This window comes from Lepus europaeus, chromosome 10 (genome assembly GCF_033115175.1).
Source record: "Lepus europaeus isolate LE1 chromosome 10, mLepTim1.pri, whole genome shotgun sequence".
Taxonomy (NCBI): Eukaryota; Metazoa; Chordata; class Mammalia; order Lagomorpha; family Leporidae; genus Lepus; species Lepus europaeus.
Window position 1 is genome coordinate 93,883,761 of NC_084836.1, and position 144,179 is coordinate 94,027,939.

General features: G+C 38.1%; 1 pseudogene; it reads left to right on the forward strand.

Annotated features, from left to right (window-relative positions):
• The first annotated feature begins 120,005 nt into the window (after nt 1-120,005).
• LOC133768136 (SUMO-activating enzyme subunit 2-like) lies at nt 120,006-120,520 on the forward strand (annotated as a pseudogene).
• Nucleotides 120,521-144,179: the final 23,659 nt, after the last annotated feature.

Consider the following 144,179-nt stretch of genomic DNA (forward strand, 5'->3'; position numbering starts at 1 on the left):
TTCTAGTACTGGTTGGGGCACCAGGTACTAGTCCCGGTTGCTCCTCTTCCAGTCCAGCTCTCTGCTGTGGCCCAGGAGGGCAGTGGAGGATGGCACAAGTGCTTGGGCCCCTGCACCCACATGGGAGACCTGAAGGAAGTACCTGGCTCCTGGCTTTGGATATGCACAGTGCCGGCCATAGCAGCCATTAGGGGAGGAAACCAATAGAAGGAAGACCTTTCTCTCTGTCTCTCATTGTCTATAACTCCCCCTCTGTCTCTCTCTCTCACTGTCTAACTCTGCCTGGCCAAAAGAAAAAAAAAGAATTAACAGAGTTTCATAGACTTATGCAGCACCAACAAGCATACAAATATACAAGGGATATCAGAAGGATAGGAAAAAAGAGAAAGATTATTTGAAGAAGTGATACTGCAATGAACATGGGGGTACAGGTAACTTTCATATGCTGATTTTTTTAATTTTATTTTTGGTTTGGGTAAATTCCCAGTAGTGAGATGGCTGGATTATATGGTAGGTCTATATTTAGATTTCTGAAATATCTCCATGGTGTCTCCCAGTTTAAACTGGCTGCCCCAGTTTAAATTCCCACCAACAGTGGATTATGGTACCTTTTCTCCCACATCCTCACCAGCAATGGTTGTTTGTTGATTTCTGTATGAGAGGCATTCTAACTGGAGTGAGGTGAAACCTCATTGTGGTTTTGATTTGCATTTCCCTGATGGCTAGTGATCCTGAACCTTTTTTCAAGTGTTTATTGGCTTTTTGAATTTCCTCTCAAGAAATGCTTGTTCAAGTCTTTTGCACATTTCTTAACTGGATTGTTTGTTTTGTTGCTGTTGAATTTCTTGAGCTCTTTGTAGATGCTAGATGTTAACCATTTATCAGTTTCATAGTTTGAAAATATGTTTTACCATTCTGTTATTTGCCTCTTCACTTTGCTGAGTGTTTCTTTTGCAGTGAAGAAGTTTCTCAGTTTGATGTAATCCCAGTTGTTAATTTTGGCTTTGATTGCCTGTGCTTCTGGGGTTTTTTCCAAGAAGTCTTTGCCTATGCCAATGTCTTGCAGAGTTTCCACATTCGTACTCCCATATTCATTGCAGCTCAAGTCACAATAGCTAAGATATGGAATCAACCCAGATTTCCATCAGTTGTTGATAAAGAAATTACAGTATATATGCACTGTGGAGTACTACTCACCTGTTAAAAAAAAAGAAAGAAAGAAAAAAGAAACCCTGTCTTTTGCCACAGAGTGTAAAGTGTACAGAATTGTAAATCATTATATTTACTGAAATAAACCAGTCCCCAACAGACAGATGTCATATGTCAAAGTAAAAGATTCTTGAAAGTAATAAAAAATGACTCATCAACATCAACATCAAAGGATCTTTAGCCAGATTAGCAGTTGACTTTTCAGCAGAAACCATGAAGACTAAGAAGCAACCAAGAATTCTATACCCCCTCCCTCCAAAACAATAGCCTTTCAAATATGAGAGGGGTGGAGTAATGCAAACTATCATTCATTCCTGATGAGATTAAAATAGCACAATTATTTTGGAAGATAGGTTGGCAGTTTCTAATAAAGCTGAAAATAATCTCATCATAAAATCTAGCAGTCAGGGGTGATCATTTGTTCTAGTGGCCCACATGCTGGTTAGGGCACCTGTGTCCCATATCTGGGTGCCTGAATTCAAAACCCACCTATGGCTCCTAACTGGCTTCCCACTAAATATCTTCCCTGTGAGGCAGTGTTGCTGTAAGAAGTACATGGATCTCTGTCCCTGATGTGGGAGAACTGGATTGAATTCCTAACTTACAACTATGGACTCAGCCCATCCCCAGCTGCTGTGAGAATCTGGGGAGTGATCTAGCAAATGGGCTCTCTCTCTCCCTCTTTATGTCTTTCCTGATTTGTTTTTCTCTCTCTCTTCATCTCACAAACATAAAAAATAATCTAATGGTCACATTTCTGGCCATTTTGTCCACACATGTAACTGTTCATGAAAGTTTTCAACCTCTGTATTCACCCAAAACTGTAAATAACCAAGTTGTTCTTAAATATATAAATCGGGAACAGCGATGTGGAACAGCGGGTTAATGTCCTGGCCTGAAGCGTCAGCATCTCATATGGGCACCGATTCAAGACTCAGCTGCTCCACTTCTGATCCAGCTCTCTGCTATGGCCTGGGAAAGCAGTACAAGAAGGCCCAAGTCCTTGGGCCCCTGCACCCACGTGGGAGACCTGGAAGAAGTTCCTGGCTCCTGGCTTCGGATAGGCGTAGCTCCAGCAGTTGCGGCCAATTGGGGAGTGACCCATCAGATGGAAGACCTCTCTCTTTCTCTCTCTCTCTCTGCCTTTCCTCTCTCTGTGTAATGCTGACTTTCAAATAAATAAATAAATATTTAAATATATATATATAAATGAAAAACAAAAAAATGTGATATATCTACAAAGCAAAATGTTTTTTCATAATAAAAAGAAAAAAATACTAAGCCACTGAAAGGCATAGAGTTAAATGGATATTGTTAAGTGAAACAAAAGCCAAATTAGAAGTCTCCATACTGTATGATTGCAATTATATGTTACTCTGCAAAAGGCAAAACTATAAAGACAGTAGAAAGATAAGTGGTTGCTGTAAGTTTAGGGGAGGAGAAGGAGGGTTGAATGGATGAAGCACAGGAGAAATTTTTGGGCAGTGATCTTTTGTGCATAATCCCAAAGTTGTGGAGATGTAACGTTATGCATTTGTCAAAACTCACTGAGGGGGCTGGTTCTGTGGCACAGCAGATGTGGTTGCCACCTGCCGTGCCAGCATCTCATATGGGCACCAGTTCAAGTCCTGGCTGCTCCACTTCCTATCCAGCTCTCTGCTATGGCCTGGGAAAGCAGCAGAGGATGGCCCAAGTCCTTGGGCCCCTGCACTCGTATGGGAGACCTGGACGAAGCTCCTCGCTCCTGGCTTCAGATTGGCACAGCTCCAGCCATTGCGGACAACTAGGGACTGAACCAGTGGATGGAGGACCTGTTTCTCTCTCTCTGCCTCTCCTTCTCTTCCTGTGTAACTTGACTTTCAAGTAAGTAAATAAATCTTAAAAAAAAAAAAAGCCCACTGAATGTTAGAGCAATGCAAATTTACATTAATATATGTAAATAAAGTAGTTATTGAGGCAGTTTGGGGAATTCTAGCATGAAAGGCAACACGTGAAAAAACACTGTAACCATATTACAAATGTATGAAATAATTTCATTGAGAAGAATGGGGAAATATGTTAACCTAAATAATTCTGGAAATGACTGAAATCTGTGAAAGCTGGGACAAAGGAACCTGCAAAACACTAAATCTAGTTGATAATGGTGTTTTCTCTGATAATATGGGGTATATACTCTTATACTCTTATATGTACATCGGAATTAAACAATTAATTGAATGAATCGAAGAAGTAAAAAGCAGGTTTCTCACCACCAAAATGGGATTTTACAGATCAGTTGGGAGAAGAGAAAGCTATATTTCCATGTCTGATGATTAGAACTCAAGACATCTGTATGAACTCATGTTTAATTTGTTTAATATGCATCCAGATGTGACACATAGAAATATGTACAGATATGAATATATGTACATATATTTGGATTTGTGCATACATGTGTATTTCTTGACTTTGAAAGCTGAAAGTGCCTAGAAGCAATAAACCTTCAGGAACACACAGCACACTGAACGCTTGATCTAGCCTTCTAACATCATTCTTCAGTTATGGGAAATAAATGATTCTTAAGATTGGCACATGGAATATACAAGGTAAACATGAAACATTTGTAGTTCCAGAAAGTAAAGAAGTGGTGAAAAGAAAAAAACCTTCCCTATAGTGAGGGTATTGTCAAAGGGAAAAGAAGGCAATTGAAGGAGTTTCTATAGTTACAACTGGAAAAATATGAACAACAGAATAATTAGTATTACTTTATAGTCCAAATTTGAAAAACATTTCCGTAAGTCTCTACTCATATAAATAAATAAATGACTAAATTCATAAATAGGGAAGAACAGATAAATCTCTTTTGCAAAAGAATTCCAAATAATATAAATATGTGCATATCCCTTGAGGATGTACCACAAAACATTCCATTCCTTCCATGAGAGTTGTTCATAATGGTTTCTTTCTAGAGAATATACTGTGAAAAGAAAGGAAAATCATTCTGCTATGAAGAAACTTGATAAACAGTCAAGCGATCAAGGCAAACATCAAAATGATGCCTTTTTGATAGTCTGCATACTAGGGGCCGTCACCATGGCTCACTTGGTTAATCCTCTGCCTGCGGCCCCGGCATCCCATATGGGCACCAGGTTCTAGTCCTGGTTGCTCCTCTTCCAGGCCAACTCTCTGCTGTGGCCTGGGAGTGCAGTGGAGGATGGCCCAAGTGCTTGGGCCCCTGCACCCACATGGGAGACCGGGAGGAAGCACCTGGCTCCTGGCTTTGGATCAGCGTAGCTCTGGCCGTGGCGGCTATTTGAGGAGTGAACCAACGGCAAAGGAAGACCTTTCTCTCTGTCTCTCTCTCACTGTCTGTAACTCTACCTGTCAAATAAAAATAAATAAATAAATAAAAAATTAAAAAGATAGTATGCATGCTTTAGATTCTGAAAGGAACTGAAAGGAAAAATAGATAAGATTCATAGTTGAAAATTTTAATTCCTACCTTTCATAAATGGATAGGAAAAAACAGGCAGAAAATTAAGAGTATAAAACACTCAAGCAACATTATAAACCAAGATGAACTAACAAATATCTTAAAGAAAACTCTACTACAGGGGCCAGCACAGTGACACAGTGGATTAAAGCCCTAGCCTGCAGCACTGGCTCTTATTCGGGTGCCAGTTCAAATTTCAGCTCCTCCACTTCTGATTCAGCTCCCTGTTAATAATTGCAAGCTCTGAAAAATCATTTGACAGAAGACAAACTCTTTTCTTTTTTTTGTTTGTTTGTTTTTGTTTTTTGACAGGCAGAGTGGACAGTGAGAGAGAGAGAGACAGAGAGAAAGGTCTTCCTTTGCCGTTGGTTTACCCTCCAATGGCCGCCCCAGCCAGTGCACTGCGGCCGGCGCACCACGCTGATCCGATGGCAGGAGCCAGGTGCCTATCCTGGTCTCCCATGGGGTGCAGGGCCCAAGGACCCGGGCCATCCTCCACTGCACTCCCTGGCCACAGCAGAGAGCTGGCCTGGAAGAGGGGCAACCGGGACAGAATCTGGCGCCCCGACCGGGACTAGAACCCGGTGTGCCGGCGCTGCAAGGTGGAGGATTAGCCTGTTGAGCCACGGCGCCGGCCGACAAACTCTTTTCATATAAAAACATTCAACAAATTAGGAATTAAAGAAATGTCTCACTATGAAAAAAGATCATCCTGTTAAAATCATAGCCAGTATCACATTTAATGATGAAAGACTAAATGATTTACTCATAATATCAGAAAAATGAAATGCTTTACTCTAAGATGAGGAACAAGATAAAGATGCCTGCTCTCATCACTTTTATTAAAGATTGTTCTGGGTATTGATGCTGGGACAATCATCAGGAAAAAGAAACAAAAGTCATTTTTATTAGAAAGGAAGACATCAACTATCTCCAATGCAGATAGCATAATCTTGCATATAGAAAATTCTAAAAATTTATTTTAAAACACAGTTGTGTCCTCATAGGGTGTAAGGCAGAGATAAAACATGCTGTATGAAGGTTATGAAAGATATAAAGACTTGAATACCACCCAGGAGGGGGTAGGTAAGGCCTAATTCATCCCTTAAAAGCCCACCTCTTAATATTATTGTTTTGGATTTTGGAGGGAACATATTCAAACCATAGCACTACTGTTCTTTTTTTTCCAGTTGTACCGAATATATGAAAAAGCCTATAATTTGGGAAACAGAGCATAAGAAAAGGAGGTAGGAACTATTTATGTAAACAAGCTGGCATTTAGCAAATGTCACCATTCCTAATGCATTAGCTTAAACTACTCTCTTTGTAACTGTGGGATTCTTCTTCAGACCTCTTTCTTACACACCACTATTATGTCTTCTAACTCCTGCTATAAGAATAAGACTCGCCAGAAATATTATTTTAAAGTTACCTTCAACTTAAACCTAGAAGTGTTTTGCTTCTCTTCCTGACACCAAGATTTTGAATCAGTAGTGTCAGTTCAAGGTTTGCTGCCCTTCTGTCTGAAGTGGAATCGGAAATACAAGGATGGCAGCTGCTGTTGGACCCTCTGAAATTACCTAATAAATCAGCATATTTTTTTTAAAATGGAAACATTTCATGAAAATATAATTTACCTGTCTTAATGGGAGCAGGCATTAAAGAAGAGAACATTTTAATTCATAACAAAAGCCCCCATTTTTAGCATTACAGAGCATGTGGATCTGCTTTGCAGAGTTAGAGTTTCCACTTTCCATAGGAAGGAGCAGAGTGGAAAGGCACTTACAGAATGCTGTGGGGAGAACACTTTCATGAAAACGTCAACCTCTCTGTAATCTAAAGGAATGCATGTCATAGAATTTATGAAAGCCACACTTCAGAAATAAAATTAGACATTTTTGGCAATAAAGCACCTTGCAGTAGCAAAATTTACAGTGAAATTCGTTATAAACTCAGATCATTTCAGTTCTAGCGGTGAATTTTTGAAAGACCTTCATGTGTTTCATTCAAACTTCTGTAGCGGAGAAGACATACAACATAAATGCCAATATCAAGTTGTCTTCTATTAGATGTGCCATAAAATATTACTAAGAAATATATAATGCAGTGGGTTCTTGAGTTAACCTTGGAGATTTCTCTGACAGATTTAAAAATCAGTTTATTATGTTTTAGTCCACAACACTCTTCCTTGTAACTCTATTTATACAAGTTCTGCCTTTTCTAAAAGATGAGATCTCATGCAACCATTGAAGCACCCTTCCTATTCAGTTTCTTCCTCCACAAGGCATCAACTACAGCATTTTTGTTTAAGTCAATGCTCCTAAAACCTTCAAGTGCATATGACACACTTGTATACTTTAGACATGGTACAGACTATGATTTCTTAGGTTTGGGTAGGGGTGTAAGAACCTGCATTTTGTTTGGGTTCATCCTCTGACTGATGCTGGCAATCCACAATCCAAGTTTTGAGTAGGAAAGATTCAAGTTTATATATTTTCACATGAAATTTCTGATGGCCATCCCCAAGTAAACAGAGTCTCTTGAATACAGAGACAATTTATTTTCCTTGCTTTTTTGCCTCTCCTAGTATAGTGATCATTAATATTCACAATGAAAAACAGGTATTTTTCACTTGACTCAGTTAGAAACAGGACAATATTTAACCATCAGTCACAGCAAATCCAATAGTTTCCAAGTGAATCTGTGGCAACTAGGGGATCAAATTTATTTATTGTCTCAGTGATGCCATCATAGTTACATCAACTGTGCTACCTGACCCTGGGTAATCTCTCTGAAAGGACGTCTTGGCATGTCAATGCATTACGTCAAGCAGAAAGGCACAATGAGATGACAAGACAGAGTTGTCCTCTGAGTGTTAATATTTAGACGTTCTGGATAATTTAGTCAAGTTTGAAATAAAGGCAATTTTCCTGTGTCGAGATGGAAGAGGGAAGGAAACATGGAAATAGCTAAGAGTGGTAGTGTGGCAATGTATTTGAGTAGTTGAGGAGAGTAAGGTCATAGGATTGGAAGCTAGGATTTTACTCAACTCTAGTGACAGATCAGGTGACCTATGGCAGACAGGGAGACACAATGCCAAATCTCCCTTCCACAAAGAGCAGTGTTAAGTCCATCATGTTCCCCTAAGCTTGATAGCCAAGGGCTTATCACCAGCCTGTGACACATGGGCATGACTATTTCTTAATGTTTATTTATTTATATTTATTTGAAAGGGAGAGTGAGACAGACCTGTTGCAGCATGGGTGTTCTCTGCTGGGCCATCTTTGTCCTGGAGAGCTTCCTATTGACTTGAAACTATTGATATCTGATGGTTCTCTTTCTTTCTTTCTTTCTTTTTTTACAGGCAGAGTGGACAGAGAGAGAGAGAGAGACAGAGAGAAAGGTCTTCCTTTGCCATTGGTTTACCCTCCAATGGCTGCCGCGGCCGGCGCACAGCAGCTGGCGCATGGCGCTGATCCAAAGCCAGGAGCCAGGTGCTTCTCCTGGTCTCCCATGCGGGTGAAGGGCCCAAGGACTTGGACCATCCTCCACTGCACTCCCGGGCCATAGCAGAGAGCTGGCCTGGAAGATTAGCCTATTGAGCCGCGGCACCGGCATTTTTTTAAAATTTTGTTTATTTATTTGAGAGGTAGAGTTACTCACAGAGAGAGGAAGAGATGAAGATAAAGGTTTTCCATCTGCTGGCTTGTTCCTCAAATGGCTGACACAGCTGAAGCTGGGCCAATAGAAATCAAGAGCCAGGAGCTTCTTCTGGATCGCCCATGCGGATGTAGGGGCCCAGGCACTTTAGGCCATCTTCCACTGCTTTCCCAGGCCATCAGCAGAGAGCTGGATCAGACGAGGAACAGCCTGGACACAAACCAGCACCTATTTTGGATGCCAGCACCACAGGTGGAAGCTTGGCCCCCTAAGCCACAGGGCCACCCCTCCCACTGTGTCTTTTGCACTTTTTACTTTATCAGCTTCCTGGAGAATCCAAATCACATTTGTCCTTTGGTTTCTTTCTTTCTTTCTTTCTTTCTTTCTTTCTTTCTTTCTTTCTTTCTTTCTTTCTTTCTTTCTTTTTACAGGCAGAGTGGACAGTGAGAGAGAGAGAGACAGAGAGAAAGGTCTTCCTTTGCCGTTGGTTCACCCTCCAATGGCCGCTGCGGCCAGCGCACCTCGCTGATCCGAAGGCAGGAGCCAGGTGCTTATCCTGGTCTCCCATGGGGTGCAGGGCCCAAGCACTTGGGCCATCCTCCACTGCACTCCTGGGCCACAGCAGAGAGCTGGCCTGGAAGGGGGGCAACCGGGACAGAATCCGGTGCTCCAACCAGGACTAGAACCCGGTGTGCCGGCGCTGCAGGCAGAGGATTAGCCTAGTGAGCTGCAGCTCTGGCCACCATTGGTTTCTGAGAAGCAGGGATCTAGAATCAATTCCTTGGAAGGGATGCCTCCTTGAGTCTCAGGGTGGCCTTACTGACTTCATGACACACACTCTGTTACACTCTCATTCTGATTGAAAACAAAATAAACAAATCAGAAATAAAACCAAAGTTGAGTGCATTCTGCCTATCTACACACACCTAGGGATCCGAAGGAGAATCGGGTTCCACAACTCAGTGTGTTCTCCTGAAACTGAAAGGTAGAAAAGAGTTGGTGTCATTTTTCAGCCACTTCTGTAAGCTAGCCTTGGGGCTGTGGGTTCTCTGCAGCAGCAAGGCCTGTCCTTTGGTTTGCTGGCAGTCAGAAGGCAGGAGCGGCAGGAGCAGGCAAGGCAGTAGTTTTTTGATTCTTCCAAGGCACTGCGGGTGGTTCCAGAGCAGTATGCATTTGTTAGTCTTGGAGTTTTTTAGAATTTCTAGAATCCATTTCTTCATTTTTTTCAACCTAATTCACTACATTAAACCCTTCCCTGTGCCTTACAATGAACTCTGATTGATGCATCAAAGAAATGATTAGAAAGCACCGGAACATCTCCTTTGATGCTTTACTGAGAAGTGGGAGAGCTGGATCCTGTGGCAAGCATATTTTATAGTACTAATTTGCATCACTGCCAACAGTGCACATGAGCTCCCTTTTCCTTTATTTGTTATAATTTTGTTAATAGCTATTTTAAATGATACCTCATTTTAATTTTGATTTGCATATGCCTGGTGGCTAGTGATTTTGAGCACTTTTCCATGTATTTATTGGCCACTGGTATTCCTTCTTTTGAGAAATGTCTGTTGAGATCCTTTTCCCATTTCTTAACTAGATTATCTAGGTTAATATCTGAATGAAATGGAGTCAACATACAAAAGGGATTTCTTTTTTTTTTAAAGATTTTTATTTGTTTATTTGACAGGTAGAGTTACAGACAGTGAGAGAGAGACAGAGAGAAAGGTCTTCCTTCCAATGGTTCACTCCCCAAATGGCTGCCATGGCCAGAGCTACGCCCACGTGAAGCAAGGAGCCAGGAGCTTCTTTCCTGGTCTCCCATACGGGTGCAGGGGCCCAAGCACTTGGTCCATCCTCCAGTGCCTTCCCGTGCCACAGCAGAGAGCTGGACTGGAAGAAGAGCAACCAGGACTAGAACCGGTGCCCATATGGGATGCCAGCGCTGCAGGCGGAGGATTAACCTAGTGCGCCACCGCGTCAGCCCCCAAAAGAGATTTCTATACTCCAATATTCACAGCACCATCATTCACAATAGGCAAAATACGCAAGCAATTTAGGTGCCCATTGATGGATGAATGGATCAAGAAAATTTATTCTATATACACAATGGAATATCATTCAGCCATAAAGAAGAATGAAATCCTGACATTTGAAGCAAAATACATGGAACTGAAGATGATTTTATTACATTAAATGAAGCAGACAAAAACCATTGTTGAATATTCTCTATCATATGTGGAAGCATTTGAAAAAATAGTCCATCTGAATTTAGAATAGTGATTATGAGATATTAAGAAGGATTGAGAACTAGGAATAGATAGAGTTTAGGTAACATCACAGTAAGATATAGGCAACACATCTTAATGTGCCACAGAACAGTGGGGTGACTGTCATTCATAACAATGTAGTATGTAGTGTATAAAGAATTGGAGGAAAGCAGATGGCAAGTTCCAATCAGAAAAATAGGGGGGTGGGGTAACACAAAAGGATAGTTGCCTGGTTTGATCAGTTTATGCTGTATATAATTAAAATATGGCACTATATCATATAAATATGTATGAATACTAGTACTAATCAAACATGTCATGAAAAACATAGTAAAAAAGGAAACATGTTAACAAGGTAGCAGCACAATGTTACCCTATGAGAGATAGAAAGCCAAAATGAGCACCACGTTCACATTTAGGAACACTGAGTCAGCATTACAATGTATTCAAAACCAGTGAAACTATAAGACCATAGTAATAGCAAAATTAGTCCATAGAGACCCTGTCACATGACAGGAACAACTTCCACATAAAAGAAAACCGCTAAAAATAAATAACACATTATTAACTCCAAGTCATATGAGAAACTATATTCCCAAGAATGAAGCCAGAGGATGCATAACAGGAGTACTGTTATTGAACTAGAAAAATTAAGAAAATACCAAGTGGTTTTTTTATAGCCAATCAAAAAAGAGAAGACTTAAAATCAGAATAGTAGGGGGAGAAAAGCATTTCAGAAACTCACAAAATAGAATTCCTAAGAGTAAAAACTGTTAAGTGATAACATCCAAGCAATGAAAAAAAAAAAAGGTGAAATCAATGACATTCAGTGCAGAGCTGAAAATGAATTTGGGACACTTCAGAAAATTTATGTAAAATGGAATTAAAAGAAATCTACTTTTGTGCAAAAAAGTATTGAAATCCACACATATAGGGGTTTTCCAAAAGTTCATGGGATGTATATTATAAAAATTATTGTGGAATTCAAAAAAAATTTGCTGGAGAAGAAATTCTATATCTTCTCTGTGATAGGCATTAGACTAGTGTGGACATTTTTAAAATTAATAAAACTGAACACTCAAATACGTGTGCTTTCCCATATAAATTAAATCTCATAAAATATATACATAGCAAGACATTATTCAATGTGTAACAAATGAGCCATGATTAAAGAAATTGAAAATCTCAAGAATTAGGAGACCGGCGCCGTGGCTCAACAGGCTAATCCTCCGCCTTGCGGCACCGGCACACCGGGTTCTAGTCCCGGTTGGGGCGCCGAATTCTATCCCGGTTGCCCCTCTTCCAGGCCAGCTCTCTGCTATGGCCCGGGAAGGCAGTGGAGGATGGCCCAAGTCCTTGGGCCCTGCACCTGCATGGCAGACCAGGAGAAGCACCTGGCTCCTGGCTTCGGATCAGTGAGATGCGCCGGCCGCAGCGGCCATTGGAGGGTTAACCAACGGCAAAAAGGAAGACCTTTCTCTCTGTCTCTCTCTCTCACTATCCACTCTGCCTGTCCAAAAGAAAAAAAAAAAAAAGAATTAGGATATGAGCATGAACCTCATCTTCTACAGACATCATTATATTCACTCTAAAAGACAATCTGAAAATATTGAGGTTAGTTGAATATATGATTCCCTATGACTCCAAAATTTCTCTGTAATTGTACATACACTATAGAAACCCATACATGTTTATAATAATGTTGTTTTTAATGGTTAAATGTTGAAGGCAACATAAATGTCTACCAAGATTTGGAAAAAAAAATACTAAAGTACACATACACATAAAATGAACAAGGTTCACCCTCATGTTGTTGGTCAAATATTAAAGCATATTATTGTTGAATTAAAAACAGTTAGGATGGGGATGCTTATACATTGGACATTTATATGTTATGTATTTCAAAACCTGACTTACTGGGACTCATACATTTTGAAAATACTGGATAGCATATGGAAGGAGATTTTAAGTGAAGTTGTATGACACCCATGTGTCATGTAACTTCATATTTTATTAGTATTAGAATATGCCTCAAGCAAATGCAGCTAAACATTACCCTTTATGATGTCTATGTTATGGCTGTATGTACTGATTTTTTTACCTCGTTCTCTGCATAGTTATATATGTTTGAAATATCTCATGGGAGGGAGGAAGAAGAAAAAAATAATGTAATTGAAAGTCAAAGGAAAGGAATCTGGCATTGTAGCACAGTAGGTTGAACCGCCTGCAACTCCAGCATCCTGTACAGGCACCAGTACAGGTTCCAGCTGGAAAAGCAACAGAGGATGGTCCAGGTTCTTGGGCCCCTGTCACTCATGTGGAAGACATGGATGAAGTTCTGGGCTCTTGGCTTCAACCTGGCCCATCCCCAGCTATTGCAGCCATTTGGAGAGTGAAACAGTGGATTGATGAGATGATCTCTCTCTCTCTCTCTCTCTCTCTCTCTCTGTGTGTGTGTGTGTGTGTCTTCCTCCTTCTTCCTGCCTCCACCCCTCTCTTGCTCCCCCTGCCTGCAAGTTTGCATTTCAAAACAAATAAGATAAATATTTTTAAAAAGACAAAATACTACAAAAAAGGAAAGACTAAAGAGATAGGAGGCAGTGTCAGGATTTACAGAATAAATCTGTAACCAGTAATCCCATCCAATATGCTGGTCTGTGACTTTACCCTCCTTTCTCCGCAAAACACATCTCAAGAAAAATAATTAGTAGGTTGACATAAAATAGGGGGAATGAAGTGGAAACTGAGTTACAGAAAATTAACAGAAATGCAATGATCAAGGGGCAAAACAACATAATATGTTAAATCTCCGCTATTTGGTTTTCAAAGGTCTTTAGAAACCATTAGGCAATTAATCACTTCAAGGACCCTGAAGGAAACAAAGTCCAATCTTTTTTTCATTTCATAAACAGGGGAAACGAAGTTAAAGACCCCAACATTTGTTCAAGTTTGCAGAGGAAGTCTGTCTGGTCTGCGCTAGGATTAAAGCCCCCTTCTTATGTTTTTGAGACTTCAGTTCAAACGACTTTGACATGGTTTAACTTCTACGTCGTTGCCTTTTTTTCCACATAAGAGAATAATTGGTTGACATTATTTCAATGTCTTATTTTATCTTCACCCAAATTCTTTTCTGGAGTTTTCCAGCACTTTCACAAGAAGGCCTATTATGTGCATCTAGCTATGTAACGTTTTCATGCGATGCAGCATGTGCCAGAGTAGATGTTGTCACTTTCCAAAGAATGAAGGTACAGTGAAATCTGCTTCTGTGATCCTAAAAGTAATAATCCCCTCTTGTCGCTTCCTATTTTTATTATAGTTTTTATAAGCTGACCCATGCAATCCACCTTATGAAACATAATCTGATTTGTATTTTGCACTCTACATATGGATGAAAATAACAAAAAGTGATAATTCTAACAAGATTTCATAAGTATATGTCTTAGATAAAAATATCTTGGAAATGTTTTGTTATCTCACTGACCCTCTGCTTATATTCTGTCCTCTTAAATCTTCTCAGGATGAGAATGCCGTCTTTTTTCAATTAAACTTGACCCAGCAGGATGTCTGAAAGCCACATGTTAGAACAAACAGTTTAGGCAATTCAAGATGCAGGCCTTGATGGCTTGGTCTGGAAATTCAACTGGCTGTTAAATAATCATCTAATTGGGACTGTGGAGGGGACATTGGGGAGTCGAGCAGGAATAACTCTCCTGCATCTGGAATTGAGATGAATTATGTGCCCATAAAATATGAGGCAGATATCAAGTTACTCATTATGCTACACAAAGAATCAAGGAAATAGAATAAGCAGTGCAGCTAGTTAAGAGAATCCATAAAATTAAAGCTCATCTGTTTGAAAATCAACTGAGACTAGACAGAGAATACCTATCATTATAAGTGTAGTAGGTAAATTGTGATTTGAGTGTATTTGTATACGTAGTCTTAGCCGATATAATGTCTTTTTGTAAATTTTCACAAATTAGGCTCTCTAAACAAGGCTGATTAGGTTTACTCTCTATCATTACAGTAGTGGCTCAACATCATGAGATAAATTTTTTAAAATGTGGGGTGGGGTGGCACACATCCACTATTGAAAAGCACTACAGCTGGGCATGGCAAAGTGACGCAGAGTCTTCTCTTACGTAAGACTGTCTCGGTTAGGAATTTGGGGTGTATCAATTAAAAAGAGTGAGGAAAATGAACTCTTTTCTTACCCTTCCATTGCAAACCAGTCTCTGATGGCCCCTGACTTTATTTCTTTGGAAATTCCCAGAATTAGAGAGGAAACCATTGAATGACTTCCTTTTATCCTGGCTCCTGTGCTTCCTCCCCTGTTGATGAGCTTCTTGTACTGAGAACTGATTGGGTCCAGCTCGTGCAGCAACAGTCATCGATCTAGGTATTTTTCAAAAATAATGTCAGCATTTCTCTCAGGACTGGAATTTCCCACCAAATTCTAAAGATCAGTAAAGGAAATTAAAGTTGAGAAAACATTCTCACTCCAGGGTAAACTTCCAAGAGAACCTTAGGTTTACCTCATTGGTACCCAGCTTTAGAAAACCAACAAAAATGTCATCTAGAGGAATACAAGAATAGGTACACAGATCAAGATGTCTATCTACACATTTGAAAAAGGAAAGAATGACATTTTGACTGATGCAAATATTTTATTGCAATAATGAAGAACTCATTATGTTTTAAAATAATAGTGAAGAAGATGACTACAGAAAACAAAGTAAAACAGAAACAGTAATGAATTCAGTGTTCTCCTGAGATCCATATAAATTTCTGGATAAAAGCATCATAATAATTAGTCATGCTTTCACAGTTTTCACTCCTATATAATCTTCTCTTCACTCCGCTATCTCCACTACACACACTGTATGTAATTTGAGAAACTTCTACCAGGAATAAGGTCAAAAGAGACATATCTGAAAGCTGTGCCTGAAATTCCCCTTTAAAGTACTTGTTAGAAGTTCTGATTGGGGGCCAGCACTGTGGCGAAGTGGGTTGAGGCCCTGGCTTGGGGTGCCGGCATCCCATGTGGGTACCAGTTCTAGTTCTGGCTGCTCCTCTTCCAATCCAGCTCTCTGCTGTGGCCTGGGAGAGCAGCAGAGGATGGCCCAAGTCCGTGGGCCCCTGCACCTGTGTGAGAGACCCAGAAGAATCCCTGGCTACTGGCTTCAGATCAGCACAGTTCCAGCCATTTCGGCCATCTGGGGAGTGGACCAGTGGATGGAGGACCTCTCTCTGTCTTTACCTCTTTCTGTAACTCTGTCTTTCAAATAAATAAAATTAAATTAAAAAAGAAAACAAGAAGAAGTTCTAATTGGAAAACAGTTTGCCATGTTCTTTAGTAAGGAAAAAGAAAACATGAAGTATAATATCTTCTCTGAGTATTATAATGGAAGTCACACATCAGTTGAAAGACTACTTCATAGCTCCTTTGGGTCATTTGCTACTGATGTATAAAATAAACTAAAGCTACTAGAATGACAGGAGAATATTGTGCTGGGGAGAAAGCAAGGACAGAACACTGAATTCTGTTGACACTTGAACCTCCAGCACATTTCCAATTTTTCTGATGCTATCCCAGACCTTTGCTGTTGAAATTCAAAGAGGGTTCAGGTATAGTTTGACCTTGTCATCAACCACATAAGCATGTAAAATGTTGGTTTTCCAAATCCATCCTTAACAGAAAGACAAAACCAGGTATAGCATTTACCCCAACATTGTAAGAAGTGAAAACAGGCAGATGCAATGCCAGTCCTGAAGAGGAAAGAAACAATAAAACAACCCATGGATTAACTCAGAAATTCATGATCTCTTAGTGCTTTCTTCAGCAAGTCACTGCCATATTTCAAGGAGGTATTGCGGTAGTACTGAATGTCTATCCATTGTCACCATCTCCGCTTTCCGATTTAGCTTGTGGGGACAACGTTCCCATTGAACATATTCACCTATTTTAGAGCTATAATTGCGATTTCTGTATTTCTGTTTATACTTTTATCAGCTTTTATTCCACATATTTTATAGCTATATTGATTGATATATGCAATGATGGATGGATCTTAAGGGTATCAATGCTAGATGGAAAAAAAAAAGTCTCAGAAGGTCACATGTTGTGACATTTCACTTATATTACATTCTCAAAATGACAAAATTATAGAGACAAATGGTTCCCCAGGTCAGTGGTTGCCAGGGGTTAATATGTTGTAGGAGGGAGGCTGACTGTAAAGGGATAACATAAAGATGATCTTCAGGATGATGGAATAGTTCTGTATCTTAAATGTGGTGACTGTTACACAAATCAACATATGTGTTTAAATGGCATAGAAACACACACAAGCACGCACTCTACAGTACCTGTATCATATTCTTTATTTCAACATTGTACCATAGTCACATAAGAATGGCTATTGACTGGGTAAAGAAAAAATAGAATCTCTCAAGTACATCAAAAAAGGTTAAAAAAAGAATGCTAAGTTACGTTTGAGTGTAAGATGAACAATCAATTGTTAATTTTTGAATATTAAAATAAATAATGATTAATTTTATATGCACATATATGAAGGGTATTCAAAACATTCACAGAAAATGCACATTATGAAAAAACTGATTCAGAATTTTTTGTTCTAAAATATAATTTTTCTTTCATTGTTTCCTTGAAGTTTTAAAGTATATTAATATGCATGTGTGTGTACGTGTGTGTGTCTGCATACATGTGATATTGGGACAAATTAGTACTACATGATTGTTTATTTATTTGATATTCAAAATGTTTTTAAAGACTTATTTATTTATTTGAAAGGCAGAGATATAGAGAGAGAGTAAAGAAGAGAGAGAGACAGAGAATCTTGTATCTGGTGGTTCATTCCGTAAATGGCTGTAATGACCAGGGGTTGGGCCAGGCTGAAGCCAGGAGCCAGAAGCTTCTCCCAGGCCTCCTATGTGGTGGGAAGGGCTCAAGGACTTGGGCCATCTTCCACTGTTTTCCTGGGGAACATTATCAGGGAGTTGGATCAGAAGTGCAGTAGCCAAGACTCAAACCAACATCCATGTGGGATGCAGGCATTACAGGCAGAGGTTAAACCTTCTCGTACATAATAATGAAATTGAACTTTATTTGAGTGCCTTTTATTGCTGTTATTTTAGCTATTCCATTTGGAATTCCACATCTGATTTTCTTGGACAGAAGAAGTGGATTAAAAGGTAGTTTAAAAGTATCTGAGTTTGGTAAACTGAGGGAAAAGACCTGCTGGACGAGCAACAGAACCCAGCCATTTGATCGTATTCTTTTCTCTCAGCCTAATTCAGTCCATGCTTGACCTTACCTTCTGATTCTTAGTTTACAGAATCTTAAATTTTAATCCAAAAAGTAAGGCTCAAGACTAGAAAAATGTTGGAATGCAGTTTCAGTTTACATCATTCCTTCCCTGGATAGGGATAGTCTTATTCTCTTTCACAAACTTCTCCTTTCACATGTAGTACATTCAGGCTTCAGACATTGTCCTCATCTAGAGCAGAGATGTTGGATTATGGGATATCCTGGAATTATTGCTCAGAATCCCATAGCTCCTGAAGCTAGGCTGGAGCTCCCGGGCAGGGTGCCTTTGCCATGGTTGTAAACTAATAACCTTGAAGAAGCCAGCCCAAAAGTAACACTGCTGGATGAGAAATGACTACACCCTGCAGAACAAGAGGCCAATAATAGACCCTGTCTGCATATCAAATATAGGAGGAAATTATGTCCTTTGTAGCAGATTTTCCCTGGAAATGAAGAGGTGAAGATTAATTGGAGAGGTACATTTCTCCAGCCCTGTTCCTGTGGCCCAAGATATCTGTTTCTGCCTGCAAGCCTGGCATCTCAGTAGTCACTCATGCTTTCTTTAGAACTCTGGTCCCAACCTACTTCACCAGAATGAAAGGGGCCCAACCATGTCCATGGCAAATTCCTCAAGGCAACCAGAGATGGTCCTTGTATGTTCAGGAATGACTACTCACCTCAGACACTGGTTCTTGTTTGTTTTTTCCATACCCTTGTGTCTAAGGAACATTTAGTCCTATAGATTCTACCTTTCAGAGTCTCTCCAATAGTCTACCTCCAGACATCCTACTGCTATTTTACTCAAACCATACACATTTGCTATTGATTTCTGCAGTAGTTTCCTATCCTGTTCAGGCTACAAAAAAAAAAAATACCACATAGTGGGTAACTTGTGAACAGGAGAAATTTATTTCTCACCATTCTAGAGGCGGGAGGCCCAACGTCAGAACGTAGATTTGATGTTTGGTGTAAGTGAGCTTTTAGTTAACATGATTCTCATGATTCATGCTACATTCTAACTTGGTGGAAAAGCAAATAAGCCACTTCCAGAGTCTTTCTTAGGGACACTAATCTCATTCTAGATGGCAGTCACCCCCCCAAAGGCCTCACCTGTTAAGACAACACATTGGAGATTAGTTTTCGACTTATGAATATAGGGGGACGCTTTTAGTCCACAGCAAGCAGTCTCACTGCCATCAAGTCACCTCACGACATGAGAGAGTCTCAACCTGTTGCCCCTTTGTATAAAATTTGATGTATAAGGGATGTGACATCAACACTGCCACAGCTCTGGCTTCTGAATGCCAATCTTTTTGCCTTCACCCAGACATAAGTGCAAAGTACTATTCCTAAGAAACCCAAACTGGAAACAGTAAAAATGCCCATCAAAAATATAGTAGCAATAAACTGTGATGTACACAACAGAATACCATATGGCAGGGAAGAAAATAAAATACTACTGGAGAAAACAACTTGGCAGAATTATTGGAAACACACTATTATGTGAAAGAAGCAAGAGGTAAATGGACCGTAGCATACAGTTCCATCTATGTGAAGTATACAATGAGGCACAATTGAATGATTTTGCCAAGAAATAAATAATCAATGGAGAGCAGTGGGACTAGTCATTGGGGAAGGTGAAGAGGCACTTTTCTGGGGTGCTAATTCTGTGCTGCTTTCAGGTCTGGAGATTTACAAGGGTACTTGCCATGTGAAAACTCATGGAGTTGTAAATTTATAACTTAGAGATATATACTCATATGTATCAGCCTATAGCAAATGGATCTAAAATTTAGCATCTGAAAACACCTGATATTTTTATCCTGTAGTTTCTGAGAGTCTAGGGAGTACAGTTGATGTTGCAGTCTAGTAAGGGCATGGTTGTGGCAGGAAAATCTGCTTCCGAGAGGGTTTGCTCCCATGGCATTGGACTAGAGCCCTGATTACTGCCGGTTGGCAGGTGGCCTCAGTTCCTTACCGTGTGGGCCTTTCCTGTAGAACTTCTTGAGGGTCCTCAGAAAATGGTACCTGATATTCCCTAGAGTGAGTAATGTAAGAGAATGCAAAGAGTGAACCACAGTGCCTCATCTTGAAAGTCATTCATGATCAAGTCTGTCGTATTAATTCTTTAGAAGACAGTAGGTCCAATCCACAATCAAAAGGAAAGGATATAAGATCCACCTTTTAAAGGGACTTTCAAAACAAAATTTATAAACACACTTTAGATCATAACTATACACACATAAACATACACACAGGCTTAACTTCTATTAAAATTACTTTAGGCCGGCGCCGTGGCTCACTAGGCTAATCCTCCGCCTGTGGTGCCGGCACACCGGGTTCTAGTCCCGGTCGGGGCGCCGGATCCTATCCCGGTTGCCCTCTTCCAGGCCAGCTCTCTGCTGTGGCCCAGGAGTGCAGTGGAGGATGACCCAAGTGCTTGGGCCCTGCACCCGCATGGGAGACCAGGAGAAGCACCTGGCTCCTGGCTTCCGATCAGCGCGATGCACCGGCCGCAGCGCGCCGGCCGCGGAGGCCATTGGAGGGTGAACCAACGGCAAAGGAAGACCTTTCTCTTTGTCTCTCTCACTGTCCACTCCGCCTGTCAAAAAAAAATTACTTTAAAATCATTCAGAAAAATTATAATTAAAGTAAGTTCAAAGATGACAAGTTCATATATTGACTATAAAACTAGGAAAAGCTAGATTGAAAGATAATACACAGACTATTTTAAAATCACCTTCTGATAAAAGAGTTGTTTCAAGAACATATAAAGAACTCTTAAGACACGATAAAACTAACAACCCAGTAAAAAACCAGCACAAGCTGAAGTCACAAAATAAGCTACATGGGTGACAAATAATTACATGAACATGTACATGATTAGCAATTGGTTAAATTAAAATTAAACTCACAATGGAAAAACTGTTATAATCTATCAGAAAATAACACTACCAACTGACATCAGAGAGGCAGAGTAACTGGAACACTCATGTATTGATTAGAATGCAAAATTGTTCAACCACCATGTAAAGCAATTTAATAGTTTTTTGAAAGATAAATATACATATATCATGATTCAGAAACTCCACTAACAGGTATTTACATATGTGATATGCAATCTTAAATTCACACACAGTATCTGTATGTAAACTGCATATTCATAAAATAAGAAATAGGAAAACATTGAATAGCAACATACATGAATTCAAAGACATTATTTGTGAAATAAATTCGAGTGTGGCAAAGTGAAAGAAACCAGACTCAAAAGGCTAGGTCCTTATGAATTGTACAGTGGTGGAAAACAAATAATACTAGGAGTAAGGATAAGATCGTTAGCTGCTATGGCATGGAAGTAAAGGAATGGGGTGGACTCCAGAGAGTATGGATACATTTTTGGTAAGATTGAGATGCTGTTTAGTCTTGATTGTGCTGGTGGCTATATGACTGTGTATGTTTGTCAAAATCATAGAACTATACACAAATAAGGGTAAAATTTACTTGCATAAATTATACTTTAATAAAAATGTTGAGGACAAGAAAGTCGATAAAATTTATTTATAGGATGCTATGATTTGAACATGTGTCACCTTACAAACTTAATTGCATTGAAACACTGCTGAAATGGAAACCTTAAGAGGTGAATACCCTATGAGGGCTCTGGCTTCAGCCAGAGGTTGATTAGCGAGCGCCTCCATAGTGGAACAGATTCCTTATGAAAGGATGAGTTGGGCCCCCTTTTTCTCTTTTTCTATCTCCTTCTCATTGCCTACCATGCTATGATACAAAATGGAGTCACCTACCAGAAACTGTACATTTATCATAGAGTTCTCATTCTCCAAGACTGTGAAAAATAAATTTCTCCTAACTATAAATTACTCAGTATGTGACAGTCTGTTAGAACAGTAAAAACTGGTCTAAGATATGTGGTTCTCTATACATGTTTATTTTAAAATTAATTTTAGTTATTTATTATGTTGCTTATTTATGTTATATTCATGTTTATGTTATCTCTCTGCTATGTTTATTTATGTTATTTGCATTTAAAAAGTTCCATTTAATAAAGATTATGGTAAAAAAGTGAAAAATAAAAGGTTCCAGGGACTGGTGCTGTGGTGTGCTGGTTAAGCTGTCCTCTGAGATGCTGTCATTCTATACCCAAATGCTGGTAGGAGACCCAGCTGCTCTGTTTCCAATCTAGCTCCCTGCTAATGTGCCTGGAAAGGCAGCAGAAAACGGCCCAATTACTTGGCCTCTGCCACCTACAAGTTACCTGGATGGAATTCCAGGCTCCTGGCTTCAGTCTGATTCAGCTCCGATCATGGTGGCCATTTGGGGAGTGAAAAAGCAGTTAGAAGATTCCTCTCTCTCTCTCTCCTTGTGCCACTTTGCCTTTAACATAAATAAATAATTTTTTAAAATTTTTTAAAAGATTTTTTTAAATTTATTTGCTTGAAAAACAGAGAGAGAGAGAGAGAGAGAGAGAGAGATCTTCCATCTGCTGTTTCACTCCTCAAATAGCCACAAGAGCAGTGGCTGGCCCAAAGCCAGGAGCCTGGAACTCCATCAGCATCTCTCACAGGATTGTAGGGACCCAAGGACTTGGACCATCTTCTGCTGCTTTCCCAGGTGCATTAGCAGGAGCTGGATGGTAAATAGTGTCCAAACTCAAATCGGCTGCCCATAGACAGCAGCTTAAGCAGCTGCACCACAGTGCTGGCCCCAGTGAAATAAATCTTTAAAAAAAATAACAGGTTCTGTTTATTAAGTATGGCAATTTTTTACTTAATTCATTAGTAAGCCTGTAAGAGGATGCTACTCTTTGCATTTTCATTTTGAATAAGAAAACTGGCTTTGGGAGGTTTTAGGATGTAATAGCTTTTGCTTAATAATAAATTATCCCAAAACTTAGTGTCTTAAAATAACCATCAAGTTAGTTTACAATTCTGTGGTGGAACAATTTGAGCCAGGCTTAGCTGGATGGGTCTTCTGGTCAGGGCTGGTCTTATGCAGGGGACTATGGTCTACTTCCAGGTTGACGGGGAACTTAATACTCTAGGATGGCCTGAAGTTAGGATGCTACTTTGGTATTCCAACTAGGATCTTATCTTCTAAAAGGCTGGCCTGGGCTTGTTAAAATGACAAAAACAGAGGTGTAAGAGTGAAAAAAAAAAAAAGAAATATGCAAGACCTCTTAAGGCCAATCTCATGAATGGTGAAATGTCATTCTGGCACATACTCCTGGACAAAGTAAATCACAGGGCTACTTCAGTCAAAGGATCAGAAAACACGTTCACGTCACTGTGGAAAAGGCCAGAGTCAGACAATGGAGCGGGGCAACATAGTACATGAGGAGACTGCAACAAATTTATGGGAACTAGAATTAGAAGTTTAATTTGTTGCAGAAAAATGAAACCTATTGCAAAGTTTTTGAAAAAAAATTCACAATAATTGTACTTATCTATGTGTTACAGTGTGATATTTCAATGCATGTCTACAAAGGGTAATCAACCTCTCCCATTCTCTAGCATTATTTTATGATTGGAGGCTGGGAGCATCTTTCTTCTATTTGCTCATATAATATCTACTGGGTCACTGTGATCCACAGTCTCCCCACTGTGCTTATGACACTGGGAAACCATTCCTCTGATCTCACTCTGATACGTACGATTTTTCGTAGGAAACATCTCCATGACCTTTTTGAAAACCCCTCATAAATAGAGCAATTAAAGAGTAACAATCAGGTCAACTATTTTTCGTTATCACAATATACCAAAAATCCTAGAAATTCAGTGATATTATTTTTCCTGTAGGAGTGAACCTCTTTCTCAGCTTATCTCTCTTTGGAATAGAGGCCCTGACAAACTCCATGGATGTACCCTCAATTCACCAAATGGAACTCGTTCAGGGTTAGCCACAGAGCCTGACTTAAAGTCCAGCTGTGCTTGCTGGGCGTCCTTTCCAAGTTTCCTTCCCCAATTCATCTACGATAATGGACCTACTAGATACATAGAAGATCATTTTATTTGCTCCTAACTATCTTTATTTAGTTTTTATTCTCTAAATTTACAAACTACCCAATCTCCTGACTCAAAACATTTATTATAGGTTCCAGCTACTATAAAAACTAAACTTTATATGGCACACACAAAAGTCCCTTAAGTCATTTTAAATTGCAAATACCTCGGTACAAAATAACTTGCCAGATTTACTATTACCGACCACAAGGTGCTGAAAGAATGAGACTCAATCAGGATCAATAAATCAAACTAAGTTAAGGAGAAACCACAGAGAAGCTAAAGACAGCATTCTTGCTAAAAAGCAACCAAGATGTGACACTGGGGGCCGACGTTGTGGTGTAGCGAGTAAAGCCACTGCCTGCAGTGCCAGAGTCCCATGTGGGAGCCAGTTCGAGTCCCACCTGCTCCACTTCTGACCGGGCTCTCAGCTGTGGCCTGGGAGAGCAGTGGAGGATGGCCTGGGTGTTTGGAACCCCACACCTGCGTGGGAGACCCGGAAGAAGCTCCTGGCTACTGGCTTCAGATCCGCATAGCTCTGGCTGTTGCGGCCACTGGGGAGTGAACCAGAGGGTGGGAGACGTCTCTCACTCTCTGCCTCTCTGTAACTCTGCCTTTCAAATTAATAGATAAACCTTTAAAAAAAAATGACACTGACGTCCATGCTAACTTTACATGTTACATAAGTTCCAAGTGTTGATCTCCTTCCCCGTGGGTAGATGTATACAGGATGAGAAAGTGGATTTGTTGCTCCAGGTACTGTCCATTGAAAGATAGATAGATAGATAGATAGATAGATAGATAGATAGATAGATAGATATAGAGTGTGTGCACTTATTTCTCATGGGCATGCACTGTGGGAAATGGAGAGATGGAGAGAATACTGAACAGAAGATTTGGACTTTGGTAAAGGATCTAGAGGCATGAGTTTGTGTGAATTGTTCTGAAAAGACTTGCAGAATGCTTACATTTCACAAGTTCTGCATCTCCACAGTGATCCTCAAACTACTGTTTACAGATAAAATGCTTTCATTCATTTCTGCTATTGTACCTGTGCCCTCCTCAACATTCACCCCACATTTCCCCATTTCCACCAGGTAAAATGCTACATACCACCCCCCACCAAAAAAAAAACAAAAACAAAACAAAACCCTGGCCTTTCTGATGTCCCCAAAGTAAGCTTTTCTCTAGGTTTTCACTGTGATTATTCCATGCCTCTCTTACAGAATGTATCGCATTCTGTAAATTTCTGCGAACCAGTGTATCTCTTAGGCTCAGCAGTCTTGAATTTTGAACCTCTCACAGACTCAAAGAGTATAACTTACCATTAAAAAATCCTGGTAGAAAGCATTCTACAATAAATAATTGAAGAATGAAAAACTCTTCAACTTGCATAAAGAAAACAAAGTATAATCATATTCCATGAACACACAAAGTTGTTTTGTGTACATTGAATTGTTACTATTTTAAGTGAAAAGTGAAATGGCAAATTCACACAACTTCAGATACACAATGAAAGGATAAATTGACAAGGACTCATAAAGAATGGAATAAGAAATTGTCTTAAATTTTTATTTTCACTGTGATTAAACATTTCTAGAAAGTTTGAAACAACATTTGTAAGTTAAAACTGATGATCCAACATATTCTATTAAGTTAAAATGTAAATTTAAAATTTCTTCATTCACAACATTACCTTAATACTTCAATAGGTCATTGAAAATAATGTCTTTTAAAATTTTCTGATGTACAAGTTGTTCTACTTATTTTTAAAAAAGATTTATTTATTTATTTCAAAGGCAGAGCAACAGAGAGAGGCAGGGAAAAAGAAAAAAACAGAGATCTTCCACCCAGTGGTTCACTCCCCAATGCCTGTAACAGCCAGGGCTGGGCCAGGCCAAAACTAGGAGCCCAGAACTCCATCAGAGTTCCCTCCATGGCATCTTCTGTTACTTTCCCAGACAGATTACCAAGAACTGGATTGGAAGCGGAGAAGCTGGGACATGAACCTGCACTCTGATATGGCATGCTGATGTCGCAAATGGCAGCTAAATCTGCAGTGCTCTACTTTTAAACTAAATAATGACAGCTCATACTTACCAACAAACTAATTCACACACACAAACATTATAAACTGGTGATTAACAAATAATTTATCATCTGATTTCTTCAAACAGCCATCATTCCAAAACATGGTTTGATTTATGAAAACACAATTTAACCACAACTTCTCCAGAATACGGTAATTACACAATGTTAGATATACCTACCCAATATGCCAGTCTCACCTAGAAATGGAAATACTGGCTTGTGTCCACCATGCCATTAAGCATTTAAACCTGTTCCAACCTATTTAATTATGTTTACCACAAGCTTTAATGATGCTTTTCAATCTGGGAAACACACTAGTTTTTAAGAAGAGTGATTGCTGTATTAAAGTCTTTTGAGTAAAATTTTAGCATGTTATGTGTGGCTTGGCAAAGTAGTGATTTGGAGATATTTTATGTAATACTCAAGTCAAAACCATTTTAGGTGATTCCTCTGAGGAAGCAGCAAAAACAAATCACAAAAAAACAAAAATGATAGGGGTTCCCCTTTCAAAAAGTCACAAAAATGTCACAGACTGGCCGCTTTTAATTCCTGTTTATTGATTTTCTACTGCCATTGTTCTTCTTGGTTTGCACAGAAAGAGTGTGAGTTACTCTTTAAGCTCCACAAGTAGAATACATTATTTGAATGGGGGGAGGGATGGTGGAAATCCAAAACATACTAGAAATAGACCAAAGCAGAAAGGAGGTAGAGAGATGCAGAGAATGAGAGACAGAGTGAAAAAAATTAGAATAAGAAATTACCTAAGCAATGTTGTATGGATGACCGATAGTGTGTACACATGCAAATGATCCATGTGTTAGTTTTCTACTGCTTTGATAAGAAATTATCAATAATTTGGTGACTTTAAAAATAAATGTACTATCTCATACATCTGTAGGTTAGAAGTCTTAACTTGTCTCCCAGGGTTAACACTGAGGTGTGGGCAAGGCTGTGATCCTTTCCCAACGCTTCAAGGGAAGCATTTGCTTCCTTACTCATTCTGTTTTTTGGCAGAAATCTATTTCTTGTGGTTCTAGGCCTGTAGTCCCCATTTCCTTGCTGGCTGTCAACTGAGAGCTACTCCCTGTTCCTTACAGGCCACCCACACTCTGGCTCATAGCGGCCTTCATCTTCAAAAACAGGAACACAAACGGATTCTTCCCCATGCCTCATCTCTCTCTCAGTCTACAGCCTTCTCTTCTGCTTTGAAAGGCCCAGCCTATTTGATGGCATTGTCCCAGCCAATAATACAGGGTAACCTCCCCATTTGGAAGCAAACTGATTAGTGAGTTTCATCTCATCAGTGGCATAAAATAAGAATCCATGACTCTACATAAAAATTAATGAATACATAGTCATGAAACAACAAAATATAGTCTCAAGTGTCTCCTCTAAAAACATTAAGTAACTACCAAGGGAGAAAAATAACTCTAGTGCAGAGAAATATGACAACCATAACCCTAAACCAATGAACAAGGTTATCATCACTAGCATTTGGACAAATAAGCATCTTGTGCCTCTGAATACACTGAAAAGGACACAGCCTTCTAACTATGGATTGCTTCTGCAAATAATAATATGAACTTAATTATGAGGAAGCATTAGATAAACCAAAACTGATAGACAGTCTACAAAATAAATGCCCAGGGACAGGCATTTGGCACAACAGTTAAGTTGCTGCTTGAAACGCCATATCTCAATGTGCCTTGTTTGAGTCCCATTTACTTTACTTCTGATAAGTGTGAGCTCACACACACCCTGGGAAGCAGCAGATGATGATTCAAGTACTTGGGTACCTACGACCTATGTGGAGACCTGGGTTAAGTTCCAGATTCGTGGCTTAGGCCTAATCCAGCTTCAGCTGCTGTGGGCATTTGGGGAGTGAATCAGTGGATGGAAGATCTCTCTTCTGTCTCTTTGTCACTCTTTCTGCCTTTATAAATAAAATGAAAACAATAAAATTAAGTTTTAAAAAAAAATTTTTCCATATTCCTCAAAAATGTTAAAGTGATAAATAAAAATAGAACTGTTCTATATGAAAGTAAAAGAAAAAGACAGGATCAATTATGACAAATAATCCTGCATTTAGAAAACTCATTTGTTTTGCAATAAAGTAAATTATCAAAACAACTAGCAAAATTTGAATAAGGCCTATATATTGAAGACAACTCTTATGTGAGTGCTGCTTTCTTACTCTGATGACTGTACTACGGTTGTAAAAAAAGATCAGCCTGGTTTTAGGAAATACAAATATTTAGGGATAAAGGAATATAATTTATTACTCCCTAATGACTTAAAATTTGTCAATATATATTTAGAGTGATATATAAAATTATAAAGGAAATTTGATGAAATATGCAAATCTAGCAAATCTGACTTAAGGGGATATCTGAGTTTATATGATTCTAAAATCATTTTGTAAAATAAAAAGTCAAAAAGTTAAGAAGATCATTGTTATTTTCACTCCACAGAATTACAATTTCAAAAATAAGTGTCACTGGTATGATATATCCTGAATTAAAGATACCCTCTCTTTTTACTACCAACCAGAATCTTGCTATCAATGTGAATTGATTGAAATATTTTTTATCAGGAAACTCACTAAGCCTACAGTTAGTTCCTTAAATTTTTTTAGAATGTCGTCAGACTTTATTTAATACATGTGAATCATTATTACAAACAATGCCATTGCAAATAATTTTATACCACATAGTAGTAAATGATTGAGTGCATGACCTCCAAACTAGATTTCCTGGATTTTTTTTTACTTTTTTATTTTTATAAAGGGAACAAATTTCATGCATTTCATATACACAGTTTTAACAGCATAGGGATACTTCCCACCTTACCCTTCCTTTCTCCTTCCCTCCCACCCTCCCACCTCCATCTTTGCTTATTTTTCTTTTAATTTTTACAAGGACATACTTTCAATTTACTATATAATCATAAGCTGAACCCTCCACTAAATAAAGAATTCAACAAGTAGTAAATAGAAAAACCACTGTTCCCCAAGAGTGTAGACTTCAAGGTCTATATGCTTTTTAATGCGTAAATTTTTAAAAATACATTTCTTGTTAGGTGTCTGGGAATGTTTTCAAAGGGAGTTGAAAACTGTAGATCCATTTGGGAGCAAAATGAGCTTAAGTGTCTATGCAGAAAGAGCAGAGTTAGAGCAGAAAGCAAAGCTTATCAATTAACAGTTACACTTAAGTTTGGTAGGGAGAGAAGGAAAATGTCTATTAAAGTAAGGAATAACGGATGAGTCAGCAAAGGAGACCATCTTCCCACTCAAATATGCTTTAAAATTCCTTGTACAGCCTCATTCACTGTGCCCATGGATACCGCTTCCTACAAAGTGATAGGCACTAGAAATCTCTTAAATAACTAAGAATCTACTTCCAAAAATTTATGGAAAATGCAATTAAAAGATGAGGCTATTTTGGCACAAGAAAGTTGTGTAGCCTATATGTAATTTTTAAATAATATATACTTTCTATGAAGTTTTTGAAGACCCTTCACGTGTCCATGAAAAAAGAAACAACAATAGCAAGTATTGGAAGCATGTGGAGCAACCAGAACTTGCATGCATCTGTGATTAGAGAATGTAAAATAATGCAATCACATTGGAAATTAGTTTGGCAGGTTTTTTATTTTAACAGAAATAGACAAAAGTTAATAAAGCTTTGTAATTCTTCCCTAATTGTTGCACCCATAAGCACTTACCCAGGAGAAACATGTAGGTGTGTCCCACCTAGCAGTGTCATTGATAAAAACCCCAAACTGAGGGGAAAAAGAAAGTCAAACAGAAAATGGATAAGCTACTTGCTGTATATTCATAAGGTGCTATATTTATACAATAAATCTCTATGATTAAAGTCAGCAATATGTAATAATAAACAACTAATACAGTGATGTAGACAAATCTCACAAACACTATACTAAACCCAAGAAGCCAGACAAAGCAGAGTACATGGCAGAGGATTCAAGTTGTATGACATTCAAGGAGAAAAAAGTAATTTATGACAGTTACAATTCAGAATACTGATTGACTTTGGCAAGAAGATGGAAGCATTGATAAGAATGGTCATATTGTTATGGAAATGCTCCCCATCATTTGAATTACAGAGATGTGTGTATATCAGTATCCATCAAGTTGCATACATAAATATTGAATACTATTTAAATGTCAATGCAGTATTGACAATAAGCTTCTGTACACTGGAAAACAGTTACTGTTATTTCTTAAGGAAGTACTGGCATATGAGCTCCCTGAAGATCTGACTGTACCCTAGCACAAACTCTTCAATTCTTTATCAGAAGAAACAGTTTGAAGAGCTGTGACTTTCCATAATCAGGAACACAAATGGCTCTAAGGTGCTTCCTCTGGCCTGGGTGGCAGTGGGCTTCCCTGGGTCTCCAGTACAAGTGCTGGTGAATTGGGTTTCTGGAGAAAGTAAGCAGCACAGGAGCTCCTCTCACTAAGATATTTGCCTGGAGATATTTCTGTGCCTGAGAATAAAATGCAAATTTGCTTCCAGTAGCCTGAGGTGGGATAGTGGTTTTTATGGTTTTTGCTTCAGAACCTGATGAAAATTGAGTGTGAGTTCATCTCTTTTTATAAGGTTATTTGGTGAGCTTTTCCAATATGATCTAATCTTGTCCTGGAAAATGAACTAAAAGGAGTTGACTGGTTATTAGGAATGAGTTCACTAGCCCCACTTAACAGCCATCCAAGTGCATGTCTTCATGGAAGTGTCTAGGCTGCCCTTGTCCCAGCTGGGTTCAGGGACCTCCCCGTGACTTCAGAGGGACTTCCCAGGGCAGAACAGGGAAGAACCACATCCAAGGTCTTTCATATTTTCAATGTGCTTGTCTTTCCATTACCTACTCCTACTTTCAGAACTGTATAATTTAACTTCCCAAATTAAGACCAGGTTACAGACCAATAACCTCTGCTCACTCTCAGACACAATCTATTGTACCTGAATTAACAGCAACATCAGTATGTCTATTTTTCCCTATTAAAATTACAGAGATAGATTGTAGTAATATTAAATCTTTCCAAAACACATTTGATTAGAGTAAAAAGTGATTCTAGTGGTCCAATAAAAGTAACCAACTTTCATAGTTAAAAAGAAAAATAAAAAAAAGGAAGGGTTCTGACTAGGTAATGTGTATGTCAACTTGTAAATTCATACTCAAAAAATAGAGATCCTTTATGGATAGTTTTACTCTTGGTATTTGTTAGCTCAATAATGAGTTGCCTCAATTTTTTTCATGAAATTATATAAAATGAATTTTTAGTATTTCCTGAACTCCAAAAATTTGGATGTCATTAGGATAAATAATATATGCATAGTGATTTGTCACCCCATCCTCCGAATTTGTCACTGCATTCTTCCACCCATTTGGGGGACATTAAAACATTGTATAAAGACACTTTTAGTTGTCAAACAGGGGGATACTGTCACCGATTGGGTCAAGGTCAAGGACGATGCTAAGCATCCCACATTACTCATTACACCTCTCTCATCTTGTCTCACACAACAAAGAATTTTCAGATCCAAAATTTCAATAGTAGAGAAACACTGTTCAGGATTACTCAGAAGAGCCACACCCGTAGCCTGAAAAGCTATATTGGTTTCTACAACTGAGTCGCTCATGGACATCAACAGGAGGGAAGACCAAAATAGTATTTAAGACTTTTCAAAAACAAACTTAAATAAAATTTTAAAAGGAAGAACTAATCTCAAAAACTACACTTAAACCACAATTTCTCTAATTATATGCTGAAATATATTCAAAAGAGAACCGAAATGAGGAAAAGATCTTATCAACACACAGTCACATTTTTCAAAGCTTGTTGGTAGTAGAACATAATTTATTTTTGTTGATATGATGATACAAAGTAGTTATTCAGAATTCATATTTAAACAATTCTGGTGTATGTGCTGGAAGACATTTATTCAGAGATAAGTTGTTCCTGTTCTCTTTACCACCAAAATCATAATATTTTTAAAGGAGATTCTTACACCTACTAATTTAAGTGGGTTTATTAAGAAGCAAGAAAGAATTTAATATTCTGTATACTGAAAATTTTCCTGAATGGTAGGAACTATGTCCTATGAACATTAACATCCCATAAAAAATTAGTACAGCTTGCTTAAAGATTTCCACACTAAAGACTTATTCACAGGTTAAATAGTAATTTTCTATTAAAAATGTACCAAATGTACCATTTCAATTAATTTTTAACTGTCTTCTACTGACCAGGAAAGAACAGAGTGATTTTATTTTACTTCCTCTTATTTTAAAGTTAAAATATTTTGAGTATTTACTTTATATCTGATCCTGTGCTTTCCATTGAAGTTCTCAATTATTCAAACATGTACCAAAACAATGGAACTATGAAAAAGATGCTATTATTACTAACTCCATTTTTGCCTCCTTTTTACAGTGATAAAAACCGACATTTAGAGGGATTAGATAATTATTCCATTGTTGAGAACTGACAGAACTTAGGCACAAATCCACAAATCTGAGGCCTATAATTTCAATAAAATTTATGCTGAATATTTCACGATAAGCAGTTGACATAAGCAAACTTATTCTTAGCTGTATGCAGTCTTAATTATACTGCCACCCATGAGGGAGACCTGCATTAATTATAATTAAGACCCCATATAGTTAAGTTAATGTATGCTTCCTTCTCAGGTGAATAGTACAAATATAAACGAATTCTGAGATCACTGGAAGTGAATTTTGTGAGAAGAAAGACTGGTGATAAGGCTGCAAATATAAATGGCAAAAAGTCAAGTACATTTAAACTAGGTTACAGTATCTGCATTTTATTCACTATTGTTTGATTATAGTGTTCAAATCTCCTATATCTTTGGATTGTAAACTGGATTATTTTCAGTCACTAAAATTCACATTGTTATTAATGTGGGCAAAAAAAAAAAATACTGAGCAGCTTCTTGGAGAGAAGCCACCACATCTATCCCATATCCCACACGAGAGTCTACTACTTCATCTCAGGACGTTTTGTGGATCTCTGATGCCCTGTGTTTCACATTGGCAAATCATTCCTGAGATTTACTGAAGAAGACATCAAGGCATTGATGCATTCTCTCATTCATCACTCATTCATTTGCTCACAAGTGAAAACACACACAGGAGGGTCCTTCAAAAAGTTCATAGAAGATGGAATTCGAAGATGATTTTAGTGTGAATTTTTTTTTAAATCTATGCATTATTTTAAAAAAATCTACATATTCCTAGAACTTTTTGAAGACTTTTCCTACATTCAATGGTTTGTTTAAGAACTTATACTAAGAACTTACTGTCAGGCATTGCATTAAGAAATAGTAGTAAAAAGTAAGAAAGACAAGTTCTTTGATCTCAAGGAGAGGAAGAGAGATACTAATCAAGGATATAAACATTAATACAATACTCCAAATTTAAGGGCTGGATATTTTGCCTAGTGATTAAGCTTCTGGTTAGGATGCCCAAAGCCCATAGCAAAGAGGCTGGATTCAAGTTCCAGCTCTGCTCCAGCTTCCAGCTTCCAGCTTCCTGCAATGCTTACCTTGTTGGGAAGCAGGTTCGAGACCTGGATTGAGTTCCCAACTCCTGAGTTCAGCCTGCTGCAGCCTGGTTCTGCCCCAACTGTTGTGAGCACTTGGACAATGAAGCAGAAAGTTGGGACTCTCTCTGTCTATCTTTCTCTCTCTCAAATAAAGAAATTTCAAAAGTAATTTCAAAAAATTATTACAGATTAACAATAACTAGAACTGTTTGTCATAAAAAAAGGGGGACAAAGTTCCTCAGTGACCAAGTCCAAAGAAGTTATCTTAATGAAGTAACAGTTAAGTGAAGCCAAATGGATAAGGAGGATCCAGCTAAGACAGAGTGAAGAGAGCTTTGGGCAGAAATAGCATCAGTGATAACAGGAAGTGGGAGTGGGAGTAGAAGTAGTGATCAAGGAAAGGAATGGCTTGAGATGAGGTGGGAGATGTAGGCGGGGTTCATGTTGAGAGTTTAGATTTTTGTTGAGCATGGTTGAAAATATTTCAGCAATGGAGAGTTATAATCTGATTTGTCTTTTTAAAGACCACTCTGAGTTCTGTGGGGGAAACTTTATTGGAAAAGGCAAAAGTGAATTTGGACAAACTGATAGGAAATGATTGAAAAATAGTTCAGGAAAAGATGGTGGTGACTTATTCAAAGAAGAGAAGAAATAAAATATGAAACAGAAAAGTGGCAGAATTTTAGGGATATGTTGATAAGATTTGCTCATGCATTACACCAGAAAAAGGAACGAGTCAATGACAATGCACAAAAGTTCTTTAATTTATTAATACAATGTGGAAACATAGTTATTGCAAGATGTAGCAGAGAGGCAAAAGGAACTTCTTAAGCTGTCCACAAAAGAATATTGAGGGCACAGATAGGTAAAGATTACACCCAACAGATGTTCTCAGGCAGACACACACAGTTTCTTATTCAGTATCTATCTTCTCAATAGACTTTGATATGATGATGGAAATGTTCTATATTTGTGCTCTCCAGTGCTGCAGTCACTGGGGCTATTGAGCACATGAAATGTGATCATTGCAGCTGATACACTGACCAGAATTTTAATTTAATTAAATTTAAAATTAAATAACCAACGGTTTATTCAGAAGTATTTGTCCAAACTGTATTTGCACTGATTTTATCCGCCCCCCTCTTCCTCAAATTAGTATTTTGGAGCCCTAACCCCTAACATAATGGTATTTGGAAACTGGACTTTTGGTAGGTAGGTAATTAGGGTTAGATGAGGTCAAGAAGGCAGAATGAGTTTGGCCTGATGGGATTAACACACTTACAGGAAGAGATATCAGAGAGATTTCTCCATTTCTCTCCTTGTCTGAACAAGAAGAGTTATATGAGTTCACAGTGGGATGGTGGCTGTGTACAGTCCAAGGGAAAGGTGCCTTGGATGGGATTTACATTTCTAGCATCTTGAGCTTGGACTTCTCACTCTCCAGAACTTTAAGGAATAAATTTCTATTGTTTAAGAAACTCAGTGTCTGGTATTTTGTTACAACAGCTTGTGCAGACTAATACAAATGTCTCCTATGTTCCAGGCATTGTACTAGACATCAGATCCTTACTGACATGTAGAGACAGGAGTCCTTACTCTTGTGAAATATGGATAAAATCACCCACAAAGCCATTTTATCTAGAGAAGATAATATAAAATGTCAGAGAAAAAGATATCAGGAGAAGAAAGAACAGTTGAAAATAAGGAAAAGCAGAGTATCGAGCAGCCATGAAGCATGATTCGTAAATCTCTTAATGGAAGATGGATAAAAGACTATAACAAGGTAGTCACAGAACCATTGCAAAGACTTGTGGAGTGGTTAGTACCCAAGACAATTGAAGGAGAAGGAGAATGATAACAGTGAATAACCAACCACCAAATTGAAGCAAAAAGGTACAGCATGCCTTAGATATTGCAAAATGAGAGATTCAAACATTTTGAAGATAGTCCCACACTTTCCCAAATGCGTGAACATTCTTCATCTAAGACACTTAATAGTTCAGTAGGCCACAGCCTACTCCCACTCCTTATCTGGAGCTAGATGAAGTTATGACTGGGTAATTGGTGAAAAATTTGTCAAGGATAGAATAGATGGCAAAATCCTTTGAAGAGTTAGATTTGAACATTTGAGCTTCTTCATTTGCACATCCTTGAAGATTTATTTCATTGTACAATGCAAAAAATTGGTTTTATTTTCTATTTCTGTTTGCCTTCAGTGCACTTGGCATTTGACTAGAGAATCCTGATACTGAAATCAAAGGTCTTCAGGGATTTGATATTAACCATTAGGAGTGGTAGGCTAATTATATTATGTTCCTTAATGCTGGTGTTACTACTATAGATAAAACAAACACAAGGAAAAATGAAAACTTAACTAAATAATTCTTCCATGAATTCTTTTTGAAGAAAGAAAGCAATACATGTATTTTATGAGCACAAACCACTTCAGTAACCTTTTCAAACATCAATTATTTTCTAACTTTATTTTGATCAGAAAATCAAATGAGCTGGCTGGAATACTCTCTACACAAATACAGCATCATTCTCTCAATTAAAACTTTAGAATAACTTGTTAATAATACCCATGGCTTTTAGGAAATTAATCTCTTTAATTTCCTGTATTGAGCTGTTAATTATGTAATACAGAAGCATAAAAGAGAAGTAATGACATTAAATTCTGTAGGAAAAAGAATTATTATTCAGTAAAATTTCTTTTCTTTCCATTCCCCTTGATTGAGTATAATCCATCCCTTTTCTATGATGTCATTTTGAACTTCTGATTGGACTTTCTCAGTTTGTCTAAGGAAATTCCATAAATGATTTTCTTGAAACTCTCAAGTTTCAGGGGAGGTTTTCATTATATTTTTATAGAGGGAAAAGATTTAGGAGATAATAAAAATAGTATTTTTTTAAAAAAATGCCCCATTTCTTGCTAACTCTTAAAGGGATTATCATTGTCAGTCACTGAAGTGGTTTAGGTAGACATCAGTACTTTCTTCCAAGCCTAAGTTGAACACTATTTGCTCTCCAGCTCAAGTTGACAGGAAGACCTAGATATATTATTCTACTCATTTACAGAGAAAATTCCCTAAGTTAGACCAGTTTGTGATGAGAATCCAGGTGCCAAGGTGCAGGCAAATGTATAGCCAAATGTCTCCAATGAAAACAGAATAACAAACACTGAAAGCGTGGTTCATGCATTGAACACACCTACTTGGTGAGAAGCACCATAATAGATGTTGGGAGGCATAGCAGAATGTATTACGGGTAATTAGAACAGAGATTTGATAAGGAGGTCTATGGTACCGAGGCTGGAAACTTAGGAAAATATATGTAGTGGAGGACTTTGAATAGTCTCCATTGAAGAGTTTAAGAATTTTGTTTATACTTTCTACTTTTAAAAAAAAGATTTTTTTATTTATTTGAAAATCAGAGGCATGCAGAGAGAAGGAAAGGCAAAGATATGGAAGTCTTCCATACTCTGGTTTACTCCCCAGTTGGCCATAATGTCCGGAGTTGCCCCAAACCAAAGCCAGGAGCCAGGAGCTTCTTCCAGGTTTCCCATGTGGGTGCAGGAGCCCAAGGACCTGGGCCATCTTCTACTGCATTCCCAGGCCTTAGCAGAGAGCTGGATTGGAAGTGGAACAACCAGGACTCCAACTGGCACCCATATGGGATGCCGGCACTGCAGGTGGCAGCTTTACCAGCTACACTACAGCATGGCCACTATACTTAGTACTTTTAACCCAGGACTTTTCAGAACCTGTAGCATACTAACATGCCTTGTGACTCTCTAAGAAATAGTGTAGCAGTGCAATGTTTCTCTCTCTCTCCCTCCTCTCTCCCCCTTTCTGTCCCAATTTTTGCTCACAGAGTTCTGGAAGTCAGTTACCAAGCTCCCTGCCCAACTGCAACTTCTACTTAGGGAAATCTGGTTTTAAGGAATTTGACACTGATTCATAAGAGAAAGCGTTAATATATACTAATACAACCAGACCAGCCTACAAAATATTTTGAGCCTCTGCTTGTTATATATGTTCTAAAAAATCACAAAATCATGAATTAGATCATTTAGAATCTATGTGATGTTATTTAAACATCCTCTAAAAAGTCCATATATTTAATTGTTTAGCCCCTGTTGAACAGGAACTCGATTGAAGAAACCAATTTCACTTTCAGAGAGTATATTACTTTGAGTTCAAATGTGTTTTCTTTTTTTTAAGATTTTATTTATTTTATTTGAGAGGTAGAGTTACAGTGAGAGGGAGAGACAGAGAGAAAGGTCTTCCATCCTTCCATCTGTTGGTGCACTCTCCAAATGGCTGCAATGGCCGGAGCTGTGCCAATCTGAAGCCAGGAGCCAGATGCTGCTTCCAGGTCTCCCACGTGGGTACAGGGGCCCAAGGACTTGTGCCATCCTCTACTGCTTTCCCAGGTCATAACAGAGAGCTGGATCGGAAGTGGAGCATCCGAGACTAGAACCACATCCATATGGGAAGCTGGCACCGCAGGCAGAGGATTTACCTACTGTGCCAAGGCGCCAGCCCTCAAATGTGTTTTCTTAGCTCCATAGGGGCTTATTTTAGGGCTAAAAGGCTTATAGTTACTAAAAGGCTAAATGTTTTCCTACCAGTCATTTATGTCCTTTAAAAGAATTATCTCATTTCTCTCTAGTTTCTTTTTTTCTATTTCTTCCTATTGTAGGTCACATAGCACAGCTTCTACCTCCTCCCTAGTCTGTTTGTTCTTCCTGGGACATTTCAGTTTGCCAGTGTTTCTCTTGACATCAGACAGTAGACATGCTCCTTTCCAGTGTGATCTGAGTTCAAATTGAAACATTCTAAATTCTGGACATTATGCATCCACAAATACAAATCAGAGTTATTTGGGTTATATTGCACTCACTCAATATGAAGTTGTAGTTCTTAATTACTAAGATAATTCTCATATCAACTTCTATTCACCACCTCTTCCTATGGTAATAGTCTTTGGAAATTACATTAGAATTATCCCACTGTCATTGGCATAGTCTTTTTGTTTTGTCCTAACACCTTTAATCTTGATTCTCTGACGACCCCAGTTCCCATTCAACTTCGGTTTCAGAGACCAAAACAAATATTAGGTAGAAAAAGTCTTAAAACAAAGCTTTGTGAGGGCTTTGCCACTTTCCAAGTAGCAATTGATTCATTGATAACCAAAATGTTAGGTATCTACCAAATATGATCATCCTGAATAAATGATAAGAATGTAAGGCTCACATAAATGCAGATATACTACACTTATTCTATTGGGCAAGGAAAAAGAAGATAATGGCAACAGTGCAACTATTCAAATATATGTTGTAATCTTGCCATCATGGACTTTTCAATAGGACTCAGAATTTGCCTTTTTCTTTTTAAAACTGAAAAATATGCTTATCTCTAGAATTATAACTTTTCACCTATTTACGATTTGGTAAAGTTTCTAACTGTATTTCTGCTTTTGCATCCATGTTCTCTTATCTTCATTGGTCTTTCCTCACTTGGTGTGAGCATGTCATTATTCCTATCCAGAATGGTGATTTTTCCTTTGTTTTGGAATGGGACACCTTAGTTGAGCATTATCTTTTAAGCTAATACCATTCATTCAAAACAAGGATTTAGGGACAGAAGAGTTGGTACAGTGGCTAACCTGCCACTTGGGATGAGTGAATCTGATTGCTTATTCCAGTCCCGGCTTCACTAATGATTCCAGTTTCCTGCTAATGTATACCCTAGGAGGAAGCAGGAGGCTCAAGTAGTTTTGCCCCTGTCATCTGTGTGGTAAGCCCAGACTGAGTTCCCAGTTCATAGTCAGACATTGTATGCATTTGGGAAGTGAACCAGCAGGTGAAGGATTTTTCTCTCTCTTTGTCACTAAAATATATTAAAAATTTTTAAAGAAAAGAATGGCTCCTAAATTTATCCTGATCTGAAACAGAATTTCTTCTTATTAATTCCACTCAAAATAATTCAATCAATGGACATCATATAATTGAATCATAGAAATATGCCTAGAATTCTTATTTAAAAGCAAAAATAAAAACCTGTTTATGACCTTAGAGCAGAAAATTAGAAGACAAGTGTTACATATCCAAATGCAGATAGTGAAATTAAAGCCAAGAAGTATCTATAGTAACCGTTAGAAGCATGAATACAAAAGAACTAATTTTTTTTTTTTATATATTCATTTAAAGCTCACACTTGGCTCTCAAGGATCACACAGTCTACTAAAATGTCTGCTTAAATTCCCGAACCTCTCTTGTACAACCCACCTTCTCCCTTTTCTTCTTTTTGGAACCAACGACCTTTTGAGCTGGTGTTTATTTCTCTTTTGGGCTCCATTCCATGAGGAAAGACAATCTTTTCCTTGTGGTGTCCCAAGGACACCAACAAGAAAGAGACAAGTGGCCACAAAGGCTTTTGCTTTAGATACCTGCATTGGAGTATCTATTGCCCCCTGGTGGCAAGATAGCCTATTTCTTTCTCCTTTTACTTAGGGCTTATATTTAATGGCTGACTTAGTTTCAAGGCTGTTTATCAGTTTTGCCATACACCAGCAGAAGAATGTCATCTTTTTTTCCAAAATAGATTAGGTCAAAATGCATTGCTTATTTTGGCAAAATGTCACATTGATTTTCTTCATTTAGTAATGTGATGTATTTGACATGTTTTCGTCTTTTAAAACAAGTGTAAGATTGAGGTCAGATTTTGATCCAATGTCTATGTTTTTATTTTTTCATTACAAAGATGAAATTAAAATACATTAGTGACATCATGCAGAATTCCTGTATTCACAGATCTCATTAGGTCAACTTTATCTTTTTCTTTTAAAAGTATTCTAGTAAATTGGAAAATGAATCAAAGGCCACTGTTTCCACTGTGGTAAAGCTGAGCCTATCAAATATTAAATACCATGAAAAATTCTTTAAGAATTAATAGTAAGCTGATTACTATTTTATTGTCATAGATTTTGCTCATGAAATGGATCCTGACATCTGTATATTGACAAGTTAATGTAGAAGAAAAACCCTTGCTTTGAAAGATTTTAATCTTTATAGGTTATTGCCATTAATGTAAGCTTGGCAAAAGAAAGAAAATAAAAAATCAGAAAACAAGCTGGATGAAGAAAATGTATTGATGATCTGTGTATTGAGAGCTTCACTACACACCAAAATTGATGTTCAGTAATGTGCATTTTCCATGAAGAAAGGCTGGTGTTACTGGGTGGATTTAGCACCCTTTTAAAGTTTGTTACAAGAAGCCTACAAGGCTTGTAAGCATAATTTTCATTCCTTTTGCTTTATCATGTTGTTGTATAAAATAAGTGTAAACCTACTATAACCAACTGTGCTAAGCATTGGGAAACAACCTCAAGAGCTAAGCCTCCCATCAGAGGTATAACAAAGGCTCATGTAATAATAACAAGTGCCTCTCTTCAGGGAATAAGTTCTTCTCCTAAACAAGTCTATCCCACTGGGAGGTGGCCTAAGTGGTGAACTTTGCATTGACCTCAAAGTTAATTCATGGTAATTCTATATTGGTCCAGAAGCACTTTGGCATAAAAGAAAGACAGCAGATAAATCCAAATAATGAACGTGATTATAAACCAGATCAGAACTATACAAACATGCCCCTTTTACAAAGGCAGAGTTTTGATGTATCAATCCCCATCTCCTTTGCCAGAGGATAATTCAATGAATACTGACACCAGAAGCCTCTGATTGCATGTGTATGAGACCTTGGTCTCCAAATCCCTTAAATAAATGTCACGCCCTTGCTCATGAGTTGGCTGGCTTCAATCTACCAAGCTCTACTAAATTTCAAGGAGGAATGGAGATCCCACCCTGTAAGATGCATTGGAACTCCCATAAACCACTTGCCTCATCCTGGCTCAGGGGTTTAGAGGAAAATCAGCAAACATCAAAGCAGGTGCAACTCTACCCTCTGATGCCTATGGCTTGGGGTGGGGCAACAGTGCTCTAGAGAACTCTTTTTGTATAACTTTTATGAGTCTGGGAGTACTCTTTAAAAGCAACTTTCCCAACTCAAGGCAGAGGTAGGTTCACATACTGAGGAGTAACCCTATTCAGTCTTCTGTATTCTACTGTATATGTTCTATGTGTATCTAAGTTGTAGAAGAAACAGAACCAAGAGTTACATAGATTGGAAATGATGAGACCTAGGGGTAGTTTTAAAGTAAATATTGAAGAAATGAATACCTGAAGACCCTAAGGCTATCTCCTTTTAAAGCAAAGCCTTCTCAGGAAAGGGGGTTTTGGGTTTAGGAGACCAATTGGATATTTGTAAGGTTATCAAGCAAGACTTGAGTCCATTTTTGGTACCACTTTTTGCACAAACTGGTCCAAAATAAATAAGCAGCACAGCTGTGGTGCAGAAAACCTCCTGTGTAAATTATTTTCATGTGTGTGGCTTTTTAAAATGAATTTCCATCAATCTTTCCATGGGTTTTGGTCCACTTTAGTCTGACTATAACTGTATTTTTCCGAAATGTTAAGGGAGGTGACTATCTATCAGGGACCATCTCTATTATAGCCTCTTTTTTTTCCAGGTTGGGTTTGAGGCTGGCCACATATTTACTGAATACTCTTAATATGCTACAGAAGTTGGTTTGGTTTGAAGCAATGCAAATGATTACATTTGGTTGGCTTCCCACCTCCCTTGCCCTGCTATCTCCCTCCACCTCGCCTCCTCCAACACTCAGAATTCTTGGCTTTACTATTTATAGTTCACAAGCAGCTCTGCTTCTCCCACCCACCATTGCTCCAATTTGAAACACATGCCGGGGAAAGAGGGGAAGGGGAGTTTGTGAAGGAGAGGTGGAAGGACCACACCCCTTCTGAAGCCGCCATCCCATCCTGTTTGCATGTGGTTAAACACCCAGAAAGAGAGCATTTGCTGGAACTCGTTTCAATACATCCATGCTCACTGGTCCAAATACACTTTGGTTTCTTATTGTCTGACTCATTCTGACTTTGGCATAAATCAGTTTCTTGACCATGATGGAGGAAAAACCAATAAAGGGAAATGCCTCAAGTCATAACCTCTAATGCTTGAAAATAGAGAGGAGAAGTGAGGAAGAATAAAACCTTCTTCTCATCATTTTTTAAGGAGTTATCACATTCTGAAAGCCCTGCACCTGGCCCTATTAAAACCTAATCCCTGAAGGTTGTATTACTTCATAGTAAACACCACACGGGTGCACGCGCATACACACACACAGGAGGAAGAAGTTCAGGTGGCCTGTGTATTAAGAATGCTGGAACCTTTTTCTAGAAGGTGAGGAGGAAGAGGAGGAGGAGGAGAAGAAAGCTGTAAGAGGAGTTTGGCAATTTTCCCACCTTATAAAATCTGTCCATACACAAATGATGGTGTGTGCCAATTTTGCTTAAATAAAAATGACTCTGATGAAATGTTAGGAGTATATGTTTAACAATATTCTTTTTATCTTTTACATGGAATCCTATAAAGGCCTCTCACCTCCCATCTGGGATATGTATATTCAACCATTGCCCTGGCCTCCTTCCTACCTTTTGTTTCACTGACATGTTGAGGTTCCATACCCAGATCTGTGACTGAGTTTGAATTAAGTGGTTAAAGTAGCACTCATTGGTAGAAAAGCTGGCAAAGAAACCCCATATAATTATTAATCATCATTGCCATTAATCCAAGTATACATTGAAGAGGATGACTCTGCATGGCTTTCAAACAAGAGGTAGAAATCTAGGGTTTATCAGACTTGGGTTTAATATCTGTTCCATCATCCTATACATAGGAAGCATGTAAAAACTTAAATTGAGTAATAGATATCCCACTTATGGTAACTCAAATAAATACCATGCCATTGAAATATTCTCATAATTGAAAACTTAGGACTTCAGGTTTTCTGAATCTTGTCATTTCTAGCCATGTAACTTTGGGCAAGAGATTTAAATAATCTTACTAAGACTCAGTTTTCTCGATTACAAAATCAGAGTGCACTTCACAGGAGCACTGTAAGAATTACATCATATACAGCACATGGCTGTTTAGCACAGTACAAGACACATAAATAATGACCACTGATTTTTTTTTCTAAGACTTTCTCCCAAAACGGGCATTTAATTTTAAACTCAGAAGGAAATTCATTTGACCATGAAATTCTAAACTACTAGTGAAGTATTTCTTCAGTCCCTACTTTTTTAAATCAGGAAGGCATTTCTTGAATTAAATATAGCAATTTCATGACGGTATATTTTTATACATTATGTTCCACTCATTCAAAGTATATTATGCAAAACAAAATCTAATAAATATTAATGACTATTGCTCTCTTTATATCCCTGACCACTCTTTAGGAAAGGACCTAGCTATTATAAACACAGAGCCAATTAACCACATCCTAGAATATGAAAGATAAAAGCACCATGTGAATTTCTGTTTATCAGGACCTGCAATTGAGATAAAGAACTCTCTACTGAAGACTGGATGATTTCCAACAGGAAGACCAGGCCAGCCCTAGAAAAATCTCAAACCACAGGGGAGTTTCCAAAGTTGATTGATAACAGCTGGTCACACATCTTACCCATCCATGCCCTCCTCCCCCAACTCACTCAGGAAAAAAAAAAAAAAAAAAAAAAAAAAAAAAAAAAAAAAAAAACAGAAAAAGGGAGAAAGGGAAAGAAAGTACACGATGCAAACTCTTTCACTGGATACGCCTCATACTGAGTCCACTGTAGTATCTTCCCGGGTTTTCCAATACCCACTTGTAATGTGGATCTTCTTAAGGAAAGACTTCCAAGTTTCTTCCAGAGCCTATGTCAAGGAGCATAACAAATGGAAACACTAGAAGATGGAACATTTCCTCTTAGGAAAAGGCAGCAAATTGAATCCCAATTCTTAATTAAACCTTGTCTCTGAAAAGTCTGTTTTATCTGTTTTATCTTCTTAAAAAATTATATATGTATTCTGATTTATTTGAAAGGTAGAGAGGGGAGAGAGGAGACACACACAGAAAGAGAAAGAGGGAGAGAGACATATCCATCTTCCATCTATTAGTTCATCCTCAAATGCTCACAACAACCGGAGCAGGGACAGGCCAAAGCCAGGAGCCCAGAATTCTACCCAGGTCTCCCATTTAGGTGTCCGAGATCCAAGTACTTGAATCACCTGTTGACTACCAGGGTGTGAATAAGTAGAAAGTTGAAATCAGAAACAGAGCTCAAAATGAAACTCAGGCACTCTGATATAGGATGTGGGCTTCCCAAATGGCACTTTAAAAATTGCCCCAATTTCTGCGCCTGCTGGAGGCTTTTAAATGAATGACCATAGTTGTGTGTGATAAGCAATAAAAATATGAGGGTACTTTAAAAAGTTCATGGTTAATGACATTAAATTACAAGTCCATTTTCATGAAAAAAATTTGAAATCCATGCATATGAGAGGTTTTCAAAATGCTCACTAAAATGCATATTGTGAAAACTTTGTTTCATTTTCCATGAACTTTTTGAAGTACCCTATGATCTAGGGAAAGAGCTGAATTTGTAGGATTTCAGATACTTCCATCAGTGTTCACCTTTCTTAAAAATAACCTGATGTTTTATTCTATTTTTATTTGTTATTTTAAGATTTAACAATTTTTAACACTTTGCCATATTCATTTCAGATATATATACATATATATATATATATATATTATAGACTACTCATATTATTTTTAAACAGAAATGTTAATATTACAAAATGTGAGATTCATGACAATGATCACAGAGTAAGGAAAGAAAGATAAAATGTCATGTAGATGGCATAATTCACTGGAGACAACATTTATAACTATATAACAAATAATATGATATTCACAACATTTTAAAAATTTTATATAATGAATACAAACTTCATGAATTTCATATATTACAAATTTAGTAACACATTGATTCTTCCCACCATATGTCCTTCCGCCCATATTCCCACTCTTCTTATTCCTTCTTCTCCCATTCCCATTCTTATTTTTAACAAAGATCTATTTTCAGTTAAATTTATACTCATAAGATTAATCCTATAGTAAAAACAGAGTTTGACGAATAGTATGAAGAAAAAAAAAAAAAAGGACCAAACAAAAAACAACATTGTCCTTCAACAGTCAAGACAAGGGCTGTTCAAAACCATCGTATTCACAAAGTGTCAATTTCATTCCTATAGATTACCTTTTAGGTACTCTACTAGTTACCACAGGTCAGAAAGAGCATATGACATTTGTCTTTATAGGACTGCCTTATTTCACCATGTATAATGGTTTCCAGTTGCATCCATTTTGTTGCAAATGACAAGATTTCATTTTTATTTTACCACTGTGTAGTATTCCACAGTGTATGTATATACCATAATTTCTTAGTCTTCAAGTGATGGACATCTGGGTTCATTCCATATCTTAGCTATTGTAAATTGAGCTGCAATGAACATGGAGGTACAGTTAACTCTTTCATATGCTGATTTCATTTCCTTTGGGTAAATTCCCAGGAGTGGGATGTCTGGCTCATATGATAGGTCTATATTCAGATTTCTGAGATATCTCCACACTGTCCTCCACAGGGGCTGCACCAATTTATATTTCCACCAACGGTAGATTAGGATACCCTTTTTCCCACATTCTCACCAGCATTTGTTGTTTGCTGATTTCTGTATGAAAGTCATCCTAACTAGAGTGAAGCAAAACATCACTTGCTTTTGTTCTGCATTTCCTTGATGGCTAGCAATCCTGAGCATTTTTAAATGTGTCTGTTGGCCATTTGAATTTCCTCTCTTAAAAAATGTCTGTTCGGGTCTTTTGCCCATTTGTTAATTGGATTGTTTTGTTGTTGAGTTTCTTGAGCTCTTTATAGATCCTGGAAGTTAATGTTTTGTCAGTTGCAAAGTCTGCAAATATTTTCTCCCAATTTGTTGGTTGCCTCTTCACTTTGCTGTTTTTCTTTTGCAGTGCAGAAGTTTCTCAGTTTGATGTAATCACATTTGTCAATTTTGGCTTTGATTGCCTGCGCTTCTGGGGTCTTTTCCAAGAAATCTTTCCTTATGCCAATGTCTTGTAGATTTTCTCCAATGTTATTTAGTAATTTGATGGTATCAGGTCATAGATTTAGGTCTTTGACCCATTTTAAGTGGATATTGTGTAAGGTGTAAGTTAGGAGTCTTGTTTCATATTTCTGCATGTGGAGATCCAGTTTTCCCAGCACTATTTGTTGAAGAGACTGTCTTTGCTCCAGGGATTGATTTTTGTTACTTCATCAAAGTTAAGTTGGTTGTAGATGCATGGAATGATTTCTGGAGTTTCCATTCTGTTCCACTGGACTACACATCTGTTTTTGTGCCAGTATCAGGTTGTTTTGATTATACCTTCCCTGTAGTATGTCTTGAGATTTGATATTGTGATACCTCTAGCTTTGTTTTTGTTGTTTAAGATTGCTTTAGCTACTCAGTTTCTTGTGTTTCCATATGAATTTTAGCATACTTTTTGTCTAGATCTGAGAAGAATGTTGTTAGTATTTTCATTAGTATCACATTGAACCTATAATTTGCTTTTGGTAGTATGGACATTTTGATGATATTAATTCATGAACATGGAAGATTTTTCCACTTTTTAATGTCTTCTTCTATTTCTTTTTTTAATGTTTCCAATCTTCATCGTAGAGATCTTTAATGTCCTTGGTTAAATTTATTCCAAGATATTTAATTTTTTGTAGCTATTGTGAATGGATTGATCTCAATAGTTCCTTCTCAGCTATGGTTATTGATTTTTGTGTGTTGATTTTATATCCTGCTACTTTACCAAACTCTTTTATGAGTTATAACAGTTGCTTAGTGGAGTCTTTTGGATCTCTTATATATAGAATTATGTAATCTGCAAATAGAGAGAGTTTGATTTCCTCCTTCCCAAGTTGTATACCTTGGATTACTTTTTCTTGCCTAATGGCTCTGGCTAAAACTTCCAGGACTATATTGAATAGCAATGATAAGAGTGGGCATCCTTGTCTGGTTCCAGATCATTAGTGGGAATAACCCCAATTTTTCCCCATTCAATAAGATACTGCTTGTGGGTCTGTCAGAGATTGCTTTCATTATGTTGAGGAATGTTCCTTCTATGCCCAATTTGTTTAAGGTTTTCATCATGAAATTATATTGTATTTTATCAAATGCTTTCTCTGCATCTATTGAGATAACCATATGTTTTTTGTTCTTCAGTTTGTTAATGTGATATATCATATTTATTTATTTATTTAATATTTATTTTATTTGAAAAGCAGAGTTACAGAGAGGCAGAAACAGAGAGAATGAGAGAGAAAAAGAGAGAGGTCTTTCATCCACTGGTTCACTCCCCAAATGGCTGCAATGGCCAGAGCTGGGATGATCCAAAGCCAGGAGCCTGGAGCTTCTTTCAGGTCTCCCCTGTGGATGCAAGGGCCCACAGACTTAGACCAGCTTCCACTGCTTTCCCATAGCAGAGAGCTGGGTCAAAAGTGAAGTAGCCGGGACATGAACTGGTGCCCATATGGGATGCTGCCAGCTTTACCCACTATGCTGCAGCATTGACTTCATATAACACTTACTGATTTGTGGATGTTGAACCATCTCTGCACACCAGGGATAAACCTCACTTGGTCCAAGTAGATGCTTTTTCTGATATGTTGTTGGATTTGATTGGCTTGTATTTTCTTGAGGATTTTTGCATCTATGTTTGTCAGAGAAATTGGTCTATAGTTCTCTTTCACTGTTGTTTAGGAGTTAAGGTAATGTTGGCTTCATAGAAGGAGTTTGGGAGGATACTCTTCCTTTCTATTATTTTGAGAAGCTTGAGAAGAATTGGAATTAGTTCTTCTTTAAATTTCTGGTAGAATTCAGCTGTGAAGCCATCAGGACATGGGCATTTCTGTGTTGGGAGGGTCATTATTTATTTATTTATTTTTGGACAGGCAGAGTGGACAGTGAGAGAGAGAGACAGAGAGAAAGGTCTTCCTTTACCGTTGGTTCACCCTCCAATGGAGGATCTTTATCATTGATTCAATTTCTGTCTCGGTTATTGGTCTGCCTAAGTGTTACATGTCTTCATGACTCAGTTTTGATAGATTGTATGTATCCAGCAATCTATTCATTTCTTCTAGGTTTCCTGATCTGTTAGCATGCAGCTTTTAGTAATTCTTGATGATTCTTTTTTATTTCTGTTGGTATCAGTTGTTACATTTCATTTTCCATCTCTGATTGTTTTCATCTCTGATTTTATTCATGTAGGTCTTCTTCCTTTTTTTTTTTTGTTTTCTTTAGCAGATCCATGGTGTGTCAATTTTGTTTAATTTTTCAAAAAAACAGGATTTCTTTTGTATCTTTTTGTTTTAATTTTGCTTATTTCTTCTTTAATTTTAATTATTTCTTCCCTTCTACTAATTTTGGGTTTGGTTTGTTGTTGTTTTTCTAGGTCCTTGAGATGCATTGCTAGGCCATTTTTTGGTGCCTTTCCAAATTCTTGTTGTAGGCATCAATTGTTATAAATATCCTGCTTAACACTGCTTTTGCCATATTCCATAAGTTTTAATATAATGTATTGGCATCTTCATTTGTTGCCAATTTTTTTATTTTTTTTTATTTCTTCTATGACACATTGTTTACTCAGGAGCATGTTATTCAGTCTCCATATGTTTTTATACATTCCAGTGATTCGTGAGTTGTTGATTTCCAGCTTCAATCCATTGTGATCAGAGAAGATACATGGTATGATTTCAATTTCTTTTAAATTTGCAGAGACTTGCTTTATGGGCTAGTATATGGTTTTTTCTAGAGAAAGTTCTGTGTACTGCTGAAAAGAACATATATTCTGCAACTGTGGAGTGAAAGTTCTGTAGATATCGGTTAGGTCCACTGGGTCTATAGTTTTGGTAAGCTCTGTTGTTTCTTTGTTGATTTACTGTCTTATTGATCTATCCATTGATGAAAGTGGGGTGCTGAAGTTTCCTGTTACTATTGTATTAGAGTCTACGTTTCCCTTTAGATCCATTAACAATTCTTTTAAATAGTTGGGTGCCCTGTAATTGGGTGTGTATACATTTATGATAGTCACATCTTCCTGTTGAATTGATCTCTTAATCATCACATAGTGGCTGGCACTGTGGTTCACTTGGCTAATCCTCCGCCTGTGGCACTGGCACCCCAGGTTCTAGTCCCAACTGGGGCACCGGGTTCTAGTCCCAGTTGCTCCTCTTCCAGTTCAGCTCTCTGCTGTGGCCCGGGAAGGCAGTGGAGGATGGCCCAAGTGCTTGGGCCCTGCACCCCATGGGCGACCAGGAAGAAGCACCTGGATCCTGGCTTTGGATTGGCACAGAGCTGGCTGTGGCAGCCATCTGGGGGGTGAATGAATGAAAGGAAGACCTTCCTCTCTGTCTCTCTCTCTCTCACTGTCTAACTCTGCCTGTCATCACATAATGACCTTCTCTATCTCTTAACAGTTATTGTGTTAAAGTCTATTTTGTCTGATACTAGATGGCTACACCTGCACATTTTCACTTTCTGTTAGTGTAGAATATCTTTTTCCACCTTTCACTATCTGTCTGCATTTATCTTTGTTGGTGAGATCTGTTTCTTATAGGTAGAAAATAGATGAATTTTGTATTTTAATCCATTCAGCCAGTCTATAACTTTTAACTGGAGAGTTGAGGCCATTTACATTCAAGGCAACTATTAATAAGTAACAGCTTTGCCCTGCCATTTTTTCATAAATATTCCTATTGTTTACTTTGGATTTCTTTTGTACTTTTACTGAGGGATTTTCTGCTTCCACATTCTTTTTTTTTTAACTTTTATTTAATGAATATAAATTTCCAAAGTACAGCTTATGGGTTACAATGGCTTCCCCCCTCCCATAACTTCCCTCCTACCCGCAACCCTCCCCCCTCCCACTCCCTTTCCCCTTCCATTCACATAAAGATTCATTTTCAATTCTCTTTATATACAGAAGATCAGTTTAGTACATATTAGGTAAAGATTTCAACAGTTTGCCCATATAGCAACACAAAGTGAAAAAACTACCATTGGAGTACTAATTATAGCATTCAATAACAATGTACAGCACATTAAAGACAGAGATACTACATAATAGTTTTTTTAAAAAAATTAATTAATTTTCTATGCCATTTCCAATTTAACACCAGGTTGTTTTTTTCATTTCCAATTCTCTTTATATATGGAAGATCAATTCAGTATATAATTAGTGAAGACCTCATCAGTTTGTACCCACACAGAAACACAAAGTATAAAAATACTGTTTCAGTACTAGTTATAGCATCACTTCACATTAGACAACACATTAAGGACAGATCCCACATGGGGTGTAAGTACACAGTGACTCCTGTTGCTGATTTAACAATTTGACACTCCTGTTCGTGGCGTCAGTAATCTCCCTAGGCTCTAGTCATGAGTTGCCATGGCTATGGAAGCCTTTAGAGTTCGCTGACTTTAATCTTATTCCAATAGGGTCATAGTCAAAGTGGAAGTTCTCTCCTCCCTTCGGAGAAAGGTACCTCCTTCTTTGATGGCCCCGTTCTTTCCACTGGGATCTCACTCACAGAGATCTTTCATTTAGGTCTTTTTTTTTTCCATGATATCTTGGCTTTCCATGACTAAAATACTCTCATGGACTCTTCAGCCAGATCCAAATGCCTTGAGGGTTGATTCTGAGGCCAGAGTGTTGCTTAGGACATCTGCCATTCTATGAGTCTGCTGTGTATCCCGCTTCCCATGTTGGATCTTTCTCTCCCTTTTTGATTCTATCAGTTAGTATTAGCAGACACTAGTCTTGTTTGTGTAATCCCTTTGACTCTTAGACCTATCAGAGCCATCAATTGGCTTCCACATTCTTTTATAATGATGGCTATCTTTCTGTGTTTCTGTATATTGCACATCCTTGAGCATCTTTTGTAAGGCTGGATGAATGGTGACAAATTCTTTCAATTTCTGTTTGTTATGGAAAGTCTTACTTTACCTTCATTCATAAATGGGAGCTTTGCAGGGCACCATATGCTGGGTTGACTTTTTTCTTTCTTTTTTTTTTTTTAAAAGACTTGGACTGTATTTCCTCATTCTCTTCTAACCTGTAGGGTTTCTGATGAGAAGTCATCTGTGAATCTAATTGGAGATTCTCTGAAAGTAATCTGGCATTTCTCTCATGCACATTTTAGAATCTTTTCTTTATGCTTTACTGTGTAAAGTTTAACTACAATATGTTGTGGTATGGGGCCAGCGCCGTGGCTCACTTGCTTAATCCTCTGCCTGTGGCACCGGCATCCCATATGGGTGCTGGGTTCTAGTCCCGGTTGCCCCTCTTCCAGTCCAGCTCTCTGCTGTGGCCTGGGAGGGCAGTGGAGGATGGCCCAAGTGCTTGGGCCCTTGCACCAGCATGGGAGACCAGGAGGAAGTACCTGGCTCCTAGCTTCTGATCGGCGCAGTGCCGGCTGTGGTAGCCATTTGGGAAGTAAACCAACAGAAGGAAGACCTTTCTCTCTGTCTCTCCCTCACTGTCTATAACTCAACCTGTCAAATAAAAAACAAACAAACAAACAAACAAACAAAAACCAATATGTTGTGGTAAAGATGTTTTCTGGTTTTCTGTTAGCTCTGCATGCTTCTTGTACTTGGACAATCCTTTCTTTCTCCACATTAGGGAAGCTTTCTGTAATTATTTCACTAAGTAGGCCTTCCAGTCCATTCTCTCCATACCTTCAGTTACTCCTAAGACCCATATGTTGGGTCATTTTAAAGTACCCCCATAAATCTCCAACACTGTTTTTTTAAGTTTTCTAACTTCTTCCTGTTTTTTTTTTTTTTTTTAAGATTTCCAAGAATCATCTTCTAGCTTGGATATTCTTTCTTCTGCCTCATCAAGTCTGTTGTTAAGACTTTCCACCACATTTTTTATTTGATCTATTGAATTCTTTATTTCTAATACTTCATGTTTATTTCTCTTTAAATTCTCAATTTCATGGGAAATTTTTCATTCATGTCATGTATGGTTTTCCTTAGTTTGTGGATTTGCTTCTGGTTTTTTTTTGAGTAACCCTATGATTAGTATTTTGAATTCCATTTCTGGCATCTCATCAATCTCTTCATCTTCATGTTCTAATATTGAAATGTTGTTATATTCCTTTAGAGGGGTCATGGTGTCTTCCTTATTCTGTTTTTTTTTTTTTTAATTTTTGCATTTATTTTTAAGGAGTTGTGAAGTTAATTGTTGGTTTTTTTTTTTTCTCTGAAGACTTCTATCTTTGAGCTATGCCTGTGTGGCCTAATGGAATGTCTGCACTTTTACTGGTGTGGTGGCTGTATGCAGGGAGCTCTGGTCAGCACTGTAGGGTGGAGTGAGTAGATCTCCTCTTGTTAACAGAAGGGGGGGAACAGTCACCTCTGTTGGTGTAAACATCCACTTCCTAACCTCCTCTCCTCAAAGCTGAGCAGTGCCTGAGACAACATTTTTATATTCTCTTCCAAATATAATAAAAAAGACGTGATATTTATCTTTCTGTGTTTGGGCTTGTTTTACACTCATAATGATTTCCAGCTCCATCTATTTTGTTGCAAATTTCAAGATTCCAGTTGTTTATGACTAAGTAGTATTCCATTAAGTATATATAACACATTTTCTTTTTTTTAAGATTTATTTATTTATTTGAAAGGCAGAATGAGAGAGAGAGAGAAAGAGAGAGACAGATGTTCCATCCACTGTCCCACTCCCCAGAGTGCTGCAATGGCCAGTGCTAGACCTATCTGAAGCCAGGAGCCAGGAGTGTCTTCCAGGTCTCCCACTTGGATGCAGGGGCCCAAAAACTTGGGCCATCTTCCACTGCTTTCCCAGGTGCATCAGCAAAGAACTGCATCAAAAGTAGAGCAGCCAGGATGTGAACCAGCACCTATATGGGATGCTGGCACCATAGGTGGCGGCTTTACCTGTTAGGCCACAGTGCCAGATCCTACATTTTCTTTATCCAGTCTTCAGCTGACAGGCATCTTTGTTGACTCCATGTTTCTGCTATTGTGAATTGGGCTACTATAAATTTGGAAGTCAGATATCTCTTTCATATGCTGGCTTTACTTTCTTTGGATATATTCCCAGATATAGGATAGCTAGGTCAAATGATGGATCCATTCGTAGTTTTGAGGAATCTCCATACTGTTTTCCATTAAGGTTGTACTAATTTGCATTCTCATCAACAGTGTATTAGGGTAACATTTTCCCTACAACTATGACAAAAATGTGCCCTTATCTGCTAGTTCACTCCCCAAATGCCCACAACAGCCAAGGACTGGTCTACCTGAAGCCGGGAGCCAGGAACTCAATCCAGGTCTCCCACATGGGTGTTAGGAACCCAACGACTTGAGCAATCATTACTACCTAATAGGGTTTGCATTAGCAGAAAGCTGGAACCAGGAGACAAAGCCACATACCACACACAGGCATTCCAGTGTGGGACACCATATCTTAACCAGTGTCTTAATTGCTAAGCCAAATGCCCATTCAAAAACACTGTATTTTAGACTCATTAATAAAAGATACGGTATTTTGGCCCTGAAAGAACGGGTTCATTCAAGTTGCAACAGACATCTAATCATGTCTCCACGCTTATTTCCACATTAAGCTGTTTCCTTCAATATTAAAGAAAGATCAAGTGGAATTTTATTGAAAGTGAGGGATTCACTAGAAGTCAGTTATAAATTTTTTTAATATAATCAATGTGTCTTCCTTGCTTCACATATTACCAGTGCCTGTCAACTGCATGGCTCTTCAAAAGAATCCCTGAGAATCAATTTAAATATTTTCTTTTAAAATCAAATTTTCAGTGGAACACTTAACCCTTGTATATTTCCCACACACATGCAAAGAGGTGACTCAACCCTAGTGTTCATTGCTCTTCCATGGCTGTGCCATTCATTTGGTGTTATGTCCCATTGTATACTTGATAAAATTATGCTTTCTAATTGTGTATTGTTTAAGCCATCATCAATGATCTTCCTATCATGCTGAGAAACATTGATGTTGAAGGCTGATCTAATATAAAGCAGGTGCAGAAGTTTTTCTCTTACTACTTCCAAGTTTAATAGCAATACCAACCCTATTGGATCTACTTTTCATTCTTTCAACTAGATGTCTGATTTGTTTGAAATATTTAGTTGAATATGCAATCATAATAAATGTTATTTAATTAAATGGGTAAACTATTACAAATACTTTTATTACATGCTCTATATACATACATATTATATAAAAATTTCAAAGTGCTGATGAGAGGTGTGTGTGTGTATATTGGTGTTGGGGTTAAGATCAAGAGTGATTCTTAACTTGCTCACTTTCTGTTCACCAAATCTCTTACAAATCAAGGTACACCTCACTCTTTTCATTTGTGAAATATAGAAAGTAACAATATTTTTTGGTCAGGATTATCAGAGATCAATCAGGATGCAGTTTTGATTTTTGTTGTGCAACTAATGACTACTATTATTATTGCTTTTAAACACCCTTGATGTGTCTGTTTCCCATATTATTCCCTAATAACTATCTGCACAGTGATTGATTTTTAAAATCAATGTGAGATATCCCAGACCATTGTTTGTAACTTTACAGCACAGACTCTCATTAATTTTTTATCACCTCTCATTTCTTGTACAGTTCTCCAGACTTTATGAACATTTGTTGAGTGACTCAAGTCAGCAATCTGGCTGTAACTTTTCTTGGACAGAAAAGCCTTGGCTGTTATTGTATTTGTCTTTTTATCTGATACATAAATAGTATGAATGTTAGCTGATCTTGTAGAATTGTTTGAATACAATCCTGTCCTCATAATTAAACAAGAAATGTTGAAAACAAGAAATGTTGAAAAAATACCTATTTAAAGATTTATTTATTTATTTAAAGAGCAGAGTTACAGAGACAGAAGGAGAGAGAGAGGTCTTCCCATCTGCTGGTTGACTCCTCAAATGGCCACAATGGCCAGAGCTGGGTCCAAAGCCAGGAACCTGGAGCCTCTTCCAGGTCTCCCATGTGGGTGCAGGGGCCCAAGGACATGGGCCATCTTCTACGCCTTTCCCAGGCCATAGCAGAGAGCTGCATCAGAAGTGGAGCAGCCACTGAACTGGCAGTTCAGCAACCTGAACTGGCACCCTTATAGGACGCCAGCACTGCAAGTGGTGACTTTACCCACCATGCCACAGCGCCAGCCCCCAAAATACCAATATATTTAGTAAATAACTACCTTATAATAAAAGTTATTAAACAAAACTAAGTGGGACCTGTATGTGAGAATGAATTATCCCTGACATCATTTTCATTAATGTCCAGAGAGTTTGTTTTGTATCAATCATTCATCAATAGTTATCCAATATAATCACAATTTAAGGTTTATTTCCACTAGTAGTGTTAGATTTCAGAGTATCATTCAGATAAGCTAAAGTGTTCTCTAAAGCATATCTTTAGGTGAAAGGTTTTGAGGAAAAAATTAAATGGGCTACCTTGGCAGGTGGCTGCATTTATTTGTGAAAGGATATGTAGCAGCATGTCTAGATGAATGAATAAGCTTCACTCACTAGACAGGAGTTTGTGCACAATTTAATGCTTAATTTAAAAGGCAACAATTATGCTATGAATGTGTCTGGAGTTTTGATATGCATTAGCTTGGGAGAGAAGTATAATCACCAGAAACTTCAAGAGGAATATCTAAAATTGTACAACAGAACAATGGAGACTTCCTTGAAGTAAAAAAAAAAAAAAAAAAAAAAAAAGATGATAATGGTCCCTAATAGAATCCTCATAGGAAAGAAGCTCAGATATGAATAATTGTAATAATTACCTGTTTATTCAATAGGCATTTTCAAAGGAATAGAACTCTTTTTAATGTGTCAAATTATTTGTGCAGTATTTTCATTCTTTATTTGCTGCATAACTATCATCTAAACTTTGCTAAATATAGCTTTAGGACAAATGGGTATTTTTGCATAGTCAACATATCCTCCTTCTTTAAAGTTTCCTTAAATGTGAGAAGAAAATACAAACAGTGGATGAAAATATACACTCAGATTCTTTGAAGGAAACACTCAAAGAAATCAGACCCCATGCATATATTAAAAGATGAATCTGGTTCCCAAGATTGTGTTCATTATCAAAAGCAGTTTACCATCAGACAGTTTTTAGCAGTTATGAATTTATGCTTATAATTTATGCTTTCCAAATTCTTTCTCTCTCATACACACACTCTCATACATATATGTATGTATATATATAGGCATGCATATGTATATACATATATATACATAACACACACATACACATAAATATGAGTGCAAGGGTATGTCAAAAGTTCATCTGAAATGGAATTATTTTTATTTTATTTTATTTTATTTTATTTTTGACAGGCAGAGTGGATAGTGAGAGAGAGAGACAGAGAGAAAGGTCTTCCTTTTTGCCATTGGTTCATCCTCCAATGGCCGCTGCGGCCGGTGCATCTTGCTGATCCGAAGCCAGGAGCCAGGTGCTTCTCCTGGTCTCCCATGCGGGTGCAGGGCCCAAGCTCTTGGGCCATCCTCCACTGCCTTCCCGGGCCATAGCAGAGAGCTGGCCTGGAAGAGGGGCAACCGGGATAGAATCCGGCGCCCCAATTGGGACTAGAACCCGGTGTGCCGGCGCCGCAAGGCGGAGGATTAGCCTGTTAAGCCATGGCGCCGGCCCTGAAATGGAATTAGAAGAGCATTTTGGGAGCCAACGCGGCACAACAGGTTAATCTGCCACCTGCGATACCAGCATTCCACATGAGTGCTGGTTCAATTCCCAGCTGCTCTGTTTCTGATTCAGCTCCCTGCTAATGTCTGGGAAGGCAGTGGATAACACTGAATATGCTTTGGCCCCTGTCACTCACGTGGGTGACATCGATGGAATTCCAGACCCCTGCCTTTATGGAAAGTGAACAAACAGATGGAAGATATCTCTTTTAATACTGCCTTTCAAATACTTAAGTAGATCTTAGTAAAACAGAAAAGTTTATTTTGGTGCAAAAAATAGTTGAAACTCAAGCATAGATCTGTCACAGTACACATTTCCATCATCTTTTATTTTTTAATTTTAATTTTTAATTATTTTAACAGATTCAATGTGACATATAGATAAAATTATAAGAACATAATAATATTCCCTTCCTCTTCACTCCCTCCCTCCTGCTCTGTCCTTCCCTCCCCCTTTAATTTACCCTTTTTTTGTTTTTTGAGGTAACATATTTTAAAATTGCATTATAGTTAAAACCTTAATACTTCACCAAATAAGAAGCTTAACAAGTAAAAAGCAAAAGACTCTGTTTATAGCCATTGCCCATTTTCTTTTTGAAGACCTCTTGTACATACACATTTTCCTTTATACTACACTTATGAGTTTGTTTAGGTGCTTAAAGTTTATAAATAATACATATCAATATTTTACATGTATAAGCCATCAAGGCCTCTATGCACTGCTTGTTATATTCAAGTATATCATTTATTAACTTTGGGTAGGTTATATTAAAATTATAATTATTCCAACATTAATTATTACTTATGTGACATAAAATCCAGCATAGTTCTTGGGTCAACTGGGACTTCTGCACAGTAAGTAGCAGTTTCCAGGGTGCATTAAACGTTACCGACACAGAGCTTAAAAGTAGTTGTGTTCCTAACAGAGTGTGATTTAGCAACTTGTAAGAACCAAGTAGATGGCTAATGTTTCTTCCAACTCTGAAAAAACAAAAAGAAAGAAAGAAAGGTTGAAGCTATTAATACTCATTTCTGAACTCCTGTGGTGGGCCTTCTTGGTCATTCCCCTGGGAAACCTAGGGGAATTTGATTCGCACGTTTACACACAAGTAAATTCAGTCATCATCAGACTAATGTGAAAGACTTTCTAGCAGTAGATCTTTCTACTAAATGAAATCAGCTCTCCTCCAAAATACAGTGCACACATAGCCATGGTTCCCTAGCATTTGCAAAGATTAAAAACAACCAATACCAATGGGGATAAAGATAAGCAAATTTTAATTTGCTTAAATAAGCTCTTTTTTCTTACTCTTCTCACACAGATTTGCAAGAACCAGGGTTCATTCTTGGTGAGTATGTATCCAAAGGGGTTAGGCAGTGAGAGACTACAAATAGGCAAGCTGGGGCCAGCACTGTGGTGCAAAGGGTTAAAGCTCCAGCCTGCAGCACCAGCATCCCATACAGGCACTGGTTCTAGTCCCAGCTGATCCACTTCTGATCAAGCTCTCTGCTGTGGCCTGGGAAAACAGTGGAAGATCACCCAAGTGTTTGGGCCCCTGCAACCACATGGGAGACCTGGAAGAAGCTCCTGGCTCCTGGCTTCAGATCAGATCGGCTCAACTCCAGCTGTTGCAGCCATTTGGAAAGTGATGGAAGACGTCTCTCTCTCTCTCTCTCTCTCTCTCTCTCTCTCTGTGTGTGTGTGTGTGTGTCTACCTCTCTCTGTAACTCTGTCAAATAAATAAAATAAATCTTTAAAAAAAATAAACAAGATACATACAAGTGTTCAAGCAAAGGTTCAGGATTGAGCCTCCAAAAGCTCCTGACCTTAGTAAGTAGCAGCAACAATTTTGTTTATACCAAACCTGAGGTCAAGACAGAAGAATATAAAGCATTCTTTAACAGACAAGTTCCATGTAAGACTCAGAACACTAGCAAATATACTCTTGAATGCTGTGGGCCTCTTCCTTCCTAAACTTGCCAATTAACATCTGATAAAGAAAAGTGTTCTGAAGTAATGGAAGCTATCATAAGTTAATATGTGGGTGCAAACTGTTGAAATCTTTACTTAATATATACTAAACTGATCTTCTGTATATGAAGAGAATTGAAAATGAATCTTGATGTGAATGGAAGGGGAGAGGGAGCGGAAAAGGGGAGGGTTGGGGGTGGGAGGGAAGTTATGGGGGGGCAAAAGCCATTGTAATCCATAAGCTGCACTTTGGAAATTTATATTCATTAAATAAAAGTTTAAAAAAAAAGTTAATAGAAAGCTAATGTCTTTACTAGGTATTAGAAGCAAAAAGACAAAACATGATCTCTCTAATCTCTTTGTATTCCTTGTTAGCTCACAGTAAAAATATCTTTCAAAGCCCAATTGTTACATGCTTAAAATAAGAATCATTAGAATGTATGAGACTGGCTACACCTTCAAAATAAGGTATAGCGTCTGAGGCATGGAGCAAAAGTAAACACATGATGAGGGTTTGGCTCATTGGTCTTGGTCCCTGTCTTTACCACTTTTGTGCATCAGCAACATTTCAAAAGGCAATCAACCAGTCTAGAAGTAGTTGAGGCATCTCTACAAACTTGTGCATTCATGCATTTATTTGTTCAACAAGTATCTGTAAAGAACCTATCATGATCCTGGTACCTTTTGGATAATGGAGTTAAAAAAGAGGAAAAGTACTTAGAAGTGGTGGCAGGAGAGCAAGAAGCTGCAGGGTGTGCAGACAGGTAAGCCCTGCCTATAGTTGGCAAGTACATGTACAGATGCATCTCAAGGGCTGAACAAAGGTAGCTGTAATTCCTTGAATTAGCCATGTCAAGTTTTCCTGCAGTAACCACCGATGATACACTGGGGGCTATGTATTCTCAGTGACATTCACTCCATCTCTAGGTTACCATTCACCCAACTGGTGATGTTTGTGAGGTTGAGTGAGATAGAAACCACTTTTTATTATTTATTTTGACTCATAAATGAGACAGGAGAACAAGGACCCAACCCTTCTAAGTAACATATTGGGAGTTGGCTTTCCACTTGGCCTACCCTAAGTCAACTCTTCATGGGTGAATACTGAGACCTGATTCCTCCTTAACCTTATTCTCTGAAAAGCAATCAGTCTTGTTCCTACATGAGACATTGAGTTGGAGAATAAAAAATTAGCACATCCCTGGCAAGGAAACAGGAATTAGGAAAAACCCTAAGAGTACAAGGTCATGCTACCTGGTTAACTGATATATCCTTCATGGCCAGAACTACTGATAGGGCATGGCAAGCCTGTAGGTGGAAGGGCATTTGTGAAGGACTGGATGCATTGCAACTGTTAGGAAAATCTCCACGCATTTCATCTTCAAAGGCATGGACTTCATCTTCAAAGGCAAAGCATACCACTGATAAGCCAGAACACAGCATCTATTCTGTAATCTTTTAATATTTTTAACATAAGACTTCTGTAATTCAGGAAATCTTTGAATTGGAACAGATAAGATTTAAAATAGATATCTTCAAATCCCAAATGAACTATGATAGACATACTTTTTTTACCAGTGACAGTAAAAAAAAGTCCATTAAAAATGCCCAGTGAGTTAAACCACTGCCTCTGACAGTGGCATACCACGTGAGCACCATTTTGAGTTTCAGCTGCTCCACTACAGATCCAGCTCCCTACTAATGAGCCTTGGAAAGCAGTGGAAGATGGTCTGAATGTTTGGGCCCTGTCACCCATGTGGGAGATCCGAATGTGTTTCCTGGCATTGGCCTGACCAGCCCTGGCTGTTGCAGCCATTTAGGGACTGAACCAAGGGATGGAAAATCAGTGTCTCTCTCTCTCATTCTCTCTCTCTCTCTCCCCCTTCCACCCCGTCTCTCCTCCTCCATCCTGTGTAACTCTGCCTTTCAAATAAATAAATAAATTTAATAAATAAATAAATGGCTTGGGGGGTACTTTTTCGTGATGATAAATTGTGTAAGATAGACACAGTTTAATGTGATTTTTAAATTTTAAATAATACAATCATCTAGCACATGCAGGGGTCATCAGGATGTCAGTTGATGCAGAGACTATTAGTTTGCTTTCAAATCTACTTAAAAAATACAATACTACTTTTTAGTACATTAGAAATGGTTCCATCCAAGGTATTTTAGAAAATTTTACACCTGTTAAAGACTTGGACAATTGAGAAATCTCTCTTTAAAATGGGAAAACAAAGACTTTCAGGCTCAGCTAAAAGTAAATCAGTGCCAATTTTTGACTCCCATGATGACAAATAGCATGTAAATGAACACAAATAGGGAGCTGGAGGAAAACGGAAATAGGTTTTTGATGAGAATAGAAACACTCTTTGCATTTGATTAATCAACAAAGTGGATGAGTGAGGACCAAAAGTATAAAGTTAGGATACTTGATTCAGGATTGAGAAAGAAGATTTGAATGTGAAGTAATAAGGCATGAAGGGTCTTGCCTCATGCTGTTGACCTATGGACAGCTTGGAGTGGGGGTAATGAGTACTCTTGACTCCATGGTGTTATTATAAACAATCCCCTGGGCTCAAGTATCAGCCATTTAAATAAATTCAAAAGACAGAGGAACTGATGTTTATGGGCTAGAAGTTTAGGCTCCTTTTTTAAACAATCATGGGTACACAGATCACAAAATGGAAACCTGATATAACGAGAAGAAAACAGGAAATGACACAGGGTGTGCTAGATGGATGCATTAGAAATTCTAGAAAAGAAAAAGGATTTTATCCATTTGGGGCCAAATTGACAAGTACCTTAAAAAGTTTGTGTATCAATATTTACCTGAGATTGTCAGAAAAATCTGTTTTTGTAAGACACTTCTCAAAGCTCTAACCAATTTTAATTTATCTGTGTAAATTGTAGAAAGTTGTGTTGAAAAGTTGTCCCCATCTGTCATTTTAAAAACAATTTATCTCTAACATTAAAATATTATATACGCTTTGTATGCCAATTATATTTTACTAAATAAAGCATCGAAGTTACTATTAGTGTAAGAGAAGATTGTGCAAATATTATTAGTATCAAGATTGTCCTGGATTAGAATTCATGTTGTTGGTACTTTTCTAAGTGAGTAAATGAAAAGAAGATGGATGGAAACAAGTGAAAAAAACAGGTTTAAATAAGAATCATGAAGAAATCATGAAGAAACATGCTAGATTTTCACTGGAGAATAGAAGTCTATCCGTTATACATAGCAGGAATAAAGACACAAGGGTTTTTTGTCCCCACTGATGCGTTAATACAGTATCTGTAATTCTGGGCTTCATTCTTGCCATTGGTTTAATGCAATGTGTAGGTCTTGGTCTCCAAATTGTAATTCAGTGTTAATGTCCTCTTCATATGCAGACTCTAAACAGAAGAATACTTCTAAAAGTTTAATGGATTTAAAAGATAAATTTGTTTTGGTGTAAAGTATTTTGAAATCCATGCATAGTTTTTTATTTGAAGATTTGTTTTATTTACTTGAAAGGCAGAGTGACACAGACAGAAAGAGAGACAGAGGGAAGGAGATCTTCCAGCCACTGGTTTATTCCCCAAATGGCCACAAAAGGTAGGTGCTGGGCTAGCCTGAAGCCAGGAGCCAGGAACTCCATCTGGGTCTCCAACATGGGTGGCAAAGGTCCAATGGTTGGGCCATCTTTCACTGCCTTCTTAGATGCTTAGATAGGGGGCTGAATCAGAGGGAGAGCAGCTGGGAACCGAACTGGTGCTCCCATCTGTGATGCTGATGTTGTAGGCAGCAGTTTAACCTGCTGCTCTGCAGCACTGCCCTCCGTGCACAGTATTTTCTGAAATGTCTTTTCCAAGAACTTTCTGAAGTACCCTAAAATACTCGGGACCCTAATTAAATGCTGTTTTTAATTGAATAAAACATCTACGCAATTTGAGCTCTAAGACCCGAGGTAACTAAAGCTCCAGTTCTAATCAGACTTAGTCTTCCCTACAGCCAGTCTATATATTTAATTCTTCAACACGACTAAAGTCTAAGTCACCAACTTACCTTCCATCACAACCAGTTAACACCAGAGACGCTTATTCTGTGAAGAATGTTATAATTCTTCCTTGTTATGCCTTCCTTCCCCTATCTAGCACCAATACACACACACACACACACAGAGAGAGAGAGAGAGAGAGAGAGAGAGAGAGAGAACAAATAGTCTACCAAGCTCTATTCATGCTTCCTTTGTGTTGCTTCCTATATTTGCTCTTTATGTCTTGTCTTCAATGTCATCACCATTGCTCATAGACATATGGCTGGTCTCTTGTCTCTAATCTCTCCAGCCCCACATTGTCTCTGAGATTCTCTTAGCAAATCATTGTTCCCATAGCATTTGAGACATCTTAGTTTTGTGATCAGGTACTTCAGTGGTTCTCCATTGACTGCCAACAAAACTTCAAAGCCTTTACTTACACTTTTCCACTTGATTCCCTATTATCACCTCTTTGTAGCCAATTTTCCAGGCTGTACTGCTGGCACTTTCTTTCCCATGCACACCTTATGTACTCCCTTCCCTCTGCCTTGGCCTGTCAGCTACAACTACTTTGGCCTGAAATGCATCTGTCATAATCACAGATTCATAAAATCAAGGCTATCTTTTCAGTCTTAATTCTAGTATCTCCTACTCCACAAAATTTTGCTCTGGTCCCATAAGCTGCTTTCGCTTCTCAAGACTGCTAGCATTTTATTTGTATCTTTCCTATGGGACTTAATGCATACCTCACTATATCATGTTTGTTGGCTAATGTATTTTATCAGTCCTTCTCCTTAACCAGGTTGCAAGATTAGACTTTCATTCATTCACCTTTGACTATTTCCCCCTCCTCCAAGTGTTTTACACATGGAAGGAACACAGTAAATATTTGTTGAGCAAAGAGCAAGCAGCTCCATGGGAAGTCTAAAGTTTGAAGATCTGTTCTAAATCCCCCATTCTAGACTAGTCACCAAACGTTTGGCTTCTTACTAAGTAAATTGTAAAGAATCACATGATTAAATTTCTCACTTATTTTAAGTCATTATGATTGTTCTTTTGAAATGTAAATGAGGGGCCAGCGCTGTGGCATAGCAGGTTAAGCCGCTGCTGACAACCCATATGGGCACTGGCTCGAGACCCAGCTTCTCCAATTTTGATCCAGCTCTCTGCTATGGCCCAGGAAACCAGTAGAAGAGGGCCCAAGTCCTTGGGCTCCTACACCCACGTGGGAGACCCAAAAGAAGCTCCTGGCTTCAGATCGGCACAGCTCCAGCCATTGTGGCTATCTAGGGAGTGAACCAACGTATGGAAGACCTCTCTCTCTCTCTCTCTCTCTCTCTCTTTATATATATAAATATATATATATATATCTCCTTCTCTCTCTGTGTAACTCTGGCCTTCAAATAAATAAAATAAATCTTAAAAAAAAGAAATGTAAATAAAAGAAGAAAGTACAGAGGCATTGGAGAGTTGATGACAAAAAAGTAAAATTAATGAATCTGATAAAGGTGATAAAACAACTGTCAAATATTTGACATATAATCAACATTGACAGTGTGATTAAAATCCACCAAAATAAAAACAAAGCTCATTTTCTCACAAGTTTAAACAATTTCAAAAGGGAAAAAGAAATTTGCTGTTGAATTATTACATATAATTATATGTGAATACCTGAAAACTCCTTGTTAATCACATCTGTGAAACTGCTAATGAAACTAAATTTAATCTATGTATTTCTTAGACATACAACCACTATTTTATAAAATCTTGTGGACTGGATTTCATAACTTGTAATTGTATAAAAGGCAATGTTAAAAGATATTTTTTATTCAAATAAAATATGAATTTCCTTGGTGATTATTGACCACTCTCCCTTTGGTATACCAGAATCACATTTTCAGTGATCAGCATGAAGTGCTCCTCTTTTACGGAATCAGAACAGAAAGATTTTAAAATGTGTATTTGTTATATAGTGATAAAATGTACATCAGCTTTCCTTTTATTTTCAAATCCCTTATTAAAAGATAATCCAGTTTGAATCATTTATATGGAAAAATCTACCCTAAAATAAAAATCACTGCCTTGATCAACGTTCAGGGTCAGGTTAACTTAAGTGTCCATTAAGTTGTCAGATTAACAAGTTTTCTGTGTACGGATTCAAGTTTACCAATCCCTGGCTCTGATTATCTCACATGGTGATTGCCTTCTATTTCCATGGCCCAAAATATGCACACTGATTTAGGTGGTAATACAATTTCAATTTTTAGAAACATAGTCCTAACAGGAAGTTTAAATCTATGTGCCCCTTCTGCTCTTAAAGATTCCACAATTGGTAAATGACTAATTAGAAGGTTTTCTTTTGGCTTTCGTTTTTGGGCAAACCATAGAACAGCATAGTGCCTGGATTTCAATCTTGATTCCATTGCTTATTAGCTGTGTTTTTCTTATATAGAAAGCTTTTATTTAATAAATATAAATTGCACAAGTACAACTTTTGGATTATAGCGGTTCTTCCCCCATACCCGCCCTCCCACCCGCAAATCATCCCACCTCCTACTCCCTCTCCCATCCCATTCTTCATTAAGATTCATTTTCAATTATCTTCATATACAGAAGATCAACTCTATACTAAGGAAAGATTTTAACAGTTTGCACCCACAAAGACACACAAAGTATAAAGTACTGTTTGAGGACTAGTTTTACCATTAATTGTCATAGTTCAAACACGTTAAGGACAGAGGTCCTACTTGGGGACAAGTTCACAGTGACTTCTATTGTTGATTTAACAACTGACACTCTTATTTATGACCTCAGTGATCACCCGAGGCTCTTCTCATGAGCTGCCAAGGTTATGGAAGCCTCTTGAGCCCATAAACTCTGTCATTATTTAGACAGGGTCATAATCAAAGTGGAAGTTCTCTCCTCCCTTCAGAGAAAGGTACCTCTTTCTTTGATGGCCCATTCTTTCCGCTGGGATCTCACTCACAAAGATCTTTCATTTAGGTCATCTTTTGCCACAGTGTCTTGGCTTCCCATGCCTAAAATGCTCTCATGGGCTTTTTAGCCGGATCTGAATTTAATTGTGTTTTGCACAGTATATTCCCTGACATTCCTGCAGCAACATAAAACAGGGATATGAACGATTCTTCTCTGAAGTGTGAAAAGAGGGATGGACCAGTCCCCGAAGGAGGAACAAAGTGAGAGAGCCGCTTACTGCAACCACTCCCTCATCAGAAGGAGATAGGAACTAGTGTATTCCAACCTCCAACTTAGCAACAGAATGTAGTTCAAGTAGGCTCACTGCTTCAGCAAGCTGAGCAAGAGTTCTCAAATAAAACAATGTGAGCCCAGCACTCCTGCTAAGACCAATAAATGGGGAAATCTGTTGACAACAAGTGGCCTAGCCCAAATATGCCCATTCCTCCACTGGGCCTGAGACTCCATTTCAACAGAGAGTAACATCAGGTGATTAGGTGATACCAGCAAGTGCATTCTAACATAGTAAGAGGCAGTCTAGGAAACCACTTCCTCCAAAGACACCCCATTTTCACCAAGACACATCAACAAGAGCAATTGCAGTGTGAGTGGTAGAGCCAGAGAGCCTCTGCCCCATGGGTCTGATCTCCACCTCAAGAAGAGATGAGGTGGAAACCAGATGGCACCAGCAAAGGGAATCTCACAAGTACCTGACCTGGAAACTTCTTTGTCTCCAGAGAGAGGAAAATGGACTTAACTCTCCATCCCACTCTCAGGCACCAGGTGACCGGGCCTGGGAATAATTCTTCCACCTCCTTAAGCAGGACCAACAGTGACACTGAAGGCCCCACAAGCACAGTATAAATGAAGTAAAACCAAATAACCCCGAAAAATCTCTGAAAATTGAGTTGTTATTGCACATATAGTCACAGAAGTAGACCAATACTCAAGTCTAAACAAGGTGACTGAGTACTAAAATAAAAGATGTAAATTGACTCAGAATCTTTAAACACAATAGCTCAGATGTGCAGAACACAATAAAAATTTCATCCAATCAAAAAGCAGAAAAATTACAGCCTAAGTGGGAAAAGGCAATGAACCAACGTCAGCATAGAAGAGAATCACATATTCAACTTAGCTAACAAAGATTTTAAAGAAGTCATCATAGGGGCTGGCATTGTGGCAAGTGGGTAAAGCTGCCTTCTGCAATGCCCTCATCCCATATGGGTGCCAGTTCATGTCCTGGCTGCTCCACTTCTGATCCAGCTCCCTGCAAATGGCCTGGGAGAAGCAGCAGAAGATGGCCAGGAGGAAGTGATATAACACTTTTCAAAATCAGAAAAGAATGAACTGTCAATCAATAATTTCATGACCAGTAAAACTGCTCTTCAGAAATAAAGGAAAAGCAAAAACATTCTAAGTTGAAGGAAAAATAAAATAAAAACTTTTCACTAGTAAGAATATCTTTAAGGGAAGCTTTTCAAGAAGAAATAATAATAAAGTGAATAGAGACTTGGACACATACAATATACTGTGTCTCTGCTCATGTGTTTGACGAATCATATTTAATGATTGGATCACAATATGTCTTACTATTTTATACTAAAGGTAATAATACACAAATACACAGGGTGTTTTAATGGGAACTAAATGCAAGAAAGATTTCCATACTTTACTTGAAGTGGTGAAATGTTGATACCAGCAGACTATAAGTTTTATCATACTTATATGGTACTTCCCAGAGCAATCACCCAGAAAGCTATATGAAAAGATTTTAAACTAGAAAATAACCATAAATAAAACAAAATGTAATTATGCTTACATAACCCACAGGAAAGAGAAAAATAAAGAAGTAGAGAAACAAAACCAAATAAGTAAACAGAAAATAAATAATAAAATGACAGGCTTAAGACTTAGTGTGTCAATAATCACCATAAATATAAATAATCTAAATGTCAATTAAAAGAGATTGGCATCTGTTTACAGAGCCATCCCAAAGTACTGAATACAATAGAAGTGGCTGGAAAAAGTCCCTAGGAACCTATAGGAGGACAGCTAAACACAGAACCAACAACACTTTAGTTTTATGAGCAGCAAATCATATATAAATATGGATGACAAAAGACTTTAAGTTGCCATGTTTAAAATCAAGTAGGGTCAGCAACATTGCAGGCAGAACTGTAAATTTCTTGTTAGAGATGCCACCTGCCTTTACCTGGCCAGCTCTCCTCCCAGGCCAGCCAAGTAATAAAAGTCAACAGAGTGCCTTCCCCTAGGAGGTTCACACCTCCCTTAGGATATACTCCAGTGAATAGATAGATAGGTCTGGGCCTCTTAACTTACAAGGCCTAAAGCCCAACAGATTATTACCAAGCCCCTTCTGTGAGGTTCTATTTGCCTCTAAATCAGAAAACTTCATTGTAGCTTAGACAGCACCTTTCTCAGCTCCTCTAATAATGACTCTGTCCTTTGTTCTAGACCCTATCTAGCGCACTTCGGCCTCATTCCTTTGTAATCATAACCTCTACTCTACCACCAATGGCTCTACTCCCAACCTGTGTGTACTGATGGTCCTCTTCCCCACTTAATGCTGTATAATTGTTCAAACCTGGTTAATGCCACTCTTGGATCATTGGTTACTATCCTCTCTCTGTCTTTTATGACCTTGTCTAAATATGATCAGAGTCGGCAAACTTGGAAGGCTTCCATAGCCTTGGCAACTCATGACGACAGCCTAGGGTGGTTACTGACGCCATAAACTAGAGTGTCAATTTGTTGGGTCAACAACAGGAGCCACTGTGCACTTGCTCCTCATGTGGGAACTCTGTCCTTAATGTGCTGTACATTTTGATTTAATGCTATAACTAGTACTCAAACAGTATGTTTCACTTTGTGAAACTATTGAAATCTTTATACTAAATTGATCTTCTGTATATAAAGAGAATTGAAAATGAATCTTGATGCAAATGGAAGGGGAGAGGGAGCGGGAGAGGCGAGGGTTGCGGGTGGGAGGGAAGTTATGGGAGGGGGAAGCCATTGTAATCCATGAGCTGTACACTGGAAATTTATATTCATTAAATAAAAGTTAAAAAAAAAGAGATTGGCAGAATGGATTTAAAAATATCCAGCTATAGACACATCAAACTCACTTTGAAACAACTACACTGGTAGATTGAAAGTAAAAGAATGGAAAAAAATACTAATTCAGTAATTTTTTAAAGGAGTGATGGCTACATTAATATTAGTTAAAATAAACTTTGAGAAAAGCAATATTTGAAATGAAGAAAGAAGTGTATAGTGATAAGAGGATCAAATTCATAAAGAAGAAAAATAATCTAACTATTAACCTGTCAAGTAACATTTTGAAAATACATGGATCAAAAATGGGTTGAGCTGAATAGACAAATGTAAAATTATAGTTTGGGACTTCAACAATCTTACTTTCATCAAGTGGTAAGACAGCGAGGCAAAATATCAGAGAGAATATAGAAGAAATGAACAATATAATCAACTCACAGGATACAATTGATATATAAAAATATCATACCCAACAACATCAGGCAGAATATTCTCTATGATAGTCCACATTCTGGACCATAACTTATACCTCAACAAATGTAAAAGAAATTGAAATAATGCAGACATTGTTTTGGAACAACCAGATATAATAGAAAGACAACTTGAAAAATCTATAAATAATTATAATTAAATAAATATATCTAAATAATCCATAAGTCAGAGAAGTAGTCTCAAAGGGAATTTAAAATGCATCTAACTCAGTTAATATGTAAATAAAACATATGAAATGTGGTCTGGTGTTAATGCAGTGCTGTGAGGCAAATTTATAGCACTAAATGCTTATATAAATAAAGAGAAAAGTTCGCAAGTAATTAATTTAAGGTTTGACATTTAGAAACTAGAGGAAGCAGATATAAAAATACCTAAACCAAGTATAAATAAGAAAGTAGTGAAATCAGAAATTAATAAATTTGAAAATAAGAAAACTAGAAAAATGAAATAAAATGGCTATTAAAAATCCATCAAATTGTCAAAACTCTAGCAAGATTGCAAAAATATAATGAGAAAAGACACAACCTGCTAGTTTCAAAGATGAAATAAGAAATGCCATCAGATTCTGTAGTGTTACTGTAGATATTGTGAATAATAAATGAATACTCTAAGGAACTTTACTCATAAACTTGACAACTCACAGGAAATTGGTCAATTTCTGAAAAATCTCGAAGCACAGAAAACATAACCAAAACAAAATAGACCATCTTAATAGTATTGCAACTAATAAGAGGATTTAATTTGCCATTTTAAATCTCCTGAATAAAATTCTCATGCCCAGGTAGCTGAACCGTAGAAGGCTGCCATTTAAAGTATTAGCATCAACTTTATAATCACATCAGACAATTTAAAAAGGAGAAAATATTTTCTAAGCCATTTTATGAGGTCAGTACTACCCAGGTTAATATGAAAGACAGGCAAAACCAATAATGAAAAGAAGGCAAAACAAAAATCTATGGAATAATATCATTCCTGAACAAAAGTGCATGCAGAAATCCTCTACAAAATATTAGCAAATTGAACTCTAGAATATATACAATGATGTATACTTCACAACTATATGAGATTTATTCTAAGTATGCATCACTGTTTCAACATTTACTCTAAAGATGATGTAGTCCAACATGTGAACAGGCTAACAAGGGAAAAGCAAGTACGATTATATCAATTGACACAGGAAAAGTATTTCACAAAACCTAACTCCTTCATGATAAAAATTGTAATAAGATAGGAATTGTGAGTAATTACATTAACTTGATAAAAAATATAAAATAACCCCTATTTAATACCACATGTAATGGTGGGAGATTGAATGCTGTCCACCTTGGATTAATAACAAAGGAAGGAAATAGGTTCTCACACTCTTTCTCAAAACACGTACTCTTTCTTCATTTACTCTCTTATTAGTACTGTATGCTCTACATAATATAATTAAGGCAATACAAAGAAATAAATGAATACAGATAGGAAATGAAGAAACAAAACTGTCCCTGTTTACAAATGACATGATAATCTCCACAGAATATTAGAAATAGCCTACAAGAACCCATCTATAACTAATAAGAGTCTGCAGCAAGATTAAAGGTCACACAATCAATACACAAAATTCAATCTTATTTCTGTATATTAGCAGTGAATGGATGGAAACAGAAATTGACAACAAAATGATATTTGCAATTGCAACAAAAACCTGCAGAGCAAAGTATGCTGAAAATTTAAATATACAATAAAAGACATAAAAAACAAATAAATATTCTTAGATTTTATTACTACTCATGGTAAAGATGTCAATTTTTCCAAATGTTCTATAAGTTCAATTCTATACCCATCAAAAGCCCAGCAATTTTTTAAAGTTGACAAATAATTATATAATTTTATGGGTCCTATGTCTTGTTGCTATATATACAGCTATACATAGTAGAATGATTAAGTTAAGATAGTTAACATATCCATCTCTTCACATAGTTATATTTTCTATAGTGTGAGGACATTTGAAATCTACTCATTAAGTAATTACTCGTTAAGTAATTACATTATTATTAACAATGCATTATTGCTAACTATAGTCACACACACAGTGACTATAGTTAGCAATAATGCATTGCTAAACTGAAATATTTGGACTCATAGACCAAGATTTCCCCTTTTCCTATTGCCCTGTTTCCCAGAGTCTCTGCTAAACATGATCTACTCTCTACTACTGTGAGTTTGAAAATTCTAGATTCCACAAAGGCATATAAATGAAGACATTCCATATTTTCTTTATGTCATTGGCTTATTTCACTTAGAATAGTGTTCCACAGGTTCATGATGTTGTTACAAATAGCATCATTTCCTTCTTTTAATGTATTTATTTATAAAGGTTCTTTTTTTTTTTTTAATTTACTTGAAATTCTGAGTTACAAAGAGAGAGAGGGAGAGACAGAAAGATCTTCCATCCATTGATTTACTCCTTAGATGGCCACAATGGCCAGAGTTGAGGCAGCCCAAAGCTAAGAGCCAGGAGCCAGGAGCCAGGAGCTGAATCCAGGTCTCTCATGTTGGTGGTAGGGGCCCAAACAGTTGAGCTATCTTCTGTAGCTTTTTTCAGGCCATTAGTGAGGAGCTAGATCAGAAGTGGAACAGCAGACATGAAGCAGCATCCATATGGGATGCTGGCATCACGGACAGCAGCTTAACTGGCTACACCTCAGCACCAGTCCTGATTTCTTTCTTTATGAAGGTTGAATTCTATTGTATTTTGTATATGCAAAGGATTTGCAAAAGAATTATGGAAAATTTGTTTTATGAAAAAAATGCATGGATTTTAAATTATTTGCAGTGAAATAAGCTTGTCTTTTAAATCCATTTTCCACAAATTTTTTGTAGCACCACATTTGTATAGCACTTATCTGTTGACAAATACCTGTGTTGCTTCTGTATCTTGCCTATTATAAATAACACTGCAATGAACATTTGGTTGCAAATATCTCTTTAATGTACTGGTTTCCTTTCCTTTAGAGATATACTCAAAAATGAGATTGTTCGATCATATTAAATACCACAGTATGCTAGGATTTCCTTTTCTCCACATCCTTGCCAACACTTATCTTTCATCTTTTTTATAATAACCATTCTAGCAAATGTGAGATGATATCTCATTGTGGTTTAATTCTCCTGATGATTAGCAATGTTGGGCAATTTTTCATATATCTATTCTCCAATTGCATGTCTTCTCCTGAGAAATATGTTTTTAAGTTTTTTTCTGATTTTTAATCAGATTATTTGTTTTCTTGCTATTGAGTTCCTTAAACTTATATTTGGGCATGAGCTCTACAGCAGATGTATGTTTAGAAAATTTTTATTTCTATCCATGGGTTATCTGTTCACTCCACTGGTTGTTTTCTTTCCTGTGCATAAACTTTTTAGTTTAATGTAATCCATCTGTCAATTTTTGCTTTCATTGTCTGTGCTTTTGGGATCATATTCAAGAAATCATTGCCCAGATCAATGTTTTGGAGAATGCCCCAGTGTATTATTGTAATTATGAGTCTCATACTTAAGTATTTTATCCATTTTGAGTTGAATTTTGTGTACATGTACAGTATGAGACAAGGTTTAGTTTTATTGTTCTGCATGTGAATATCCAGTTTGCTCAACAGCATGCATTGAAGGGATTTTCCTTCTTGACAATTTGATTGAAAAACCAATTGATCACAAGTAAGAGAGCTTGTTTCTGGGCTCTTTATGTTCTTCCACTGGTTGTCTGTTTTTACGCCAAAACCACATTGTTTCAATTACTATAACTTTGCAGTATATTTTGAAATCATGAAGTATTATACCTCCAGCTTTGTTGATTTTGCTCAAGATTTATTTGGTTATTTCAAATCTTTTTTGGTCCCAAATGAATTTTAGAATTGTTTTCTTCTAGTTCTGTGAAAAATGATCTGTAGATTGCTTTGGATAATATGGATATTTTCACAATGTAATTGTTTCAATTTATGAACATGGACTATCTTTCCAGTTATTTGTGTTGTCTTGCATTTCTTTTATCAATATTTTATACTCTCTAGCATACAGATATTTACTCCTAAGTATTTTATGCTATTATACTTGGAATTTTTTTCTTAATTTATTGTTTGGAAAGTTCATTACTTCAGCAATTTTTCTCAATTTTTAAGAATTTATGCAGAAAGATACAGATAATAGAGTTGCTAAAACAGTTTGCAATGGATAGTAAAATTGAAGCGATCACTGGACATAACATTTAACCTTACTCAGTAGTCACAGTAATCAAGACAATGTAATATGGGCAGAGGGAGAGATGCAAAATTAATGAAACAAAATATAAAACCCAGAAGTAGAGCCACACAGACCTAACGTAATTTTGACAAATGTGCAAAAGCAATTCAATGAAGTAAGGAAAATCTTTTCAACAAACGATATTGCAGCAAACATTTGTGATAACACATGAACTTTAACCTAAACTTCAGATCTTATGTAAAAATTAGTGAACATGGTTCATGTATTTAAGTGAAAAATAGAAGTAAAAATAATAATGTAGAAAAAAACATAGAAATATTTTATAATATAAAACTAAGTAAAGAGTGCTTAATGGGGCCGGCATCATAGCACAGTAGGTTAATTTTCTCCCTGCAGCGCCGGCAACCCATGTGGGCACTGGTTCTAGTTCCGGCTGCTCCTCTTCCGATCCAGCTCTCTGCTGTGGCCTGGGAAAGCAGTAGAAGATGGCCCAAGTGCTTGGGCCCCTGCACCCACGTGAGAGACCAGGAGGAAGCACCTGGCTCCTGGCTTCGGATTGGCGCAGCTCCGGCTGTTGTGGCCATTTGGGGAGTGAACCAATGGAAGGAAGACCTTTCTCTCTGTCTCTCCCTCTCATTGTCGGTAATTCTACTTCTTAAATAAATAAATAAAATCTTTTTTTAAAAAAGAGAGTACTTAAAAAACACAGAAGCATAGTCCATAAAAGGAAAAATTTGTACGTTGATCTCATCAAAATGAAAAAAAAATTTGCTCTGCAAAGGCAATGAAAACAAGCTATAGACTTGGAAAAAAAAATATTTGATGACTACCTATTCACAAAGGGTTAGTATTTAAAAAATATAAAGAATTCTCAGTACTCAGCAGTAAAAAGAAATTAGCTAAGAATATGAACAACACAAGGAATCATTGTGGCAGTGGAACTGTTCTACTTCTTGACTGTAGTGATAAATACACAAAGCTTCACATGATATAATTGCATGATATAAATATGCACACATGTCAATCTACAAACCCATACATGCAGTTTGTTAAACATTATTACAAGTAATACTGGGACATATGATTAAATTAAGTGACTTGTACCGATCTGTATCATGTTTTCATGTTGTCATGTTTTCATGTGCTATGGTTTTCAGGTTGTATTATAGTTTTGCAAAATGTTACTATTGAAAAGTAGTAGATAAAATGTACACAGTATCTTTATTGCTTATATCTATTGCTTATACTGTGAATTACAATTAACTTAAAAGTATATTTAATTAAAATATATTATAGATAAGAGATGACATCAGAAAATTAAGTGCATATCTGGAAGAAAGTTTAGAAGTATTTAACTACTTGCATTAACAGCCTATGTACATCCTTTCCATGTAAATAAATATTAAGTCCTTGAATCTATAACTTCTTCAATAAAATTAATATCAGAATGGGTGGCCTTATGGTAGAAATGCTTGTGTGTACTTAAAGTCTCATAAAAAAGACTCATTAGAAACAACAAAATATCTTTTCATTCTATACTGAATCTCACCACCCAAATATTAGGGAGCAGAGCCTGTGTTGTAGCACAAAACAGGGGCAGGCATAGAGGGCACCACTTACCCAGGTTAAAGGAGTCAAAGGGATGTGACCCACAAAGCTGGAAATGGAGGAGACAGCAGGCCAGGCGTGAAAGAAGTACCAAGTCACAGCTGGCGGTCTCCCTTTGTCTAACATGGAGTGCAATGGTTAGAAAACGCAGGGTTCTTCCATTTCCTATTTAATTTTCAACATCAGCAATATGGAGTGTTCAGGATCATCTAGTAGATCAGGCCTGAGGGCAGGAGGCAAAGATATCAGAAGTCTGAAAATTCTACAGACTGAATAGCCTTCCCCAGATATACAACCAAAATATCAGGCAGCACCCACATGCTTGACAAATGTGCAAAAACAATTCAGTGGAGGAAGGATAATCTTTTCAACAGATGATAATGGAGTAATCAAACATCTGTTGGCCTCACATGAATCTCTACCACTCATCGAATGCCTGTAACAGCAAGGACTGGGGCAGGCTGAAGCCAGGAGTCCAGAATTCAAACCAGATCTCCCCTGTGGGTGGCAGGGACCTAAGTCCTTAAGCCATTATCTGCTGCCTCCTATGGTGTGCAGTAGTAGGAAGTTGGATTGGAAGTGGAACTATGACTCATGCCCAGGCACTCTGAGATAGAATGCAAGCATCCCAACCACTGTGACAAATGCCTGTCCCAAATTTTGATAAAGTAGGGAAACGCTTGCAAGGGAAACAGCAACCACAAAGAGGACTTTTGATATATTCAGTAACCATGTAGTAGACCCATGTGGTTGCAGCGTAGAGAAGAGGAGCATAGGAGCTCAGAGGGGTGAGCCAGGGGCCTTTACACATGGGGCGTTAGAGGCACCGCAATGCCATTGGGTCTTATTTTTTGGTGTGTTGGGAAGCAAGCAATTGATATAGTAAGCAATTAAAAAACTGGGGTTTGAGAGTAGGCATGTGTGAAAACTAGCTGGTTCCCTGACTAGTGTTTGCTCAAAAAGAGTCTGAAAGTGATCATTGTGTCAGTGAAAATCCTACTCTTGAAAAAAAAAAAAGCCTCAAACAAACCAGTCTTAGTAAAAGAGTCCTGTACAACTTGACCTCTCCCAGGAATCAGAAACAGAGTCCAGCTGGTGAGTATCATCCAAAGTTGCTGCCAGGTATTAGAAGAATTGAGTCGGAGTGAACTTCTTGGTCATTCAACAATATGGGGAAGAAAAGTCTCCTGCATCCTCAGAGTTAGCTCAGTCACTGGGCAGATCCCAAGATACCCACCCTCAGTTCCTGCTGCTTGGGCCTGTGTGTAGAACATTGCTCCAGATGTCACTACCACCCATACCCTTTCCTCTTGAAAATTCTATTGTGTTTAGACCCAGATGGCAGCTATGACATGGGAGGAAGAGGCAGAGATGCCTCAGCTTCTTCCCTTAGTAAAGTGACCTCTCACAGCACCCCTTAGGTGTGGCTAACAGACACATGGCCCTGGGAACTATCCAGCAGGGTTCAGTAGGAAGACTGTGAAGAGTGGCGTGTAGGGAAATGGAGCTCTAGTGTTATAGACAAGCACCTTGTCCAGGGTCCCGTCATTTTCTAGTAAGATCACCTTCTTAGATGCCCAGTGTACTCTCTACCTGACCTGCTTCCCTTTAGGACTCTTGCAACTATGGGCTTCTCAATCCACTCCTGTTTATTTCATCTCATTCTTCTTAGTGATGAAATGCAGCAATATATGACAGGCCACACACAAAGACATATGCTGTAAGTGTTCAACAAAAATTAGCTCAATAATTTTAATTCAAGAAATATCTATGAATGAAATTGCTATGTCTAGTATATAGCCATATGAAACAAATACAAACCAACTTTAGTTTCTTTGCTAACAAATAATGGAATAGGTAGGCTGTCAGCTCATGAATGGCACAGTGCAAAGCAAAATTAAACAAAAGATACGAGATGAGTAGATAGAAGGAGGATGATCTCTAGTCAAAAGGATCAAAAGGCAGCCCTGTGAAGGAAGTGAAAGTTAAGTTATACCTCATGCGATGGCTAGGACTTCAGGATGCGGGGTGGGGAGGGTCAGTGTGTCATTCAAATAAAGAAAAGAGTTAGTAGTCCCAGTCCTGTGATAGGGAAAACTCTGAGAATTCTTCTATGGAAGTGGAGGCTATAGGAAGTGTGCATACAAAGGGAAAAAAGTTCAAAAAGCGGGGGCATTTATGTGCTTATCTGACATGTCAAGGAACTTGGGATTTAAAAGCACAGGATGAGGAGAATCATGGGGTAGACAGTTTAGGGAACTTAACCCTACAGCATTATATAGAGATGGTAGAGCAAAACATGACTGAGATTTGGAGTACGGATGATGAGAAAACAAAGTGTTTTCATAGGGTGCAGAGCACGTTTTGAGCAAATGTGATTTTTTTCATTAGCTGTCTGGATTGTCTTTAATTAGTGATACAGGTCAGATTCTCTATGTATCACTCTTCCCTATTTTCAGACTATCATCCAGATGGGAAGAACTCCTCCTCCTGGTGTTGTGGTCACTGATAGAATCCTAGTGAGAATGCTGAAAATCTTGTGTGGGTCACTTCTGCCCCCTCCTGTGGCCTGCCGATCAGAACCCTTGCTCTAGCCAACATGGGCGCATTAACTGAGCTAAAGCTAATGGGGGAGGAGGAAGAGATTGTCTGAATACCTTATTAGCACGGCTAAGATTAATCAATTGTGATGAGTCCATTGTCACCAGAAGAATCAGGACACTGGAAAAACAAAAGTGAGTGTTCAGTTTAGGCAAAGAGTGAGACGTTTGTACGGATTCCCAGATTCTAACCAGATTTTGCAAGGTGCTGAGCTGAAACTTGAGCTAATTGCTCTCAAATGGAGGCTAAAGGTCCCAAGCACAAATGTGTCCTTCATCCCAAGGCCTTTCTCTGGCTTTGACGTGGACCAACCAATGCTAATAAAGGTACTACCTTGGGAGAGTGCCATATAAAACATATTTGCCTGGTGTTAATTTCAGATGTAATTTTTGAAAAAGGAATATTGATGAGCATGAAGAAGGAAGGAAGAATGCTTGCTTTCCATTTCCACGATTTGGATGGTGCCCTGGCAGAAACTGTCAGCAAAACAGCTCGTCTCTACACTGTTTGCTCTCACTGGGGCTCCCTGGGGGTCACCTGCAGTAGGAGAGACTTTTCTACCCTGGGTTCAGCATCAAATAAACAAATAGCACAGCAACTTTGGAGAGACACATGTCAGAGCCAAACATATAATTAAGAAAATTATATGTGGCTAATTGCCCAGAAAAGACCTCTTAGCTTTTCACAAAGATTCATAGGGAAGATGTTGGAAGCCTCATCAGAAAGGCTTAACACATTCATTTTCCCAGCACAAGGGTGGGGAACTATTCTGGGTAACTCAGGAGAGATGGGGCATGGAAGTGTTTATCAAGGGGACAACAGCAAATAATAAACATCAATGCTGCCACAAAGCCCTCACTTAGACTGATGAGCAGCTCACAGTGTCCCCAGGGCAATTGCCCTTTGTCTATTCTTAGACACCTTGATACACACACACACACACACTCGGACTTGGTGAAAGTCAATACCCTAACTTCAGAACTCAACGATTTCTACCTATGTGCTATTCTTTTCACTGACAAATTCTATTTCTATAGATATCAAGTAAATTATTCCCATTATAAAATCCAAACATCAGAGTTACAGATTGAGCCCTGAGAAGTGGCTCTCCATCTCTGAGAGACATGGAAATTTCCCAAGGTCTTCCTGTTATACAGATTTTGTCACCTTGGATCTGACCCCCTCACCTTAAGGTGCTGACAGTTGTGAGCCTCAATCAGTAATTTGTTTTCTGCTTTGCTCTCTTTCTCCTTTCTGACATATTTGTTCAGTCAAAAGCAAACATATCTAAGAAGCACCCCCCCCAAAGCAGAACTGTATGAATACCATTCTCTTTCTATCTTACGTTCATGAAAGGGAGGTTAAAAATAACCTGAAATTTTACAAGGACCTCAAATCAAACCTGAAAAGTCAGCCTCAGCCAGGCACTGGCCTCTGCTGGCCACTTGCCACAGTCACTGTTTATAATACATTTGTCTTGTTTGGTTTCCAGCAAAAAAAAAAAAAAGTAAATAAATAAATAAATATTAAATAAGTGCAGCTACCTTCTTGATGACAGGCCTTGGCAAAAACAAAACAAAACAAAACAAAACTGTGCAAATAAAATTATGAAGAGAGTGCTGGAATGTTAGCCAAAGTCACCTTGTCCTGGATGATTTTTTTTTTTTTTTTGCCATCCCTCTGCCATGGCAAAAATGAATATGATACTGTCATCTCTTGACTCCCATGGAAGGTCTCTGTATCCTAGTTGCTGAGGTAGAAGCTAGAAAACATTTGCGGACATAGAGCACACAAATGTGTAGAGACTGCTAGAATGTGGGCCCCCAAGACAATCCTTACGCTGTCTGAGAAGCATCTCCTTGGGGAGCCTGACTCTGACCAAGCCAGCCTCGTAACTCTTGACCCAAAACTTAAGTGTCAGTCATCAGAACTTTCTGTATCATGAAACACCCCGGATACCTTGCTGCCCAGTTTGGCTTCATGTGACTATGGAGTACAAGGTACATGACTGGTCTTTGTAATCTTAATGTTAATTCACTTTTATTAATTTTACAGAACTACGCTTGGCAGGGGACACTTTGTGGGACAGAGCATGGGGACAAAGGACACCTGCTGGCTCTCCTTGGTGGGGACAACTCCAAAGATCCCAAGTTCCAGCAGCCCCATTGTAGGCACCTTTGGGTCCCTGTGGAGGAGCTCTCCAGCAGTAGATGAAAGAGAGGTTCAAACTGAAAAAGGTTTTCTAAAACAATGTAATCACATGACTTTAAGATATGTTGATAACTGTCACAAAAGCAACCAGTTTGCTAAAGGTCCAGTCCCTCTTTGATAATGGGAGCATTATTATCTGCAATTAGCCTTTAAACACCCCTAACTGGATCTGACTTGCTTACTTTGCAGCTTCATTGTCTACATGTAAAGAGTGTTTTATTGTACTTTTGCCTTCTCATAATCCAGTTTCTCTTAAACTATGCACTCCCTAGGGTAAAGGCTTTACCAACGCCTTGAAAAAAAAAAATCATCCAGACAACCCTTTGCTTCATTTGTAATGACAAACCTCACAGTCCTCTGTCTTGATGGACTTGGCTGAGCTCTTGAGAGTATAGAGTAGTATAAAGTATCGTTGGTGACTTTTCCTTTTTCGTGTTTGCTTTCCTGAACTTGTGACAGCCTGACATCAGCCTTTTACGCCTTATTCACCCAGTGCTCATTTTGGCAGCACATATACTAAACCTTCTTCACTTCTCACATCTGTTAGCCCACTTTACCAGAGATACCTAGAACCTGCCTCTTAGACTTGGGCATATGGAAATCTTCTGAAGGCTTGTTAAACACATACTTCTGGCTCCCACTGCTAGAGATTCTGATTACAAAAATCTGCGTGGGGCCAATGAATTTGCATTGTGTACCAAATTCCCAGGTAGTGAGGATGCGGCTTGTCTGAGAACTAAGAGAATCACCAACTTAAACCTTAATGATCCTTTTTGATTTTCTCCTCCCATTACCTACATGAACCTGGTGGTTGGATGTTTCAATTTAGACCCCAGCAATGCCTTTCACAAAGTTTGATGTGCTTGTGAATCCACAGGGATATTATTCAGATGGAGTTTGTGTCTGTGGGTGTGGTCTGAAGCATAAGAATTTGGGTTTATACCTAGCTCCAGGTGATACCAGTGCTGCTGGTGCACACTCAGAATTAAGATGCCGTAACTTTCACCTTGCTCGTTTTAATCCTGTGTCATCCTGAGAAACAAAGATTTCCTGATGTCTGCTAATGAATCTAGCTCTTTCACAGTCATTGTGGCCTGAGTTTGTCCAACTCAGCACCAAAGCTGCCACTCCTTAGGACATCCTTGATTCACATGGTGATTGTAACTATGGAGTCTAAATGCATCCTGAAAAGCCTCCTCAGAACACTGCACTCCAGGCAGCCAGGAACAAATCCCAGCAGAGAGGCTCTCCTTGCTCTCAAAAACCTCCCAAAATGATCATCAAAATTTCACCAGGGCTTACATTTTTCCCCACTTTTTAGTGCCAATAAATAATTATGCTTTCTACATGCTCAAGAACATGAATTTCATATTAGTACTCGGTTCTCACTTCCAAAAGCTGCAGCCTGCTAATTTTGATACATCTGTTTCTCCCTGTAGTCTTCAAATATCATCTCTCATTACCTCCTGTTTAGAAGTTGTACTCTACTGCTTCACTGACATTATATCTTTTACCTTCTTTTTTTTTTTTTTTGACAGGCAGAGTGGATAGTGACAGAGACAGAGAGAAAGGTCTTCCTTTTTGCCGTTGGTTCACCCTCCAATGGCCGCTGCGGCTGGCGCATCTCTCTGATCCAAAGCCAGGAGCCAGGTGCTTCTCCTGGTCTCCCATGCGGGTGCAGGGCCCAAGCACTTGGGCCATCCTCCACTGCCTTCCCGGGCCATAGCAGAGAGCTGGCCTGGAAGAGGGGCAACTGGGATAGAATCCGGCACCCCAACCGGGACTAGAACCCGGTGTGCCGGTGCCTCAAGGTGGAGGATTAGCCTGTTAAGCCACAGTGCCTGCCTCTTTTACCTTCTAAGACAACACAAATTCTACTTGGTGTCTTTACTACTTTCACATTCTGAATTTCTCTTTTATCTAAAATAAGCTCATGTCTCATTTCAAAAACGCATAGCAGGGTCAGTGTTGTGACACAGCCAGTTAAGTTGTCACTTGCAACACTGGCATACCATATCAGAGTGCCTGGTCAAGTCCCAGCTGCTCTGTTTCTGATCAGCTCCCTGCTAATGTGTCTGGAAGGGCAGCAGATGATGGCCCAGGTACTTGGGTCCCTGCCATCCACATGGGAGATCTGGATGGAATTTCAGGCTTTGGGCTTTGGCATAGCCCAGCCCTGGCTCTTGTAGCCATTTGGGGAGTGAACCAGTGTATGGAAGACTTCTCCCTCTCACTGTGTCTCTCCATCTCCTGACTCTGTCTCTCTGCCTTTCAGATAAATAAATAATTATTTTATTTAAAGAAGCATATACCCTTGATGCTGTCACTATACCAAAATGCCTGCTTTGTTTCTTTTGCTTTGATTTTAATCTCATCAAAAGTAGAGTCTCTATTCATGGCCTCACGTTTGAAGAACGTTCTCATCTCAATGGCGTCTCTGGAAACGCAATGGCTTTTTCTTCATCCTCACTGCAATACTTTTTGTTCACTCGATGCTTTGAAACAACAACCTTGATGTTCCACTACTTCCTTGCACACTCCTTGTTGAAAAGCCACGGCTTCACTTTTCATTCCACCACTAAGTATCTAGCAACCAGAAACAAGTTGTCTCTACGATGCTACAGCTCTCTCTCTCTCACTCTCACTCTCCCTTCCTACTCTTCCTCAGAAATCTTACTGACTTTCACAGTTTCTTATTTCTTATAGGCGATATATATATATATATATATATATATATATATATATATATTTGTTATAGGCCTTTCTTATTTCTTATAGGCGATAACACACAAATCTATTTCTCTTGTAAGTTTCAGTCCAGCTTTCCCAAAGGTCTGCTAGGAATCTCCACATGGATTTCTCAGCATGTCTAAAACTGATCTCATCTTTTCCTCTTCTAAGTCAGTTTCCTCTTTGGATTTTCTTATTTTGTTCTTCAAATAAATTGCCTAAGCTCAAAGTCCCAGAATCCGCCTGGACCTGCCCACACGTCACCCTCTATACCCAATGAGTTTTCAGGTCCTATAAATATTTCCTTCAAAAAGTTTCCCTCTTTCAAATGATTCTTCAAAACATTCCATTCCTTTTTATCACTGCCAATTCCAACCCAGTGCAGGTCTCTCATTCCTTAATCTTCTAAGCATACTGTACATTCTTCAATGTTCTCCTTGTCAATAAATCCAAGAAGTTATTGTAATGGAATTTCCTAAAACCCTTTCTTCTTATGTCAGATTCAGAGTCCCAAAGCCCTCATCATATCCCTCCTTCCTTTTCCTTTGACAAAAAGAATCTACAATATTTTCTGGGTGTTCAAGAGCCTCTGTAAATAGACAGGTGTTTAAAGATTTGTTACATTTATTTGAAAGACAGAGTTACAGAGAGAGAGGAGAGACAGAGAGAGAAATCTCCCATCTGCTGGTTCACTCCCCAGATGGCTGCAATGACCAGGGCTGGACCAAACCAAAGCCAAGAGCCAGGAGCTTCACCCGGGTCTCCCACGTGGGTGACAGGGGCCCAAGTATTTGGAACATCTTCCATTGCTTTCCCAGGTGAATTACCAGGGAGCTGGATCAGAAGTGGAGCAGCCAGGACATGAACTGGTTCCCATATGGCTGCAGCTTTACCCACTACGGTACCATGCTGGCCTCTGTACACAGGCTATCCATCCTGTCCAAACAATTCTCTTTCTTATTGCCTCCATGAACTTCTTCCTGAACTCTCCAATTCAGTCTCATAGGTCCACCTTTATTCACATAAGCCATTCTGTGTGCACAGAGCCATCAGATCTCATCTCTATACATTGCCAAATGCCAGTGTCCTACATCCTAACTCCAATGGCTGGGTAAACTTTCCCTGACTACTAAAGCCCCAGTATGCTTTGTATACTTCAAGGCTTGCTTGAACAACTCAGCACTTAGCTTTCCTTTCTTATGTATCCTTTCCCTATAAATCCTGAGTCCCTGCATGGAGTGGAAACTCCCTATATTAGGAGTTCTAATTTGCATCAGCTATACATAATAGCAGCCAATACAGCACCAATACCACCTGACAGCTGAGTTTCAAAAGCAAAGGTTTTACTCTCATGCAATTTATGGATCAACATTAGAATTTCTATGTAATTTAAACTTAGTGCTGCCCTCAGGGTGATAATTTTACACAATGCCCTGCAAAAGAGATATACACCCAGGCAGGTAGCATTTCCTACAACAGCAAAACCTCTACATGGGCAAAGACTTCAGTTAACTAAATCTTGTTTCATATTTTAGCTAATAAATGATCCTAAATATTTTCAAGCTTCCCCACCGTCGCTAAGGCTTAGAGAGGCTATTTGTCATACTTGCAAAGGCTGCAAATGAGGCATGATTTCCAGAAGAAAGCAGCTGTGTAAAATTGGCCCACAAACAGAAAGACGGCATGGCTTTGGGACACCTAGCCTGCTGTCAACAACCAAAGCCTTCACTGGCACTGGTAAATGTTTTATTGGTTTAATATTAAATTAGCTGCCCTTACATACGGAGTCCATTATGTTTAATAGCATTCAAATATTTGACATTGCAGTTTTCTCATATGCACCTGTAGAATTAGTATTTCTTAATATTCTACTAGGTTTATAAAGCTTAAATTGCTTTTTGTACAGTCTTCAAAAGCTTGACATAGGCAGTAGAACTTGGGCTTGGAGAATATCTGATGGGCAAGTTGTTATTCACTACCAACAGAGACTTTTCTATCTCCAACACACACTATTTGAAACAAAGATTATAAGGTTTTTGTTTATCTTGAGTCATCAGTGAGCGATTAATGCACTTTGGTTACCCTTTGCTTTGCCTAGGGTAAGTCTAGCTGGGGAGATGAGTAATTGCAGGTTTACTAAGATCAAACCCAAGCACAATTCTTCAGGCTGCTCCTGTTTGAATACCTAAACTGTTACTAAACCTTGGGTAGGGAGTCATTTTTGGTTTTGCCCAGACATTTTAAGCCTTCAATTAGAGAGGATTATTTACAAATAGTACTCACTTAGGGCAAAAATTCCCCTATTATAAAAAAGGTTTTTTTAAAAAAATACTGAAAACAATGAGGTTTAGATTCTGTGTTTATCTTTTTTTTTTTTTTTGTGTGTGTGTGTGTATATTGTATTATTTATTTGTGTATACAATGTATGAGGGCAAGATCAAGGAAAGTAAACAGACGTATGGATGTGAGTATGTGTTTGGGTAAAGGTGTTTTTCTTTCTTTCTTTCTTTCTTTTTTTTTTTTTTTTTAATTAAACTTTTATTTAATGAATATAAATTTCCAAAGTATAGCTTATGGGTTACAATGGCTTCCCCCCTCCCATAACTTCCCTCCCGCCCGCTACCCTCCCCTTTCCCGCTCCCTTTCCCCTTCCATTCATGTAAAGATTCATTTTCAATTCTCTTTGTATACAGAAGATCAGTTTAGTATATATTAGGTAAAGATTTCAACTTTTTGCCCATATAGCAACATCAAGTGAAAAAACTACCATTGGATTACTAATTATAGCATTAAATAACAATGTACAGCACATTAAAGACAGAGATCCTACATAATTTTTTTTTTCAAATTAATTAATTTTCTATGCCATTTCCATTTTAACACCAGGTTGTTTTTTTTTTTTTTTCATTTCCAATTCTCTTTATATACAGAAGATCACTTCAGTATATAATTAGCAAAGACCTCATCAGTCTGCGCCCACACAGAAACGCAAAGTATAAAAATACCGTTTCAGTACCAGTCATAGCATCACTTGGCTTTAGACGACACATTAGGGACAGATCCCACATGGGGTGTAAGTACACAGTGACTCCTGTTGCTGATTTAACAATTTGACACTCCTGTTCATGGCGTCAGTAATCTCCCTAGGCTCTAGTCATGAGTTGCCAGGGCTATGGAAGCCTTTAGAGTTCGCTGACTTTGATCTTATTCCGATAGGGTCATAGTCAAAGTGGAGGTTCTCTCCTCCCTTCGGAGAAGGGTACCTCCTTCTTTGATGGCCCCGTTCTTTCCACTGGGATCTCACTCACAGAGATCATTCATTTAGGTCTTTTTTTTTTTTTTCCATGATATCTTGGCTTTCCATGCCTGCTATACTCTCATGGGCTCTTCAGCCAGATCTGAATGCCTTGAGGGCTGATTCTGAGGCCAGAGTGTTGTTTAGGACATCTGCCATCCTATGAGTCTGCTGTGTATCCCACTTCCCATGTTGGATCTTTCTCTCCCTTTTTGATTCTATCAGTTAGTATTAGCAGATACTTGTCTTGTTTGTGTGATCTCTTTGAGTCTTAGACCTATCAGAGCTATCAATTGTGAGCTGAAATTGGTCACTTGGACTAGTGCGATGGCATTGGTACATGCCATCTTGATGGAATTGTGTTGGAATCCCCTGGCACGTTTCTAACTCCACCATTTGCGGCCAGTCCGATTGAGCATGTTCCAAATTGTTCATCTCCTCCCTCTCTTTTTCCACTCTTAGATTTAACAGGGATCACTTTTCAGTTAAAATTTAAACACCTAAGAATAATTGTGTGTTAATTACTGAGTTCAACCAATAGTACTAGAACAACAACAATAACAACAAATACTAAAATGGATAAAGTATTACATTGTACATCTAAAGTCAGGACAGGAGCTGATCAGTTCATTGTTGCTTATAGTGTCCATTTCACTTAACAGGTTTCCCCTTTGGCACTCAGTTGTCACCGATCAGGGAAAACAAATGATATTTTTCTCTTTGGGTCTGGCTTAATTCACTCAGCATGATGTTTTCCAGATTGCTCCATCTTGTTGCAAATGACTGGGTTTCGTTGTTTCTTACTGCTGTATAGTATTCTATGGAGTACATGTCCCATAATTTCTTTATCCAGTCTACTGTTGATGGGCATTTGGGTTGGTTCCAGGTCTTAGCTATTGTGAATTGAGCTGCAATAAACATTAATGTGCAGATGGCTTTTTTATTAGCCAAATTAATTTCCTTTGGGTAAATTCCAAGGAGTGGGATGGCTGGGTTGTATGGTAGGGTTATGTTCAGGTTTCTGAGGAATCTCCAGACAGACTTCCATAGTGGCTTAACCAGTTTGCATTCCCACCAACAGTGGGTTAGTGTCCCTTTTTCCCCACATCCTCTCCAGCATCTGTTGTTGGTAGATTTCTGAATGTGAGCCATTCTCACCGGGGTGAGGTGGAACCTCATTGTGGTTTTGATTTGCATTTCTCTGATTGCTAGTGATCTTGAACATTTTTTCATGTGTCTGTTGGCCATTTGTATTTCCTCTTTCGAAAAATGTCTATTGAGGTCCTTGGCCCATCTCTTTAGTGGGTTGTTTGTTTTGTTGTTGTGGATTTTCTTGATTTCTTTGTAGATTCTGGTTATCAATCCTTTATCTGTAGTATAGTTTGCGAATATTTTTTCCCATTCTGTTGGTTGCCTCTTCACTTTCCTGACTGTTTCTTTTGAAGTACAGAAACTTCTCAATTTGATGCAATCCCAAATGTTAATTTTGGTTTTGACTGCCTGTGCTGTTGGAGTATTTTCCAGGAAGTCTTTGCCTGTGCCTATATCTTGCAGGGTTTCTCCAATGCTCTCTAATAATTTGATGGTTTCGGGTCGTAGATTTAAGTCTTTAATCCATGTTGAGTGGATTTTTGTGTAAGGTGATAGGTATGGGTCTTGCTTCAAGCTTCTGCACGTGGAAATCCAATTTTCCCAGCACCATTTATTGAATAGACTGTCCTTATTCCAGGGATTAGATTTGGATCTTTGGTCAAATATAAGTTGGCTGTAGATGTTTGGATTGATTTCTGGTGTTTCTATTCTGTTCCATTGGTCTATCCATCTGTTTCTGTACCAGTACCATGCTGTTTTGATAACAACTGCCCTGTAGTATGTCCTGAAATCAGGTATTGTGATGCCTCCGGCTTTGTTTTTGTTGTACAGGATTGCTTTGGCTATTCGAGGTCTTCTGTGTCTCCATATGAATTTCAGCATCGTTTTTTCTAGGTCTGAGAAGAAGGTCTTCGGGATCTTAATGGGTATTGCATTGAATGTATAAATTGCTTTTGGGAGAATAGACATTTTGATGATATTGATTCTTCCAATCCATGAGCATGGAAGATTTCTCCATTTTTTGGTATCCTCTTCTATTTCTTTCTTTAAGGTTTTGTAGTTTTCATCGTAGAGATCTTTAACGTCTTTGGTTAAGTTTATTCCAAGATATTTGATTGTTTTTGTAGCTATTGTGAATGGGATTGATTTTAGAAGTTCTTCCTCAGCCGTGGCATTGCCTGTGTATACAAAGGCTGTTGATTTTTGTGGATTGATTTTATATCCTGCTACTTTGCCAAACTCTTCGATGAGTTCCAGCAGTCTCTTAGTAGAGTTCTTTGGGTCCCCTAAATAAAGAATCATATCATCTGCAAAGAGGGATAGTTTGAGTTCGTCCTTCCCGATTTGTATCCCCTTAATTTCTTTTTCTTGCCTAATAGCTCTGGCCAAAACTTCCAGAACTATATTGAATAGCAGTGGTGAGAGAGGGCATCCCTGTCTGGTACCAGATTTCAGTGGAAATGCTTCCAACTTTTCCCCATTCAATAGGATGTTGGCCGTGGGTTTTTCATATATTGCTTTGATTGTATTGAGGAATGTTCCTTCCATACCCAGTTTGCTTAGAGTTTTCATCATGAAAGGGTGTTGTATTTTATCAAATGCTTTCTCTGCGTCTATTGAGAGAATCATATGGTTTTTCTTCTGCAGTCTGTTAATGTAGTGTATTACGTTGATTGTTTTGCGAATGTTGAACCATCCCTGCATACCGGGGATGAATCCCACTTGGTCTGGGTGGATGATCTTTCTGATGTGTTGTTGCATTCTATTGGCCAGAATTTTATTGAGTATTTTTGCATCTATGTTCATCAGGGATATTGGTCTGTAATTCTCTTTCAATGTTGCGTCTCTTTCTGGCTTAGGAATTAAGGTGATGGTGGCTTCATAGAAAGAATTTGGGAGGATTCCCTCTTTTTCGATTGCTCTGAATAGTTTGAGAAGAATTGGAGTTAGTTCTTCTCTAAATGCCTGGTAGAACTCAGCAGTGAATCCATCTGGCCCTGGGCTTTTCTTTGTTGGGAGGGCCTTTATTACTGTTTCAATTTCTGTGTCAGTTATTGGTCTGTTTAGGTTTTCTATGTCTTCCTGGCTCAATTTAGGGAGGTTGTATGTGTCCAAGAATCTGTCCATTTCTGATAGATTTCCCTGTTTGCTGGCATACAAGTCCTTGTAGTAATTTCTGATGATTCTTTTTATTTCTGTGGCGTCTGTTGTTACGTTTCCCATTTCATCTCTGATCCTATTGATTTGGGTCTTTTCTCTTCTTTTTTTAGTTAGTTGGGCCAATGGGGTGTCAATTTTGTTTATTTTTTCAAAAAACCAGCTCCTCGTTTGGCTGATTTTTTGTAATGTTTTTTTGGATTCAATCCTGTTGATTTCTTCTCTGATTTTAATTATTTCTCTTCTCCTACTGGGTTTGGGTTTGGCTTGCTGCAGATTTTCTAGATCCTTGAGATGACTTGAAAGCTCATCTATTTGGTGCCTTTCCAATTTCTTGATGTAGGCACCTATTGATATAAACTTTCCTCTTAACACTGCTTTTGTTGTATCCCATAGGTTTTGGTATGTTGTGCTGTTATCCTCATTTACTTCCAGAAAATTTTTGATTTCTCTTTTAATTTCTTCTATGACCCATTGTTCATTCAGGAGCATGTTGTTCAATCTCCATGTGTTTGCAAGTGCTCTAGGGATTCCTGAGTTGCCAATTTCCAATTTCATTCCTTTGTGGTCTGAGAAGCTGCATGGTATGATTCTAATTCTTTTGAATTTGCTGAGACTTGCTTTATGGCCTAGTATGTGGTCAATCCTAGAGAGGGTTCCATGTACTGCTGAGAAGAATGTAAAGTCCTTAGATGTAGGATGAAATGTTCTGTAGATATCTGTTAGATCCATTTGGGCTATAGTGTCATTTAAATCTACTGTCTCCTTGTTGATCTTCTGTCCTGTTGATCTGTCTATCTCTGAGAGTGGAGTATTGAAGTCCCCCAGTACTATTGTATTGGGGTCTAAGTCTCCCTTTAAGTCCCTTAACAAGTCTTTTAAATAAGCTGGTGCCCTATGATTAGGTGCATATATGTTGATAATCGTTATATCTTCCTGTTGAATGGATCCCTTAATCATTATATAGTGCCCCTCTTTGTCTCTCCTAACAGTTTTTGTGGTAAAGTTTATGTTGTCCGATATTAAGATGGCTACACCCGCTCTCTTTTCATTTCTGTTGGCGTGGTATATCTTTTTCCAGCCTTTCACTCTCAGCTTGTATGGATCATTGTTGGATAGATGGGTTTCTTGTAAGCAGCAAAAGGATGGGTTTTGTTCCTTAACCCAGTCAGCCAATCGGTGTCTTTTAACTGGACAGTTCAAGCCATTAACATTCAATGTGACTATTGAGAAGGAGTAACTTTGCCCTGCCATTTGCCAAAGATATTTTCTAATATCTGGTTTGAGATTCCTGTGATCTTTTGCTGTGAGGTTTCCTTCCTTTAACTTCTTTCATATTGGTGACCGTGTTTCTGTGTTTCTGTATGTAACACATCTTTAAGCATCTTTTGCAGGGCTGGACGAGTGGCGACAAATTCTTTCAATTTCTGTTTGCTGTGAAAGGTCTTAATTTCACCTTCATTCACAAATGAGAGCTTTGCAGGATATAATATTCTGGGCTGGCAGTTTTTCTCTCTTAGTACCTGGGCTATATCTCGCCATTCTCTCCTGGCTTGTAGGGTTTCTGATGAGAAATCAGCTGTAAGTCTAATTGGAGATCCTCTGAGAGTAATCTGGCGTTTCTCTCTTGCACATTTTAGGATCTTTTCTTTGTGTTTCACTGTGGTGAGTTTGATTACGACGTGTCGTGGTGAGGATCTCTTTTGATCATGTTTATTAGGGGTTCTCTGAGCTTCCTGTACTAGGATGTCTCTGTCCTTCTCCAAACTTGGGAAATTTTCTGCTAGTATCTCACTAAAAAGGCCTTCTAATCCTTTCTCCCTTTCCATGCCTTCAGGAACTCCCTCCTCCTCCGTTCCCGCGCTGGCGAGATTCTGAGGCTCTGGCTCCTCTCTCGCCGCTGCCACTCGGCTCCTCTCGGTTGGTTTTCCACGCGGTGGGTTCCCTGTAAGTCCTCTGTGTCTCATCCACGAGATCCGGAAGCGTTTCCTCTGCAGTTTTTTTCTTGAGTCTTTTCCTGAGGCTACAGTAATTCCACTTTTATGAAAGTTTATTTTCCCAAACTAAGGCACACGTCCTCACTATCCGCCATCTTGGCTCCGCCCCCCTCGTGTTTATCTTTTTAAAAGTGATTATAATGATAACCCACAACTCATCTTTCACATTAATTCTGATAATTTATAGAAACCATTGTCATCCTTGTTCTGCTTTAGGAAATGAGAACACTTTCAACTAAGGTAGGAAATAAAAACTAATCAGTAAATTCAGTTGTCATGGCGGCCACCAGTGTTTAATTTCTACAGAATTCATTCTTTGAGATTAACCGGCCTAGAAGAGTCTGACCTCATTCAAAGTCACCCACTGAAAACTGGAGTTCCATCTATGTTACATGCACTTGTTTGACTACCTGATTTCAATTTTGGGGGGTTTGTGTCTAGACATGTCCATAGACTCTAAAAGCATGGTGGTGAGGGCCAAGGGATTGGGGTCAGGGAAAAACTGAAGTGACTTAATGGGAGCAATGTTTTTTCTGGGGGTGACGAAATGTTTCTGAAGTAGATAGAGCTGATCATTACATAATATTGTGAATGTACTGAGTAAATGTCACCAAACTGTACATTTAAAAATGTTGTGAGAAATATACCTTAATTAAAAGAAAACACTGGACCTTCAGCTTGGGCTTGCTGAACTTATGACTTGCAACCCCCCACTCAATGCAAACCTACAAGTGGTATTGAACAGTCCTTTAATATGAATCCCAGAGTTTAGCTTCTGAAAGAAACACAGCTTCCAGCAACTTCTTACATATTGTTATGTAATCACAATTGGCTACTTCTCTTCAGACCTAGTAGGAGCTATGTAAAGATCCAGTAATTCTCCTCACCCCTTCTTGATTGAAGGTCCTTTCTCCAGTCTTCCATTGTCCCTCCACAAATACTGTTTTTCCTCATATCCTTTAGCTTCCTAAGGAACTGGGATTCCTAAAGGTTCTGCACGAATCCTCTTCTCTGCCTTGCAGCATTGCAGATGTCTGCTTTGCTTCTATCTAGCTGCTGAACGATCCCAAATCTGGACCTGCAAACCTGAGGCTTCTCCTGCAGACCTCTGTTACACTAATCACCTAGTTTCCGACCTGGGTGGGACTAACCACTAGTTACAGACCCACCTGACACTAACCATCTGGCTGGAGACCTATGGGAGACTAACGACCCAGTTACAGACCCCACATGACACTAATCGCTTGGTTACAGGCCCACGTGGTCCTGACCACTTGGCTATATCCCACATCATCCTGTGTGGCCCTAACCATCTGATTATATATGTGTGTGGCATTAACTCCACATATATGTACAGCAAAGATCATTTCCCAAATGGAGGTCATTATAACTTAGCTCACCTCCTTATAATTAAAAAAAAAAAAAACTATATGAAGTACTTTCACAAAAATCATCTCCTCATATCTTCACAACAGCATCACCATGAGATGAATAACATTATTGCACCTTCTGACTCCCCACCTTACAGATATGAAGGGAGCGGCTGATGGTGGTGCAGTGGTCAAGGTCACTGAGCAGATAAATTGCAAAGACGGCAGGTGTGCACAGCTTGTCTGAATCTAATTCTTTATCTAGGTCATTATATCCCTTCAAATGTGGTTCCATTATCTACATGTGCGTGTTGTCTTCTCAGCGTTCCTCTCTCTCCATCCATGTCATCCTCGGCTTTCTTCCCCCTCACCACCCACATCTTACCAAACTCTCTCACTCTGAATTTCTCTTATTCTATGTCCATGGCTCGCTCATCCCTTCTTCTGTCTCACCAAACCATTGGAAAGTTCTCTTTCCTGATCTCCTGCTTCTCAGTTCTATTGCTACAGCATTCTATACGATTGTATCTCCTAAGCCAGAGCACCTTGGTTAATCACCATTGCCTGGCAGAACAGGACACCAGCAGGGGCTTTGGAACACCATTCAATGCCTTTCAGATGCTCTCAGTGTCCAGGCTCAGCTCTCAGGGCTCCCCTTCATGTTTCCAACCCAGATGCTGAAATACTTTCTGGCCTCTTAAGCCACTGTATTTCCACCTCCTTTGCTTTTACTTGTGCTGCTTCTTAGTACTACCATTTATTTTCTAAATGATTAAAATCTTCAAAATTTAATTTGATTTGATCATTGCTTCCCTTTTGAAATATTTTCTACATCCTCCATACCTGATCCATGATAGATTGATGTTAATTAATTAAGTTGATGGTCAATAGAAAATTCGGTGCATGCCAAGTGTATCCACTTCCTAGGGCTGCTGTACCAAATCATCACAACTTTGATTACTTGAAGAACAGAAATATATTCTTCCAAAGTTCTGGAGGCCAGAAGTTCAAAATTAAGTGTCAACAGCACTGTAATTCCCCTGGAGGGTCTAGGGGAGAATCTGGCCCTTGCTTCTTCAAGCTCCTTCAAAGCTATCATCGTTCCTTGCTTGTAGTTGCACCTGGCATTGCTCTGGCTTCTCTGTGTGCCTGCCTCAAATCCCCTTATGCCTCTGTCTTCTAAGGACACGTATGATCATACTTATGGATTATCCAGGAAAATCCAGGATTCAACTCCTCTTCTCAAGAGCCTGAACTAGATCACATATTTTCCTGTGGGAAGTAACAACCACCCTTTGGGTATACAGGCGACATTCAGGGGATCCAGAGATCAGGTTGTGAACACCATTTTGGAGGCCACTATTCAGCCCACAGTATCACAAGTATAGTAAATACTACATTAAGTGACAGCCAAGTGGCAACCTTTCCTCCATTAGCTCTTGGTGAATAAGCAATGGCTCTTTCACATTTGCAAGAGAAACTGTTAGTATACATATTTTAAAAGATTTATTTATTTATTTGAGAGGTAGAACCACAGAGAGAGGGAGAGACAGAGAGAAACGTCTTTCATCTGCTGGTTCACTCCCCAAATGGCCACAACGGCCAGAGCTGGGTCGATCCAAAGCCAGGAGCCAGGAGCTTCCTCCAGATCTCCAACATGGGTGCAGGGGCCCAAGCACTTGAGCCATCGTCCACTGCTTTCCCAGGCCATAGCAGAGAGCTAGATCGGAAGAGGAGCAGCCAGGACTAGAACTGAACTTCTGTTCTATCATCTGTCTCATTTTCCTTTTATTCCTACATTCTGGACATTTTCCTCAAATTTATCTTCCAATACATCTATGGATCTTTGTTTCTTTTAAAAATTTCAGTTATTCTATTATTAGTTCTTTTTAAGATTTTATTTATTTGACAGATAGAGTTATAGACAGAGAGAAGGAGAGACAGAGCAAAAGGTCGTCCATCCTCTGGTTCACTCCCCAAATGGTCACAATGATCAGAGCTGGGCCAATCCGAAGCCAGGAGCCAGGAGCTTCCTCAGTCTCCCACACAAGTGCAGGGGCCCAACCACGTGGGCCATCTTCTACTGCTTTCCTAGGCCATTAACAGAGAGCTGAGGCTGGTGCCATGGCTCACTAGGCTAATCCTCCGCCTGCGGCGCTGGTACTCCAGGTTCTAGTCCCGGTTGGGGCGCTGGTTCTGTCCTGGTTGCTCCTCTTCCAGTCCAGCTCTCTGTTGTGGCCCGGGAGGGCAGTGGAGGATGGCCCAAGTGCTTGGGCCCTGCACCCTCATGGGAGACCAAGAGGAAGCGCCTGGCTCCTGGCTCCAGATCAGTGCAGCATGCCGGCCATGGCGACCATTTAGGGGGTGAAGTAACGGAAGGAAGACCTTTCTCTCTGTCTCTCTCTCTCACTGTCTAACTCTGCTTGTCAAAAAAAAAAAAAAAAAAAAAAAAACCACAGAGAGCTAGATCAGAAGAGGAGCAGCCAGGACTAGAACCTGTGCCCGTATGGAATGCTGGCATTGCAGGTGGAGTGTTAGCCTACTATGCCACAGTGCAGGCCCTATCCTATTATTAGTTTATAAAGCCTGTTCTTATTCTTCACTTGCTCTATTTTTGACAACATGGATTCCTCTTCTGTTTGTGACTTAAATGTCCCTGTAATAGGATTTCCTCAAACGATTGATGGCTATTCATTTATACTTCACAATGAAAACACGGAATTATTGAACAGAGGTTTTTTTTAATTATTTATGGGATTTTTACATAGGGGAGACTAACTCTAGGGTGAATAGATAGGAAGATGGTTAGATCAGATGGAAGGTCAAACAGATGGATCATTGTGGATCTCCACAGGAGGCCCCTTCAATACTGAGTCTGAGAGAGGCATCTCCAAGGGTAGGACCAGAGATAGGAAGGGTATTCCTTACCTCATAATTTTTAGACTTTTTCTTAATCTTGTTGTGATCAATGTGACACCTTCGGCTGTCTTCCCTGGACTCCTCTTCCTAGTCTCTGAGGTTTTCCTGATTCAGTTGCTCTACAGAGTAAAGGTCCAGGCTCCTCCAAGTGGGAATGGGTAGAATTTTGTCTTTTTAGTGCAAATCAAAGTTGTGGGGGTTGAGGATTAGAAACCCAGCTACTCCTTTAACTGATTTCCAAAGAATCCTATTTTCAATTCTAGAGTTCCTCAGGGCTTCTTTTTTCTCTTGCCAATTCCTTAACTGTTGGCTAATTTGCATACAGACCAGATTGGGTGGCATCAATTTCTATATCACCACTTCCCAGCCCTGGCTCCAAGTTCATTTTAGTTTAACTATCTTCTTCTTTTTTTTTTTTTTTTTTTTTTTTGGACAGGCAGAGTGGATAGTGAGAGAGAGAGAGAGACAGAGAGAAAGGTCTTCCTTTTTGCCATTGGTTCACCCTCCAATGGCCGCTGCGGCCGGCGCATCTCGCTGATCCAAAGCCAGGAGCCAGGTGCTTCTCCTGGTCTCCCATGTGGGTGCAGGGCCCAAGCACTTGAGCCATCCTCCACTGCACTCCCTGGCCACAGCAGAGAGCTGGCCTGGAAGAGGGGCAACCGGGATAGAATCCGGCGCCCCAACCAGGACTAGAACTTGGTGTGCCAGCGCCGCAAGGCGGAGGATTAGCCTGTTAAGCCACGGCGCCGGCCAGTTTAACTATGTTCTTTTCTAAGTCATTTCCACCTACTTCATATACTTACTGTCTACTCTTTACAAACATCCACCATTTCCTTTGCTTGCTAGGTGATTCCTAGTTTATTTAAAGAGGGGGTTGCTCACTCTCTGTCTTTTTCTTTTTGAGAACATATAAAGAAGATCCCAGAAAATGCTTCATTTATTCCACTGTCGGGAAATAAAAGCTATCATCTCATCTGTGGTCCACTGTCTTTCTCTTTGATTTTCCAAGCCATACTTTGCTTTTCCTCCTAACAAGACTGCCTTGGCTGCCACCATGCCCTAAATTTTGGAAGACCACATTTTCTTTTCACCTCAACATCCTATCGTTGACTTGAACTTCTTCCTATTGTATTAATACTCAATTCCTTATTTCCTTAAATAAGATTAAGTTACATTTTCTACATCTGCTCAAAATCACCTGTTACCCCTTCTACCTTTTTTTTTTTTCTTTTGGGAGAGTCAGAAACAGAGGGACACAGAGAGTTCCCTTTTGCTGATTCAGTCCCCAAATATCAGCAATAGAGAGACTGGGACAGGTCACAGTTGGGAGCCAGGAACTGAATCCAGGTTCCTACGTGAATGACAGAAATCTAATTACTTGAATCATCACTGTTGCCTGCCAGGGTCCACATCAACAGGAAGCTGAAATCAATAACATGGCCACACTCCTGTTCCCATCCTAGTTTTTTTTTTTTTTTTAACTTTTATTTGGTAAATATAAATTTCCAAAGTACAGCTTATGGATTACAATGGCTTTTTCCCCCCCCATAACTTCCCTCCCACCCACAACCCTCCCATCTCCCGCTCCCTCTCCCCTTCGATTCACATCAAGATTCATTTTTAATTATCTTTATACACAGAAGATCCATTTAGTATATATTAAGTAAAGATTTCATCAGTTTGCACCCACACAGAACATAAAGTGTAAAATACTGTTTCAGCACTAGTTATAGCATTACTTCACATTGGACAACACATTAAGGACAGAGATCCCACATGAGGAGTAAGTACACAGTGACTCCTGTTGTTGACTTAACAATCTGACACTCTTGTTTATGGCGTCAGTAATCTCCTTTATTCCATATGTACAAAAAATTTCTTATGTCCATGTTACATATGGAGATATCCTGGGCATAGGGTTTAGTTTTCTTGTCCCAGATGACAAGCAGATGCTCGAATAACAACTATCACAGTTCAATATTGCTTCACATAAAGTAATATTTATCCTATTAGAGCTGTCAAAGATATAAAACAAGGTCTTTGGGCTCACATATTTTATATTTCCTACCATGTATTACTGCATTTATTTGTCAATTATTAAAATTTACTTTATTTAACTTTCAAAATTCAAGTAGATAAAATAATATTTGAATTCAAATAGTGTAAGTTTAGCAAAAAGTGCTTGATAACAGCCTGTTATTGCTATTTTGTACATATAGTAGTTGATAACTGCCTGTTATTGCTATTTTGTGCATATGCAATGAAGGAGTTCTTAAAAGTATCAGGCAAAGAATTTTAAAAAAATCATTCCTTATTTTTATTCATTATGTGTCTTTTTCCTACATGCATATACATATATTTCAGTAATAGTGTGTGCACAATTTTTAACTTCACTTACTGTAAAAATGTCCAACATTTTACTTTAGCTCTTATAAATAGCTGATGGTCTCTTAAGACAACATAGCATAATCCATCTCCTCTTCTCTTCCTTATATCCAAATATCACCACTCCACCTGCTATCTCCTTTAATTATTTCTAGAATCTAGCCTCTTTTCTCCACACCCACAACCTTAACTCCTGCTCTCAGAATCTTTCTCCTGCACCACTGTAATTGTGTTTGTTGTACTATTTCCAGCCTCATCCATAAAAATGCCAGGTTCTGAAGTGAAAGCAAAGTTGTCATTTAAAAAAAAAATTTTAAAATCACATATAAACCTAAAACATAGCAACTAATCTATGGACAACACTGCCTGTTTCAGAAAGTGAGTGCCTCTCATTTGCCCTAAGAGTACTCACTGATCTTCATTACCAATGTCTTTACCTGCCCTTCCCATCCCCTTGAATCACATCAGGTTGCTTTACTTGAATTTTATCCTGTAGGCCATCCAATCTGATGCCATGACTTGACATTAAAAAACCTTTGGCCGGCTGGCGCCGCAGCTCAATAGGCTAATCCTCCGCCTGCAGCGCCAGCACACCGGGTTCTAGTCCTGGTCGGAGCGCCGGATTCTGTCCCGGTTGCCCCTCTTTCAGGCCAGCTCTCTGCTGTGGCCGGGGAGTGCAGTGGAGGACAGCCCAAGTGATTGGGCCCTGCACCCCATGGGAGACCAGGAGAAGCACCTGGCTCTTGGCTTTGGATCAGCGTGGTGTGCCGGTGGCAGCGGCCATTGGAGGGTGAACTAACGGCAAAGGAAGACCTTTCTCTCTGTCTCTCTCTCTCACTGTCCACTCTGCCTGTCAAAAAAAAAAAAAAAAAAAACTTTGGCCGGTGCCGCGGCTTACTTGGCTAATCCTCCCCCTACAGCGCCGGCACCCCAGGTTCTAATCCCAGTTGGGGCACCAGGTTCTATCCTGGTTGCTCCTCTTCCAGTCCAACTCTCTGCTGTGGCCCGGGAAGACAGTGGAGGATGGCCCAAGTCCTTGGGCCCTGCACCCGCATGGGAGAACAGGAGAAGCATCTGGCTCCTGGCTTTGGATCAGCACAGTGCCCATCCTAGTTTTTAGATTAAGCCTATTCCTTACTTTAAGGGTAAACAAAATCTGATATGATTCAAAATATGAAAGCTAATAAAACATTGCTAACAACAACTTACTCAAAGGAAGGAAAGAAAGGAAAAATAGACATCAAAACTATAATTCATTCATTAAAACATTAAATTAACTCCTGTATGCTATATTTTGGTGTTTTAAGCTTCTAGAAAAAGCTGAATGGAGTCTCACCATGTAGATGCTCAGTGAATTCCCCCAAAGCGTGCAGGATTCAATTGGTCTCAGCACATATTTCTGGACTAGGTTTAACAATAACAACAGTTTTCATTTCCATCTATTACAATTATGTATTTTATTCATTGCTTTGGAAATCTTAGCAGGCAAATTAAAAGCCCCACACTGTCAGTAATAAAATTAAAGCAATTAAAACATATTTCATGTTATTAAATAGTTATGACGGTTGCTTTAATTACTTCATAGATTCGTAATTAGATCTTAGAATACCACTGGGCAATCATTTTATTTTTTAGATGAGTAAACTGAGACGTGAGATAATAGAGAATGTTTTTGTAAAAAAATTGGTTTGCAGATAGAACAGGGAAAATTATGAGGCTATTAACTGGGCATGGCTTAACCTCTTATCAGACACATGATCTTTCATATAGTACATTCTTTATAACATTGCTCAGCTTCAAATTCCAAGATATTTTTCACATTAAACTAGACACTTATACATAAAAACTATCTGTGTTTTCTTATATTTGTAACTTTGACTCTATAACATTAAATAAATCTTAATCAAAGCAATTTTAAGAGTGAAAATACCTAATATTAATTCTAAGTTTTATATGCTTAAACTCATTGAAATTAAATCACTGTGGAGGAAAATGTAATTAGATTTGGTTATACCTTGGAACAGAATCTTGGTCATATATTTTCCTGTAAACCTGTGCCTATTTTAAATAACTCTTAAGATTCTGATGGTTCAAATCCAATGAATAATTTGTTGAGTGTAAGACTATACCATGAACTTCATAGTTGGATAAAAATCACTGGATTCAAAATCATTCAATTGCCAGAATTTGGATCACATTTTTGGAAAATGTGGCCTACTGTTAAAGCTCTGAATTGCAACTTAGTGAAGGATATAAAGGACTAAAAAAAGAAAAAAAAAATCAATGTAAAGAACAGAAAAGCAATCATATTTTCAAATCATAAAGCAGTGTTACAATAGAAATGTAACTCTCTGTAAAACTATTAAGCACTCAATAATAGCTACCACAAAAGGGGTGGGGAAGAGCAAGTCACATAGTTCTCAAGCCTGTCTATCCCAGCCTGAGTACTTAAAATCCTGAAATCTTCAAACTGCTTGACTAAGCCCTTCTGTCTTCTCAAGTCAAGAGGAATCCTTAATGCTCATGTTTACCAAGAGTCCCTTCTGGCACCAGTGAGAACAACCTAGGATTGATTTCTGACATGGCTGAGGTGAGCCCTTGGACACCTGGTGCAACCCAACCAAGCTGAAGCCATTTCAAAGGACTCATATTGTATGGGCGGTCAATGCACCAGTTCTGGGATCCCTAACTTACTGATTACACTGATTATCCCATCTGCCTCGTCACATTCCCATTTATTTGGGGGTGGGATCCTGCACCCTACAACATCTGAGGTTTCATTCAGCCTGAATAGGTTCCTTTGGAACATTTCTTCACGTACACACCTGCAATTTGATGGATTATGAAAGCTTATGCACAGCTCCTGCCTCTGGGTTTGCTTCTGTAGTCCACTCTGTACAACCAGGCCTGTCTTGGTCACTCATCTACTACAACTTCCAGAGGGTTTTCCATTATCCAACTCCTTAATTTGCCTTCTCTGTCACTTCCTGTCCTGTTCCAACTCAGGGTCTAGGTCAATTCTTGCTGGGGCAGTTCCAGATCCCTAGCACAGGTCCCTCTGGCCCATGCAATTACTACAAACTGTAACCTCCTGGAGAATAAAGTGGCCTTCACCGAGACTCTTGACTGTTTTTTTTTTTTTTCCAAATATTGACTTTCCTAATGCCAAGTTATTGAAAAGTCAACACATTTTAGAAGTTCTAATTCTTTTATACATCCTTTTATTTTTAAGCCCATTTTTTAACTTAAAGTTTTCTCCCTCATCTAGTGTTAGGACACATGTGAGTTACTTTTGTATTTCTAATCATTTTTTTAACTTGCAGAATTTTATAAATGTGATATTTTTAATTTTCTTTTGTATATATACCTTCTTGCTTGCATTTACTTTTGGATGCCTTCAGAGCACTCAACATTTAAACTGACTTTTAAACTAGCAATCCACACTTCCCAGCCCAAAAAATTGGAATCACAGAAACTCATTGTTCTTTACACTATTTAGGCTATGTCACTAAAAGTAGATTAATTATGGATAGACAATATTTGACCAACACATTAGAGGGTACATATTCTAGGGTGAAACAAAAAAAAATGATCTTAAGGAAGCTATATGAATAGCTACTAAAAATAGAAGAAAAGAAGTAATGTTTTAATTTGTTATACAATTGTGTAAATGTACTAAGTATGCAAAACTAAACATAAAATTTCAAACAAATCTTATTTCAATGAACTTACTAGTATTCAAGAATGATTTTGCATTTCCTATATTTTGATTTTCATTATACCCCTATGGTACAGTTCTTATTATCTTAATTTTTGAGAATAGGTAACTAAAATTCAGATACATTAAGTGAAATGTTTAGTGTCATAGAACTAACTACAAGGGACAGAGGCAATATCTGAATCAATATCTTCCGAAAACTCACTGTTCTTTCCTTGGTGCAGTTCTTGAGTCTTTAATTGATTTGATAAGTCCATGAGTCCAAAAGACTGAGTAGAAAAGGTGATCCCTGTAATTCTCCACGTTCATTTATAGGGAATATCTCAGAAGGAGCAGATCTGACTGATGTCTATCACCCATGGAAGGATTTAACCAGGAAAACTACAATATTGAGCAGCTTAAAGAAACAACAATTTATTACAGCTCATATACCACCACAGGTCAGCTAGGGCTATGCTAATCTAGACTTGTTTCTGTTTGGGCAGAACTTCTGTTAACCTGTGCTGTCTACAGGAGTTCTGCTTCCTGGAGCAGGTCAGCTCACATGATTTGGCAGCAGAGTACATGCACAGCTTGCTCATAAACTTTTTCCATCTTTCATCCTGTGGCTTAGGCTAAAGAGTAGCTATGGCTTGAAAGATGTGCTTCTCTTGATGATGGTAGAAACATAAGATAGAAAGTAAAAACTCATAAACATAGGTAAGAAGTGGTAAATTCTCATTTCCACTTTCATGACATTGGACAAAGCCAAGGATGAGTCTTCAATCAAAGGCAGAAAAATATTATATTCTCAATGAGGTAACTGCCAGGTATAGATGCAGAAAAAAGATGCAAAGAAATTGAACCAACAATTCAATTTGATTTCTAAGTAATTCCTGACTTTAAAATTTGAGATCAAGTACAAATGAAGTCAACAGTCTTGTTTTCATCTATTCTTCCAGTCATCATAGTTTTCTATCAGCCTTGAGGGTCTTCTGTACCAGACAGTGGTACAAGAGCTGGAAAGCAAGTTGAATAATAGTGATCCCAGTCCTTCATGTAAGACAGAAACATAAACAATATCTTCGTAGCCTGTGTGAACTTTTATACACTAAATAGAGCAATTGGAACAACTTTTCAGAGTGTCAGTTGGGAATATGCATCAGAATAATGAAAAAAAATCATACTATTTGATTTAATAACTTTTCATCTCAACATTTAGTTGAAGAAAATAAATGACTAAATGAATCCAGGTGTACACACACAAGGGTATCAAATCAAGCATTGTTTAAAAAGCAAATACTTGAAGCTAGCCGAAACTCAATAGAACACAATGGATTTCTGGAAGAAAATATACCAAGTATTACAGTCATCTCTCAGTATCCATGAAACATTGGTTCCTGTACCCCTCATCCCTCCTTATATGGATAGCAAAATCTTAGATACTCAAATTCTTTATAAAAAATGTCCTAATGTTTGTATATAACCACACTTTTATTCCCATATACTTTGAACCATCTCTAGATTGCTTGTAATAACTAATACAATGTAACTAATTGTTATTTTGTATTATTTAAGGGATAACAATAAGAAAAAGTGCATATATGTTTAGTACAGATGCAATATATTTATTTTACAATATTTTTGATCCATGGTTGGTTGAACTCACAAATGTTAAATTCATAAATATGGAGAGGCTGACTGTAGTTATCTCTGGTTGGTGGGGTCATGGTTTATATTTCTAATTTTGTTACTGCTTAGTTTCTAGCATGATTATTGTAAACAGGGGTTACTTGAATAAAAAACATTTAAAGCAAGTCTCTAGCATTGTGGCATGTAGGGCGAAGCAACCTTCTGCAATGCTGACATCCCACGTTAGTTCCAGTTCATATCCCTGCTGCTCTACTTCTGATCCAGCTCCCTGCTGATGGTCTGAGGAAGGCAGCAGAGGATGGCCCAAGTACTTGGACCCTGGCCACCCAATGGAAGACCTGGAGGAAATTCCTGGCTCCTGACTTTGGTTTGGCCAAGCCCTGGTTGTTCAGCTACCTGGGGAGTGAATGATTTTCCATCAACTTTTTGAAGTACAATGGTTTTATATTGTTTTCCAACTAGTTACCCCAACTAATAAATATGTATAATATTAAGTTATGTAAACTTAATCATGGTAAGTTTTCCAAATTAAATTCCTATAGGAAAAAAAAACAGCAATTTTCTGGGTACATTTGCACCTAGTTCTTCTGATAGTTCTTCACAGAAAGATGAGTTTTTGAGAAAGTATATAAAACGTGGCTAAAATATACGTGCAAATATAAAGACAAAAAGGAAATTAAAGTTCTTTCTTTGAATGGCCTTTTAATTCCATCCATATTTTGGTGTTTTGAATTTCCCCTATAGAAGTTTCCAGTCTTTAGACATTGGAATCATCATAAAGATAATAACGAATAATCTCACTATCCACACTATGCAAACCTGTCTCCAAAATGATTGAATCTGAATCACAGGCAGTTATAAAGAGTAACAGGTTGAGGACCACTATTCTAGGGTTAAATTCATAATTAGTGAATTGAATTTCTCTACCAGGGTAAAAGGTTTTGACTGATTCCAAGAAACTGCTACTAAAATTATTTTTAAGATCAACTTAATCCAACAAATATATTTAAACTACTAATTAGCTACAAGATACAGAGTGACTCAACAGGGACTTATTAGATACAAGAGCCAGAAGTTACTGATTCATAAAGTCTATCAGTTCAGCCATATGTGTTTACTTTTCTTTCCATCTAAGACCATGCTATGATTTGAATGTGGTTTTAGTGTGTCTGCCCATGGTTCCATGTGCTGGAAACTTGGTCCCCAGTATGGGGATGCTCAGAGGTGGTGGAGCCTTTGAGAGGTGGGACTTACTAGTGAGTGGTTAAGTCATTGGTGTCCTGCCCTAAGAAAGGATTAATGTAGTTGGTTCCCATGTAGTTGGTTTATAATAAAGAGAGGTCCATCACACACTCGGCCTCATGTTAACACAGCCACCTTCCTTTCTACTTTTGTGCTGTGTTGTGATGTAGCTAGGAGGGCCCTGTCCAAGGGGAGCTGCCCAATCTTTGACTTCCAGCCTCCAAAACAGCGAGCTAAATTCACTTCTTTTCTGTATACAACACCCAGGTATTTTGTTATAGCAACTGAAAATGGAGTAATAGGTCATAACACCCAGACTGCCTCACTTGTCTGTGCATCTTCTGACTCCTTGAACGTTCAGAGCAAAATGACAGGATCCATCAGATGTTTTGTATCAGAAGAATCATGTGATCAGACTCAGCCTCTGTTTCGAGATGGACCCTGGTAGCCGGCTGCAGCCTCTCCTCCATCTCAGAGCAGAACTGAAACAATTTTGTTAAATCTAGGAACTCAGGCTAGACATACCCCAGAAGGAAATTTGATTTCTGACTCCCGATCTTGATATCTACACCGTTCTGTTTAGGGTGCGGACATGGATTTTCCGTCTTGAATGCTCTCTTATGAGATGATATGCCCTCCTGCTTGAGACTATACAGAACTTTTTTTTTTTTTTTGACCCACTCCTTTCCACAACAGTTTCATCAATTTCTTTGAAGTATCTCAAATGTTATGGTCATTTCAACTAGCACTTGTGTTTACATCATCTCTGAGAATGGCACATAATTAACAGAAAAATGGCCAAAGTTGTTTGGCCTTGTTGGCTTATTGTTTGAGAATCTGAAAGCATTGCAGCTGGAAAGAATTCCATTAATTTGTGGCTAGCCCCGATACATCAGCCTCGAGACTTCCAAGTAAACAGAGGGAAATTGGCATTGCTATCTTGTGGCAAGAGGCAAAGAACAGAGTGGTACAGAGTTCTCCAAGAAGGAAACATTAACCCAGATGTGAACAAGACAATGAATGAATTGTTCATCTAGACTTTTCAACCTTTCAGCTGTGAGCAGCAATTACAATCACCAAATGCATCCAAACACTCAAAGGAGACTTAAACCTGAAAATTACCCAACGCAGCCCAGGCACAATTATGCCTCCATATCTCTCTAAAGTACAGGCATCTCAATTTAACTTAGACAAATTAAACTTCTCTTTAGGGGAAACCCAGAAAGTCTTATGGCTCCTTAACACACACACTCACACACACACAGACATCATATTAAAAAAACAACTGGCATTTATCTTCAAGAGTCAAGGCTTCATAGTTATTGCATAACACTCCTTTCACTTTTAATCAGAAAGGCAATCGGTCTTCTAATATGGTAAATATAATTTATTTGTAAACCTACCAGAGAGGATTACAGTTGGCTATTTTCAGCTACTGACTTCACAGACTTGTGTACTACCATAACTTTTTTTTTTTGCTCTGCCAAAGAACAGAAGTGTTTGTATGTTGTTTGCCTAGATGCTAGAATTCTGAATCATTTTTCAGTCAAGTAGTTTAAAAAGTTCTGAACAGTGACCAGATAATCAGCTCATCTCTATTTTAGAATGCTTTAACAATTTTGCTCTCTGGAGAGTTTCCCTATCATGTAAAGCCCAGTCAGATTGTTTTAATAGTGTTCTTATCTGGCTGTTTTCTCTGTAGTTAGCAGCTCAGAGTGTTCACCCCATATACGATAATGGAAACTCTTTCTGGTAGTATTTATTTTAACTAGTCAATATGAATGAGATCATTTATTTATCATTTGTATGCATCTTCCATAGAAATCGTTCTGATGTCATCCTGATACATAGAATGCAAAAATATCTTGACTATAATTATTTATTTCTTAAAATGGTTTCAAATTACTAGTTGTTATAACAATCAAGTATAGAGAACATCTTTGCTGATTTTTCCCAGGTGACAATTGCTTCAAGTTATTTTATCAGGTTGGATATGCATAAGGACATATATAAAATACCTACAAGCATATTATTAAGAAATGTCCATCAAAAAGAGACCATTGATCCTTGAGAAAATAAAAGAATGATTTCTTCAAATACTATACCTGTGGGACAGCCAATGAATCCTAGTTTAACTTAGAAGATACGAATGAATCTGATTATTGCTTTTGTTTCTTAAAAAACCACTAATACTCAACTACTAGCTGTAAATATGATACCACATTAATCATCAGCCCATCAACATTGCTGCAAAATTCACTTACTAAAGAGAAGAAATTGAAGAACTGATTAAATTGTATGTATCAAGAAACTTTTGTACATTAATTCAAATCTAGAGACATAAATGATTACTTTTTACTTTTTGGAGAAACAATTTCATTGCGGTACAAGATAATACTCTGTACAATTCTCTACAAATTTCAGTTTGAAAAATTTAAAATACATCTTACCTCATGTGAACTTGGTGACAAATCCAATAAGCATGTTTCCGATGCTTTTACACTCAATTATTAGAATGTTGATTTGTAGGAGAGATTTTATGCTTTAAAGTTTTATTGGAGGAGCTTTAAATCTGGCTGTCTTCTTAGAAATTGAACATGATACTTGTGTCAGAAGAATGTCCAAATAGTGGATGGCTATTGCAATTCAGGAATCATGAGTACCAACACTTCCAAAATCCTGTTTCATACTCAAAACCTTGCATTTCCAAAAATTAAACCAGGCACCCATGTGTCTGAGGAAACATTGTGCTAATGGTGGATTTCCTTTTATGATCCTTGTATAAACTGTGAATATTGGTTTTGGTGTAGCAGTCATAATGCATAGTATTATATATTTTCATCTCAAATTTGTTATATAAAAATACAGCCTATGAGTTTCAGAAATTAAGATAATTTTCCTACTGACATTTCATTAAGTGAATCTCCCTTAGATGTCTTTCCATAAGAGTGTATTCAGAGGTATATTCTGTGGCAGTGGTTTTCAAACATTTTGGTGGATGACCAACACAACACAAGTGCATTTTACTTTGAGACTCAGTGTACACTCAATTACACATGTGTGTTTGTACTTGGAAGACTAAGTTTGACAAAACAAAACTTTCCCTTAGTACAAGTGATGCTCTTACATTTTCCATTCCATTGCATTCCTCTCTGTTTTAAGACTATTCTGTTTAATTTTTTTCCATGCTGGTCATGACCCACTATATTAATTTTATGAACCATCTATGGTTTCCCATTCAAAGTTGGAAAAAATACTTTTCCAAAAAGAGTCTTGGCCTCCCTAGTCTCTGTGCTGAAGGATAAGAGGCCTTCCGTGCACCCGCATGATTCTGTCAGGGTCCTCAGTATGTTTGGGATCCCTAAAACAGGAATTCAATCTAGGCCCTAGGACTAGAAAATGTTACTGTTCAACACATAAGATTTTTCTTGTAAGACATTTGGAGATTGTCTGAAGCATGGGCAGGTCACCTCCATGAGTGACTGATCGCCAATACCTATCTTTGGATTTTTTCAAGGATCCCTCAGCAGGACATTGCTAGAATCTACCTTCCAAAAGGGTGTCTAAGGTAAGAACCTTCTGGTCTAGGGTGCCTCAGACTTTAAGTGCAAAGAATTCCTGAGGATTTTATTAGAGTGCTAATTCTGATTCAGTATCTTCATTCCAGCTGAATGAAGCCTGAGGTTCTGCACTTCTAACCAGCCCTGAGTTGAGTTAATACTGTGTCAAATTGTTAAGTCAGCAACAGGAGTCACTGTGTACTTACACCCCATGTGGGATCTGTCCTTAATGTGTTGTCTAATGTGAAGTGATGCTATAACTAGTACTGAAACAGTATTTTTACACTTTGTGTTTCTGTGTGGGCACAAACTGATGAGGTCTTTACTAATTATATACTGAATTGATCTTCTGTATATAAAGATAATTGGAAATGAAAAAAAAAACCTGGTGTTAAATTGGAAATGGCATAGAAAATTAATTAATTTTTAAAAAAAATATTATGTAGGATCTCTATCTTTAATGTACTGTACACTGTTATTTAATGCTATAACTAGTACTCCAACGGTAGTTTTTTCACTTTGTGTTGCTATATGGGGCAAACTGTTGAAATCTTTACCTAATATATACTAAACTGATCTTCTATATATAAAGAGAATTGAAAATGAATCTTGATGTGAATGGAAGGGGAGAGGGAGCGGGAAAGGGGAGGATTGCGGGTGGGAGGGAAGTTATGGGAGGGGGGAAGCCATTGTAATCCATAAGCTGTACTTTGGAAATTTATATTCATTAAATAAAAGTTTAATAAATGAAAAATAATAATAATAATAATAATAATAATAAAAGAGAAAAAAATACTGTTGGCACAAGGACCACATTTTGGGCGAGTTCAGATCTACATGAAATGACATTATTCCTGAAATTGGGCATTTCATTTTTCTTTTAGGGCTTTTCACATAATTGCTTTTGGATATCTACCAGGAAAAGCTCTTCTTTTCTTGATCAATTTTATTGGCTTTGGAATATAAGTAATTACATTTTGTTAAATTCATTTCTAGATATATATTACATGAACTTGCAATCATTTCTCTTTCTGCTTTCTGCCTGATTACTAATTTACATTCTACTTATGGATCTCACTTTTGCATATTAATAAATATTTAAGATATTTTAAAAGCACGTCAGTGACAGAAAATTGTTCAAAAGTCTAAGATGCGGGGTAGACCTGAAATCAGTGTGCATAGATCCATTGCCCGTGTCCCAGAAAATCTGTGAGTGGTGCCTCTCACTTGCACATGTTGAATTTTTCATGGATAGTAAGTGAGAACCTCCCTTTGACAGCAACCAGAATGTCACCTGGCCAGTACCCAAGATGAGCCACTAGAATTAGCAAGGGAATATAGAAGGAAAAGCCCCCTTTCTTCCTTCACTTGAGGAGATTGAGTATTCGGTGAAACCAGATTGAGATCTCCATTTCCCAACCATCACAGTGAAAATACATCTCTCTCCCTACTGCTGAGTTTTTAAATGAAAACATGATTACAGTTAGGCAAAAATGATGCATACCTTTGGCCCAGGACATGAAAAATTCAATATATTTGTTATTATTACAATGGTAATTGCTTTGTTTATAATTCTTTGTTGTGAAAAAATATTATCTGTACAAAGAATTAAATTTAAAATGACTTTCAAATTATATGTGAATTGATGTTGAGAATCAAAAACTCACAATTTATTTTTTTTTAATTTTTTGACAAGCAGAGTGGACAGTGAAAGAGAGAAAGAAAGGTCTTCCTTTTGCCGTTGGTTCACCCTCCAATGGCCACCACGTCCAGAGCGCTGTGGCGGGTGCATCGCGCTGATCCGAAGCCAGGAGCCAGGTGCTTCTCCTGGTCTCCCATGTGGGTGCAGGGCCCAAGGACTTGGGCCATCCTCCACTGCACTCCCGGGCCATAGCAGAGGGTTGGCCTGGAAGAGAGGCAACCAGGACAGAACCCGGTGTGCTGGCGCCGCAGGCACCGGCCAATTTAATTTTAATAATGAGTAAGATGTACATTGTTGGTGGAAAGAAACTAGTTGAAAAGAACAGAAGAAGGAATTATTTCTGGACAGTAACTTTAGTGACATCTTAAATTCTATCAGGCTATATCTTCAAGGAGCAATATTTTAGGCAAAAAAACAAAAGCAAAACAAAGCAAAATCCCTAAGTAAAATATAGTAGGCCATTTCCAAATGTTTATGGATGAATTAATTAAAAGATGAGTTTATTTTGATGCAAAAGAATTTTGAAATCCGTGCGTATTTCTTGTGACATGCATTTCTCATGAACTTTTTGAAAACATCTCATGTGTTAGCCATTACTCTTGTTTCTGCTCTTTAGAAGGAAGCAGCATCTCAGAAGCTTATATGGGAATTCTGAGACAGCCTTCTTTCTCAATGTACTTGGTGTTATTCAGATTTCTTTCCAATTTTGATGATTCCCATCATGATCAACATGAACATGACTTTAGAGAAGGAGTAACATGAACATCATGTTCTTTTTTTAGCTTGAAGATGAGTCTAGGTAGGAAAGCAGTTGATCCAGCTTTTCTAGGAAGAGGGATTGGGAAACAGCATTAGAAATAAAAAGACTTTATCACAGTGGAATTGAACAGAAATGAACGACTGGACTCCTCTCTTCCATGAAAGACAAATGCATAGGCTGGACTTTTCTTCTCAGTAACACCATGGATGCTGTGATGTTGGTGACCTGGATACCCTCTTGTAGAACCCACCATCTCTACTTTTGCCAAAGAAAGATACTGGGCTCCATAGATAGGTCTTGGCATTCTAATTAAATGCCACCTGATATTCAATGAAGTTCGGTTCAGCATGGACTAAATTACCAATTCTCAGAAGATTGGAGTGCAGACATACATACACACACACACACACACAACATAACAAAAATACAAAAACAACACTTTCCATGTGAACTTAAATACACCTTTAAGGGTTCTTCATCTATTTTTTCATTTTTAAAAAGAAGGAGTAACTGTATACATGAATACATAAAATTTGTTCTCTTTTTATAAATAAAATATTTCACAAAATTATATTATAATCCAAAAATGAGGGTGTTGGATTAGATTAGGTCATTATTCTGTTTTCTTCCTGCTCTAATGACATATCAACTAAATGACCTCAGGACAAGGAGCATGGGGAGAAGGTGCACAAGGCTCTTAAACATTAGACTCTGGCAACCCCAAAGAAATGTCATCACGGCCCTATTTTAATATTGCTCTTGTTTGCTTTGGCTTTTAAAAAAATGTAACTATTACAATGCAAAACTTCACTTTTAAATGTTTTCCATCTAAGTGAAAAATGCTCTTTTCAAAGCTTAGCAATCCTAAAAGCCAACCACCTTTGTCCGCCTGAGGTTATTTGTGGCAGACAAACCATCAATTAAGAAACACAGCAAGGGAAGCCCAAACAATCTTAGAAAATATCACATTTGACCAAGAGAGTTATGGTTAGGTGGCTCCCTATAAAAAGCTGGTACAGCTGTGGAACTTTTCCTCAGAGTAATGCAGATCCAAATGCCTCACATACATACAGGAAGTCATGTATGTCCAGGAAATCATGTATGTCCGGGAAGTCATGTACGTCCGGGAAGTCATGTATGCATGTGATGCATTTGGATCTGCATTATTCAGAGGAAAAGTTCCACAATTGCAGACGATAAGGAGGATGACCAGCCAGAAATTAGGTATCTTGTCCTCCCTGGTTCCTTAGTTATCCTTCCATTCATTCACTCATTGAGCAACTTTGATAAGGTGACATCTGAGTGGAGGCCAAAATTTCAGTGAGAGATCCAACCCAGCCAACATATGAGGGAGAGCATTCCAGGATGAGGGAATACTCATTTTAGAAACTGAAGTGGATTGTGGCTTAGTAGTTAAAGCGCCACATGGGATGTCCACGTCCCCACATCAGAAGACCTGGGTTTGATTCCTGACTCTGGCTCCTGACTCCAGCTTCTTGCTACAGGAAACTTGAGGAGACAGGAGTGAGTGTCTAGTGATTGGATACTTGTCATTCACTTTGGAGATCTGGATTGAGATCCTGGCACCTAACTTCAGCCCAGCCAAGCCCTAGCTGTTAGGAGTATTTGGGGGAGTGAACCAGTGGCTGGAAGTTCTCTCTCTCTCTCTCTCCCTTCCTCCACCCCTTTCTCCCTGATTCTGTATATCTCAAATAAATAAAATTTTATGTTTTTTAGAGAGTTATTTATTTGAAAGGCAGAGAGAGAGAGAGAGAGAATAAGAAAGAAAGAAATCTTCTACCTACCAATTCACTCCCCAAATGGCTGCAATGGCCAGAGCTGTGCCAGGCCATGCTGAAGCCAAGAGCCTGGAACTCCATCCAGGTCTCCAGTAAGAGTGCAGGTGCCCAAGTACTTGGGCCATTTTCTGCTGCATTCCCAGGCAGATTAGCAGAGAGCTGGGTTGAAAGAGGAATATCTGGGACTCCAACTGGTGCTCATATGAGATGTGGGTGTCACACAATAGCTTGATAAAATTCTTGGAGTTTGAGGTCAGTGTGGCAGGCTTGCTCTGGATGTGATAGAATATGTGTTGACATCAACATGTTGGCCACAGGATGAGAAATGTCCAATCGTCATATTCTTTTACTGATGAAAGAATTTTGTTCTTTTATATAATACTAATAATCTTTAGAGAAAAATCTTAACTTTTAATATAATATTTATTTATAGACCTTCCTAGATCCATGAACATGGGCTTCTTCTCACTCTGAAATCACACACTTGTATTTCCCTCCATAAGGTCACTTTCCTTGCATTGACTTGACGAGCAACAGTCTGGCTTTGCCAAATGGTCTCCAGCCTAGCAGCTCTTTGGTTTTGTATCTTGGGTCTGTATCTTAATTAAAAAGAAAAAAAAAAATCCTATGGTAGCTCAAATGAAATCAAATGATTTAACAATACATGTTGGGGCCGCCGCCTTGGCGCAGTGGGTTAATCCTCCGCCTGTGGCGCCAGCATCCCATATCAGCACCAGTTCTAGTCCCGGTTGCTCCTCTTCCAGTCCAGCTCTCTGCTGTGGCCTGGGAAAGCAGTAGAAGATGGCCCAGGTGTTTGGACCCCTGCACCCTCATGGGAGACCAGGAGGAAGCACCTGGCTCCTGGCTTCGGATCGGCGCAGCTCTGTCTATTGCGGCCATTTGGGGAGTAAACCAACAGAAGGAAGCCTTTTCTCTCTGTCTCTCTCTCTCACTGTCTATAACTCTCCCTGTCAAAAAAAAAAAAAAAAAAAAAAGAATACATGTTGTAGACACACACTAACAATCACTTAAGATTAGATCTGTGAACCTACATTAACTCACTTGATCAAAATCAGGAATAAACATTATCTACTTGGTGATAAATAATTACTTTACCATGTAACCTCACAATCTATGCACAATAGGAATTGTTTTGAGTTTGAGCAGCCAATCCTCCATTGTTCCTATATTAGTTTCCTAGGGCTGGCACAGTACAGCATCAAGAACTAGGTGGACTGAACAACAGAAATTTATTGTCTCACAATTTTGAAAGTTAAAGTCCAAAATTAAGGTGTTCGTAAGGAAATTCTCTTTCTGGTATTTTTGGTGGGGACAATCTTTCCTTAATTCTTTACATTTTTTTAAAGATTTATTTGAAACTCAGAGTTGGTGACGGGGAGAGAGAGAGATCTTCCATCTATTGGCTTGCTCCCTATATGGCCCCAGTGGCCAGTGCTGGGCCAGGCCAAAACCAGGAGCCAGGAGTTTCTTCCAGATCTCCCATATGGATGGCAGAGGCCCAAACATGTGGGACATCTTTCACTGCTTTTCTCAGACCACTAGCAGGAAGTGGAGCAGCCAGGACACGAACCAGTACAATAAGGGATACTGGCTTTACAGGCAGTAGCTTTATCCACTAAGTCACAAAGACAGCCCTCCTTGAGTCTTCTAATTCTGGTGTTTGCCTGTCATCCCTGTCATTCCTTCGTTTGCAGTTGCATTACTCCAGTCACCTAGCTGTCTTATTCCTGGGTGTTTCCATATCCTCTTCCCTCTGTGAGTATCTATCTCTGTTTCAAGTTTCCCATTTTCATAAGAACCCCAGTCATATCCATCGGCGTCCACCATAATGACCTCATTTTTAACTTATGATATCTGTAAAGTCATATTTTCAATTAAGCTCACATTCTGGGTTCCTAAGTGGTTATAATTTCAACATAGCAACAATTCAGGGGAGGAATGAGGAAAGGTTGATGGACAAGTACGAGGTCATAGCTAGAAAGCAATAAATTCTGGGATTCTACTGCAAAGAAGGGAGAAGATTGGTAATGTTAATTTACTATGTATTTCTCTATCAAAAAAAAATACAAAATAGGATTTTTGGATGTTTCACTATAAAGACATGTTAAATGCTTGAAAGGGTGAATATATTTAACCCAGTTGGATAACATGCAATGCATATATGTAACAAAACATCACATAGCACCCTATAAATATGTGCAATTTTACATATCTGCTAAATTTTTTAAATAAAAAATTCTTTAAATGCAACTCATGATACCCCCTACTCCACCAAAGATTGTATTGCACATACAGTAGGAAATATGTTTAGCCCAAAACTTTACACTTGCTTGGCACACAATACAAAATTGGTGGCTATTATACCAGTCATTCTGACTATCAGGAATCTAGAATCGGGCCCTACTGTTCATGAATATATGATTCTTATTTCTGTATAATAAACCACTCCCAAACTCAGTGGTTCAAAACCATTAGTGTTTATTATTGCTCACACGTCTACAAGTCAGCTGGGTAGCACTTGTCTTTACTCCTATTCTCATTCTTTTTTGGCCAACTACTCAGTTGGCTTAGAACTGGCTGGTCTAGGTTGGCCTCAGCTAGCAAAATTCATCTCTACTCAATGTGGTCTCTCATCTTCCAACAGCCCAATTTGGGCTTGTTTCATAATGGCTGGGCAGAGCTCCACCACAAAGTGTGAAATTATGCAAGGCTCCTTGAGGCCTAGGGTTGAAATTGGCATGTCTTTTCTCCCATTTTATTCTTTTGGGCAAAACAAATCACAAGGCCAACCCAGACTCAATGGGTGGAGAAATAAGACTCCTTGCTTGTGGGTGGAGCTACAGGTTCACTTTGCAAAGGGCTGGGAAGGAGCAAAGGGAGGGAGTGAAGACTCATTGTTTTGTAATCAGTCTGATGCATGTATCATATAACCATTTCAAAAATAACCTGCAAGGTGCCAAGAAGCATTTGCATCTTAATTGGTGGGGCTTCCAGTATTTATTTATTTTTATTTGAAAGGGGGAGAGAGAGGGAAAAGGAAAGAGAGAGAGAGAGAGAGAGAAACAAAGATCAAGAGAGATCTTCCACTCACTGGTGACTCCCCAAATGCCAACAAGGAGAACTGGCTCAGCCTAAAACCAGGAGCCTGGAACTCCACCTGGGACTTGCGCATAGGAGGCAATAACCCATGCACCTTGATGAAGAGTGATGTTCCATTTCAGATTATGCTCATAGTCAAACTGATAGGCTCACTTCCTTTTTTCATACATTTATAAGCCAATCATGACAATTCCCCACTCCTGAGTGCTCTTGACCATTGGAGACAATGCATAAAAGTCACTAAATCTTGCTTAACAGTACATCTTTTACAAACTATCCTACATGGTCTATATTTTAACCATTTCAAGTCACACTCTCCTGGAAAATGAATGGAAGCAAAGGGATCTGAACAGGAATGGTAAAGGAAAATTGCTCAAAGCCCCATTTTGATCTCCATAAGAAATCCTGTGCTTTCCTTAACTTCACACATTCTTCGGCATCTGTATGACAACTCTTCTATTTTTCTTCTTGAATTAAAAATCAAGATTCCCAAGGGAAATTATGCAATGGGAAATTGATACTTCAACAAAGTTGAAGGATTGCAATAAAGTCCAGGCAAACCAAAAAGATTATCCCTTTCATGCTGCAGTGCTATTTATTTCTATTAGGATAATACCTGCCTGACTATAGTGTACTTTCTTAAAAGTTATACTTTATATAAAGATAATTAAAAATCAATCTTAATGAAGATGGGATGGGAGAGGGAGTAGAAGATTGGATGGTTTGCAGATGGGAGAGTAGTTATGGGTTGTGGGCTATCATCCAAAAGTTGTACTTTCAAAATTTATATTTATTAAATAAAAGTTTTCTATTAGAAAAGTTATTAATAAATCAAGTAATCATTCACAACTAAGTGTTGGCTTTTTAACTATTTTCGTGAGCTGAGGGATACTAAACATGACAGCAACGTTCTAAAGTACTCACTCAAATAAACATTAAGCTTCAAATACAATACATGAATATTTTACACTAAAAATCAAATTACACATTTGCTGCTATTTAAAACTCTGAATTGTGGCCTCTTTTTATCTTTTATTGACTTTTTTTTTTTTTAATAATTGAAACAACATAAGTGTTGCCTAATGGAAATTTTATTTTCTTTGTGGTAAGTGCCCTGGGCCCAGGTACCTGTAAAAACATAGACCTTCAGAAGGCTTAATTTTACTTCTTGTTCTGGGACTGGCTGGTGGGTGATTTCTATATCCTCTGACTTATGCCCCTCCTGTTACACCCCTATAGTCGGCTGGTCTCTTTAAGAGGCTACACCCAGGGATTGGGAAATCAGGCTGACAAATGAGGCCCACCAGAGGTACAGACACCCCTTTCCTTCTCCAGTGTTGGAAGTTTAACTAACTCCAAATTGTTATTCATACTCATCTTGTTTATTCCCATGACCTTCCCACCTGTTAGTGTTGATTTTACCTGTTTCAGTAAAGTAAATATTAAGAAATAAGTGAGAGCAAGCTAAGACCGAAAATAAGGGGTGGAGTCTTGCTGGTATTATACACTTGCAGTGAGGTGTAGTAGACAGTCTACACAGCAAGCGACTCCATTCCTAGAAACCATCAGGAAGTTACTTAGCTTTTCTGAAACTAAATTTGTTCATCATAAGAAGAGGATAACAACATATGTGAGTACAAAATAAATAACTCAAAGTTCATTTTGCACATGTTAAAACAGTATAAAGATATTTACTGGAACTTCAAAGAGTTGTGAGTCCTGTGGAAAGAGCATGTAATGGAGGATATTTAAAAATGGCAGAACAGGGTGGACATTTGGCACAACACTCAAGACTCCACCTAGAGCACAGACTTCCCATATCAGCATGCCTGGTTTGAATCCTAATTCCTCTGCTTGTGATGCAGTTTCCTGCTAAGGTTCACCATGGAAGGCAGTAGATAATGGCTTAAGTACTTGGGTCCCTTGCATCCACGTGAGAGATGAAGATTTAAGCTCTGAGCTCCTGGTTTCAGCCTGGCCCAGCCCTTGCTGTTGCAGGTATTTGGGAAATTAACCACCTATGGAATATCTTTGTCTCTCTTTCAAATCAAAATAAGTTTAAAAATAATTTAAAATAGGACGATAGCAACAAAGCATGTCACTCTCCAAAATCAAGACAAATCAGATCCTCTTGTGCTTATCATAAAATTGTTGACATATGGGATGGATTTTTCAAGGAAATTATAACATTGTTCAATACTTACTTAGGCTTTGGAGAGACCTTAGAGGTAATGTAATAGATTCTGGTCCAGATCATTCTATTTAAAAAGAAAAGTACACTGACAATATGAATGGAACTTCTCAGGTATTGGTTTATAATTATTCTTACTTGACATGTACATCTGATATATGAAAAGATTTAAATCCAATATCAAATATGAATGTACTTCTAAAAGTTTGTGAAAATCTGTTTAAAATTAAGTTTGATTAGAGGCAAAACAAATTTTGAAACCCAGACATAGTTTTCCATAGTACACATTTTCTATGAACTTTTAAAGCATCTTTATATTTTGTATATTTTAATTGTAATTCTATTAATTCAGATCACCTTTTTTTTTATCTTCCATTCTCTTTTTGGATAGTCTTAAGGATCATGTTTGAGACTTTCGTATTCCCTTAAGTTAAACATTTTATATAGTTATTCCTTTTCAGGGTTTTAAAAGCATAATTATGAAAAAAAAAACCTATTGTCTTTATAACACAGATTTCCAGAATGTTTCTTGGATATGCTGTAGTACCTGTGAAACATTCTGCCATTGTCACAATTGCATATCAGCATTAAAGAGAAAAAACTGTAAGATGATTAAAATGAAGTAATAATTAAAAGTCAGTATCAAGTAGATTTTTAAAATACTAATTTCCTTTTAGATTCAAGTAGATAATGAAGCACGAATTTAACATAACATTTAAAATCATGAAGAGGGGCTGGCATTGTGGCACAGAAGATAAAATCACCACCTACAATGGCAGTGTCCTGTTTCAGACCACTTGTTCAGGTATTGGCTGCTCTACTTCCAATCCAGCTCCCTTTTAATATGCCTGGGAAAAGCAGCAGAAGATGGCCAAAGTGCATGTACCCCTGCCACCCACATGGGAGACCTGGATGGAGTTCCTTACTCCTTACTTTGGCTTGACTCAACCCTGGCCATTGGAGCCATTTGGAAAGTGAACCAGTAGATGTAAATTCTCTTGATTTCTCTGTGTCACTTTCTTCTTTGTCACTCTGCATTTTGAATAAAGAACATGAATCTTTTTTAAAAATAAAATAAAATCAGAAAGAACCCCCACAAGTCTTTACTGAAAATAAATTTTCTCTAATATGGCTTTGTCAGTGTACTTATCATTGAAGCTTTGCCTCCAGCTGACTTGCTAACTGGAAACACTATTCAAACAGCTTGAATTTTATATTTCTCTTCTCCTTACAGCATCTTCACATTTACTGAATTTGTCCTACTGCTAGGAGGAAAGGTCACTGGAGCAAATCCCAGTGCTCTTTGTTTTCAGTAAAAGAGAAGAAACAAATAAGCTGCCAACATCCTTTCCTTTCCTAACACACTGCCTCTCCTTACCATAACAGACCATCTAAACTCATGCACTCACCTATGATGAAGCCTGCAACTCCTAAAGGAACAGCATATAAACTTGAATTAAACTTCAAGAACACGGCTGCTCATGGTCACCCCACCATGACACTGTCACAGGGGCTAACTCGGGAGCTGGCTGAAGCTGTGGCCAGGGCGGGATGTTGGAGGTAGGCGTGGGAGGCATTGGCTGTGAACTCCTCAAGAACCTTGTGCTCACCGGCTTCTCTCATATTGACCTGATTGATCTGGGCATTATCGGTGTCAGCAACCTGAACGGACAGTTTTTGTTTCAAAAGAAACATGTTGGAAGATCAAAGGCATGGTTGCCAAGGAAAATGTACTGCAGTTTTATCACAAGCTATAGTAGCACCAGATATCCGGATTGAAGATGGGAAAGGAACAATTCTAGTGTCTTCAGAAGGAGAGACAGAAGCTAATAATCACAAGAAGTTGTCAGAATTTGGAATTAGAAGCAGATGACTTCCTTCGGGCCCACACTTTGTCGATCAACATCCTTCATAGCGAAGACCTAGGAAAGGATGCTGAATTTAATGTGGTTGGTAATGCCCCAGGAAAGTGGGGCCCCAACAGGCTGACGATGTTCCTAAGGATGGAGCTCAGCCTTCCACCTCCACAACACAAGAGCAAGATGATTGCTTAGAGTTGATTCGGATGAAGAAGGCCCTTCAGGTAATGCGGACATCAGAGAAGAGCCAAGTCCCAAGAGGAAATTGGATGAGAAAGATTACGTCAGTGCAAAGCGGTTGCACACAGGAGAGCCGGAAGAGCTGGCTGGTGAGATAGCACTAGATTGAACTAAGCACCCCTCCGACTCGGTTCATCGGGCAGACCTAGGTTACGTCCTTTGTTCCAAAGGGGAAAGATAGACACCAGTGACTTGGAAATGACTCTGCCGCCTTTGAAAGCATTCCTTTTGCTAGAACTGTTAGAAACATCGCAGTATGCTGTACTGAAGGTAGGAATATAGTTTTCAAAACCCTTTGAACAAAGTGTGTGCATAACCAGTCACGAGGTGAAACAACACAGTGCATGTTGCCTTTTTAATGTAAATACCTTTAGGTGTCATTTAATAGTTTAAAAATTATTGTGGCTTAGTAAAGTTGATACCTGTTTATAAATATTATACCTTTATTTTTGGCTAGAAGAGTAATTATTTTTAGCCTAGATCTAACCATTTTCATACACTTAACTTACTGAAATGGATTCAAAGAAGTATCAAGTGCTATGCATTGAAATTTGTTTTTAAATGTTAACTGGCACTATGTATATTAATATAAAAGTATATAGTCAAGTTTTCAGTTTGTGCTGCTTGGTACGTCTGTGTAAGAAGCCAATTTTTGTGTATTGTTAACAGTTTCAAGTTATTTATATTTGATGTTTTGTAAAACTCACATAAGGCCTATGCTGTGCTTATGGACCAAATAAATGTCATCTGCAATTATTAAAAAATAAATTAGAAAAAGTAAACATCAAGACATTGCAAAAATCTTGTGAAAAATGGAAGTAAGAGGTTAGTTTATTTTAGTATAAAACAATTTTGAAACTCAGGTGTAGTTTTTTTTGTTTTTTTTTTTTTTTTCACATTGGGCATTTTCCATAACTGTTTTAAAGACCCACGATCCGTCACAGTGACTGAGTCATGGAGCCACCAGTGGTCACGCCCTAGTCCCTTCTGTGTGTAGCCTCTTGCTGACTTCTTGGAAACAATCAAAGCCAAAAAACGTAATGGAATCTTCGTGGTAGAATCAGACAAAAGAATAACAAGATAGCCAGAGTCTTTCTACAGAATTCCCCTAATTTGTCATTATCCAGAACCTCATTAGTCTTCAAATTTAATTTTTCTGTTCAAATCCAGTTGCTCCTCTTTATGAAGAGTTCTTTCCTTTTGAAGTTCTTAGTAGGTCTGGGACCAAAGGAAACCAGCAGAATATGGAGGAACAGGATAATCACTCTCTAAAAAAACTGCTCGCATTTCTGGGATTGTTAAATATTTTCTTTTGTGGCAATGACTTTAAGAACCATATGCCAATGAGAAGATGTGCTTTTCCACGAAATCATGCTAAAGGAGCTTCACCCTTGCCAGTTGAAACAGACACTCAGCTCCAATGCCACTTGGGTGAAAGGTTGTCTCTTGCAGTTCTACCATTTTGCTTCCTTGATAACTGTTTTGGTCTAATAGCAAGTTGAGAAAAACAAAAGCCATCACACTTTGTGCTGTGGCATTCTAACATGTGGAGCTCTTTTGAGTTAAATGTTCCCCATTGGTATCTCAGGCTGCACAAAGACCACTTCCATCATGACAGAGGAAATGGTGACTTTACTTGTTGAACGTGATAGTTAGTGGAATTAAGCCTGTGATTATAAAATAAATTGAAAGTAAAAACAAAACAACAATAACGAAAGCTAGTCATGGATTAGGATAAGATGTTAATGACCTCTCCGTTGATTTATTCCCAGATCTTCAAGTGATCATTTAGCTTCTCAGGATCTTAACTTTCTGCCATCAAAAAATCAAAAAGCAAGTCTATTTTCTATAGCTCATGCACTGGACTGTTCTAGTGTTTGATTAATTTAGGTAAAGTGTCTTGGAAATTAACAAGGCGTGTGTGAATGCAAGACATGTTGATACCACCAGGTTAGATTCACATCCTGTCAACGTTATTTTATTTGGCCTTATTATAAGGAACTAGCTATATTCTATGTGGTGTTAAAATCCCATGTTTATCCATCCCCAAGCCCTTTTATATGTAATGAAATTTCAAATAATTTTGAGTTCATGCACTCTTTTCCCACATATTCTAGCACACCTGTAGGATGAATAAACATTTTCTCGCTCATATCCAGGAGCCCTCTCCCTGATAAAATTTCAGGGACTTGGTTCAAGTCCTTCACCTCAACCTCTCAGTCTCTCAGTACTCCCAGCTCTCTCATTCATTTTGTAGGTACCCATAGTTCAGACAGCTCACAACTTCACCCAGAAGGCGCTTTCTGTTGCTTATTTTAATATACAAAAGCCTCATTTGAATCACATCTCTCACTAATTAGAGCAACAAGAAAAAGAATATGTTCTAAATTAAAGGAATAAAATAAAGGACCTGTTATAGACATTGCTTTGGTTGACAGCAAGCAGGTGTGAATACCTCTCTCCTCAATACCACACACACAAAAAAAGAATTATGATAAGAATAATTATTTCAGGTGCAAGGCTGCCTCTTCAGACTTCTAACATATAAGGATACTGACATATAAGCATATTAGTTACCCCAGTTGCTGTCAGTAAGAGGAATTTCTTTGAGTGTACTCACTAAGCACCGGGATCTTTTATATGCCTTGGATAGGAAACAGGGTACTGAGTCATCCAAGCTGCTTGATTTTGCAGTTTAGAGGCGTCGGCGGCTGAAGTGCCATGATATCAAGCACGTGCACATGGAGAGCACATTGCTGAGTATTTTTATAAGGAATTAGTCAATGTAATTGTGGGCTATAAAGAGATTGTTACACAACCTCATTACATGTTGTAAACACTTCATCACATGACATCTTTCTGTGTCATAAATACATCATGAGACCATTATGTTCTCCCATAATGGTTGCTTGCATCCATTCACCACTCAGAAAGGAACAAACGCCATTAGGAGAGTATCAGCGGTGTAGTTTTTTGTTGCTGGGGTAACGCCATCCACAGTGTCTTTTACTGTGTGCTGAGTGTTTACATAAACCCCACAACAGCATGCAGATAAGGACACGTTCTCTTTACATTTGATTCTTACAACCTCCATTGACTAACGATAATAGAATCTGACCTGATCTTATGGTTTGTAAAGAAATAATATAAAAAGGTGAAGGAAGAGGAAAAGAAGAAAGAATAGGGTAATGGGGTAGAAGAAGAAATAGGAAAATTGTAAACAACTTCAAACCATTTAAAATAATCACATACTGTTAAAATTGTGTGTGCATATATATATAATGTATGTATATATAAATCAATTCTTTTATATATGTCTGACTTTAGACATGCTTTGCAATTAATTTACACAAGGCATAGAACTGACCCCTCCCCATGCTTAGGAGTCAATGTTAATTTTAACTTATTTCCCTGGGGTCACATGTTGTATAATTTAATTCATTAACAATTTCTAGTTTTCCGTACCACTTCTTCCAAATATCCATGTATTGGAGTGTAGGAGGGAAGAGGAGACCTATAAATGAGAGCAAACCAAAGCAATGGTTTGCAAGTTTGTTCTGTGAAGCCAGGGGTTATTTGCGGGTCTCCAAAGCTTCCAGGAAACAGTCTGGTGGGCCAGGCAGCCTTGACATCCTGACCTTCCTCAACCATGGAAGCTATATTTTCATATTTGGGCCATCGGTGTATAAAATCCACCAGACTAAATAATATTCATGTGTCTTTGGGCCTTAAACTCATGGTCTCTTATTTGTGTGTGATTATTGGGGATTATCATGAAATGGTGGTGTGGGCAGTGAGGAAAGTCCAGGAAGGACATTCACTGATTAGACCATGCAAATTAACTTTTCATGTCATTACCAAGTAAAATTATATATAGTGGTTGTGTTTGTGTGTCCTCATAGATAGGTGTGGTATTGCAAGCATTTAAAATATCTCATAATTTCTGTGACCCTGTGTTAGCATTTCTTTTTAAAAATGTTCCAGAGGTCACAAAACAATGGAAATCGCATGCATAGTTCTTGACCTCTGAGAGGTTCTGATGGCCACACTTGGTAAAAATCCAAGCCACGCCTTGCATCTGCAAAGCCTAGAAGTATCTGTGGGGTTTGAAATCCCTCTGCCATATAGAACATTCTCTAACACTAGCAGGGTTTGTCCCAGGGTCAGAACAGTATGGACCACCTCACCAGGTTTCTTCATTCAGTCCTCAAAGCAACCCTATAGAATTATTATTCCAATTTTCAGATAAGGTGGATACGGGTTAGAGGGGTTAAATAAGCTAAAAATCACACTTAGCCAATAAGTTGTAGATGATATTAACAAAGGCAGGCTGGCTTCAGAGGCAAAGAGCTCAGTTACTGAGTTGTACTTTCATTCATATTAACATAAGTTGTTGCTCTTTTCACTTTGAATCTTATTTAAAATGACGAAGAATTAAATAACCCAAGAAAGGACAATTTGCTTTTTGATGTTTATGTGTTTTGTTTTAGTCCCTCTAATTGAAAGTGGCAGCATGAAACAAAAACTTAAATTTTCTAAAATTCATGATCACATACACACATGAAATTTGCTAACACATAGTATACACACACATACACACATAAAGTAACCTAATAACAGAAAAGTAATTTAAGGAAACTCATTTGGATGTAGCATGGATATTTCTTACTATAAAGAAACAATGGTTACAATATACAAAGAATTCCTATAGCTCAAGAACAATAACCATAAAATTATTCAATTGAAAAATGGGAAAAGGAAATATATTTTTCTACAAGGAAAATATGTAAATATTAAATATGCACATGAAAATATATTACAATAGTAGGCATTAGGGACATGCAAGTGGAAATTACAACAAGATTTTTTTGTACCACCCTAGTTTGGATATAGTTTGTTTCCCACAAGGTGTCAAATGTTTTGAAGATTTGGTCCTTTAACAAATCTCTTTTCTAATAAATTTACACTGCCTCAGGTATTATGTTATAGTAATTTAAAAATGGACTATCACAATACCCATTAGAATAGTTACTATAAAAAGAAAATCAAGGTAGCATTATTCACAATAGTTAAAAAGTGAAAGCAATGCAACTATCTATTAACAGATGAATGGATAAATAAAAATAAGGATATATACATACAATGAAATATTAGACATAAAAATAAATGAAATTCTGACACATGCTACAACATTATCATGAGCCTTGAAAACATTGTACTAAGAAAAATAAGGAATACACAAAAGGACAAATATTATATGAGTTTAATTATACTGCATGAGTAACCTAAAATAGTCAAATTCCTAGGTAGAAATGTGGTTGCCTGGCATTGGTGGAAGAGTTTAGGAAGTTACTGCTTAATAGAAACAGAGTATCTGTGTGGAACTGATTAAAAAAATTCTGAAAATAGTGATACTTGCATAACATTGTGAGTGTATTTTAATGCTACTGAATTATGTACTTAAAAATGGCAAAGGCATATGTATATTTTACCACAATAAAAATTAATGAAAAGATCCATGGGGAAAATTCTTTTAAAAATCTATTTTGAAATAGTAAAAATAATGTCTTCCAATTAGTAAGCTGGTTATTTTCTTAATTTCTGGCCATATAGATTATGGGCATACTTCCAGTTGGGAAGCTAAGCTCTTCATTGGATAAGAAAATCTTGATCAACCTAGCACAGTCCGCTTGGTTGTTCTCTGTCCATTTAAATTAAATTGTTACCATAAAAAGAGAAAATTATAGCCTACAAATAGATTCATTTAGCATATGCTGTCTATAAAACATATATAGCTGAGTTCTTCCCTCAGTATTTTGGAGAGAGAAAGATTTAGAAAAAATTAGAAATCAATCACATTGAAGGTTAATAGTCCTCTTATTTTCCATGCATCTTTAAACTTGAAGAATTAAACCCAAAGAACTTCCTAGTGTGACAGATAAAAATAAAATATGACTCAGCCTAACACGAAAAGCCTGACTCATTAAATTCAAAGCCTTGACTCTCTGCAGAAGGTGTTTGAAGCAAACCCTTGATGTGTTGATCCCCAGAAGAAAAGAATGGCCTGAGAATGAGCTCACTCATCCACTACACAGTGAAAGGAAAAGATGAATGGATGCATCACCCCTTTGATATTTAGAGGAGCTAAAAATGTGTATATGGATATTTAAGAAATAAGTTGTTAAATAATCTCCAACTAGAATCCTTAAGAGCCAAAGGTAATTCCACCTCTATTTAGGTTTCTTAGCTTATTCTGTCTCAATAACACTGCCAAAAGTCCCACCAGAAAACTGTGTACCTTGCTATTTTTCCTCTATACATTGTAGATAATGGTGGGAGAAAATTTTTTAAAAATTACTAAAAATGAGAGTAGTACCATTGTATTTCACAAGATATTTTTATCTGCAATAGGGGAACAATAATTATTCATTCCCGTGGCTTCTTTCACAAAATGGGGAATAAATAAAAAGCTCCTTCCTTGTATGATTGGAGGGGATTTGTTTCAGAGGTGCCTTCTCTGTATGTGCTGTGCTGTGCCTCAGGCAGATGCAATAAGCCCGCTCAAGGTAGCACCCAAACCCTCCACGCTCACACAGTCACTCCCGTTCCAGCTTCTCCCCTTCCTGCTAATCCATTGACTGCCCGCTTCAGTGTGTAGGGAAAATACACCCTCTCGCAGAAGCCGCATTATCCTTTCATAAGAAAAACATCCTCCTCAAAGCATGAGGAATCCCCAGGTAAGTGGCATAAAGCAACAAAAATCACCACAGAGACTGCGTGTAAGAGCTGACGGTTAGCTTTAGTGCCACGGGGGGAAAAAAAAGACGAGTTTTACAGGGGCCCCAGCTGACTTCTGCAGTCTCTGCCTCTCTCTCCAGCCATACTCCCACACTGGAGCACAGCTGCAGGAGCCTCCCTCTCTAGGAAGAAGGGATGGCGGTGCCATGGGCACTGCTGGAATGCTTCCGAAGAAGGAGGAGGGCAGAGGAACTCTTGAAGGGGGGAGGGGGAACTCTGAGTGTTTAATGAGTTCAAACCTCTTCCACAAATTAAGTGAAATATTTTAAAAGGAAACAATATTACTTAAGTTTTATTTGTTTCAGCTACTTGGTTACAACTCCACACGGACACAATTAATGGAGGAAATAGAGTATTTTATAAGCCCAGGACTCTCCATCAATCTGTGACCAAGAGAAATTGCCTTAATCACTATGCATTCCTTTCAGATAGCCATATATTGCCAAAACAATTGTTCTAGGCTTCAGAAAAGATTTTTGTCTAGTCACTCCACCAAAAGATATGATTATTGCTGCAAGCAATTGAATAAGGACCTTTGTCCCCTGTTGCAATATTTCTATGTGTGTTTTTAAGCGATCCTTAATGCACTATTGCATGTGTGCGTATGCACACCCATATACACACACAATGGAAGCAACTTTTTTTGGGTGGGAGAGGGGAATCTAAGACTTGATGGGAAGCTACATACCCAGGGCATTTGTTCCTGAAAAATGAATACTGTTGCTGAGTTCAGAGGCTGCATTCACCAGTAACAGCAAACAGCTTTCAGCAGATTGTGGTAACTAGAGAAAGTGCCTAGAAACTAGATGTGTTAAAAAGTGAAGAAAAGAATGTGAAAGAAGCAACCAAAACCACTCAAATTTGCTCAGATTTTAAGGAAGAGAAACTACTGAATGGAGAAAAATCTTCAACATTTATGCAGACAGAATGCTGGAGATTTCAACTTGTAAAGACATATTTTGTTTTCTCCCAATCAGATGGAATAATGAAAAGCAATCTTTAAAAATTCCCAAAATAATTTCTCAGAACTCTCACAATTCTAATCTTTGAAAATAAACTACTCAATATTTTTTCTCCCCTTTTCTGCATAGAATATGTGTTCTTTATCTTCCTTCATTCATGTCTAAAGAACTGTAATGAGAGATCTCCGGCTAGTGCATGGTGAAAGTGGAAGAACCAGCAATCTTTGAGTGATTGAGACAAGCTAGGGTGTCATTTCAAGTATTACTGTAAAACATAATTCCATTCTAATGTTCTGTGCAGACTCCATAAAAGGCAGCCTGTCCAAGTTTATCAGCTGAAGTATAGACTGTGTGAACATTCCTAATCTCTGAACAGCATGGCAAAATAAATAATCACTGGACCCATTTTGTTTCTGCTCTTCACTTCCCTCTGCACCTATAAATATGGTTTATTGTATACATAGCTTGTAGGGTCAAGCATTAATGGTGAGAACCATTAAGAGGGCAAAGGTCAGCAGCTCCTGACATCACTGACCCTTAAATTTAATCTAGCGTGGTAGAAATAAAATTAAATGTGATGAACTTGTAAAGTGTGATAAAACCTGCTTAACCCATGCAATTGGGTAGCAGCAGAAGAATGAAAAAAATGTAAACAATAAAAACTAACTGTGTGATCTCATTACAGCCCCAGAGTTAAAGGTGAACACTCACAGCCAACTGCCATGTATGATGGCCAAGCTCTGACATCTTTAAGAGACCATGTGGTTTCTGGGCTCCAACAGCCCTTATGGAATTTTATCCAACAAACACTGGCCTTTGTTTTTATTTAGTTTTATGTCTGCTTCAATAAGAGAGATGACAAGACAGCATTTTGGAAAATATTGAAACCAATTTCTTCAGCCCAGCTGAACTTGATCTTTCAAAATAAATCCTTCAAATCAGTCACACTTACACCTATTTTTTATCCCTTTTCAACTTGAGAGCTTAGTATTCTAGTCTTTTCTGTTGCTCTCCCCCCTCCTCCACCTGTTTCCATTTAAATACATTATTTTCCCTTGTGATTCCAAAGATTGCCTCAATATACATTGTTTAAAATATCAACTATACATTCTTTCTGACTTTATATTGTCATTTCCCTTCAATAATTCCATTCCTGAATCTTAAAAACGTCTAAGAAGCAAACTTCTGAAGGTCTGATTAACATAGCAGTGATTTTCCACTTTCTTATTTTGAAATTCTAAATAATTAAAAGTTGAAAAATGATATAGATATTTCTTAATTACCCTTCATATAGCTTCCCCAATTCTTAATAACATATTATTAGAGTTTGATTATCAAAATGGAGAAATCCATATCGATAACACTATTACCTAACCTGAAGAATTTATTCAAATTTTACCAATTGCCCTGCTATGATTTTTTCTCTGGTGCAGGATCCAGTGGAGTCCACCTTATGTTTGTTTCCTTCGTCTCCTTAGTCATGTCAGATCTGTGGCAGCTATTCCATCTTTGCTTATATTTCATGACTTCACAATAATTTTTAAGGTCGACTATTTAATAGGACATCTCTGAATTTGGTCTTCTATGACATTTTGTCACAATTAGGCTGACATTAGAAATTTTGGGGAAGAACAACACATATCAATCTGTACATTATATCAGAAGGTCCGTGAGGCTCATGTATTAAACCAGTGATAAGTTTGACCTTTGCCTTTGTCATAGTGCCTGCCAGTCTTCTCCACTGAAAAGTTATTGATTTTATCTTTGTATTCATGAAGGATCTTATGGGGAGCTACTTTAAGATGTCGCAAATATTTCCTCTCATGGAATAGCTTTGCCCATGTTAGTGTATATCAGTGATTCTTGCTCATACTAGTTAATATTAAGATTGCTTCATGGTGATTTTACAGTTCCCTTATTCCCTCTATGTGAGTTGGTTGGAGTTCTACTGTAAGAAATACCTGTCTCTTTTCCTCTTTTATGAATTATTTCTTTGTATCAGATACATGAATATTTTTGTGTTATGTATTCTAATTCATCACTGTGTTTTTGGTCCACGTTAGTCCCAGTTTTGGCTGAGAGTCCTACAAAGTGCATTCTGTGCCCTTTGACAGGATGTCATCATTGATTTTTCAGCACTTTTCTAACTTCCTGGCTCCAAGATAGGTGGTAAATTCATCTTGTGTTTTCTCTACCATGACCCTAAAATTAGCAAAGGAGCCCTTCTTCCTTTATTGGAGAATGAGGTTTAAAAACTAAAATCTTGGTGGATCTATGATTATTGCTAGTGGAGTAGCACTCCTTCTAGTCTTCTTAGCAAATAGAGGTAGGAAATACACACACACCGCATTTCAAAAAGTTCATAAAGGGGCCGACAATGTGACACAGTGAAACTCTGCTTGCAATATCAGTTTCCCTTATCTGAATGAGAATCCAAGTCCTGGCTATCCCACTTATGATCCAGGCTCCTACAAATGTACCTATGAAGGCAGTAGAAGATGGCTCAAATACTTGGACCCCTGCCACCCACGTTGGGGACCATATGGAGTTCCTGGCTCCTGGCTTTGGCCTGGCTTAACCCTGGCTGTTGCAGCCATTTGGAGAATCAGCCAGCAGATAGAAGATCTAACTCTATGTCTCCCTCTCCCTGTCATTTTTTTTTGAAGTTCATAGAAAAATTGAATTAAAGGATGAGTTTATGGGGTTGACAGGTCACAGCAGGTTAAATCATTGCTTGGGATGCCCACGTCCTATATCAGAGTACTAATTTGAATTTCAGCTGCTCCACTTCTAATCTAGCTTTCTGTTGATGCATCTTGGGTGGGCCCATGCCACCCTATGTGAAATCTGGATGCAATTCTGGGCTCCTGGCTTTGGCTTGGCCCAGCAGAACTTGAGAGTCAAACCAGCAGATAGAAAATTCTCTCTCTCTCTCTCTCTCTCTCTCTCTCTCTCTTTCTCTTTCTCTCTCTTTCTGCCTTTCAAGTAGACAAAAATAAATACTTCTAATGTATGAGTTTTACTGAAAAAACAATTTTTAAATCCATGCATAGTTTTTACATATTACAGAATATATTATGAAAGTAATGTGTACACCTCCTGTGTGTATATGTCTCACACACAGACATATGACAGGTTTTCATAAAGTTTACAAGAAATGAGTATTATGAAATAAACTATTCATTGATTTTTAAAAAATTTGTGGCAAAATAAAGTTGTTTTTAGCTCTATCTTTCATGAACATTTTGAAGTACTAACTCAACCATTCACTAATATGTATACTTATTTCTATATTTGTCCATCTGTGTGTGCCCATGTCTATATGTACATATATACACGTATATGTATGTATGCATGTGTATACATATGTATGTATGCATGTGTGTATGTATATAAACTGAAGTTATACTGATCCTTATGACTTCAATACAACACCACTGTTTATTCTTGCCTTGCCTTTTTCCTTACATTTAAGTTCTTTCTATGACAGTGAGAAATTAGGCTTTAAAGTCTGTAATATTATTTACTGATTTGTTCAGTTCAAACAGTTCATAGGAAATATGCATCATATTTTAATTCCATTTATCCACAAACTTTCTGAAGTGCGCTTGTACACATAAAGTGACAAGCTGACATATATGTCATATACTGTACTAACTAGAGAATAACATTTGTTAATAGTTCTTTTTACCTTTTGCCTTAAGTTTGTGGGCAAAACCCTGCCTTGTTACAGTAACTCAGTTCATTATTTCTTCATTCATTCTGCATGATTGTGTTTGTGTGTGTGCAATATAATTAGGTACATGTGCTATTGTTGTGTTGCAGTACACACACATATACTTGTGATTTTAATCATTCACTCATCATCCGTACTACCCATTCTCTCCACCTTTCTCACATATACACATTACACACACCTCATAAATAATGGGACTTTTTATTTTTGGTTTATCCTTCCTATATTTCTTTTTGGCATATGTGGACAGAGACAGTATTTTTTTAATACCCCCTTCATTCTGAAATGAAAGGTAGCACAGTATAGGCTTCCTTTGCCTTGCCATTTCCACTTAACAGTGTGTCCTGGGAATCACCCAATGTCCGTTTGTAGAGATTGTTCTCAGTGTTCATTTCAGCTAGACAATATTACATCGCATGGCTGACATACAGTCCCTGTATGTGGACATTTACATTGTTGCTTACATTTTAAAACATGAACAGTGTAGGAGTGAATAACAATGTTTGTGAATTATTTTTTAATAGTTTGAGGTGTATCTTTAGGACAGGTTGTTAGGGGTCACAAGATGAGAGCATACGTCATTTTATTAGATGCTGTCAAGTTCCTCGCTAGACTGTTCTTCTAGTTCGCATTCCTACCAGCACCGCCAGTGAGCACTTGCTTCACCAATGTCTTAACAGAAGAATGCCCTGTCCTATTTTTAAGTTTTCATCAATCCAGTAGGCCAAAATTTGTAGTTTTAATTTGTGCTTTTCTAATTATGAGCAAATGTGAACACTTTACCTATTTTTAAAGGTCATTTTTAGTTTTTTTTTCTTTGTGAACTCTATATAAATTTCCCATTTTTCTATCAGGTACTAATCACTCTATCACACAAGTTACATCTCTACTTATTAGTTATATTACCTGTCTCTCTGTGTGTGTGTGTATAATGATTATTTTCTACTAGTTTTTTTTCCCTTTTCTTTCAACACACATATGATTTTTATGTGCATTTTCTGTAGTTAAACTAACAGTCTTTTTCTACCTCTAGAATCAGGTCATAGTTAGAAAGCCTTTACCTGGACTGAGGTTAAGGAGGAATTCATCTGTGCTTTCTTCTAGTATGTGTGTCACTTATTTTGTGTTTAGATACGTAACCCACTTGAAGTATATTCTGGTGTATGATGTGAGATTTGAATGTGACTTCTCTGTTTTCAAATGGCTTAAGATTTGCCCTTGCACAATATATTGCAAGGTAATTCTTGCCTTAGTGTTTTATGGAACCACATTTATCATGGGCTAAATTGGCATATGTACTTGCAACATTTCATGCTTTCTATTGTATTCCACTGGTTCACTTGTCTGTCAATGTTTCAGTTCCAGTATGTTTTAATTAATGATGGAGCAGGTTTCCCCTTGCACTCGGATTCCCCTTATCATCTATGAACTGCAGGGCAGTGTTTGGCACAGCAGTTAAGGTGCCACTTGGGCTGCCCATATCCTGGAACAGAGGGCTTAGGTTTGCATCCTGGCTCTTCTTCTGATTCCAACTTCCTGCTTGCATCCTGAAAGGCAGCAGATGATGGCTTAAGTACTTGAGTCTCTGCCACCCACATGGGAGACTCAGATTGAATTTCAGATCCCTGGTTTCAGCCTGGCCTACCCTGGTTGTTATAGGCATTTGGGGAATAAATCAGTAGACAGAAGATTTTCTGTGTGTATGTTGGAGTGGAAAGGACCTCTGTTTTTCAAATAAATAAAAGTAATACTTTAAAAAAAATCCATGGTCCATAAACTGGGATGCTTATAGAACTGGGAATGCAATACAAATGTGGTATCTTGACGTGGTTCGAGCAATCAGGGAGCAGGGGGACTGTGCTTGCCCAGACTAAAGAGGGGCAGCTGCTCTTTAGAACCCGTGGAAAAATTGGACAATGTTGTAAGTTCTTCTGGTTTTTATCCAGATGGGAAAAAACACCAGATTTTGGTTAGAAGCCTCCCAAATTTTCGGAATTTGCATTTCCTTTAGCTTTATTTTAAGCTGTGCTCAATCAAAAATTGAGCGATCTGGAAGTACAAATGGTGCAAAAGTTTCTAGATTTGAACACCCGCCACACAAGAAGACGCTAAGTAGTGATGTAAACATTAAACTTGGATCAATTTTGTCTGAAATTGTTGAATAAATTTGCTTTTCCAAAAGTAAATATTCTCATCTCAATGATGAATGAAGGGAAGGAAGACAACCAAATAGTCTTCATTTTTGTATTTTCAGAAGGAAAAGTGATAAAATATGCCTATGAATACTGTCCTAAAATGTTATTATACAAAACAATATTGTTAATAGCAAAATGGAATTGAATGGAGTTTTTTTACTATTTGTAATTCAAAATACAATGTGTGTGTGCTAAGAGCTCAGTGCATGAGAAGATGAAGACCAATAGTATTGTTTTACTTCATATTACTTTCAAATATATTTTTGAAGTTTTCCATGATAAATATGAAATTAATAACTAAATTCAAACTGTACCATATGATTGAAACTGAGAAGAATGGTCTCCTTAATTTGCCCTCACTGAAAATAATCACAAATACTTCATCTTTCCATACAGATGTGTAGAAGCATATGTAAATTAATGAAATATATCATTATGAGCACATTGTCCTTTATCTTGCTTTTATCATCCACATATCAGTTTGTGAGAAACTGCCTCATTCCCGAAATTGTTGCAAACTATTCTAATATATGAATTATATCTAATTAATCTATTAATAGATAATTACATTGTTTTTAGTTTTGCAACTTAATATAATGTTGAAATGATCATTGTGTGCATATGCAAATATGTCTGTTGAATAAGTCTTTAGGTTATTGATGAGTCAAAGTATTGTGAAATTTAAAAATTTTAGTTGTCTCCATGATTAATTTAGTTGTCTTTATAATTAAATTAAGCTATTATATACACAGCTGTATGGAAAACATAAATTGAAATTGATCCCAAATTTAAATGTATTATTTACAGGAGAAATTTAGCTATTATTAATTACAGATATTTCCTAATTAAAAATCATACAGTTATATTTGTTTTTAATTTTGAAAATGTTATTGTATTCAATATTACATTTTATCATTGAAAAAAATAAAACCCAAAAATCAATAAAGCCCAGGTATTCTATATCATCATAAAATAACCACCAATAACAACTTGGTCTATATAAGCATAAAATTTTTAACAGAATGATCACAATATGTTAACAATTTTATATGATTCATTAAAATCAATATATGAGTGTGTATCTTCTAAAGTGTATCAAGTTATTTTAAATAGCAAGGTACAGATACACCAATGAAATAAGCCAATCAATAATCATTGTTGAATATTTCCATAGTTTGTAATTCAACTTTTTCCTTAGTATAAACATATCATAACCTTTCTAAAGGCTAGGCTTGTGCATAATGAGACAGTTCCATGAACATACAAGTATAATTGAAAAATTTGTGGACAAATGGAATTACAAAGATAAGTTTGGGTGGACTTTTGGTCTAGCAGTTGACAACCCTTGAGACTCCTGTATCCCTTACTGAAGTGCCTGGGTACGGCGCCTGGTTCCACTCTCTATACTAACTTTCTGCTATTGCATACAAGGACTTCCATCCATTGGTTCACTCTCCAAATGCCTGCAATAACCAGGGCTGGGTGAGGCCCACCGGCACCCAATTCAGGTCTCCAAAGTGAATGGCAGGGACAAAACACTGGAGCCCTCATTCACTCCCTCCCAGGATGCATTAGCAGGAAGCTGGATCAGAAGCAGAGACGCTGTGACTTGAACCCAGGCACTCTGATATGGGATGCGGGTCTCTTAAGCGGTAGCCTAACCTGCTGCACAATGCATGCCTTTTATACTTTTAGAGGTGATGTAACTTGAGAGAGGAAACATCATAAGCCTCAACTCCCATGCTTTTTGGTCCTGCAGTGACAATGGGACATTATGCTAAGGAAATAAAAGAAAATTTAACAGAAATAAAATTTGCAACTATTATTTAATAATTTATTAACACATCCAGAAAATATTTATTGAGCATATTCTACAAGGCAACTTCACAAAGTTTGTTGAAAAAAGAATTAAAAGGTAATTTTATTTTGAAGTAAAAAAAATTGAAATAAATGCGGTTTTGCATAATATGAATTTTTTGAAGACCCTTGGTCTCTTTGACCAAGAATACCTGAGTCTGCCCTGCACTTTGTAATTTAACTGCTATTCTGTTATACTTTTTCCAAGTCTGGATGCTTGCACAATTAAAGTCCTCTCATTTAGAAACATTTGCCCAAACAAGACTAAGTGTTATCTCTCTGTGTTAATTTTGTCTAGAATATGATAGCTGTTTACAAGGAAAGTGATGATTTCCATAATTCTGCAAACCCTAATCCTCAGCCCATATCCTCTTAATTATTGCTTGTAACCTGTTTCCCCCAAGAGATCACACAGAACAGATTTTCTGGAAATCATCACTTTATTCACTGTTCCCTTTACGAGCACTTGTTTTCTCATCCTTTTCGTGTTGTGCCCTTTGTTTCTGACTTCTGATACTTTCCCAAACTTTTTCTCCAGTTCAGAGCAGCAAATGCATTTCAAGAACAAATATTTGTTTCTGATGTTGAAAGTCTTTTGTTTGTTTCTACTTGCAATCATAACTTATTGCACCTCCTTTTCCTTGTTACAGTTCTTTTTTCATTATCAGTCTATGGGTCAGCATTGTGGCAATTATGTCTTCTGAGATTTTACATTAGCTACAAATGTCCTGAAATTTTCTTCTGTACACGAAGTAGATTATTCCAGAGATTTTTCACTATTTCTGAATCTTCTAGATTCTGTCCTGTTTCTGCTGTTCTAAAACATAGTTTGGGCTTAATTCCATCAATAAAATACTAAAAAGCATTTAAAATTTAATTTAAAAAACAAGATCCAGAGACTATATAATACTAACTTCATTACATCTAATAAATATTTGCCATATATTATCAATGTATCTGAGACCACACGGGATACTCCTAATTCAAAGATTAAAAAGAAATTTCCCTGCATTTGAAGACTTTATAACCTAATGAGTAAAATAGTATTGGAGAACAGACTTACTGTGATACCGATCAGACCAAGATGAATGCAGTGTTAGAGGGAAACAAGGCCCACCTCTCAATAGGTTTGAGGCAGTTTTCATAGATTAAATGTCATCGAATTGGATTATAAAATAGCATGCCCTTTAATGGATTATAAAATAACATGCCCTTTAAAAAGCAAAAATAGAATTCTTCTGAGGATAATTTGATGGAGATTGGAAAGTACTTTAGAATTTGAGAAAAATGTATCTTATGAATATGTAGATGATATATCCTGGTATATATTATCTATGTATATAAACATGTATCTATATACCCATGTGTGTATGTCCATGTGAGTATATGTATGTGTTTCTTGCTAACGTTTTCATCTCTGAAAACATGGAACCTATGCCATGTTATGATTTACATTATGCAAAACATATGAAAGATAAAGCTGTAAATCTCAGGAAACAACTGTTCGTTCAGCCCTACACATTTTAAGTTGCAGCCATGTTTTCACAATGTTCACTTATATATTTCCACATCCACTTTGGAAACAAAATCATTTTTGCTTTCTTGTGCTGAGTCACACTTTGAAGAGATTAAAGGCTCTTAGGCTGCAGTTTCTACTTCTGTAATTATTTGGAGCATTCTACAAATCAAAGAAGCTGCTCCTCTATATTTGAAGATTTAGTGATTCAACATGGCAAAGGTAGGGATTTATGAAATTGAAATTTACTGAAAGGAAAAGTCCTCATCCTACATATGTACTATAGATCTAAGTGTATGGCACAACAAATTATTTTTTAAAGATTTATTTATTTGAAAATCAGAGTTACAGAGGAGGAGGGAGGGAGGGAGGAAGAGAGAGAGGAGACAGAGATTTTCCATATACTTTTTCCATCCCCAAATGGTTGCAATGGCCAGGGCTGAGCCAGGACAAAGCCAGGAGCTTCTTCTGGGTCACCCACATGGGTGGCAGAGGTCCAAACACTTGAACCATATTCTCCTGTTTTTCCCTAGGCCCTTAGCAGGGAACTGAATCAGAAGTGGAGTAGCTAGGATTTGAACTGGGGCCCATATCAGATGCCAGCTATGCAAGTGGAGGCTTTACTCACTATGCCACAATGCCAGCCCCTAAAAATTTATAAATGAAAATTTCTTGCTCCACAAATAGGAATTTTTCATTCACAAAACCATTAAATGGTACTGTTAAAACAATGAGCGGTCATCAGTACTAACACTGAGACTTTGAGAGGGGAAATGAAGATGGGGGAATATAAATCCCAGTTCTACATTCAGTATTGCTTTTGGTTATACTCAGATACTTGATGGAGGGAGCTGATTATTTCCTCAAATGCCAGAATTTGACCCCAATGCTCTGAGAACCTTCACATGTTAAATGTTGTGGTCATTTAACAATGATGACTCAGGAGAAGGAAAGAGCAGTGTGCATATGGATCACAGGACAATCTCATAAAAAACGAATTTTGATTTAGGAGGTATGGAGTAGGGCCTGAGAATCTGAATTTCTTTTCATTAAAATATTTATTTGTTTAAAAGGTAGGGTTACAGAGAAAGAGGAGAGAGAGAGAGAGGGCGCTTCCATCCACTGGTTCACTCCCCAAATGGCCTCAATGACTGGGGCTGGGCCAGGCCAAAGTCAGGAGATTCTTCTGCATCTTCCACATGGCTGCAGGGGTCCAGGGACTTGAACCATCCTCTGCTGCTTTCCCAGGCACATTATCAGGGAGCTGTATCAGAAGTGGAATAGCTGAGCTTGAACTGGTGCCACATTGGATACTGGCGCTTGTAGGCTTCACTTGTGACAGTGCCAGCCCTCAAAATCTGAATTTTTAACAAATTTCCAGGAGGGGATATGAATGTCATTGGTCTCCAAATACACTGAGGGTAGTAAGAATCCAGGTAGGCACTCAAAGATGTCTTTAAACCAAAGAGATGGCTGCTGCTGGTCACTATCAGATGGGATGAGAATGGTGTTTGGAATGAGAAGAGAGATGGAATAAAAAGGCTGAGAGGTACGCAGAGCAGGACACCCAAGAAGAACAGAAGTGAATATAGAAATTTCATACTGGATTTCACTTCAGAGGAACATTCACATATCTGAAAAAAAGGATTAATTTGTTATCATTCTCCAAAACCTACATACCAATTGCATCATGTGAGACTTATCTGAAGCATTTGTCTGCCTCTCCATAGGCATTTCAGTAAGAAACCCTTCAGGTTAGTGTTTTCATAAAAAGAGAACACCCCTTCCCTGCCGGCCTCCGAGGCAATCCCTGCTATACCTCTTTCCCTGCCTCCCCACAGACCCAGGGGCAGGCACACAATGAAGGGATTATTGGGGGCACACTCCCAGCTACCTTCGACCTTGTTGCTGAAATGCCTCAGGTGTGAGAGCAAGATAGAAATCACTCAGCCTTAGAGACAGAGGGTCCATCCCTAAAATCTGCAAAGATAAAACCTGGAAGAATCAGAGGTGGCTTAGGACTGGCCAATTATCTTTCCTTTTACCTAACCAGCTTATCTTGGTCCATTGAGGAATTTATCTTCATTTTGTCTCTTGCATTTAACTTGTTTGAATAGGAGATGGCCTGTTGGAATTTCATGGGGCCCAGTGTTTAACCTGAATGGAACCACATGGACTAACGGTAAATACTGAAATGTCAACTGATGGAGACTCAAAAACAGAAGATTCTTGTTCTCTGTGTTTGTAGGTAAAGACAGAAATGCTGTTTATACACCAAGGCATCTGGCTTAAAGATATGTACATTACCCACATGGATTACACAGGCTTATAAATAAAGTAAAGGAAAAAAGTCAAGATTCCCCTTTAAGAAAATCAGGCAATGTGCCTAGAAGAAACTTTAGTGGTCCTTGCCTTCACTTTATCAACATGCTGCTTTCCTGGGAATTTGAGTTTTGGAAGCTAGTTCTTGCCATACTAGTGTGGACACACATGGTCAGAAGGGCATTATGGGAAGAGAACAAAGATATCAACTGTTAATGCCTCAAGAAAAAAAAAATGACTGTTTTGGACAAGGAACTCAACTTCATTCATCCCAACAGTTTGACAATTCAAATGCCACTTTTTCTCAAGAGGATTTCCCTCAAGTATAGATCAAGGGCATTTATATTCTTAGCCAGGGCTGCTATAGACAATAGGGAAGAGAACTTGTGTGTGTGAAAGCCACTTGGGAAGGGAAAATGACACTCTTCCCTAAAGGAGAAAACATTTGCCCCATTGATAGTAGGCAGAGAAGTCAACGTCCTAATGGATTACCCAGCTGTATACCCAACTACACTGAAGGATTGTACTCAGACAGCTAAAAACAAGCATAATCCTTGTAAAAAACCAGAAGCCCAAATTACCTATATCACAAGACACAGGCAACTGGCAGGGATGGGAACTTATCCAGCCCCGGGAATAGCAATTACCTTATTCATTACCCAACATTTCCAAAAGATCCTCTCATTTTCTATAGAAAAAAAAAAAAACAGCAAAATAGAGGATACTTCTTCCAGGTAAATGGAGAAGGATGTGTTCTTACAACCCTTAACATTACCAGTTTAACGTAGCCATGTCTAAGATCCTAAATAAACTAACCACGTCTTCTCTCCTTGACCCCCAGACAAGGGAGGCCTAGCAGGCTACTAGGAGACACAGAGAGCCACCACTTTGCAGCCTCTTCTTTCAAGGACCCTTCCTCTGGACTCTTGTTCTAAGAGTTAACACCTGTTGTACAATATATCTGGTATCCAAAGTCTGGCAATGGGTCTGAAAGAACTAAATCCACCTTTATATTTCAAAGCAGAATATTTCTAATTATATCAGAATTCTAGCTCATAGAATCACATAATCTCAAAGATAGGCCAACGTCTCTCATTTGACTGCTAAGAAAGTGGAGGATCAGTACAGATTGATTGACGACTTCCTTAAAACCCTATAAAGCTCTACTAATAAGAATAATAATGATGAATACCCAGTGCATGTTGACTGTGTCTCTGGTACTGTTTTAAACATTTTGTGATGATCACCTCACCCCCCTCATGACAACCACTGACTATGCACAATTATTAGACCCATTTCGTAGATGAAAAACTACAGCACAGAGAACTTAAGTAGTATTCCCACCATCCTCAAGCCAGTGCAAAATAGAGCCAGAAGTGGAACCCAGGAATGATACCAAATCAGACCCCTGATTCTAATTAGGAATGGAGCAGCAAAGGTGGCACTTGCACTGAGCTTCGTTTGCCCCCTATTCAGTCTGCCTTGCATCTGTCATGGCACCTCCCAAAATCACTTGGCCCACCTGAAATAAGAACATTCTGTGAGGAGCCTTAGAGACCTGAGATCTCATTAACCTCTCTAGTGCTTCTCTCAAATGGCCTCTTGGGTACCCATAAGTATTATTTTATTTCTGGCTCATAAACTTTCCACCAGGACAGGACACCACATCAGTGAAGTCGTTAAGTCTTTACAATAACAATATTATGCTAATGGAAATTATTAGTCTAGTCTTCATCCCCCAAAAACCATCTGGTAGGTTTACCTGGCAGTTACTTTGAGATGTCACAGTGGATCTTAAAGCATAAAGAATATAAGGATTCATAACTTTCCCTGAGCAACGGAGTTTTCCATGTGGTAACAAGCTGGCATGGCTGGACTATTGGATTTAGACATAAACAGGATACTGGAAAAGGCCGGGGGAGAGCACACGGCAGCTCTCAGATTAGAATTCAGGTGGTAGGGTAGAAAGCATAGGGATTTCCAAGCCCAAGCTTTCTACTGGGAGAACGGGTTGCCAATATTTTGATTGCATTATGAATTTCTTCTTAAAATGTTTTTTCTTTAAGATCAAATAATAAAACATAAGTATTAGAGCCAATTTAAGTAATTTAAAATAATTAGAGTCTTAAGTAGGCAACACATGTTCAGGGCAGAACAATCTCTTTCCAACAACGGTGATGTCAGAAGGTTTTGGTTTGGGTCTGTTTTCTCTCTCTGTGGCTCCAATCCATGGCGGAGTTTCCCTTCCTGGAGCCCACTTACCCAGGAACTCCTGAAACGGCTGGGTAAATGTTGGCTGCCATGCACATTCAACCTTGAAAGCACAACAATCTGGGATTTTAATTCAAACAAATGTGAAAATGGATTATAAATAGGATCCAGCTGCATTCCTAATAGTAAAAAGAAAAAAAAAAGAGTTGAAACCAAAAAAGTAAGAAAAAAGGAAAATGAAGGCACCTTGCCTCTCTTTCCATGGCCTTTCCCGAGCTGCAATCATTGCCCTGTTGAAAGAGGCTTCAAGAAGTTCTAGAATGTTTTCATTATATTTAATTAAGTTGTCATTTGTTACTTGGCTTCCTGAAAGTTATGCCTAATTAAACCGGGCTCCATTCTCAGATCTACACAGTTACCTCCAGCCCAGCATTTAATAAAGGAAAAAAAAAATGGTTAGCAGAAGCTGTCTTCCTGGAGACTTCCCATCCAGCTGCCAACAACTGCAGTTTATATATTATTAGCACAGATGTTGGCCAGCACAACCCAAGGCTTCTGGAGTGCTGTTGACAAAGACGACCCCCACTCTCACCCTCAAGAATCCATTGCTCTTTCTCACAGCAGCTTTCACAGAACTCAATATTTGAATATGGAAAAATTGGAAGCAATTCATCTCATATCACCAGCACTGCACAAGATGGGCTAATGTTGCCTACATCCTGGATCAGTGAGGATATCCAAACCTCCAATTTTAAAATTCATTTTGCTCATGGCCTTTAAGGTCTCTCTTTAAGATGTCACTTCTACTGGATGATTTAATTAAGCCTGAGAGTTCCTGGAGGGGCTCTGTGTGTGATCCTGCTAGTTATGCCTTGCACAACCGTAGAGGGCGCCTTCCATGGCACCGTCATCACTGTAAGCTTACACTGAGAATTTTCCAGCAGGTGGCAGTAACACGTGCTAAGAAAAGTGCTCCAGTTTGGCCTGTGGCAGTGCGGACCCTCAGGATTTCTCACTGGACTGAATTGTAAGCAAAGAACGGGTCATAATGTACTTGAAGATTTGTCACTCCTATCTTGAGAAGTAAGTCTATTTTTGTTAAGTGAAAACACCATTAATAAATTCCAGTCTATAATCACAGGAAATGCCAGGCGTTTTCACACTGACGTACAACTCCTACATTTATTGAAGGAAAAAACCCTCAGAATTAAATAATTAATTTTGAAGGAATCTATTACACATAAGCAGTGACCCTATCTCCCTCCTTTTTTTTTTTTTTTCTGACCTCAGGTACAACTCTCTGCTTTTCTCCTATTTGGTCACAAGAAACCAACGATACAAATCAAACACTAAATTTGCATACAATGGCAAATGTTTCTTAAACATTTCAACAAACACTGACTCATTTTTTCTATTCCCTTCCAAGAATTACTTATTTCACTTGCAAATATTTCCCCTGTGAAAATATTTATCCCATTCATTGTGGGGATGCAATTATTTGTTTGAGGGGAAGCTTGAGGAGGTACTAGGAAATTTTGCAAACATGCCCATGTGTCAGTCATGACTTTAAAAAAGCTGTTCTTCACCCTCCTTTACCTGAAATGTTTCTGTCTGGAATTAGCAAATTTTCTTGTGTGGTGTCTAAGATACTATATATCTTCTACACAGGAAGGATTCTCCAAGAATGTGTGTGGCCTGTATAACCATTACTCTCTGGGGATTTGTTCAAATACCCAATCCAAGTCCATGCATGTGGTCTAGAGAACCTAGAGCCACTAAGGTCCCTCGCATGTTTGTGTGCAAAGGCACCCACACTTCACTGTCAAGAGAAACTACATCAGGGGAAATGAGATTGAAAACAAAGAAAAGTGGAGGATAGAGTCAGGAATGACAGTAGATATGTTCAATATAGGTCTGAAATTTTAAAGAAGGAAAGTTAAAGGATATCGATATTGTTATCAACAAACCAAAGCTTATTTCTTTCTATGATTTCTTTCTAAGATTAAGTTTAATCTTCCTGTTAAAATTTCTTCTAATCATCACTGTTGATGTACAATTTAATACTATATCCCTTTTAGTATTTTTTTGTTCTACTTAATACCATTGGTTGAGCTGTGTAATTAACACACAATTATTCTTAGGTGTTTAAAGTTAACTGAAAAGTGATGTCT